The sequence below is a fragment of the Ranitomeya variabilis genome, chromosome 7 (assembly GCF_051348905.1).
Source record: "Ranitomeya variabilis isolate aRanVar5 chromosome 7, aRanVar5.hap1, whole genome shotgun sequence".
Taxonomy (NCBI): Eukaryota; Metazoa; Chordata; class Amphibia; order Anura; family Dendrobatidae; genus Ranitomeya; species Ranitomeya variabilis.
Window position 1 is genome coordinate 206,274,539 of NC_135238.1, and position 125,870 is coordinate 206,400,408.

General features: G+C 45.1%; 2 protein-coding genes across 6 annotated transcripts; one reads left to right on the forward strand and one right to left on the reverse strand.

Annotated features, from left to right (window-relative positions):
• The first annotated feature begins 23,321 nt into the window (after positions 1 to 23,321).
• LOC143784474 (FAST kinase domain-containing protein 1, mitochondrial-like) lies at positions 23,322 to 111,521 on the forward strand. Of its 5 annotated transcripts, XM_077272764.1 has the most exons (16): positions 23,322 to 23,396; positions 44,343 to 44,425; positions 67,071 to 67,447; positions 67,538 to 67,606; positions 69,052 to 69,177; positions 72,790 to 73,188; positions 73,892 to 74,002; positions 74,433 to 74,564; positions 90,913 to 91,399; positions 91,521 to 91,635; positions 92,828 to 92,956; positions 94,207 to 94,338; positions 94,950 to 95,054; positions 102,258 to 102,366; positions 108,501 to 108,612; positions 111,372 to 111,521. In XM_077272764.1, the coding sequence occupies exons 3-16, from the start codon at positions 67,113 to 67,115 to the stop codon at positions 111,459 to 111,461; spliced, it is 2,451 nt and encodes an 816-aa protein (XP_077128879.1). In that variant the 5' UTR covers positions 23,322 to 23,396; positions 44,343 to 44,425; positions 67,071 to 67,112; the 3' UTR covers positions 111,462 to 111,521. The 5 variants fall into 5 exon arrangements, with proteins under 5 accessions (XP_077128879.1, XP_077128877.1, XP_077128876.1 ...); XM_077272762.1 differs by lacking the exons at positions 23,322 to 23,396; positions 44,343 to 44,425 and adding an exon at positions 65,631 to 65,759; XM_077272761.1 differs by lacking the exons at positions 23,322 to 23,396; positions 44,343 to 44,425 and adding an exon at positions 65,634 to 65,768.
• A 2,779-nt stretch (positions 111,522 to 114,300) lies between these two features.
• Positions 114,301 to 123,528, reverse strand: KLHL41 (kelch like family member 41). Its single transcript, XM_077272766.1, has 6 exons — positions 122,353 to 123,528; positions 119,570 to 119,727; positions 119,379 to 119,486; positions 118,677 to 118,862; positions 116,659 to 116,805; positions 114,301 to 114,543 (listed from the first exon to the last, which is right to left on the reverse strand). The coding sequence occupies exons 1-6, from the start codon at positions 123,439 to 123,441 to the stop codon at positions 114,432 to 114,434; spliced, it is 1,800 nt and encodes a 599-aa protein (XP_077128881.1). The 5' UTR covers positions 123,442 to 123,528; the 3' UTR covers positions 114,301 to 114,431.
• Between the last annotated feature and the right edge of the window lie 2,342 nt (positions 123,529 to 125,870).

Consider the following 125,870-nt stretch of genomic DNA (forward strand, 5'->3'; position numbering starts at 1 on the left):
GCCGGCTCCGCCACTCTGCCATAAGGCGCCGTAAGTGCTCCGCATCCGGCATGATCTTCAGACCCGGTGCAGGTAGGGCGCCTTCAGCCGGGTCCGGGTAAGGAGCAATGGGAGACAGCTTAATCTCGGTGGGTTGGCCCACCCGGGTGAGCACGCGGGCATCGGCCCTCAGTCGGCGGGTCAGCTGGCGGGCCTCGGCCGCAGCCACACGTTCCTCCGATAACGGCGTCGGAGGTCGGCCCATCAGGGACTCGGTAAGGGTCAGACCTCCCAGCAGCGGTGCCTCGGAGCCTATCTCTGACGCCGCGGCCTCAGACTGAGCCGACTCAGCTCCGCGTGGTGCTTCAGGTGCCGCCATCTTTTTCTCCTCTCCCGCGTCTTCTTCCCGCGGTCTCTTCCGTGGGCGGCCCCGTCCCCATGGTCTCCACCCTCCGACCAAGATCAGGAGGCGTACCTCAGCTGTTGACGGGCACGTCCTCAGGACACAGAAATACTTAGACTGGGCGGCCATTACTGTTCGCGCTCTCCAGCTCGGCTACGCCCACTCCACGCCCCTCTTCTCTTCCTGCGCTCTCCTCAGCGCTGCAATGGCGGCGGATTTTGGCGGCAAATGGCACAGCACACAGTCTTGCAATAAAGTACAGTCCAAGCACAGTAAATCACAGTCTCTAGGCACACATGACCTGATTCTTCAGGCTTAAGTAGATCCTGTTCGTGACGCCAAGTTGGAGCGCCCCCACACCGCCGCAGGGCCGAGGGGTACCCGGAGCCGGGCCTCTAGGTCTCAGTCCTGGGGTTGTCACGGTGGCTAGACCCGGTCCGTGGCCCTGTCTGTCAGTGGGGGACGTCCGGTGCAATAAGTGGTGTAGTAACGGTGTAGCGGTGCAGTTGTGGGGTGCAGGTCGCGGTAAATAACGAGGACACCAGGTTGCAGTCTCTTTACCTCTTTACTGAAGCTCTCTGGGTCCTCAGTCCAGAATACGGCTCACCAGGCTGCGCAAGTCCGGCCGGTCCAATGGCACTTCCAGAGCTCTCCTTGCAGGTGGAAATCGGTGCCTTCCTTCTAGCGTTATGTGTTGCAGTCCTTCCCTGCTGTGCTTACGGAAAGTACCCCACAACTGTTGTGTCTGTTTCTCGTGTTCCCTCACAACAACTTAATTCGCAAAGATCTTCCTCGTCCCTCCAGATACTATGGTAGGAACGCACCCGTATGACGGGGAGGCTCGGAGATCTTCCGGGACTCTATCTGCGCCCCTCTCCTCTTGGTACCCCCCTTTGCCTTCCTGGGTGATGCGTGAGACAGTCCGCCTAAAGCTAACTGCCCTGCCGTAGGTCTGAGGTATGGCTTGAAACTCTTTACCTCCTCGGCGTTCCGGCCACCGGTAGTGCGCCTCAGTAAGGTGCTGCCTCTTTCAGCACAACCCTCACTGGTATCTCCTTTCGCTTGACTTCGTTTCTCACTCAGCACAATCTATCTCGCTTCTAGTCCTTTCTTGAGTCCCGCCGCTTCCAGGAGCCTGCGCGGACCCGTTACGTTCTTTCAATGCCAAGCCTCTGCCAGGATCCCACCCCTGGCAGAGACCCTACAGTCTCTCCCTTCACAACACCCCCTGCCACAGGGTGTTGCTCCGTTCAATCCCGTCAGCGTTCTCTCTAACTTTCTGCCTGACCCCCAGTTTACCCACTATGGTGGGGAGTGGCCTAATGAATAGCACCCTTAGCTCCCCCCGGAGGCCCAGCTGTGAAATGAATTGGTGACTGTGATACCTGCTCAGAGAACTCCTTCAGTGCCATCGAACGCACCATGGCCCCCCCTAGTGGCTGAGCCATGATACTGCAACGACCAGTACTCTGGGGCGCTGCAACATAACACCGCAGGCTCCGGGACAGATTCAAACAATGTTGAGGAGGCGGCGCACTTCGCCAAGGGGGTGGGAATAACGGCTGTGCTGCGTCCCATTGCGAAGGAAAGTCCCACCTCCGGGACGGTTTCACTGTATCAGGGGACACATTTTATAAGTGTTCAGTTCTCCATTTGCAAGGAGCATAATTAAAAGAGCCACCTTTTCCTTTTGCAGCATTAGTGCTGCACAAGTTGGCTCTTTCAGCTACAAACGCCTGGGGGGTTAAAGGTTACCTTTCAACTTGATCCAATTATGCTTCGGCCTACACTCTGCTCCTGCTGCTGTCCCCGGGCTCTAACACCGCCAGTTGGTGCTCGGAAGTGCTAGCTGCACAGAGAAAAACACTCGCCACTGTGTCAGTGGGGTTCAGTAACGCCAGCTATTCCCCTGCTGTGTAGCCGGCAATGTGTCCTGCGAACGCTACGCAGACACTACAACACAAATTAAAGGGAACCTGTCCCCCCCCCCCCCCGGGCGTTTGTAACTAGAAGAGCCATTTTTGCAAGGTGTCTCATTTAGTTATTCTCCTTGCACACGCAGAAGTAAACACGTATAAAATGTGTCCCCTGATACCGTTAAACCGTCCCTGAGGTGTGACTTTCCTTCGTAATGACACGCAGCAACCCCCTTGGCGCCCTGCGCCACCTCCTCAGCGTTGTTTGAATCTGTCCCAGAGCCTGCGCTGTTATGTTCAACCTTGGCCATGCGCAGTTAGCGCTGCCTGTCATGATTCTCAATGGCGAGAGAACATAGCCCAGCATATATAAGAACTAGCTCTTGGAAGATGGAATCTAAACTGACCATGAACTAAACCTGCCGCACAATTAACAGTGGCCGGGTAGCGTGCCTACGTTTTATCCCTAGACGCCCAGCGCCAGCCGGAGGACTAACTAATCCTAGCAGAGGAAAATACAGTCCTGGCTCACCTCTAGAGAAATTTCCCCAAAAGGCAGACAGAGGCCCCCACATATATTGGCGGTGATTTTAGATGAAATGACAAACGTAGTATGAAAATAGGTTTAGCAAAATCGAGGTCCGCTTACTAGATAGCAGGAAGACAGAAAGGGCACTTTCATGGTCAGCTGAAAACCCTATCAAAACACCATCCAGAAATTACTTTAAGACTCTAGTATTAACTCATAACACCAGAGTGGCAATTTCAGATCACAAGAGCTTTCCAGACACAGTAACGAAACAGCAGCTGTGAACTGGAACAAAATGCAAAAACAAACAAGGACGAAAGTCCAACTTAGCTGGGAGTTGTCTAGTAGCAGGAACATGCAAAGAAAGGCTTCTGATTACAGTGTTGACCGGCATGAAACTGACAGAGGAGCAAGGTTATATAGAGACTCCCACATCCTGATGGGAACAGGTGAACAGAGAGGATGATGCACACAAGTTCAATTCCACCAGTGGCCACCGGGGGAGCCCAGAATCCAATTTCACAACAGTACCCCCCCCTCAAGGAGGGGGCACCAAACCCTCACCAGAACCACCAGGGCGATCAGGATGAGCCCTATGAAAGGCACGGACAAGATCGGAGGCATGAACATCAGAGGCAGTCACCCAAGAATTATCCTCCTGACCGTATCCCTTCCATTTGACCAGATACTGGAGTTTCCGTCTGGAAACACGGGAGTCTAAGATCTTTTCCACAACGTACTCCAACTCACCCTCAACCAACACCGGAGCAGGAGGCTCAACGGAAGGCACAACCGGTACCTCATACCTGCGCAATAATGACCGATGAAAAACATTATGAATAGAAAAAGATGCAGGGAGGTCCAAACGGAAGGACACAGGGTTAAGAATCTCCAATATCTTGTACGGGCCGATGAACCGAGGCTTAAACTTAGGAGAAGAAACCCTCATAGGGACAAAACGAGAAGACAACCACACCAAGTCCCCAACACAAAGCCGAGGACCAACACGATGACGGCGGTTGGCAAAAAGCTGAGTCTTCTCCTGGGACAACTTCAAATTGTCCACTACCTGCCCCCAAATCTGATGCAACCTCTCCACCACAGCATCCACTCCAGGACAATCCGAAGATTCCACCTGACCGGAGGAAAATCGAGGATGAAACCCCGAATTACAGAAAAACGGGGACACCAAGGTGGCAGAGCTGGCCCGATTATTGAGGGCGAACTCCGCCAATGGCAAAAAAGCAACCCAATCATCCTGATCCGCAGACACAAAACACCTCAAATATGTCTCCAAGGTCTGATTAGTCCGCTCGGTCTGGCCATTAGTCTGAGGATGGAAAGCAGACGAAAAAGACAAATCTATGCCCATCCTAGCACAGAATGCCCGCCAAAATCTAGACACGAATTGGGTCCCTCTGTCAGAAACGATATTCTCCGGAATACCATGCAAACGAACAACATTTTGAAAAAACAGAGGAACCAACTCGGAAGAAGAAGGCAACTTAGGCAAGGGAACCAAATGGACCATCTTAGAGAAACGGTCACACACCACCCAGATGACAGACATCTTCTGAGAAACAGGCAGATCCGAAATAAAATCCATCGAGATGTGCGTCCAAGGCCTCTTCGGAATAGGCAAGGGCAACAACAATCCACTAGCCCGAGAACAACAAGGCTTGGCCCGAGCACAAACGTCACAAGACTGCACAAAGCCTCGCACATCTCGTGACAGGGAAGGCCACCAGAAGGACCTTGCCACCAAATCCCTGGTACCAAAGATTCCAGGATGACCTGCCAACGCAGAAGAATGAACCTCAGAGATGACTCTACTGGTCCAATCATCAGGAACAAACAGTCTACCAGGTGGGCAACGATCCGGTCTATCCGCCTGAAACTCCTGCAAGGCCCGCCGCAGGTCTGGAGAAACGGCAGACAATATCACTCCATCCTTAAGGATACCTGTGGGCTCAGAATTACCAGGGGAGTCAGGCTCAAAACTCCTAGAAAGGGCATCCGCCTTAACATTCTTAGAACCCGGTAGGTATGACACCACAAAATTAAACCGAGAGAAAAACAACGACCAGCGCGCCTGTCTAGGATTCAGGCGCCTGGCAGACTCAAGGTAAATTAAATTTTTGTGGTCAGTCAATACCACCACCTGATGTCTGGCCCCCTCAAGCCAGTGACGCCACTCCTCAAAAGCCCACTTCATGGCCAAAAGCTCCCGATTCCCAATATCATAATTCCGCTCGGCGGGCGAAAATTTACGGGAAAAAAAAGCACAAGGTCTCATCACGGGGCAGTCGAAACTTCTCTGCGACAACACCGCCCCAGCTCCGATTTCAGAAGCGTCGACCTCAACCTGAAAAGGAAGAGCAACATCAGGCTGACGCAACACAGGGGCGGAAGAAAAGCGGCGCTTAAGCTCCCGAAAGGCCTCCACAGCATCAGGGGACCAATCAGCAACATCAGCACCCTTCTTAGTCAAATCACTCAATGGTTTAACAACATCAGAAAAACCAGCAATAAATCGACGATAAAAGTTAGCAAAGCCCAAAAATTTCTGAAGACTCTTAAGAGAAGAGGGTTGCGTCCAATCACAAATAGCCTGAACCTTGACAGGATCCAACTCGATGGAAGAGGGGGAAAAAATGTATCCCAAGAAGGAAATCTTTTGAACCCCAAAAACGCACTTAGAACCCTTCACACACAAGGAATTAGACCGCAAAACCTGAAAAACCCTCCTGACCTGCTGGACATGAGAGTCCCAGTCATCCGAAAAAATCAGAATATCATCCAGATACACAATCATAAATTTATCCAAATAATCGCGGAAAATGTCATGCATAAAGGACTGGAAGACTGAAGGGGCATTTGAAAGACCAAAAGGCATCACCAAATACTCAAAGTGGCCCTCGGGCGTATTAAATGCGGTTTTCCACTCATCCCCCTGCTTGATTCGCACCAAATTATACGCCCCACGGAGATCAATCTTAGAGAACCACTTGGCCCCCTTTATACGAGCAAACAAATCAGTCAGCAGTGGTAACGGATATTGATATTTAACCGTGATTTTATTCAAAAGCCGATAATCAATACACGGCCTCAAAGAGCCATCTTTCTTAGACACAAAGAAAAAACCGGCTCCTAAGGGAGATGACGAAGGACGAATATGTCCCTTTTCCAAGGACTCCTTTATATATTCTCGCATAGCAGCGTGTTCAGGCACAGACAGATTAAATAAACGACCCTTAGGGTATTTACTACCCGGAATCAAATCTATGGCACAATCGCACTCCCGGTGCGGAGGTAGTGAACCAAGCTTGGGTTCTTCAAAAACGTCACGATAGTCAGACAAGAATTCAGGAATCTCAGAGGGAATAGATGATGAAATGGAAACCAAAGGTACGTCCCCATGAGTCCCTTTACATCCCCAGCTTAACACAGACATAGCTTTCCAGTCGAGGACTGGGTTATGAGATTGCAGCCATGGCAATCCTAGCACCAAAACATCATGTAGATTATACAGCACCAGAAAGCGAATAATCTCCTGGTGATCCGGATTAATACGCATAGTTACTTGTGTCCAGTATTGTGGTTTATTACTAGCCAATGGGGTGGAGTCAATCCCCTTCAGAGGTATAGGAGCTTCCAAAGGCTCCAAATCATACCCACAGCGTTTGGCAAAGGACCAATCCATAAGACTCAAAGCGGCGCCAGAGTCGACATAGGCGTCCGCGGTAATAGATGATAAAGAACAAATCAGGGTCACAGATAGAATAAACTTAGACTGTAAAGTGCTAATTGAAACAGACTTGTCAAGCTTCTTAGTACGCTTAGAGCATGCTGATATAACATGAGTTGAATCACCACAATAGAAGCACAACCCATTTTTTCGTCTAAAATTCTGCCGCTCGCTTCTGGACAGAATTCTATCACATTGCATATTTTCTGGCGTCTTCTCAGTAGACACCGCCAAATGGTGCACAGGTTTGCGCTCCCGCAGACGCCTATCGATCTGAATAGCCATTGTCATGGACTCATTCAGACCCGCAGGCACAGGGAACCCCACCATAACATCCTTAATGGCATCAGAGAGACCTTCTCTGAAAATCGCCGCCAGGGCGCACTCATTCCACTGAGTAAGCACAGACCATTTACGGAATTTTTGGCAGTATATTTCAGCTTCATCTTGCCCCTGAGATAGGGACATCAAAGCTTTTTCCGCCTGAAGCTCTAAATGAGGTTCCTCATAAAGCAACCCCAAGGCCAGAAAAAACGCATCCACATTGAGCAACGCAGGATCCCCTGGTGTCAATGCAAAAGCCCAATCTTGAGGGTCGCCCCGGAGCAAGGAAATTACAATCCTGACCTGCTGTGCAGGATCTCCGGCAGAGCGAGACTTCAGGGACAAAAACAATTTGCAATTATTTTTAAAATTTTGAAAGCAAGATCTATTCCCTGAAAAAAATTCAGGCAAAGGAATTCTAGGTTCAGACATAGGTGCATGAACAACAAAATCTTGCAAATTTTGTACCTTCGTGGCGAGATTATTCAAACCTGTAGCTACACTCTGAAGATCCATTTCAAACAGGTGAACACAGAGCCATTCAAGGATTAGAAGGAGAGAAAGAGAGGAAGGCTGCAGTATAGGCAGACTAGCAAGTGATTCAATTATGAGCACACTCAGAACTAGAGAAAAAAAAAAAAAAAAAATTCAGCAGACTTCTTTTTTCTCTCCTTTCTCAGCCAATAATTTAACCCTTTTGGGCCGGTCAAACTGTCATGATTCTCAATGGCGAGAGAACATAGCCCAGCATATATAAGAACTAGCTCTTGGAAGATGGAATCTAAACTGACCATGAACTAAACCTGCCGCACAATTAACAGTGGCCGGGTAGCGTGCCTACGTTTTATCCCTAGACGCCCAGCGCCAGCCGGAGGACTAACTAATCCTAGCAGAGGAAAATACAGTCCTGGCTCACCTCTAGAGAAATTTCCCCAAAAGGCAGACAGAGGCCCCCACATATATTGGCGGTGATTTTAGATGAAATGACAAACGTAGTATGAAAATAGGTTTAGCAAAATCGAGGTCCGCTTACTAGATAGCAGGAAGACAGAAAGGGCACTTTCATGGTCAGCTGAAAACCCTATCAAAACACCATCCAGAAATTACTTTAAGACTCTAGCATTAACTCATAACACCAGAGTGGCAATTTCAGATCACAAGAGCTTTCCAGACACAGTAACGAAACAGCAGCTGTGAACTGGAACAAAATGCAAAAACAAACAAGGACGAAAGTCCAACTTAGCTGGGAGTTGTCTAGTAGCAGGAACATGCAAAGAAAGGCTTCTGATTACATTGTTGACCGGCATGAAGCTGACAGAGGAGCAAGGTTATATAGAGACTCCCACATCCTGATGGGAACAGGTGAACAGAGAGGATGATGCACACAAGTTCAATTCCACCAGTGGCCACCGGGGGAGCCCAGAATCCAATTTCACAACAGCTGCCCGTCTTCTGACATCATTTGGTGTCAGCCTGGCTGCGCCTGTGCGGCCGCCCTGCCCGAGATAACGCCCCGCAGTGTCTTATTTATTCTCACTTCGGGCCTGTGATTCATGGGCATGAGCGGTGCATATATTCGCCTCTCACTCATCTCCTTCCGCCTTCTTCAGACTGTGCGGCTTCACGGCCGTGGCATGTGATTAGGGATCAGCTGCCGCCGCACAGTCTAAAGCAGGCGTAAGGACGTGAGTGAGAGGCTAACATATTTACTGCGCAAGGCCATGAATCCCAGCCCCGCAGTGTGAATAAATCACAAGACACTGCAGGGCTGGGATTCATGGGCCACGCGACCGCACAGGCTGACATCAAATGATGTCAGAAGACGGGCAGCGCTAACAGCGCATGGCCAAGGGATAACATAACAGCGCAGACTCCGGTACACAAAAAATCAGCGCTCAGGAGGCTGCGCCCAGCGCCAAGGGGGTATTTTTAACAGCTGTGCTGCGTGTCATTAAGAAGGAAAGTCCCGCCTCCATGACGGTTTCACGGTATGAGTGGTACAATTTTATAAGTGTTTCGTTCAGCGTGTGCAAGGAGCATGATTAAAAGAGCAACCTTTTCCTTGTGCAGCATTACTGTTGCACAAGGTGGCTCTTCTAGTTACTAACGCCTGGGGGGGTTAAAGGTTCACTTTCAATTTGCTCCAATTAGGCCTCAGCCTATACTCTGCTCCTCCTGCTGACCCTGGGCTCCAACACCGCTAGTTGCTGCCTGGAAGTGCTGAGAAAAACAATCGCTCCTGTGTTAGTGGGGTTCAGTAACGTCAGCTGCTCCCCTGCTGTGTAACCGGCAATGTGTCCTGCGACCGCCACGCTGACACTCCATCAGATATTAAAGTGCCTCCAGTGCAGGCTTAGGCCTGCACTCTGCTCCTCCTGTTGACCCTGGGCTCCAACACCGCTAGGGGCTGTAGGATGACAATCTTGAATAGGCCCCCATCCTGGTTCCAGTACCGTCAGCTGGTTCCGGACAGAGCCTTTGGCTTAGGTGCCTCCTTCTGGGTATCCGAGTTCCACCAATGTCAGGTGGTCCTTGGTAGTGCTTTCTGGCACGGGTACCTCCTGCTTACTAACCGGGTTCCAGTAACGTCAGCTGGTCCTCGGTAGTTCCATTGGCTCTTGGACTTTCGGGTAGCCATCCGGGTTCCAGTTCCATCAGCTGGTTCTCGGCATTTTCTCAGCCTTCTTGTACCTTCTGCTACATTTCCAAGTTCAAGACCCTAAAGACGACGACCCTGAAGACCACCCCTAAGATGACGACACCAGAGACGACAACCCCTGAGATGACGACCCTGGAGACGACGACCCTGAAGACCACCCCGATGACAACGACGACCCCGGAGACGACGACCCTGGAGACGACGACACGGAAGACCGAGAAGCAGAAGAACAAGAGGCTGCAGAACAAAGAGCAGAAGAACATTAAGCATAAGACTAAACATCAGAGCAAACGATATTATCTTAATTATAAGCAGAAGAAGACTAAGCAGTGTATGGGGGTGAGTCCGTTCCTCCTCGTGGTGCCCCTGGAAAAAGCCTGCTGCTGCAGGCCTAACTGAACACGGACAAATCCTGTTGTAACTCTTTTGTGACAGGCAGAACGGAAGTTGTAATCTTCAAACTTTTATAGATAACAACTACAGGAATGCCTGTCACAAATAAGAATATGATGAAGAAGTAGAATATGAAGAAGAATAATAGTTTAAGAAAAAGAATATGAAGAATGTAACAAAAAAAAAAAAATAGGTAGAAGATGAAGAAGAAGATGAATAAGGTGAAGAAGAAGTTGATGTCAAAGATGCTGCTGAGGATGATGAAGAAGAAAGTGTGGGAGAAGTAAAAAAGAAGGTGAAGGGCATGGAAGTAGTGAAACATCAATATCTGACAAATTAAAAAAATCTTAACATAGTCAATATCTTTGTAACTCCGAACGTCTTAAAATTTTTTTAAAATTCCTGCTATTCTATTTGATTGGGCTAAACCTCTATGCCTTTAATGTCTCCGCCACCTCCCCCAATACATCCTACATTATTCTTAGTTGTTTTCCTTCATGTAGAATGAACCTAGAAGGAAAGAAAGGGTTTATTTTAATTCCGATATTTTGGTCCCATTGACTTGCATTGGTATCGGGTATCGGTATCGGCGATATCCGATATTTTTTGATTATCGGCCAGTCCAATCCGATACCGATACTTTCCGATATTGGAAGGTATCGCTCAACACTAATTGCGACGTATTGCCAGACGTCGCAACCGTCGTGCGACGGTTGCGTCGTGTTTTGGGGACCGCCGCAACAAAAAAATGTTACATGTAACGTTTTTTTGTGCGTCTAGTCCGCCATTTTCGACCACGCATGTGGAGCGCCCCCACTGCCGCAGGGCGGAGGGGTACCTGGTACCAGGCCTCTCTGTATCAGTTCTGGGGTTGTCACGGTGGCTAGACCCGGTCCGTGACCCTGCTGAGGGGCGTGCAGTGAAGATGGAAAGTGATGATGTTGGTGTGCGGTGCACGTCGCGGTGAATAACGAGGACACCAGGTTGCAGTCTCTTTACCTCTTTACTGAAGGCTTCAGGATCCTCAGTCCAGAATACGGTTAACCGGGCTGCCTGAGTCCGGCTGGTCCAATGGCACCTCCAGAGTTCCTTTTGCAGGTGGAAATCTGTGCCTACCTTCTAGCGCTATGTGTTGCGGTCCTTCCTTGCTGTGCTTACGGGATAGTCCTCACAACTGTTGTGTCTGTTTCTCGTGTTCCCTCACAACTCGATTATGATGTTCTTCTTCGTCCCCCAGATGCTATGGATAGGACGCACCCGTATGACAGGTGGGCTCGGAGGTCTTCAGGGACCCTAGAGTCGCCCCTCTCCAAATGTTGCCCCTTGTGTCTGCTTAGGTGATTTTGGGTGAGACAGCCCGCCTAGAACTGACTGTCCTGCCGTAGGTTTGAAGTAAGGCCTGGAGCTCAATACTTCCTCGGCGTTTCCGGCCACCGGCTGCGCACCTCAGTAGGATGTTGCCTCGTCTTACAGCACGACTCCTACTGGTGATTCTCCTTGTTGCGTTGATCTCGTTTCTCACTCAGCACAATAAACCTCGCTTCTTGTCCTTTCTTGGGGTACCGCTGCAATGAAGTGCAGGCGAGGTCCCGTAACGTTCTCTCTGGTCGCTAGGCCTCTGTCAGGATCCCACCCCTGACAGGGACCCCCCTGAATCTTCCCCTGCAACACCCTCTGCCACAGGATGTTGCCTGGTTCCAACCCAGTCAGCGTTCTCTCTAACTTCCTATCTAACCCCCAGTTTTACCAGAGTGTGAGGAGTGGCCTAATACATAGTGCCCTTAGCTCCCCCTGGAGGCCAGACTGTGAAGTGTATTGGTGTCTGTGATACCTGGTCAGGTGAACTCCTTCAGTGCCATCAGACGTACCATAGCCCCCCTTAGTGGCGGAGCAACAATACTGCAACGACCAGGACTCTGGGGCGCTGCACATGCGCGGCCAAAACGCCGTGCCCTCCTCCCCGGACCTTGCAATGGGGCAGCGGAAGCGTCGTAAGACTGCTTCCGCTGCCACGTCGGGCATTTTTTTCACAGTATGCGTCGGTACGTCGGGCCGACGCAGTGCGACGACCCTGTACCGACGCTAGTGTGAAAGCAGCCTAATGCAACTGGTGCTGTATTGCAGGGTAGTCTGTAACCATGGAAATGAGAAGTGTATACTGCAATAGAAAGATGAGTCAACTCAACAAAGGAGGCAATGTGGACAATTACAAAATACTAGTAAGTGCCATAGATTTACTTTCTGTACACAGTCAATATCATTTATTAATGTGAAACAGCCCGTTTAAGAAGCAAAAAAGGGACAAAGGAAGTTTGAGAAAAAAAGGGGAAAATAAAAGTTTATATTTTTGGTTTATCGCTTTCCACTCCCGCCATTCTCGCAGCCATAGCTTTATATATTCATATAGTTTTATGACCAGCTTATCTTTTTGCAGGACAATTTGTAAGTTCTAATGGCTGCACTTAATATTAGGTTCAAGTGGAAAGCAGAAAAAAAAGCAAAATGGGGTGCAATTTGAAAAGAAAATTCAATTTTGGCACAGTTTTATGGCTTTTATTTTAATGCCGTTCCCCACGTGCTCTGAGGAACCTGTCAGCAGGATTGTGCTCAGTAAACTACACACAGTGTCAGGTCGGCGCCGTTATACTGATTACAATGAGACCTGGTGCTGAAATCCGTCTTGTGGTTGTTGTTTAATCTTTATTTTCAGTATTGAGTTAATGATATGCTTGTGCTTCGGGGCGGCCTGTGGGGGTCTTCATGTGATGCTCCGATTAGCTATTCATAATGCAAAATGCTGACAGGTCACTGATCCCTCACTGACCCGCCCCCTAGTTTCCATAATGAATACAATCACATAGTGAATAAAAAAAAGAAACGCTTTTGCAGGCAGATGCCAGCCTTGACCCCTGCACTGCAGCATAATTGCATGGTTACTGTGCACTTAATCCCTTTTGCAGATTTACTTGAGCAAAAATAAAATATCAATTTTGTCAGTGGCACTTGGGGCACCTGTGCAATAGCAGCTATCGGTTTGTACATACCTCCCAACTTTTAAAGACGGGAAAGAGGGACAAAGTTTGCGGTGCGCAAGGCGCGCCGTGGCAAATTTTAGGCCACACCTCTGACCACACCCATTCATAATTAGTCACACCCATATCCACGTCCCAACAACACCCATTTAGCACTGCTGATCACACTGTTTCATATACAACAATTATAAACAAAAAAATATGGCCACACAGTGCTCCATACTGTATAATGACCACACATGATGCCCCATACTGTATAATGGCCACACATGACGCTCCATACTGTATAATGAACACACATGACGCTCCATACTGTATAATGACCGCATGCATACTGTATAATGGCCGCTCATGATGCTCCATACTGTATAATGACCGCACATGATGCTCCATACTGTATAATGACCGCACATGACGCTCCATACTGTATAATGGCCACACATGATGCTCCATACTGTATAATGACCGCACATGACGCTCCATACTGTATAATGGCCACACATGATGCTCCATACTGTATAATGGCCACACATGATGCTCCATACTGTATAATGACCGCACATGATGCTCCATACTGTATAATGACTGCACATGATGCTCCATACTGTATAATGACTGCACATGACGCTCCATACTGTATAATGGCCACACATGATGCTCCATACTGTATAATGACCGCACATGATGCTCCATACTGTATAATGACCGCACATGATGCTGCATACTGTATAGTGACCGCACATGACGCTCCATACTGTATAATGGCCACACATGATGCTCCATACTGTATAATGACCGCACATGATGCTCCATACTGTATAATGACTGCACATGAGGCTGCATACTGTATAATGACCGCACATGATGCTCCATACTGTATAATGACTGCACATGAGGCTGCATACTGTATAATGACCGCACATGATGCTCCATACTGTATAATGACCACACATGATGCTCCATACTGTCTAATGACCGCACATGATGCTCCATACTGTATAATGACCACACATGATGCTCCATACTGTCTAATGACCGCACATGATGCTCAATGCTGTATAATGACCGCACATGATGCTCCATACTGTATAATGGCCCCACATGATTCTCCATACTGTCTAATGGCCACACATGATGCTCCATACTGTCTAATGGCCACACATGATGCTCCATACTGTCTAATGGCCACACATGATGCTCCATACTGTATAATGACCGCACATGATGCTGCATACTGTATAATGACCGCACATGATGCTCCATACTGTATAATGACCGCACATGATGCTCCATACTGTATAATGACCGCACATGATGCTCCATACTGTATAATGACCACACATGATGCTCCATACTGTATAATGACCACACATGATGCTCCATACTGTATAATGACCGCACATGATGCTGCATACTGTATAATGACCGCACATGATGCTGCATACTGTATAATGACCGCACATGATGCTCCATACTGTATAATGACCGCACATGATGCTGCATACTGTATAATGACTGCACATGATGCTCCATACTGTATAATGACCGCACATGATGCTGCATACTGTATACTGGCTGCACATGATGCTCCATACTGTATAATGACCGCACATGATGCTGCATACTGTATAATGACCACACATGATGCTCCATACTGTATAATGACCGCACATGATGCTCCATACTGTATAATGGCCACACATAGTGCTCCATACTGTATAATGACCGCACATGATGCTCCATACTGTATAATGACTGCACATGATGCTCCATACTGTCTAATGACCGCACATGATGCTACATACTGTATAATGACTGCACATGATGCTCCATACTGTATAATGACTGCACATGATTCTCCATACTGTATAATGGCCACAGTTCTCCATACTGTATAATGACCGCACATGATGCTCCATACTGTATAATGACCGCACATGATGCAATGACCGCACATGATGCTCCATACTGTATAATGACCGCACATGATGCTCCATACTGTATAATGACCGCACATGATGCTCCATACTGTACAATGACCACACATGATGCTCCATACTGTATAATGACCGCACATGATGCTGCATACTGTATAATGACCGCACATGATGCTCCATACTGTATAATGACCGCACATGATGCTGCATACTGTATAATGACCGCACATGATGCTGCATACTGTATAATGACCGCACATGATGCTCCATACTGTATAATGACCGCACATGATGCTGCATACTGTATAATGACTGCACATGATGCTCCATACTGTATAATGACCGCACATGATGCTGCATACTGTATAATGACTGCACATGATGCTCCATACTGTATACTGGCTGCACATGATGCTCCATACTGTATAATGACAGCACATGATGCTGCATACTGTATAATGACCGCACATGATGCTCCATACTGTATAATGGCCACACATAGTGCTCCATACTGTATAATGACCGCACATGATGCTCCATACTGTATAATGACTGCACATGATGCTCCATACTGTCTAATGACCGCACATGATGCTCCATACTGTATAATGACCGCACATGAGGCTGCATACTGTATAATGACCGCACATGATGCTCCATACTGTATAATGGCCACACATGATGCTCCATACTGTATAATGACCGCACATGATGCTCCATACTGTATAATGACTGCACATGATGCTCCATACTGTATAATGACCGCACATGATGCTGCATACTGTATAGTGACCGCACATGACGCTCCATACTGTATAATGGCCACACATGATGCTCCATACTGTATAATGGCCGCACATGATGCTCCATACTGTATAATGACCGCACATGATGCTCCATACTGTATAATGACCACACATGATGCTCCATACTGTATAATGACCGCACATGAAGCTGCATACTGTATAATGACCGCACATGATGCTCCATACTGTATAATGACCGCACATGATGCTGCATACTGTATAATGACCGCACATGATGCTGCATACTGTATAATGACCGCACATGATGCTCCATACTGTATAATGACCGCACATGATGCTGCATACTGTATAATGACTGCACATGATGCTCCATACTGTATAATGACCGCACATGATGCTGCATACTGTATACTGGCTGCACATGATGCCCCATACTGTATAATGACCGCACATGATGCTGCATACTGTATAATGACCGCACATGATGCTCCATACTGTATAATGACCGCACATGATGCTCCATACTGTATAATGGCCACACATAGTGCTCCATACTGTATAATGACCGCACATGATGCTCCATACTGTATAATGACTGCACATGATGCTCCATACTGTCTAATGACCGCACATGATGCTACATACTGTATAATGACTGCACATGATGCTCCATACTGTATAATGACTGCACATGATGCTCCATACTGTATAATGGCCACAGTTCTCCATACTGTATAATGACCGCACATGATGCTCCATACTGTATAATGACCGCACATGATGCAATGACCGCACATGATGCTCCATACTGTATAATGACCGCACATGATGCTCCATACTGTATAATGACCACACATGATGCTCCATACTGTATAATGACCGCACATGATGCTGCATACTGTATAATGACCGCACATGATGCTCCATACTGTATAATGACCGCACATGATGCTGCATACTGTATAATGACCGCACATGATGCTGCATACTGTATAATGACTGCACATGATGCTCCATACTGTATAATGACCGCACATGATGCTGCATACTGTATAATGACTGCACATGATGCTCCATACTGTATACTGGCCGCACATGATGCTCCATACTGTATAATGACCGCACATGATGCTGCATACTGTATAATGACCGCACATGATGCTCCATACTGTATAATGGCCACACATAGTGCTCCATACTGTATAATGACCGCACATGATGCTCCATACTGTATAATGACTGCACATGATGCTCCATACTGTCTAATGACCGCACATGATGCTACATACTGTATAATGACTGCACATGATGCTCCATACTGTATAATGACTGCACATGATGCTCCATACTGTATAATGGCCACAGTTCTCCATACTGTATAATGACCGCACATGATGCTCCATACTGTATAATGACCGCACATGATGCTCCATACTGTATAATGACCGCACATGATGCTGCATACTGTATAATGACCGCACATGATGCTCCATACTGTATAATGACTGCACATGATGCTCCATACTGTATAATGACCGCACATGATGCTCCATACTGTATAATGACTGCACATGATGCTCCATACTGTATAATGACTGCACATGATGCTCCATACTGTATAATGGCCAAAGTTCTCCATACTGTATAATGACATACAGGCATGCAGCTCACACACACGCTCACACACACACGCACACAGCTCACAGTCTCGGCTCACACACGCACGCAGCTCACACACATGCAGCATCACACACACACGCAGCATCACAAACGCAGCTCACAAACACATGCAGCTTTGACACAAATGCATCACACACACAGCCATCACACACACACACGCAGCCATCACACACACACACGCAGCCATCACACACACACACGCAGCCATCACACAAACACATGCAGCATCAGACACACACACACACACATGACTTCCACATGTAGTGGGATCTATGAAATAAATGATCTCCACTATGGTACTATACAAATTTAATTTTATTAAACACAATGTTAAAAGTACAAATACAATAAAATTACTACATTTAAGAAAAGGTGCATAATCCAATTGAGAGACTATACTGCCATAGGAGATTGCACTATAGAATTGGCGAAATGTACTATATATGTATACAATGCAAAATATCTTATGCCATAATATGGAAGTCCATAATAGACTACTACCTTAGTCAGAAAGACCCAATTTCATAATGTAATGTCCGAAATCAGACTCCACAAGAAATAAATGGCATATATTGAAAATAGTAATAGCATATTACCTTACTAATCGCCAACTGCAATATCCCCGGCGTCCCTCTGCCTTGACGCGCGTTTCGCGTTTGCTTCTTCTGAAGGCGTGTGCACAATAGGTAAGTAATATGCTATAGTAAGGTAATATGCTATTACTATTTTCAATATATGCCATTTATTTCTTGTGGAGTCTGATTTCGGACATTACATTATGAAATTGGGTCTTTCTGACTAAGGTAGTAGTCTATTATGGACTTCCATATTATGGCATAAGATATTTTGCATTGTATACATATATAGTACATTTCGCCAATTCTATAGTGCAATCTCCTATGGCAGTATAGTCTCTCAATTGGATTATGCACCTTTTCTTAAATGTAGTAATTTTATTGTATTTGTACTTTTAACATTGTGTTTAATAAAATTAAATTTGTATAGTACCATAGTGGAGATCATTTATTTCATAGATCCCACTACATGTGGAAGTCTTGTTGGATGGTACACATACCCTTCGGTTGGGAGGGATTTGTTTTTGAAGAATATAGAGCAATCGTGTGTGAACACACACACACACATGCAGCAGACACACACACACATGCAGCATCAGACAAACACACACATGCAGCATCAGACACACACACACATGCAGCATCAGACACACACACACATGCAGCATCAGACAAACACACACATGCAGCATCAGACACACACACACATGCAGCATCAGACACACACACACATGCAGCATCAGACAAACACACACATGCAGCATCAGACACACACACACATGCAGCATCAGACAAACACACACATGCAGCATCAGACACACACACACATGCAGCATCAGACACACACACACATGCAGCATCAGACACACACATGCAGCATCAGACACACACACATGCAGCATCTCACACACACACACATGCAGCATCAGACACACACATGCAGCATCAGACACACACACATGCAGCATCTCACACACACACACACATGCAGCATCAGACACACACACATGCAGCATCAGAAAAAAAAACGGATCGGCGGAAAAAAACGGATCCGGCAGAAAAAAATGGATCTGGCGTAAAAAAAAACGGATCTGGCACAAAAAAAAACGGATCAGCAGGAAAAAAACGGATCCGGCGGAAAAAAAACGGATCTAGCTTGTAAAAAAGCAGATCCGGCGCAAAAAAAACCCGATCGGCGGGAACAAAACGGATTCGGCAAAAAAAAAAAAACGGATCGGTGGAAAAAAACGGATCTGGCGGAAAAAAAACGGATCTGGCGTAAAAAAACGGATTCGGCGCAAAAAAACGGATCGGCGAAAAAAAAACGGATTAGGTAAAAAAAAAACGGATCGGCAAAATAAAACTGATCCGGCGGAAAAAAAAACGGATCTGGCTTGTAAAACATTGGATCCGGCGCAAAAAAACCCGATCGGCGGGAACAAAACGGATTCGGCAAAAAAAAAAACGGATCAGCAAAAAAAAAACGGATTAGGCCAAAAAAACGAATCGGCGAAAAAAAACGGATCTGGCTTGTAAAAAAACGGATCCGGCGCAAAAAAAAACAGATCGGCGGGAACAAAACGGATTTGGTGCAAAAAAAACGGATCTGGCTTGTAAAAAAATGGATCCGGCACAAAAAAAACCGGATCAGCAGGAAAAAAACGGATCCGGCGGAAAAAAAACGGATCTAGCTTGTAAAAAAGCAGATCCGGCGCAAAAAAAACCCGATCGGCGGGAACAAAACGGATTCGGCAAAAAAAAAAAAAACGGATCGGTGGAAAAAAACGGATCTGGCGGAAAAAAAACGGATCTGGCGTAAAAAAACGGATTCGGCGCAAAAAAACGGATTGGCGAAAAAAAAACGGATTAGGTAAAAAAAAACGGATCGGCAAAATAAAACTGATCCGGCGGAAAAAAAAACGGATCTGGCTTGTAAAACATTGGATCCGGCGCAAAAAAAACCCGATCGGCGGGAACAAAACGGATTCGGCAAAAAAAAAAACGGATCGGCGAAAAAAAAACGGATTAGGCCAAAAAAACGAATCGGCGAAAAAAAACGGATCTGGCTTGTAAAAAAACGGATCCGGCGCAAAAAAAAACAGATCGGCGGGAACAAAACGGATTTGGTGCAAAAAAAACGGATCTGGCTTGTAAAAAAATGGATCCGGCGAAAAAAAAACCCGATCGGCGGGAACAAAACGGATTCGGCAAAAAAAACCAAACGGATCTGGCGTAAAAAAAAACGGATCCGGCACAAAAAAACCGGATCGGCGGGAAAAAAACAAATTCAGCAAAAAAACCGGATCAGCAAAATAAAACATCCGGCAGAAAAAAAATCGGATCTGGCTTGTAAAAAAATGGATCCGGCGCAAAAAAACACGATCGGCGGGAACAAAACGGATTCGGCAAAAAAAAAACCGGATCGGCGGAAAAAAACGGATCTGGCGTAAAAAAAATGGATTAGGTGCAAAAAAAAAAGGATCGGCAAAAAAAACAAACGGATTAGGCAAAAAAAAACGGATCGGCGGAAAAACACGGATCCGGCGAAAAAAAACGGATCTGGCGTAAAAACAAACCGATTGGCAGAAAAAAACGGATTCGGCAAAAAAACACGGATCGGCGGAAAAAAAACGGATCCGGCGGAAAAACAGATTGGCGGGAAAAAAACGGATTCGGCAAAAAAAAAAACGGATCTGCGGAAAAAAAACGAATACGGCGGAAAAAAAAACGGATCCGGCAGAAAAAAACGGATCTGGCGTAAAAAACGGATCCGGCGCAAAAACAAACCGACTGGCGGAAAAAAGACGGATTCGCCAAAAAAAAACGGATCGGCGGAAAAAAAACGGATCCGGCGGAAAAAACGGATCCGGCAGAAAGATAAAACCAATCCGGCGGAAAAGGAAAAGGATCCGGCCGACAAAAAATGGATCCTGCGTCTAGAGACTACCGCCGTCGTCCTTACCATTGCACCACAAGCTCAAGTGATCCCAGGTACTAATTTTTGCTAATTTTACTAATTTTACTAATTTCCTGTATCAGAGTCAAGTATCAGACTCCGGTATCAGACTGAGTATTTCTGAGGTTATTTCTGATGTTATTGTGATTTCTGACCATGTCCTAAAATGAACACTGTATAACAGGTATAAACTACATGCAGCGGTATACTGACTTATGTTACTGACTTTATGGCAGGGTCATCCTGCAGACACTAGATGGCGCTGTGGCTCCCGATGACGTCACGGCTCCTTGCAGCCTCTAGTCAGTAATAGCAGCACTAGACAATCGCCGGGCGCGGTGGCGTGCGCCTGTAATCCTAGTTACCAGGGAGGCTGAGTGCTGGAGCGCTTGAGTCCAGGTGTTCTGGGCTGCCCTGTGCTATGCCGATTGGGGTGTCAACATCAGGTCGGTATTTGTGACCCTGGGGGACCTCAGAACTAACCAGTGGTCCTGAAGTGGGAGGAGGTCGGACGCGGCCTAAGAGACCCCATGCCGGTCAGCGGTGCGGATCGCCCCGTCCATAGCCCTCGTTGTAGAGTCTACAATGGGGAGCAGGCTGGACAACACAGCGTGACAACCACTTTTTATACACACAGAAAATATTCATTTTAGATCGGGAAATCATTATTAATGTAGAAAAAGATCCAATTTCTTAAAATTGTGATGTTTATTAGAAAATTCAATGCAAACATTCAAGACTGTCTATGTAAATACTATGCATTGAACTTTGTACTTAGTTCTCTAATAAACATCGACATTTTAAGACGCTGAATTGTTTCTACATTTGATCCCTTGGCTTCCGTGCTACAATGCCCTTAGAGTCGGAGCTGTTTTTTCTTTTTTAACCAGATCATTATTAACCCTCAGTCACATCTGCAATAATTATTATTCGGTTGCTGCTTTGAAGGTAAAAATAATGAACTATGCAAAATATGAAAATGTAAATATATATATATATTCCTCCTGTACTTTCTCACAATCTCCCCAGATTCTGATATTACGTCTCCTTATCTCTCTGTGATGCCGTTACACTGAGCGCTACTGACACCTACTGGCGAAACCAATAAAATGCTTCCATCTGTTGTGCAGTACTAGGTGTTACCAGCAGAGGCCACTCCAGCTCTAAACCTTCAGGACGAAACATGAATCACCTGCAAATATCACATTATAATGAGGTTACGCTGAAGGCCTCATGAGAAAATGACCTATTGTTTATATCAGCTTTTTTTTCTTCAATGTATTTTTTTCCATATAACAATCTGTATTAAAAATGTAGTAATATAATATATCAAAAATTATTAACACAAATATATTTAAAAAATTACCAATAATAAGTATAAAATAAACAGACCACAAATCAACCCCCTAAAAACACAAGAAGATCCTAAGGGTGCGTGTCCACGTTCAGGATGGCCGGCGCTTTGGACGGAGCGGAAAACTCGCTCTGCCCTAAGCCCCGCCCCCTTCTGGAGACGCGATGATGCCGGATGTGTTCATTGCACACATCCGGCATCATCGCACCCCACACATAGGGCCCTGTGATTTACCTTGCAGCGGCGCCGCAAGGTAAACGGACATGCTGCGATCTAAAAAGACGCGCCGCATGTCCGGAATCGCAGGGCCGCCGGGTGCGTGTTAGCACGCATAGTGGAGTCGGGATTTCATAAAATCCCCTCCACTATGCTGTAACATCTGGACGCGGCAGATTGAATGCTGCGGCTCTGCGCAGCGTTCAATCCGCTGCTATTCCAGATGTAAAACGGCCCGTGGACACATACCCTAAGGCTACTTTCACACTAGCGTTAACTGCATTACGTCGCAAATGCGTCGTTTTGCCGAAAAAACGCATCCTGCAAAAGTGCTTGCAGGATGCGTTTTTTCTGCATTGACTAACATTAGCGACGCATTTGCGACGTAATGACACACGTCGCAACCATCCTGCGACGGTTGCGCCGTGCTGTGGCGGACCGTCGGGAGCAAAAAACGTTACATGTAACGTTTTTTGCTCCCGACGGTCCGCTTTTTCCGAACTCCGCCCCCACCTCCCCGCACTTCCCCGCACCTCACAATGGGGCAGCGGATGCGCTGGAAAAATGCATCCGCTGCCCCCGTTGTGCGGCGGAGACCACGCTAGCGTCGGGAACGTCGGCCCGACGCACAGCGACGGGTTGTTCCCGACGCTAGTGTGAAAGTAGCCTAAGACAAACACACTGACGAGCAAAATAGTAACAATGTTTTGACCTTTTGACTTTCAGGCTCCATATCTCACCATCCACTACTGCTTCCAACGTGAGACTCCCATCATTTTATAGACAATCATCTTGGCTGTCTTATACACAAATGTATTGTTTATTGTTGATGCGTTTCAGATTCCACCGACTCCTTCCTCAGGACAACCATACAAAAATCAATCAATTGTCCTGCAGACGTTACACAAGTCTGGAAGCTTCAAATAAGGTGAGAGACTTCAACTTCACTATTGTGATGAGAAGCGTTGGCTTGAGTTTGCAAAAACGTATGACAAGTGGACAGTATAAGATTGATGATGGGTGATTTGGAGCGATGAGATGAAAGGCAACAGACTAGTCTCTGATGGGTGCAAATGGGTCTGGAAGAAACCAGGGAAAACGGGGCCAATGGCTGGAATCATTGAAGGAACTGTCAGGTTTTGGTAGAGGAAACCTGATCATATGGGGTTGTTTCAGGGTATGTACACACTTTCCGATTTTTTGCGTTTTTTTGCTATAAAAACGCATACATATGCATCCCATCATTTAGAATGCATTCCGCAATTTTTGTGCATATGTCGCTTTTTTTTCCCACGAAAAAAATGCATCGCGGTAAAAAACGCAGCATGTTCATTAATTTTGTTGATTTTTTGAGGATTTCCCACCATATTATTGCATTTGGAACCCCTGGAAAAATCTGCAAAAAAATCCACACAAAAAACGCACAAAAAACATGAAAAAACGCACAGGATTTCTTGCAGAAAATGTCCGGTTTTGGTCAGGAAATTTCTGCAAGAAATCCTGACATGTGCACATAGCCTCACAGCCAAAGATGTTGGATACTTGACCAGGATCGATGGTGGTCTCACGGCTGAGCTATATGTGTATTTTGATCTGACGTTTAGATCGGACTCGGACATCACTAAGATGACAGTTCTGTTCGATTTTTACACAGACCCATAGACTTGCATTGACAATTTTGTTCTGACGTTTGGATCAGTATGGAACATATCTCCATGATTTTGTATGGACTACAAACAATCCCGGACATGTGAACTGCCCCATTCACTATTTTAGGCACAAGTGTTATCTGTGAAAAGCACGGATAGCACATCCCACCCTATTTCCTTATAGATTGTAGCTTGCGAGCAGGACCCTCACTCCTCCTGTACCTGCTGATCTGTGTCACTTTGTGATATATTTATTGTCTGTTCATGTCCCTGCTTAATTGTAAAGTGGTCAGAATATGTTGGTGCTATAGAAATAAAAATATCATCATCACTAGTATAAGAAAATATAACGTGTGAATGAGCCGTTGATAATTATCAATTGTATTAATTAATTTAGTTCCAAGTTTATTAAGCTAATTTATAGATGAATGGGAAAGTGTCTAATATCTCTAGGGAAGACCACAAGTGTATTACATAGGGCAGAAATGTGACGGGTTTGGCAGAGGTTTTAGGACAGTTAGGCCGGCGTCACACTAGCGAGTTTTACGGACGTATGAGCGCAGAAAATACGTCCGTAAAATACGCATAACACACGGCCCAATGATTCTCTATGGCCCAGCTCCTATCAGCCGTATTTTACGGATCTGTATTATACGGTCTTCTACGGCCGTAGAAAATCGCAGCTGCGTTTGTCACCGTATTGCGCAAAAAAATCGCCAATGAAAGTCTATAGGGGCGAGAAAAATACAGATTACACACGGACCAGCAGTGTGACTTGCGAGAAATACGCAGCAGTGTTATAGAGAAATATTGCTATCTCCTTCCCAAACCCGACAGGATATGAGACATGGTTTACATACAGTAAACCATCTCATATCCCTTTTTTTTTGCATATTCCACACTACTAATGTTAGTAGTGTGTATGTGCAAAATTTGGGCCCTCTAGCTATTAAATTAAAGGGTTAAATCGCAGAAAAAATTGGCGTGGGCTCCCGCACAATTTTCTCCACCAGAGTGGTAAAGCCAGTGACTGAGGGCAAATATTAATAGCCTAGAGAGGGTCCATGGTTATTGGCCCCCCCCCCGGCTAAAAACATCTGCCCCCAGCCACCCCAGAAAAGGCACATCTGGAAGATGCGCCTATTCTGGCACTTGGCCACTCTCTTCCCACTCCCGTGTAGCGGTGGGATATGGGGTAATGAAGGGTTAATGTCACCTTGCTATTGTAAGGTGACATTAAGCCAGATTAATAATGGAGAGGCGTCAATTATGACACCTATCCATTATTAATCCAATAGTACGAAATGGTTAAGAAAACACACACACATTATTACAAAGTATTTTAATGAAATAAAGACACATGTTGTTGTAATATTTTATTAGACTCTTAATCCACCTGAAGACCCTTGTCACCTGAAACAAAGTTAAAAAAAAAAACAACAATATTCCATACCTTCTGTCGTTCTGTCCCACGTTGTAAATCCATCTGACAGGGTTAACTAATTTTACAAGCAGAAGCCTGTTAATGCAGCCGCCCCTGCCTGTAAAAACCAGGGGAATGAATGGAAAGCAGGGTGACCTGTAGTTACCTTGAGTTGTGGTGATGTGCCCTCTGCTGGATGTCCTCATGAACTGGAGCCTGTGAAAAGTTCCCACGCTCGAGTTCATATGAGGACATCCAGCAGAGGGCTAGGTAGTAGGCAGGGATGTGAACGCTGTGTTCTGGGATGGGCGGGCGCAGAGGAGTCTGCGGGATGTGCTGTGGTGTTGCTCCTGGATTTGCCGTTGTGCCGCGTCGGGATGTGCCGTGATGCTGGGATGTGCTGTGGTGCCGGCATGTGCCGGTGCCTGCGCCGGGATGTGTCGGCGCCGAGATGTGCCGTGGTGCCGGCATCTGCCGGTGCCTGCACCGGGATGTGTCGGCGCCGGGATGTGCCATGGGGCTACGCCGGGCGGTGGGTCCGCTGGCCGTGCTGGGGTCTGCTGCGGGCGTCATTGCTGTGTGTGTCTCTGTGTGCAGGCGTCGTCCGATGGGACTACAAGTCCTATCGGACGATGCCTGCTACAGTGACAGTGAGTGACACATTAGCCAATGATGGGACAGTAGTAGTCCCATCATCCGGCTAATGTGTTGAATGTAAAAAAAAAACAACACACATACACACACATATACATACATACAGACATACAGTACATACAACATGCAGACACAGTACATACAGACATACAACATACACCATGTGACATGCAACATGTGGCGACATGCGAGGGCATGCGACATATGACATGCAAAATGTTACATGCAACATGCGACGACATGCAACATGCCACATGCAACATGCGACGACATGCAACAACATGTGACGGCATGTGACATGCAACGACATGTGACATGCGTCAACATGCAACATGTGACAACATGCGACATGCGACATGTGACATGAGATGACATGCGAAATGCAACATATGGCAGCATGCGACATATGACAACATGTGACATGCAACATGCGACGACATGCAGCATTCGACGACATGCGACAACATGCAACATGCGGCGACATGCAGCATTCGACAACATGCAACATGCGATGACATGCGACGAAATGCGACATGTGACATGCGGCGACATGCAACATTCGACAACATACGACGACATGCAATGACATGCAACATGCAACATGTGACATGCGACTACATGCAACGACATGCAACATGCGACAACATGCAACATGCGATGGCATGCGACGACATGCGACATACAACATGCAACGGCATGCGACATGTGACAACATGTGACATGCGACAACATGCAACATGAGACATGTGATATGCGACATGCACCATGCGACAACATGCAACATGCGACAACATGCAACATGTGACGACATGCAACATGTGACATGTAACATGCAACATGCGACGACATGCAACATACGACATGCAACATGCCACATACAGTACATACATACAGTACATACATACAACATACATACAGACATATGTCACTTTTTTGGATAATCTACTATATATTAGACTCCAGACCAGGTGGTATTTTTGAATTAAAATATAATTTATTAAACACAAAAGGTTAAAAACCAGATATACATCTGAATAAATCAACAGGTAAATAAACAAGTGCAGATTCCATTAAAAGAGGGACTGTATAGCCGTAAGGAAGCCACCGTAAACCTACAGTACTATGATACCTGATATATTTTCTGTTTTAAGCCTCTCTATGCGATATCAAACTAAATAACGAAGTAATTTGCTGCCATGTTTAAAATCCTACTGGGCAACTGAATTGGTTAGTTTTGGACTGTTTAAGCGCAACTATAACCCAAGCCTATTCTATGCACCAGAATAGGATACATGGACTAGTAATAACGTTATATTAACAAAAGGCTAATAAACACAGTATAAATGTAGTACTTTACCAAAGTGCTGTAGTGTGGGGAATACCTCGGCGTCCCTCTGCCTCTACGCACGTTTCACAAACAGCTTCATCAGGAGGCGTGTCTTAGCAGGGGGAAAAAAACGGGTTTTTATGTGTGAACGAGCTATTACAATTGGAGGACATTCTATTGGAGGAGGGCCCGGAGAATGATTGTTTCCGCCTACGACGTGTCCTTACGTGTTACTGGATGCTAGGGTTTCCTATGGGGAGCTATTACGCATGCGTGAGTAACGCCGGATAAGCGTTTCCAAGGAAATGACACGCTGTTACCGCCCAGCGGCGCGTCCATAGATACTACGTCCCGGAGTTTCTGTAAGAAGGTTACTGCGCATGCGTGAGTGACGCCGGATAAGCGTTGCTAAGGAAGTGACATGCTGTAAACGCCCAGCGGCGCGTCCATAGATACTGAGTCCCGGAGTGTCTGTAAAAAGGTTATTGCGCATGCGTGAGCTGCGCCATACCGTCGCTGTCAAAGAGATAGCCTACTTCATTGAGAAAATGCCGTGTGCAATGTTAAATCAAGCTAACTGCAACCTTGAACAAAGTGTTAATAAATACTTATGCAGCCAAATATGTGCATTTGCTAAATATTATTAAAAACGTGTCAATAATAATTTAAATGTGCCATAAAAAGAAAAATAAATATAACTAGACTAAATTATGAAATATGTGTGAATATTTGTTTAAAAATGATAGTGATGTGTTATATGTAGAGCTTGTATGAAGTGCAAACAGCCATGAATAAAGTGATAGAGTGCTAAATGAATAAATACATATACAAAGGCTGACTCCAAAAAGGGTCCTACAATACTAATTGTGATTTGTTATTATTTAATGACAAAATATGCGTGTCTAGAACGCGTTTTAGACCGAGAGAATAATGGCGCATGCATCCATGATGGCCCGGTTGTGTGTAAATAGGTGATGGACGGTCGGACCAGCGGTGACACAGGCCCCCCATCAGTATTGATGGGAGTGCCTGGAGCAGCGCCATTGTCCACCCCCCATCACCACCCGGTCCCAGCACCGAAGCATGCGCACCTCTCAGGTGAAAGTGTAGATGTGTGTTAAAAAGGCTAGGAAAAATAAGTGACTTTATCTGTATAATTACCTCCCTCTTGTGGGGACAATAAAGTGCATAAAGTTGTGAAAATGTGTGAAAACTAATATAATTAATGATAAGAAAATAATGCTAAGATTAGTGAATATAATCAACTGGATGCATATAACCAATTAGGAAAAAGGACCATTCCCTGGTGTGATAGGTAAATACACTAATCCTATATAAAGTCCATTTGTAATGTTCAGGACATTAATGATCCTAATCCTGTCCTGGGATGATAATATCAAAACATTATTCAAATAGTTGGTATCTAAAAATCCATAAATTAGGAGAAACATACTAAAACGAATGACAATATTTACGTCAAAGAAAGTCCATTTGTAACAGTCAATAGTTAGCCATTATGTCTTCATCCATATATGTGGAAAAATATTATTAGGTTATGACCTTAATGGGCCTCCCACATCCGTCCAAGAAGTTCCGATACTTAGGGGAAAGTTTAACGAGAATTCTAATGAGTCCTTTTTGATGTAGATCAAACTTGTTGCATCCAGTCGAGTTTATTATTAATGTTAGGCTGCTTTTAGTAGAAGATGTTGTACTGATTTCTTATTCTTCACCTCCAATGGCCTCCAATGTCAGCCAAAAATGTCCACTTAAATAGACTCAATGTCAAGACAACCCGTATAAATGGAATAACTACAACAAACAAATAGACAAAAAAAGTTAGAATAAAAACAACCGACATACAGATTAAAATTAATTATTAAAAACCCCTACCTGACACATCCAGAACCAATATTAAATATGGACTAAGAATTTAAAGAAAAGCACCGAACCCAGAATTTTCATTTAGTCCCTGTGGTGTGAGTGTTCCCAGTCTATATATCCATTGACATTCTTTTTTGGCTAGCCTCTTACTAACATCACCCCCTCTAGGTCCGAGGTCTATGGAATCAATACCTTTAATTATTAGCATCCTCGGATTACTTTGGACTTAATATAGGATTAGTGTATTTACCTATCACACCAGGGAATGGTCCTTTTTCCTAATTGGTTATATGCATCCAGTTGATTATATTCACTAATCTTAGCATTATTTTCTTATCATTAATTATATTAGTTTTCACACATTTTCACAACTTTATGCACTTTATTGTCCCCACAAGAGGGAGGTAATTATACAGATAAAGTCACTTATTTTTCCTAGCCTTTTTAACACACATCTACACTTTCACCTGAGAGGTGCGCATGCTTCGGTGCTGGGACCGGGTGGTGATGGGGGGTGGACAATGGCGCTGCTCCAGGCACTCCCATCAATACTGATGGGGGGCCTGTGTCACCGCTGGTCCGACCGTCCATCACCTATTTACACACAACCGGGCCATCATGGATGCATGCGCCATTATTCTCTCGGTCTAAAACGCGTTCTAGACACGCATATTTTGTCATTAAATAATAACAAATCACAATTAGTATTGTAGGACCCTTTTTGGAGTCAGCCTTTGTATATGTATTTATTCATTTAGCACTCTATCACTTTATTCATGGCTGTTTGCACTTCATACAAGCTCTACATATAACACATCACTATCATTTTTAAACAAATATTCACACATATTTCATAATTTAGTCTAGTTATATTTATTTTTCTTTTTATGGCACATTTAAATTATTATTGACACGTTTTTAATAATATTTAGCAAATGCACATATTTGGCTGCATAAGTATTTATTAACACTTTGTTCAAGGTTGCAGTTAGCTTGATTTAACATTGCACACGGCATTTTCTCAATGAAGTAGGCTATCTCTTTGACAGCGACGGTATGGCGCAGCTCACGCATGCGCAATAACCTTTTTACAGACACTCCGGGACTCAGTATCTATGGACGCGCCGCTGGGCGTTTACAGCATGTCACTTCCTTAGCAACGCTTATCCGGCGTCACTCACGCATGCGCAGTAACCTTCTTACAGAAACTCCGGGACGTAGTATCTATGGACGCGCCGCTGGGCGGTAATAGCGTGTCATTTCCTTGGAAACGCTTATCCGGCGTTACTCACGCATGCGTAATAGCTCCCCATAGGAAACCCTAGCATCCAGTAACACGTAAGGACACGTCGTAGGCGGAAACAATCATTCTCCGGGCCCTCCTCCAATAGAATGTCCTCCAATTGTAATAGCTCGTTCACACATAAAAACCCGTTTTTTTTCCCCCTGCTAAGACACGCCTCCTGATGAAGCTGTTTGTGAAACGTGCGTAGAGGCAGAGGGACGCCGAGGTATTCCCCACACTACAGCACTTTGGTAAAGTACTACATTTATACTGTGTTTATTAGCCTTTTGTTAATATAACGTTATTACTAGTCCATGTATCCTATTCTGGTGCATAGAATAGGCTTGGGTTATAGTTGCGCTTAAACAGTCCAAAACTAACCAATTCAGTTGCCCAGTAGGATTTTAAACATGGCAGCAAATTACTTCGTTATTTAGTTTGATATCGCATAGAGAGGCTTAAAACAGAAAATATATCAGGTATCATAGTACTGTAGGTTTTCGGTGGCTTCCTTACGGCTATACAGTCCCTCTTTTAATGGAATCTGCACTTGTTTATTTACCTGTTGATTTATTCAGATGTATATCTGGTTTTTAACCTTTTGTGTTTAATAAATTATATTTTAATTCAAAAATACCACCTGGTCTGGAGTCTAATATACAGTAGATTATCCAAAAAAGTGACATATGTATTATGTATTTGGTGGTATTTGTTCCCCAGATAACGGGGCATTACACTGAGGGCAAATTTTTGTGAGTTATATCATTTTTCACTGTTGTTTAAACAGAGCCCATCCACATGGATTTCAGAGCCAAAGAGAGTTCTTGGCAAGCGAAAGCAAATAATATTTTCAAAAAAAGTGCGGTTCCTGGTTCTACTAACACTTCCAGTACCAATCAAGAAGTCATTAGAAAATACAAAAATCTAGTACATAAAAAGACGAAAATATGGTGGACTAAAATCACCTTAGAAAATTACATCGCCCAGAAAATCATTCCCAGGGGATTAAGAATAAATTTATTTCCAACATTCGATTTGGATGATGACAATCTGGTTCAGAAGTGGATTAAAGCAGCTAACACATGCTCCTTTGAGTTTATTAATATTATTATTGAAAAAAATGCCACCACCTTAAAAACTATAGAGACTGAAATTGAAACATTGCAAAAATCTCTACAGCAGGAACTGACAGTAGAGGCATTACAGAGTATGATTTCCAATCTGGACAAAGATATTGAGAAATGGGAGGAGAATATCAGCCTTAATAAACAAAGGAAATACAATAGGGATATGACGGATTTTGAAAACAACAAAATTTTTCGTTGGCAAATAAAAAACATTCACACCTCTAGAAAGACATCCCGAAGTTCGTCTGTTACATCTCTTTCCTCCATGAGTGAAGGGGGTGAATCCAACTATCATGGACCTCGCACAAGACAATTGTTTCATAAGAAATCCACACTTAGTGATACTGACCCTAGAGGAGACGGAGTCAAGGTAATTAATTTATCTTCACATATTTTAACTGACCCTCAATTGAAAGTATTGCAGAAAGGTCTCACCTTCTCACCCACATCTCCTTTAAGTCCTTTTACGGCAATTAAAGATCTACATTTACTTTCTAGGAAAATAGTGTTGAAAAAACTGCACCACAAAGAGGACATGGGAAAAAACACTATAGATAAAGATGAACAAGAAGCCCTGGAAGCATTGGAATCACTGTTGGAGGAAAATGAATCAGAAGTGAGTAGATTCCCAACGCATATAATTAGCAAATCACATAAATTTCCCCCTCTAGCCACAGTACCAGTGGTTGAAACCTTCACCAAGATGGTGGCAGCGGACATAGAAAGGATCCAACAGACCAAAAGGAAATCTAGGAATAACCTAACGGTGATGGAAAGAAAAGCATTGGATGAACTCACTAAGTGGAATGATGTCGTTTTCAAAATGGCCGACAAAGGAGGCAACATAGTTATTTGGCCAAACTCACAATATGAAACTCAGGCAAATAAGTTGTTGAGTAATCCCAAAGAGTACAAAAAGCTCACATATAACCCCACTTCGGAATTCAAATCTGAGTTGGTGGACATCCTCACATTGGCATTTGAAAACGGCATCATCCCCAAAAAATTGGTGGATATTCATCAAAAATTGGAGCCCAGGATAGCTACGTTATACCTGGTCCCAAAAATTCATAAAAATCAACTAGACCCGCCGGGGAGGCCCATAATAGCGGCCAACGAAGGGCTATGTGAAATTGCTTGTAATATCATAGAACATTTCCTCCAACCTTTGGTCAAACAATTACCTTCGTTTGTTAAAGATACCACCGCAGTCCTGGGACATCTGGAAAACATCCATCTGACAGAAAATATGGTCCTGGTGACTGCAGATGTTGAGGCTCTTTATTCATCAATTAGGCACACAGATGGATTAAAAGCCACCAATAGATACCTCACACATAGTAACATTGACAAGGATATGGCCAACTTGATTCTTGCATTGCTTGAATTTGTTCTCACACACAATGTATTTACATTTAACGGGAAGGTGTACAGGCAATTACAAGGTACGGCTATGGGGGCAACTTGTGCCCCCTCATATGCCAATCTATTCATGGGCGCCTGGGAGTGGTCAATTTTTCAAGGAGAAGAAATTCCGGGTGTAGAGCGAATACACCATTGGGTCAGATATATTGATGACATTATGTTCATCTGGGAAGGACACACTAGTGATTTGGAAACTATGATGCGGAAACTTAATAGTAATGATCAAAACATTAAGTTGACTTACAAATTTGGACATCAAATAGAATTTCTGGATCTTTGTATTTCAGCACAATCAAATGGACAAATTTCTACTACTGTATTTCGTAAACCAACGGCCACAAATGCGTTACTTCACGCATCATCCTCGCACCTTAAATCTACTATTAATGGGATACCAATTGGACAATTTCTTCGTGTCAAACGAATTTGCTCTGAACAATCTGACTTTGAAATCCAATCACAAGACTTAAAAAGAAGATTCAAAGATCGTGGATGCAACAAAAAGATCATTGAAAAGGGATATAGGAGAGCCAGGGACATCGAAAGAAGCAAATTGTTACATAAAAATCAACCGGCCCTTGATAATGATAAGTATGATAATCAGGTAAGGTTTATCACAAACTATAGTGAGGGGTGGCACGATCTCAAAAATGCTATCTTAAAACATTGGCCGATTTTAAGAACCGATACCATTCTCAGTAAGATTTTACCAGAACGCCCTTCATTTGTGGCAAAAAGGGCCCCAAATCTACGAGACATACTGGTACACAGCACCTACGACCCCAAAAGAAGGAACACCTCGAATAAATCGGGAGAACGTCAGGGTTTTTATCCCTGTGGTTTGTGCAAAGGGTGCGCTAACATGCAAAAAAGTCGCACCTTTACTAATTATAATGACACCAGAGAGTTTGTTATACGGTCCAACATCACATGCCGCACAAAAGGGGTTATCTACTATGCCCAATGCCCGTGCAAAAAAATTTACATAGGCATGACTAGTCGTGAATTAAAAATTAGGGTACGGGAACACTACCTTGATATTGAGAAGGCCAAAACAATCAAAGATGAAAGCACTCTCAAAACCCTCCCAAGACACTTCAAGAGATTCCATCAAAGTAATCCGAGGATGCTAATAATTAAAGGTATTGATTCCATAGACCTCGGACCTAGAGGGGGTGATGTTAGTAAGAGGCTAGCCAAAAAAGAATGTCAATGGATATATAGACTGGGAACACTCACACCACAGGGACTAAATGAAAATTCTGGGTTCGGTGCTTTTCTTTAAATTCTTAGTCCATATTTAATATTGGTTCTGGATGTGTCAGGTAGGGGTTTTTAATAATTAATTTTAATCTGTATGTCGGTTGTTTTTATTCTAACTTTTTTTGTCTATTTGTTTGTTGTAGTTATTCCATTTATACGGGTTGTCTTGACATTGAGTCTATTTAAGTGGACATTTTTGGCTGACATTGGAGGCCATTGGAGGTGAAGAATAAGAAATCAGTACAACATCTTCTACTAAAAGCAGCCTAACATTAATAATAAACTCGACTGGATGCAACAAGTTTGATCTACATCAAAAAGGACTCATTAGAATTCTCGTTAAACTTTCCCCTAAGTATCGGAACTTCTTGGACGGATGTGGGAGGCCCATTAAGGTCATAACCTAATAATATTTTTCCACATATATGGATGAAGACATAATGGCTAACTATTGACTGTTACAAATGGACTTTCTTTGACGTAAATATTGTCATTCGTTTTAGTATGTTTCTCCTAATTTATGGATTTTTAGATACCAACTATTTGAATAATGTTTTGATATTATCATCCCAGGACAGGATTAGGATCATTAATGTCCTGAACATTACAAATGGACTTTATATAGGATTAGTGTATTTACCTATCACACCAGGGAATGGTCCTTTTTCCTAATTGGTTATATGCATCCAGTTGATTATATTCACTAATCTTAGCATTATTTTCTTATCATTAATTATATTAGTTTTCACACATTTTCACAACTTTATGCACTTTATTGTCCCCACAAGAGGGAGGTAATTATACAGATAAAGTCACTTATTTTTCCTAGCCTTTTTAACACACATCTACACTTTCACCTGAGAGGTGCGCATGCTTCGGTGCTGGGACCGGGTGGTGATGGGGGGTGGACAATGGCGCTGCTCCAGGCACTCCCATCAATACTGATGGGGGGCCTGTGTCACCGCTGGTCCGACCGTCCATCACCTATTTACACACAACCGGGCCATCATGGATGCATGCGCCATTATTCTCTCGGTCTAAAACGCGTTCTAGACACGCATATTTTGTCATTAAATAATAACAAATCACAATTAGTATTGTAGGACCCTTTTTGGAGTCAGCCTTTGTATATGTATTTATTCATTTAGCACTCTATCACTTTATTCATGGCTGTTTGCACTTCATACAAGCTCTACATATAACACATCACTATCATTTTTAAACAAATATTCACACATATTTCATAATTTAGTCTAGTTATATTTATTTTTCTTTTTATGGCACATTTAAATTATTATTGACACGTTTTTAATAATATTTAGCAAATGCACATATTTGGCTGCATAAGTATTTATTAACACTTTGTTCAAGGTTGCAGTTAGCTTGATTTAACATTGCACACGGCATTTTCTCAATGAAGTAGGCTATCTCTTTGACAGCGACGGTATGGCGCAGCTCACGCATGCGCAATAACCTTTTTACAGACACTCCGGGACTCAGTATCTATGGACGCGCCGCTGGGCGTTTACAGCATGTCACTTCCTTAGCAACGCTTATCCGGCGTCACTCACGCATGCGCAGTAACCTTCTTACAGAAACTCCGGGACGTAGTATCTATGGACGCGCCGCTGGGCGGTAACAGCGTGTCATTTCCTTGGAAACGCTTATCCGGCGTTACTCACGCATGCGTAATAGCTCCCCATAGGAAACCCTAGCATCCAGTAACACGTAAGGACACGTCGTAGGCGGAAACAATCATTCTCCGGGCCCTCCTCCAATAGAATGTCCTCCAATTGTAATAGCTCGTTCACACATAAAAACCCGTTTTTTTCCCCCTGCTAAGACACGCCTCCTGATGAAGCTGTTTGTGAAACGTGCGTAGAGGCAGAGGGACGCCGAGGTATTCCCCACACTACAGCACTTTGGTAAAGTACTACATTTATACTGTGTTTATTAGCCTTTTGTTAATATAACGTTATTACTAGTCCATGTATCCTATTCTGGTGCATAGAATAGGCTTGGGTTATAGTTGCGCTTAAACAGTCCAAAACTAACCAATTCAGTTGCCCAGTAGGATTTTAAACATGGCAGCAAATTACTTCGTTATTTAGTTTGATATCGCATAGAGAGGCTTAAAACAGAAAATATATCAGGTATCATAGTACTGTAGGTTTACGGTGGCTTCCTTACGGCTATACAGTCCCTCTTTTAATGGAATCTGCACTTGTTTATTTACCTGTTGATTTATTCAGATGTATATCTGGTTTTTAACCTTTTGTGTTTAATAAATTATATTTTAATTCAAAAATACCACCTGGTCTGGAGTCTAATATATAGTAGATTATCCAAAAAAGTGACATATGTATTATGTATTTGGTGGTATTTGTTCCCCAGATAACGGGGCATTACACTGAGGGCAAATTTTTGTGAGTTATACATACAGACATACAGTACATAAAACATAGAGTACATACTCACTATCACTTGTCACTTTGTTCCCCGAAGCCAGTGTTACCTGTAAAAAATATTAAAATAATAAACACACTATACTCCCTGATCCGCAGAAATCCAATTAAAACGAGTGTCCCTCGCCGATCTCCCGTGGAGAGCAGGAGCATCAGCTGATGCGACCGCTCTCCAGGGGCTCCAGGAATACAATGATGGAAGGTATCCTTCCACAATGTATTCCCCACAATGTATTCCTACGCCCCTGTGAGAAAATAGTCCCTAGTCTCACTTTTGGCATTGCTGTGTGAGAAAGTTCCCACGCAGCTTTTTGCCATAAAGTGAGACCAGTGAACTATAGTAACCTCTCAGTGATGCACTGCAGGAGCCATTGTCTCCTGTCAGTGTGTCACAGAGGGTCCTATAGAGCAGTGACATCACCCGATGTCACTGTTCTATAGGGGAGATCGTCGTGGGACACTCGTTATTAATTGGACTACGGCGCACAGGTAGTATACGGTTTATTATTTTACTTTTTTTGCAGGCACCGAAGTATGGTAAGTATGCTTAAATGAAGAAAATTAACCCCTTTCTGCCAGCTGACGGAATAGTACGTTAGCTGGCAGATCCCCTGCTTTAAGGTGGGCTCCGGCGGTGAGCCCACCTTAAAGCCGCGACATGTCAGCTGTTTTGTACAGCTGACATGTGCGCGCAATGAGCGCGAGTGGAATCGCGATCCGCCCGCCCCCATTAACTAGTTAAATGCCACCGTCAAGCGCTGACAGCGGCATTTAACTAGCGCTCCCGGCCGCGCGGCCGGAAGTCCTCACACCGCTGACCCCCGTCACATGATCAAGGGTCAGCGGTGCATTGCCATAACAACCAGAGGTCTCCTTGAGACCTCTATGGTTGTTGATGGCCGATGGCTTTGAGCGCCACCCTGTGGTCGGCGCTCAAAGTACACCTGCATTTCTACTACATAGAGGTGATCTGTACTTCACCTCTATGTAGCAGAGCCGATCGTGTAGTGCATGCTTCTAGCCTCCTATGGAGGCTATTGAAGCATGCCAAAAAAAAAAAAAAAAGTGTTTAAAAATATTTAAAAAATAAAAAATATATAAAAGTTTAAATCACCCCCCTTTCGCCCCAATCAAAATAAAACAATTAAAAAAAAATCAAACCTACACATATTTGGTATCACCGCATTCAGAATCGCCCGATCTATCAATAAAAACAAAGGATTAACCTGATGGCTAAATGTCGTAGCGAGAAAAAAAATCAAAACGCCAAAATTACGTTTTTTTGGTCGCCGCGACATTGCATTAAAGTGCAATATCATTGCAAAGTGCAAATCAAAGAACGTATCTACACCAAAATGGTATCATTAAAAATGACAGCTTGGCATGCAAAAAAGAAGCGCTCACCTGACCCCAGATCACGAAAATTGGAGACGCTACGGGTATCGGAAAATCGCACACTTTTTTTTTTTTTTGCAAACTTTGGAATTTTTATCCACCACTTAGACACCTAACATGTCTAGTTTATGTTTTATCTATGAACTCATAATGACCTGGAGAATCATATTGGCAGGTTAGTTTTAGCATTTAGTGAACCTAGCAAAAAAGCCAAACGAAAAACAAGTCTGAGATTGCACTTTTTTTTGCAATTTCATCACACTTGGAATTTTTTTCCCATTTTCTGTTACATGACATGGTAAAACCAATGGTATCGTTCAAAAGTACATCTCGTCCCGCAAAAAATAAGCCCTCACATGGCCATATTGACTGAAAAATAAAAAAGTTATGGTTCTGGGAAGTAGGGGAGGGAAAAACAAAAACGAAAAAACGGAAAAAGCTCTGGGGGTGAAGGGGTTAAAATACTTTTTTCCTAATGTGTGTGTGTTTTATTAATCCTTTAATACTATTGGATTAATAACGGATAGGCGTCTTATTGACGCCTCTCCGTTATTAACCCGGCTTAATTTCACCTTACAATAGCAAGGTGACATTAACCCCTTATTACCCCATATCCCACCGCTACACCGGAGTGGGAAGATAGGGGCTAAGTGCCGGAATTGGCGCATCTTACAGATGCGCCATTACTGGGGCGGCTGCGGACTGGTATTTGTAGCCGGGGGGGAGGGCCAATATCCATGGCCCCTCTCTAGGCTATGAATATCAGCCCGCAGCTGTCTGCGTAGCCTTTCTGGCTATGAAATATAGGGGGACCCCACGTCATTTTTTTTGGGGGGTCCCCCTATTCTAATAGCCAGTAAAGGCTATGCAGACAGCTGAGGGCTGATATTCATAGCAGGCTACAAATATTGGCCCTCGGCTGTCGGCTTTCTCCCTCTGGCGCAGAAAATTTCGCGGGAGCCCACGCCATATTTTTTTTTCTTCGTTTTTTTTTAACTGAAACATATTGTTCATTAACCCCTTTCTGCCAGCTGACGGAATAGTACATCAGCTGGCATTATCCCCACGCTTTGAGGTGGGCTTCGGCGGTGAGCAACATGTCAGTTGTTTTCATTACAGCAAAAAAAAATTATGTTTTTTTGGTCGCCGCGACATTGCATCAAAATGCAATAATGGGCAATCAAAAGAACGTATCTGCACAAAAGTGGTATCATTAAAAACGTCAGCTCGGCGAGCAAAAAAATTAGCCCTCACCCGACCCAATATCTCAGAAAATATAGACGCTACGGGTATCGGAAAACGGCGCAATTATTTTATTTCTTTTTAGCAAAGTTTTGAATTTTTTTTTACCACTTAGATAAAAAATAATCTAGACGTGTTTGGTGTCTATGAACTCGTAATGACCTGGAAAATCATAATGGCAGGTCAATTTTATGCTGTGTGCACACGTTGCAGATTTGGGTGCAGAATTTTCTGCACAAAATCTGCATCTCCTTGCTGAAAACGCAGCTGCGTTTTTTATGCATTTTTTTCACGTTTTTTTCATATTTTTTGCGTGGTTTTCATGCAGATTTTTTGTGTGGTTTTGATGCAGTTCTTGGTGCGATTTTTGCGTGGTTTTGATTCAGTTTTTGCTGCAGTATTTGGTGCGGTTTTTTGCGTGGTTTTGATTCAGGTTTTTGATGCTTTTTTATGCAGTTTTTGGTGAAGTTTTGATGCAGTTTTTGATGCAGTTTTGATGCAGTTTTTGGTGCGGTTTTGATGCTGTTTTTGGTGCGGTTTTGATTCAGTTTTTGGTGCGGTTTTGATGCAGTATTTGGTGCGGTTTTGATGCAGTATTTGGTGCTGTTTTGATACAGTTTTTGGTGCGGTTATGATGCAGTATTTGGTGCGGTTTTGAAGCAGTTTTTGGTGCGGTTTTGATGCTGTTGTTGGTGCGGTTTTGATGCTGTTTTTGGTGCCGTTTTGCTGCAGTTTTTGATACAGTTCTTGGTGAGGGTTTGATGCATTTTTGGTGCATTTTTGATGCAATATTTGGAGAAGTTTTGATGCAGTTTTTGGTGCGGTTTTTGCGCGGTTTTGATTCAGTTTTTGCTGCAGCATTTGGTGCTTTTTTGCGTGGTTTCGATTCAGGTTTTTGATGCTTTTTTATGCAGTTTTTGGCGAAGTTTTGATGCAGTATTTGGTGCAGTTTTGATGCAGTATTTGGTGTGGTTTTGATGCAGTTTTTGGTGCGGTTTTGAAGCAGTTTTTTGTGCGTTTAGGCCATGTGCCCACGCTGCGGATTCCGCTGCGGAATTTTCTGCAGCGGATTTGATAAATCCGCAGTGCAAAACCGCTGTGGTTATTACTGCGGATTTATCGCGGTTTCTATTGCGGTTTCCGCTGCGGATTTACACCTGCAGTTTTCTATTGGAGCAGGTTTAAACCCGCAGCGCAATCCGCACAAAGAATTGACATGCTGCGGAATATAAACCGATGCGTTTCCGCTCGTTTTTTTCCGCAGCATGTACACTGCGGAATTCATTTCCCATAGGTTTATATTGTACTGTAAACTCATGGGAAACCGCTGCGGACCCGCAGCTGCGGAAACGCTGCGGTTCCGCAGCAAAATCCGCAGCGTGTGCACATACCCTTATGATGCCGTTTTTGGTGCGGTTTTGATGCAGTTTTTGGTGCGGTTTTGATGCGGTTTTGATGCAGCTTTTGGTGCGGTTTTGATGCTGTTGTTGGTGGGGTTTTGATACAGTTTTTGGTGCGGTTTTGATGCAGTTTTTGCTGCAGTTTTGATGCAGTTTTTTGTGGAGTTTTTTCGCGCTTTTGATGCATTTTTTAATTTTTTTGGTGCGGTTTTTGCGTGTTTGTGCGTTTTTGTATGCGTTTTTGAAAGCTAAATAAAGATGTATTATTGAACAAAAAAAAGATTTGTGATGTCATTATTGTCCAACCTCCTCTTTTACATTTGTCCAACCCACACTCAATTACACACAGATAGATAGACATATAGATGATAGATGAAATGGATAGACAGATCTACATATAGATAGATCTATAGATGCATACATCTATCTATTCATATATCTATCTGTAGATGTGTCTGGATAGATATCTATTGATAGATGTATGGATAGTGTAGGGTGCGTGTCCACTGTCCAGATTACATCCAAATTAGCTGCAGATTGGATGCTGCGTACTTGTAGTCCCATCAGATGATGCCTGCACACACCCCAAAAGACCCCCCGCACAGCCCCGCACACACCCGAACAGTCCCGCACACACCCGAACAGTCCCGCAGACCCCGTCCGCACACACATACACGCACACCATCACCACCCACACACTTCCCTCCTCCCGAACTGCAGCGTTTCTCTGACCCACATCCGCATCTAAACTGCAGCTCTTTTTTACATCTGCGGTTTTGCTGCAGATGTGCCCGACTCAATGAAAGTCTATGGGTGCAGAAACGCTGCAGTTTGGCAAAAAAGAAGTGATATGCTGCTGAAAAAAAAAGCTGCGTTTCGGTGTGTCTTTTTCCGCAGCATGTGCACAACAAGTCTGCTGCTCCCATAGACTTACATTGGTTGAGCACTACACTGCGGATTTGATGCAACTCTGTGCAGCAAAAAACCCTGCAGATCTGCAATCAAATCCGCAACGTGTGCACAGCCTTAGCATTTAGTGAACCTAGCAAAAAAGCCAAGCAAAAAACAAGTGTGGGATTGCACTTTTTTTGCAATTTCATCGCACTTTGACTTTTTTTCAAATTTTCTGTTACACGACATGGTAAAACCAATGGTGTCGTTCAAAAGTAGAACTTGTCCCGCAAAAGATAAGCCCTCACATGGCCATATTGATGGAAACATTATGGCTCTGGAAAGAAGGGGAGAGATAAACGAAAAAAGCTCCAGGGGTGAAGGGGGTTTAGAAACATGGATATGGACATATCTATGGAAATAGACATAGATATATAGATATATCTGTATGTATCTATCTATCCATCCTATATCTCTGTATCTATCTATCTATCTATCTATCTATCTATCTATCTATAATAATAATTTTTATTTATATAGCGCCAACATATTCCGCAGCGCTTTACAACTTGTAGAGGGGACTTGTACAGACAGTAGACATTACAGCATAACAAAAATCACAGTTCAAAACAGATACCAGGAGGAGTGAGGGCCCTGCTCACAAGCTTACAAACTATGAGGAAAAGGGGAGACACGAGAGGTGGATGGTAACAATTGCTTTAGTTATTTGGACCAGCCATAGTGTAAGGCTCAGGTGTTCATGTAAAGCTGCATGAACCAGTTAACAGCCTAAGTATGTAGCAGTACAGACACAGAGGGCTATTGACTGCATAAAGCGTATGAGAACATGATGCGAGGAACCTGATTATGTTTTTTTTTATTTATTTATTTATTTATTTATTTTTTTTTTTAGGCCACACAGGGATAGTTAGGTTAATGCGTTGAGGCGGTAGGCCAGTCTGAACAAATGCGTTTTTAGGGCACGCTTAAAACTGTGGGGATTGGGGATTAATCGTATTAACCTGGGTAGTGCATTCCAAAGAATCGGCGTAGCACGTGTAAAGTCTTGGAGACGGGAATGGGAGGTTCTGATTATTGAGGATGCTAACCTGAGGTCATTAGCGGAGCGGAGGGCACGGGTAGGGTGGTAGACTGAGACCAGAGAGGAGATGTAGGGTGGTGCTGAGCCATGGAGTGCTTTGTGGATGAGGGTAGTAGTTTTGTACTGGATTCTGAAGTGGATGGGTAGCCAGTGTAATGACTGGCACAAGGTAGAGGCATCGGTGTAATGGTTGGTGAGGCATATGATCCTGGCAGCAGCATTCAGGACAGATTGGAGCGGGGAGAGTTTGGTAAGAGGGAGGCCGATTAGTAGAGAGTTACAATAGTCCAGACGAGAATGAATAAGTGAGACAGTAAGAGTTTTTGCAGAGTCGAAAGTAAGAAAAGGGCGAATTCTAGAAATGTTTTTGAGATGCAGATAGGAAGAGCGAGCCAGTGATCGGATGTGGGGGGTGAATGAAAGCTCGGAATCAAGGATGACCCCAAGGCAGCGGGCATGTTGCTTTGGAGTAATGGTGGAACCGCACACGGAGATGGCAATGTCAGGCAAAGGTAGGTTAGTAGAGGGAGAGAACACGAGGAGTTCAGTTTTTGACAGGTTCAGTTTCAGATAGAGGGAGGACATGATGTTAGAGAGAGACATCTGTGTGTAATGGAGTGTGCTTTGGACAAATGTAAAAGAGGAGGTTGGACAGAAATGACATCACAAATCTTTTTGAAGCTAGAGGAGGTTCCTGCTTAGTGGCAGTGCAATGCATTATGGAACTTGTAGTATTAGAGCACAATAACTCAGGAGAAAGGAAGTTGTCGATTAACCCCATGAGAGCTAGATCCAGCACTGAAGATGTGCTGCTACAGCATGATAAAAGGTAATATTGCTAAAATAAAGACAGTGGATGTTTTCAGTAGCACATAATTGCAAGATTTATGAAAAAAAAAAATTATTGTAGTGGACAACTTATTTAAGTCTGAAGTTCCAGCCTGGACTCACCGGACTCAAGTTAGTCTGCAGTTAGCTATTAGTTATTAGCTATTCGATTTTCATGTATGGCAGTTAGCTATTAGTTATTAGTTAGCTATTCGATTTTTATGTATGGTTAATTATACATAGAGTGGATATTGTTTGGGTAAAATTTTGATCAGGACTTTGAGATGTTTATTTTGACTACTTGTGGTCCTGGGTTATTCACGTAAATCGCTTATGCCGCACATAATCAAACGCACTCAATCGTACGTAAATTCAATTTGAAAACAGGTACTCTAGACCACTAGTACTCAAAATGACCAGCTCAATGTCCTGAACAATATTTGCCAAAAAAATTATCAACTATGTGTAGTTCAGAAGTTATTCACGTAAATCGCTTATTTTTGTATGTTAACAGAACCTTGGAAGAGTTTCACCAGTAACTTGCTAGAACTATCATCAAAATGTACTTCATGGCCAGAATGTTGTCAACTACATCCAGTAAGACATTAATTATTCACAGAATCAGCTTACCTTGAACCACAAGTAGTCAAATGAAACAAGTTCAAGTTCTGCACATAATCTGAAATAAAATATCAGAACTCTGTATAGTTCAGAAGCGAAAAGGAAAAATCACTTATTTCCATGTGTGAAAATAAACATGGTAAAATGTCGTTAATAATGTATTAGGTGTGTTTTCAAAATGTTTTATACCTTGTCAGTAAACAATGCAATCAGTTTGGGAGTTAGGCCGGAGTCACACACAACATATAAAAATACAGTCCGTTTTTGATGGCCGAGATAAGCAGAAAATTTCCTGAACAGTGATCCGTATTCAATGCGAGGATGCAATTTTTTCTCCTACAATTATCCGTGTGCCATCCGTGTGGCATCCGTATGGCGAAATTTTCTCGACGGCTTGCAAAATGGACATAGAATGGTTCCATGGCCTCAAATATTCCTTATAACATATATACAGTCTATATATACACTGTGTTCCAAATTATTATGCAAATAATATTTCCTCATATTTTCTCTAAATTAGCTATCTGAATTGCAGTCATTGTTATTTTCCAGTCATCTACTATTCTAGTATAATTGCAATGTTTTGGAACAAACTCCCTATGAAAACAGTATCTTTAAAAAAAAAAAAAATAAACACTCAAAATGCATGTTCCAAATTATTATGCACAGCAGAGTTTTCAACCTTTTTTTTTTATTTTGAACAAAAAAAGGTCAATTGTGAAGTTATAAGCATTATCAGCTTATTACAAAATGAAATCAAACAGTTTTCAAGTGAAAACTTTATTCTAGGTGATATTCCATTTGCACATAGGACCCCTTGTTCAAAAAAAGCTTCTGAACTCTCTCGTCCATTGAATTTGTCAGTTTTTGGATGGTTTCTGCTTCAATTGTTTAGCATGTGGACAGAATACCCTCCCAGAGCTGTTGCTTAGATGTGAACTGCCTCCCGCCATCATAGACATTCCTTTTGATGATGCTCCAGAGGTTCTCAATGGGGTTGAGGTCAGGGGAAGATGGTGGCCACACCATAAGTTTGTCCTCTTTTATGCCCATAGCAGCCAGAGATGCAGATGTGTTTTTTGCAGCATGAGACGGTGCATTATCATGCATGAAAATGATCTTGCTGCGGAAAGCACGGTTCTTCCTCTTGAACCATGGCAGGAAGTGTTGTTTTAGAAACTCCACATAGATTATGGAGTTCATCTTTACCCCTTCAGGGATCATAAAGGGGCCGACAATCTCTCTCCCCATGATTCCAGCCCAAAACATTACTCCACCTCCTTGTTGGCGCCTTAGCCGTGTTTTCATGGGGTGTCCATCAACCAGCCATCCTCCACTCCATCCATCTGGACCATCGAGCGTTGCGCGGCACTCATCGGTGAACAAAACAGTTTGGAAGTCAGTCTTCGTTTGTTTTAAGTTTCTTTTTATTAGTTTTACACAAATAACAGATAGGTAAATGGTAACATGTGGATTTGAGATACATCAGTATGACATATAACCCAACCTCGGGAAGGCTAGTTCAATAATAACATGTAACATTAGTGATGAACATGTAGATAAACATGTGGATAAACATAAGATTACAGTAAGATGCAATCATTAAGAAAGTTCAGATTTGAAGTCTTGTGACTTCCCGAAGGCTAGATCAGAAACCAAAAACAACTCCACATTAATGCGACATTTAACCAATACACACATACTGTAAATAGAAAGAAAGAAAGAAGAGGAGAAAGGGGGTAGGGGATAGATTCACTAGAAGGGGAGGGTTCGGCTTATCGTAAAATAGGTGCAAGGGATTTAGAGGGGGGACATCGACACGTTCCTTTCTGGATTAGGAAGAGATCCAAACCTCTAAAGAGATTTCTAATTGTTAATGAGAGCCAAATACTCATCACTAGATCTGAAAGATTTCCAGGGGACCCATGTTGTGTGGAATTTCTCTTGTGAGAAAAAAAGTGAAAGCAGAAATTTCTTCTATATAGTATAACTGGTCCACTTTGTTGACCCAATCCGAAATGCTCGGGCAGTTTTTAGTCAACCAGTGGACTGGGATAAGAAGCTTAGCTGCTGATAGAAGGAAAGCCAACAGGGATTTATTTTTATATTTCGAGTTGTCCCCCTTCCAGTTTAAAAAAATGAGTGTCAGGGAGGGTGGATGTAGTAATCTGCATATTTTAGTTATATGTTTTAATACTTCTTTCCAAAAAGTTTGTAGTATTTCACAAGACCACCACATATGCAGAAAAGTACCAACGTCTTTAGTACATCTCCAACAGGTTGGTGAAGAATTAGGATACCAAAGATGAGATAGAGTTGGGATAGTGTACCATCTAGTGACTATTTTATACGAATTTTCCTGTACTCTTATACAACTAGATGGGCCATGCGAATTTTTGTAAATTTGATCTACCTCCCAGTCTTGAAATTCAGTATCAAGGTCTTTTTCCCAGTTATGTATGTAAGCTCGTTTAAAGGGAACCTGTCACCTGAATTTGGCGGGACCAGTTTTGGGTCATATGGGCGGGGTTTTTGGGTGTTTGATTCACCCTTTCCTGTCCCGCTGGCTGCATGCTGGCTGCAATATTGGATTGAAGTTCATTCTCTGTCCTCCGTAGTACATGCCTGCACAAGGCAATATTGCCTTGCGCTGGCGTGTACTCCGGAGGACAGAGAATGAACTTCAATCCAATATTGCGGCCAGCATGCAGCCAGCAAGTAAGGAAAGGGTGAATCAAACACCCAAAAACCCCGCCCATATGACCCAAAACTGGTCCCGCCAAATTCAGGTGACAGGTTCCCTTTAAGTGGGGTATTGTTAATCACAATGGTCTGATACATTTTGGTCAGGACGCCCTTTGGTGGGTTCTTATGAACTAAAAGTTTCTCAAACATTGTCAATTCTCTGAAGGTGTCCTACCCTAAGGTAACAATTTATTGCATTTTTAAGCCTTTTGTGATGAAGGAAATTTAACTGGAGTTGGGGGAATTTTGTTTGAAGTTCTAGGAGTGGGAGTATAGTGCCATCAACCATTATATATTCCAAATTGTCTCTAATCTTGTGTAGAGGGTCTAAATTTCTATTTGGTAAGTCTTTCATGTGGAGCCCTGGTAGATCAGTTACTCTGATCAGTGGGGACGGCAGAGGCATTAGCGATTGTGAGTGTCTTAACCATGTTCTGATAATATTTTTGGATATTGCATTTTGGATTTTTAGTCCACTAGTAAACTCTTTGGAAGCATGCATTACAACATGCAGAGGGACTGGGATTGTGGTGTCCGCAATTTGTGTCCAGAGTTTCTGGGCATCTCTTCTCCCCCAATCCACCATCAAGGATAATGTTGCCGCGTTGTGATATTTTTGAGGGTCCGGGGCCCCCATACCTCCCCTAGATTTGGGAAGTGAAAGTGTTGCATAATTGAGCCTGGGTCTAGAACCCCTCCAGATATACTTCCCGAAAATCGAACGGATTTTTGAGAAAAACGTCGCAGGGACATTTATTGGTAACATTCTAGAGATATAACTAAATTTGGGAAGAATAAAGCCCTTCAAAAGATTTTTTCTAACTATCCACGAGACCTAAGGGGCACTCCATGACTTCATTAATTCTAAGGTATTGTTAAGTAGTGGGGTATAATTAAGTGAAAACAGTGAGTGCCAGTGAGGACTTAATTTTATTCCTAAATATCTAATGAACTTCGAGTTCCATTTTAATGGTAGTTTGGATTTAATGCCCCGAATGATTTTTTGATCTACATTTATGCTCAAAGCTTCCGATTTGTCTAAATTGATTTTCAAATTTGATAAAGTCCCAAACTTCTCAAACAGACCCAGTACCACTGGAATCTCCTTGTCGGGGTTAGTTAACGTTAACAGTAAGTCATCGGCGAAGGCCGCTACGGTATGTGATGATCCCTCAACACAAACTCCTGCAATATCTTAGGGTTTCAATCGATAGAACGAACAGTGTCGGTGACAGTGGACAACCCTGTCGCGTACCGTTTTTAATTTCGAAGGGGTCGGAAAGGTCTCCATTTACCCTTATTTTTGCAGTGGGGGAGTTATACATTTGAAAGATGGCTTTTAATGAAGTCAGTGTTCATGTATCGTTTGGCCCACTGGAGCCGTTTCTGCTTGTTGCAGTGGATAGAGGTGGTCGACAGGATGGCTTACACACAGCTGCAAACTGTTGTGAACTCTATTTTTGGGCTCCCTCTAGTGGTCACAAGCGGTACTGTGTAGTGTTGTCTTTCTGCAGGTTGCAGCATCAGCTGGTTCGTTATCCTGGTTGGTTTCCTATTTAGCTCACCTGGATACTCAGTTCCTTGCCTGCTACCAATGTATTCAGTGCTCTTCAGATTCCTTGTGTCTACCTTGCTCCCAGTCTCTCCAAGACAAGCTAAGTTTTTGTTTGATCATTTTTTGATTATCAGCGTTCATTATGTTTTTAGTCCAGCTCGCTAAAATGTGATTTCCTCGCTTGCTGGTTGCTCTAGGGGACTGAGTTTCTCCCCCCACACCGTTAGTTGGTGTGGGGGTTCTTGAAATCTCAGAGTGGATATTTTGTAAGGGTTTTTTACTGACCGCATAGATTCCCTTTTCTATTTTCTGCTATCTAGTATTAGTGGGCCTCATTTGCTGAATCTGCTTTCACCCCTGTGTATGTGCCTTCTTCTTACTTCACCGTTATTATTTGTTGGGGGCTTCTATATCTTTGGGGATTATTTCTCTGGAGGCAAGAGAGGTCTTTCTTTCTCTCTAGGGGTAGTTAGTTCCTCAGGCTGGCTCGAGACATCTAGGATTTTTAGGCACGTTCACCGGCTACTTCTAGTGTGTTTGGATAGGTTCAGATTTGCGGTCAGTCCAGTTTGCCACCTCCCTAGAGCTTGTCCTATGTTTGTTACTTAGCTGGAGTAATTTGTGATCCTCAACCACTAAGGATCATAACAGTATAGCAGGCCAAAAAGTGTTTAATGCATTGCAGAAGTGGGATAAAAAGAAGACCTGAGTACATTTTTTTTTTTTCCCTTCCCGCTTTTCCTTTGCTGCAGTCTGTTTAGCTTCTTTCATCCCCTTGAACTCTGGGTGGTTTTGAGCTCAGCTGCAGACATGAATGTTCAGACTCTGACTTCTAGTGTGGATCATCTTACTGCACGGGTGCAAAGTATTCAGGATTTTGTTATTCATAGCCCTATGTCAGAACCAAAGATACCCATTCCTGAATTGTTTTCTGGAGATAGATCTAGGTTTCTAAATTTTAAGAATAATTGTAAGTTATTTCTATCTCTGAGACCTCGTTCCTCTGGTGATTCCGCTCAGCAAGTTAAAATTGTTATCTCCTTGTTGCGTGGCGACCTTCAAGATTGGGCCTTCTCTCTGGCACCAGGAGATCCTGCATTGCTTAATGTAGATGCATTTTTTCTGGCTCTTGGACTGCTTTATGAGGAGCCTAATCTTGAGAATCAGGCAGAAAAAGCGTTGCTGGCTATCTCTCAGGGTCAGGATGAAGCAGAGGTGTATTGTCAGAAATTTCGGAAATGGTCAGTGCTTACTCAATGGAATGAGTGTGCCCTGGCTGCAAATTTCAGAGAAGGTCTTTCTGAGGCCGTTAAGAATGTTATGGTGGGGTTTCCCACCTCTACAAGTCTGAGTGATTCTATGGCTTTAGCCATTCAGGTTGATCGGCGTTTGCGGGAGCGCAAATCTGCTCATCCTTTGGCAGCATTTTCTGGACAGAGACCTGAGTCTATGCAATGTGACCGAACTCTGACCAGAATTGAGCGACAAAGTCATAGACGTCAAAATGGGTTGTGCTTTTACTGTGGTGATTCTACTCATGTTATCTCAGCATGCTCTAAACGCTTAAAAAAAAATCGCTAAACCTGTCACCATTGGTACTATACAGCCTAAATTTATTTTGTCTGTTACTTTGATTTGTTCTTTGTCGTCCTACCCGGTTATGGCTTTTGTGGATTCGGGTGCTGCCCTGAATCTTATGGATTTGTCGTTTGCCAGGCGCTGTGGTTTTGTCCTGGGGCCTTTGGAATTTCCTATTCCTCTGAGGGGAATTGATGCTACGCCATTGGCTGAGAATAAGCCTCAGTATTGGACGCAAATGACCATGTGCATGACTCCCGTACACCAGGAGGTGATTCGCTTTCTTGTTCTGCATAATTTGCATGATGTTGTCGTTTTGGGTCTGCCATGGCTGCAAGCTCATAATCAAGTTTTAGATTGGAAAGCTATGTCTGTGTCAAGTTGGGGTTGTCAGGGAATTCATGGCGATACTCCGTTGGTGTCTATTGCTTCTTCCACTCCTTCTGAGGTCCCTGAGTTTTTGTCTGACTACCAGGATGTATTTGATGAGCCCAGGTCCAGTGCCCTGCCCCCTCATAGGGATTGTGACTGTGCTATAAATTTAATTCCTGGTAGTAAATTCCCTAAGGGACGACTTTTTAATTTGTCTATACCAGAGCATGCCGCGATGCGGAGTTATATAAAGGAGTCTTTGGAGAAGGGACATATTCGCCCGTCCTCCTCCCCTCTTGGTGCAGGATTCTTTTCTGTGGCCAAGAAGGACGGTTCTTTGAGACCTTGTATAGATTATCGTCTTCTGAATAAAATTACAGTCAAATTTCAGTATCCTTTGCCACTATTGTCTGATTTGTTTGCTCGGATTAAGGGTGCCAGTTGGTTCACCAAGATAGATCTCCGTGGTGCGTATAACCTTGTGCGCATTAAGCAGGGAGATGAATGGAAAACAGCATTTAATACGCCCGAAGGCCATTTTGAGTACTTAGTGATGCCTTTTGGACTCTCTAATGCTCCTTCTGTGTTTCAGTCCTTCATGCATGACATCTTCCGAGAATATCTGGATAAATTTATGATTGTTTATCTGGATGACATTTTGGTCTTTTCTGATGATTGGGAGTCCCATGTGAAGCAGGTCAGGATGGTGTTTCAGGTCCTGCGTGCTAATGCTTTATTTGTGAAGGGCTCAAAATGCCTCTTCGGAGTACAGAAGGTCTCCTTTTTGGGTTTTATTTTTTCTCCTTCTACTGTGGAGATGGACCCAGTCAAGGTCCAGGCTATTCATGACTGGACTCAGCCCACGTCTGTTAAGAGTCTTCAGAAGCTCTTGGGTTTTGCTAATTTTTACCGTCGTTTCATCGCTAATTTTTCTAGCGTGGTTAAACCTTTGACGGATTTGACCAAGAAGGGTTCTGATCTGACTAATTGGTCTCCTGCGGCCGTGGAGGCCTTTCGGGAGCTGAAGCTCCGGTTTTCTTCAGCTCTAGTCTTATGTCAGCCAGATGTCTCTCTCCCCTTCCAGGTCGAGGTTGATGCTTCCGAGATTGGAGCGGGGGCGGTTTTGTCGCAGAGAAGTCCCGATTGCTCAGTGATGAAACCATGTGCATTCTTCTCTCGAAAGTTTTCGCCCGCCGAGCGAAATTATGATGTCGGTAATCGGGAGCTCTTGGCTATGAAGTGGGCATTTGAGGAGTGGCGTCATTGGCTTGAGGGTGCTAGACATCAGGTGGTGGTCTTGACTGATCACAAGAATCTGATTTACCTTGAGTCTGCCAGGCGTCTGAATCCTAGACAGGCGCGCTGGTCGTTGTTTTTCTCCCGGTTTAATTTTGTGGTTTCATACTTGCCGGGTTCAAAAAATGTGAAGGCAGATGCCCTTTCTAGGAGTTTTGAGCCTGACTCCTCTGGTGATTCTGAGCCTACGGGTATCCTTAAGGATGGGGTGATTTTGTCTGCTGTCTCCCCAGACTTGCGACGTGCTTTGCAGGAGTTTCAGACTGATAGGCCTGATCGTTGTCCGCCTGGGAGACTGTTTGTTCCAGATGAATGGACCAGTAGAGTCATCTCGGAGGTTCATTCTTCTGTGTTGGCAGGTCACCCTGGAATTTTTGGTACCAGAGATTTGGTGGCCAGGTCCTTCTGGTGGCCTTCCCTGTCTCGGGATGTGCGTGCCTTTGTACAGTCTTGTGATGTTTGTGCTCGGGCCAAGCCTTGCTGTTCTCGGGCTAGTGGATTGTTGTTGTCCTTGCCTATTCCGAAGAGGCCGTGGACGCACATCTCTATGGACTTTATCTCGGACCTCCCGGTTTCTCAGAAAATGTCCGTCATTTGGGTGGTGTGTGACCGTTTTTCTAAGATGGTTCATTTGGTACCCTTGCCCAAATTGCCTTCTTCATCTGAGTTGGTTCCTTTATTTTTTCAGAATGTGGTTCGTTTACATGGTATCCCGGAAAACATCGTTTCTGACAGGGGGTCTCAATTTGTGTCTAGGTTCTGGCGAGCGTTCTGTGCCAGGATGGGCATTGATTTGTCTTTTTCGTCTGCATTCCATCCTCAGACTAATGGCCAGACGGAGCGAACTAATCAGACCTTGAAAACTTATTTGAGGTGTTTTGTGTCTGCTGATCAGGATGATTGGGTCGCCTTTTTGCCGTTGGCAGAGTTTACCCTCAATAATCGGGCCAGTTCTGCCACTCTGGTTTCTCCTTTCTTTTGCAATTCAGGGTTTCACCCTCGTTTTTCATCTGGCCAGGTGGGATCTTCGGATTGCCCTGGAGTGGACACGGTGGTGGATAGACTGCACCGGATTTGGAGTCATGTGGTGGACAATTTGAAGTTGTCTCAGGAGAAGACTCAGCAGTTTGCTAATCGTCATCGTCGTGTGGGTCATCATCTCCGCGTTGGGGACTTGGTGTGGTTATCTTCTCGTTTTGTCCCTATGAAGGTCTCTTCTCCTAAGTTTAAACCTCGGTTCATAGGTCCTTATAAGATTTTGGAGATTCTTAATCCTGTATCTTTTCGTTTGGACCTACCAGCATCTTTCACCATTCATAATGTCTTCCATCGGTCGTTGTTGCGGAGGTACGAGGTACCGGTTGTTCCTTCTGTTGAGCCTCCTGCTCCTGTGCTGGTGGAGGGTGAATTGGAGTATGTTGTGGAGAAGATTTTGGACTCTCGCGTTTCCAGACGGAGACTTCAATATTTGGTTAAATGGAAGGGATACGGTCAGGAGGATAATTCTTGGGTGACTGCCTCCGATGTTCAAGCCTCTGATTTGGTTCGCGCCTTTCATAGGGCGCATCCAGATCGCCCTGGTGGTTCTCATGAGGGTTCGGTGCCCCCTCCTTAAGGGGGGGGTACTGTTGTGAATTCTGTTTTTGGGCTCCCTCTTGTGGTTACTGGTGGTACTGGCTGACTTTTGTCTTGCACCTGTTCCCATCAGGAAACTGGGAGTTTCCTATTTAGTCTGGCTTCTCAGTCATTCTAGTGCCGGCAATCAATGTTACCAGAGCACCTCTGTTGCTTGCTACCTGCTCCAAGTCTGCAATTCAGCTAAGTTGGATCTTTGGCATTTTTTGTGTTTGTTTGTCCAGCATGCATTTATATTTCTCTTGCTGCTGGAAGCTCTAGTGATCTGAAATTACTACTCCGGTGTCATGAGTTGATAACGGAGTTAAAGTAATTTCAGGATGGCTGTTTAGGGTTTTGAGGTGACCGCGAAGTCCTCTTTTGTATTTTCTGCTATCTAGTCAGAGGGCCTCTCTTTGCTGAATCTATATTCATACTGCGTACGTGTTTTCCTCTTACCTAACCGTTATTATATGTGGGGGGCTACTATTACTTTTGGGGTTTCCCTGGAGGCAAGCCAGGTCTGTGTATTCCTCTACTAGGGGGTGACTAGATCTCCGGCTGGTGCGAGGTGTCTAGGGATAATCGTAGGCACACCCCCTGGCTACTATTAGTTGCGTGTTAGGTTCAGCGTCGCGGTCATCTGAGATTCCATCATTCCTAGAGCTAGTCCGTTTTTGCCTGAGTCCCTGCCATTGGGAACCATGACACTGAATCTGCTTTCACCCCTGTGTATGTGCCTTCCTCTTACTTCACTGTTATTATTTGTTGGGGGCTTCTATATCTTTGGGGATTATTTCTCTGGAGGCAAGAGAGGTCTTTCTTTCTCTCTAGGGGTAGTTAGTTCCTCAAGCTGGCTCGAGACATCTAGGATTTTTAGGCACGTTCACCGGCTACTTCTAGTGTGTTTGGATAGGTTCAGATTTGCGGTCAGTCCAGTTTGCCACCTCCCTAGAGCTTGTCCTATGTTTGTTACTTAGCTGGAGTAATTTGTGATCCTCAACCACTAAGGATCATAACAGCAAACCTCTGAAGGACCCTTGTTGTTCTGGGGACGTTGGAGGCACCAGCAGCTTCAAAAACTTGTCTGCTGCTATGACAAGGCATTTTTGCAGCTGCTCTTTTAACCTTACGCAATTGCCTGTTGGAAAGAGTCCTCAATTTTTCCTTATCAGCACGCACACGTGTGTGCTGGGAATCAGCTACATACTTCTTGATTGTGCGATGATCACGATGAAGTGTCTTGGCAATGTTGATTGTAGTCTTGCCTTGACCTAAATACTCCACAATTTGTTGCTTCTCAGCAGCCGACACATCCTTTTTCTTTCCCATTTTGGCAAAAAATGTAGGCTGATTAATAATGTGGAACAATTGAAAAAAACGTGTGCACTACTGGATGACTGGTGCTAAGGTAGGTTCCCACACCTTAAATCAGATAAAGAAAAAACCTAGCACTCAACTTGATGCGTGTGTGAACTTTTATTTGTAGTACCCAATATAAACGTTTCGGTCCCACATATGGACCTTCATCAGTTACGTACTATGGTGAGGCCTGGGCATAAGAGACAAAAATGTCTCAGGGCACACATACATGCAGCGTCTTATCTGAGCGCTGAACTGGTGAGAATGCTGATGGCGGCCAGACGTGATGTGCCGTGGTCAGACGCGGTTTCCGCAGCGGCGGAAACCGCGTCTGACCACGGCACATCACGTCTGGCCGCCATCAGCATTCTCACCAGTTCAGCGCTCAGATAAGACGCTGCATGTATGTGTGCCCTGAGACATTTTTGTCTCTTATGCCCAGGCCTCACCATAGTACGTAACTGATGAAGGTCCATATGTGGGACCGAAACGTTTATATTGGGTACTACAAATAAAAGTTCACACACGCATCAAGTTGAGTGCTAGGTTTTTTCTTTATCTAATAATGTGGAACAGCCTTCTTACCGTATATACTCGAGTATAAGCCGACCCGAGTATAAGCCGACCCCCCTAATTTTGCCATATAAAACTGGGAAAACTTATTGACTCGAGTATAAGCCTAGGGTGGAAAATGCAGCAGCTACCGGTGAATTTCAAAAATAAAAATAGATGCTCCATACCGTTCATTATGGCCCCGTAGCTGTGCCATATAGTGCTCTGCACCATTCATTATTGCCCCATAGCTGTGCCATATAGTGCTCTGCACCGTTCATAATTGCCCCATAGCTGTGCCATATAGTGCTCTGCACCGTTCATAATTGCCCCATAGCTGTGCCATATAGTGCTCTGCACCGTTCATAATTGCCCCATAGCTGTGCCATATAGTGCTCTGCACCGTTCATAATTGCCCCATAGCTGTGCCATATAGTGCTCTGCACCGTTCATAATTGCCCCATAGCTGTGCCATATCGTGCTCCGCACCGTTCATAATTGCCCCATAGCTGTGCCATATAGAGCTCTGCACCGTTCATAATTGCCCCATAGCTGTGCCATATAGTGCTCTGCACCATTCATAATTGCCCCATAGCTGTGCCATATAGTGCTCTGCACCGTTCAGTATTGCCCCATAGCTGTGCCATATAGTGCTCTGCACCGTTCATAATTGCCCCATAGCTGTGCCATATAGTGTTCTGCACCGTTCATAATTGCCCCATAGCTGTACCATATAGTGCTCTGCACCATTCATTATTGCTCCATAGCTGTACCATAGAAAGCTGTGCCATATAGTGCTCTGCACCGTTCATTATTGCCCCATAGCTGTGCCATATAGTGCTCTGCACCGTTCATAATTGCCCCATAGCTGTGCCATATAGTGCTCTGCACCGTTCATAATTGCCCCATAGCTGTGCCATATAGTGCTCCGCACCATTCATAATTGCCCCATAGCTGTGCCATATAGTGCTCTGCACTGTTCATTATTGCCCCATAGCTGTACCATAGAAAGCTGTGCTGCTGCTGCAATAAAAATAATAAAACACATACTCACCTCTCTTGCTTGCAGCTCCTCACGTCCCGTCCCGGCGTCTCTCCGCACTGACTGATCAGGCAGAGGGCGGCGCACACACTATATGCGTCATCGCGCCCTCTGACCTGAACAGTCAGTGCGGAGAGACGCCGGGAAGACTGAGCGGCGCTCGGCGTGTGGAACGCGGACAGGTGAATATGTAATACTTACCTGCTCCCGGCGTCCCGCTCCTTCCCCCGGACAGCTGGTCTCCGGGTGCCGCAGCCTCTTCCTCTGTCAGCGGTCACCGGCACCGCTGATTAGAGAAATGAATAGGCGGCTCCGCCCCTATGGGAGTGGAGTCCATATTCATTTCTCTAATGAGCGGTCCCACGTGACCGCTGAACAGGGGAAGAGCTGCGGCACCCGGAGACCGTGGGACGGGCAGGGGGAGCGCCGGGAGCCCCGGAAGCAGGTAAGTATGCCTCAGCGCCCTCTCCCCCTCACCCGCCGACCGTGACTCGAGTATAAGCCGAGAGGGCACTTTCAGCCCAAAAATTTGGGCTGAAAATCTCGGCTTATACTCGAGTATATACGGTAAGTAGTCTTGCCTTTATTTGGACACACCTGCCAAACTAATTTGCACAGGTATCTGCAATTGCTTTCAGTGGTATAAAGAGCCCTGACACACATCACCATCAATGAGTTTAAATGACAAACAAAAAAATTCTAACCTTATCACTCCTAAACTCTATGTGCATAATAATTTGGAACACAGTGTATATATATATCTATATATAGATATATATACCGTATTTTCCGGCATATAAGACGACTGGGCGTATAAGACGACCCCCCAACTTTTCCAGTTAAAATATAAAATCTTCTTAAAAGTCGGGGGTCTTCTTATACGCCGTATGTCATCTTATAGGGCCGGTGAATATGTGCCTTTTGGCGTGGGGAGTGGTCCCGATGACTAAGACAGGGGGCATCTCACAGTAAAGTGTGAGTGGAGTATATCCCCCTATTACCTCAATGCGGCAGCGTGGGGGTCTCTGTGCTGGGAGCGGCAGCTCCTCTTCGTGCCGTGGGTGCTCTGTGCCGTGGGTGCTCTGTGCCGTGGGTGCTGTGGGGCGGCGGCGCATCTTCTTGCAGCGTCGGGGCTTCTCCGGTATCTCCTCCAGGCCCGGATGCAGTCCGGCAGCCCCGGAAGACGAGATCTGAATCTGAGCAGCAGCCATTTTCCCGGAGGCTGCGATGCGGTGGCCTCCGGGAAAATGGCCGCTGGGGGCGGCGCATGCTCAGATTCAGATCTCATCTCCCGAGACCTCGGGAGACGAGATCTGAATCTGAGCAGCGGCCATTTTCCTGGAGGCCACCGCATCAAAGCAATGGGACTGGCGGTGCCTCCGGGCCTGGAGGAGATGCCGGAGAAGCCCCGACGCTGCAAGAAGATGCGTCGCCGCCGCCGCCCTACAGCACCCACGGCACGAAGATGCGCAGCCGCCCCACAGCACGGAGCACCCACGGCACGAAGAGGAGCTGCCGCTCCCAGCACAGAGACCCCCACACTGCCGCAATGAGGTAATAGGGGGATATACTCCACTCACACTTTACTGTGAGACGCCCCCTGTCTTAGTCATCGGGACCACTCCCCCACCCACCATATGCACATTTTATCTGTACCCGGCGTATAAGACGACCCCCGACTTTTAAGAAGATTTTGAGGGGTTAAAAAGTCGTCTTATACGCCGGAAAATACGGTATGTAATTGAGACATATATATATACATATATTTATATTTCATATAGCGCTAGATAGCAGAAAAGCCGGTAATTCATTTGCCGGCTTTTGCTATCTCCTTCCCAAACCCGACAGGATATGAGACATGATTACATACAGTAAACCATATCATATCCCTTATTTTTTTACATATCCCTCACTACTAATGTTAGAAGTGTCTGTGTGCAAAATTTGGGGGCTCTAGCTGTTAAAATAAAGGGTTGAATCAAGGAAAAAACTGGCATGGGCTCCCGCGCAATTTTCTCCGCCAGAGTGGTAAAGCCAGTGACTGAGGACAGATATTAATAGCCTAGAGAGGGACCATGGTAATTGCCCCCCCGGCTAAAAACATCTGCCCCCAGCCACCCCAGAAAAGGCACATCTGTAAGATGTGCCTATTCTGGCACTTAGCCTCTATCTTCCCACTCCCCTGTAGCAGTGGCATATGGGGTAATAAAGGGTTAAATGTCACCTTGCTATTGTGAGGTGACATTAAGACTGGTTAATAATGGAGAGGTATCAATAAGACACCTATCCATTATTAATCCAATATTAATAAAGGATTAAATACACACACATTAGGAAAAAAGTATTTTTATGAAATAAAGACACATGGTGTTGTAATAGTTTATTAAATGCTCAATCCATTTGAAGACCCTTGTCACCTGAAACAAAGTTGAAATAAAAAAACAACAATATCCCATACCTCTCCGGCGTTACAGTCAAGTCCCACGATGTAAATCCATCAGAAGTGGTGAAATAATTTTACAAGCAGAAGCCTGCAAATGCAGCAGCCCCTGCCTGTAAATTCTGGGGAATGAAAGGGAAGCAGGGGAACGTAGCATCGTAGACTTGCCATGCTGCGTCCCCTGCTGGCATAAACGCATATGAACTCGAGCGTGAGAAAATATTCAGAAAATTTCCTACGCTCGAGTTCATATGAGTTTATGCCAGCAGGGGGCGCAATACCGCAAGTCTAGGTAGCTATGATCCCCTGCTTTCATTTCATTCCCCAGCTTTTACAGGCAGGGATAGCTGCATTTTACAAGCTTCTGCTTGTAAAATTATTTAACCCCTTCTGATGGATTTACATCGTGGGACTTGACTGTAACGCCGGAGAGGTATGGGATATTGTTGTTTTTTTATTTTAACTTTGCTTCAGGTGACCAGGGTCTTCAATTGGATTGAGCGTTTAATAAACTATTACAACACCATGTGTCTTTATTTCATTAAAATACTTTATTCATAATGTGTGTGTGTTTTTTTAACCCTTTAATAATATTGGATTAATAATGGATAGGTGTCTTATTGACATCTCTCCATTATTAATCAGGCTTAATGTCACCTTACATTAGCAAGGTGACATTAACCCCTTATTACCCCATATCCCATCGCTACTTGAGAGTGGGAAGAGAGAGGCTAAGCACCGGAATTGGCGCATCTTACAGATGCGCCATTTATGGGGCGGCTGCAGGCTGGTATTTGCAGCCAGGAGGGGCCAATATCCATGGTCCCTCTCTAGGCTATGAATATCAGCCCGCAGCTGTATGCTTAGCCTTTCTAGCTATAAATTATAGGGTGACCCCACGTCATTTTTTTGGGGTCCCTGTGAGGCTGTGGCCTCTGATACAGCTAGGGGGCGCTGTTTGTTCTCCCCAGAATGTGCATGCAGACGGATGAAGTCCATAGGTGTGCATGAGAGTCATGGATTTCCGGTCTGGGTTTTCCAGGTGGCTGAAGGCCACAGGTTTGTGTGTGTTTAAAAGCCCTGCAGTAAGGGGTTTGGGTGTGTCAGGCCGTGTCAGGCGTCTGGCCAGGTGAGGCCAGGTGTGTGAGGTGCACGTCAGTGTCAGTCTGGTGTGTGCTGGTCTGCAGAGTGCATGGAGGCCAGCAGAGCCAGCACCCAGGGCAGCTGAATAGCCTGGCACCCGCAGCGTACACAGAGATGCAAGTCGTCCATGGTACTGGTCTCGGATGTGGACAGTCCTGTGCCCGGAGGTTGACAGTCCTGTGCCCGGAGGTGGTTGTCCTGTGCCCGTAGGAGTCGGATGTGGACAGACCTGTGCCCGGAGGTGGATGTTCTGTGCCCGGAGGTGGACGTCCTGTGCCCGAAAGAGGACTAGCATGTGCAACGATTGCAAACAGGTGGATATGGTGCCCGGCTGCTATCCGGAGGATATCCTGAACTGTGTACGACTGTGTGAGTAAAGAGTCTGTAAGAAACTTTGTCTTATTTGTACGCGGCTGCACTCCAGAGGATAAAGAGTGCAGTGCGCTGAGCGAGTACAGAGACTGTGATACAGCGATGCAGGACACCCACGGGAACTAGTCAGAGGAGGGCTGGCGTGAGTAGTGTCTGCAACATATGAGGCTGTGTGTATGGAGACGTATAGAGTCTGAGATGGCGTGCGGTCGCCCAGGGAAACTGGACAAGGGAAGTCTGGCCTGTTTAGGGACCGCAAATCTAAAGCCATGTGAAATGTATTGTATTGAACTGGTGTAAACTGATCACTGAAGTTATATGCATTTATGTGAACTGGACTTTAATGCTGTGAAGAAACACATTAAAAGAGACTTTTGTGTTTGAATTTGTGGGTCACTGCTTCTTCACTGCATACGATGCTACTACAGCTTTACAGTCCCCTATATTTATAGCCAGTAAAGGCTACGCAGACAGCTGCGGGCTGATATTCATAGCCTGGAAGCTCCATGGGTATTAATCCCTTCCCAGGCTACAAACATCGGGCCCACAGTCGCTGGCTTTCCCTCTATGGCACCATTTTTTTCTAATTTTTTTTTTAAATTAAACATTGAATTAAGGCCGAGGTCAATACTGCCGTGGGCACTCGGGACCCGAGCATTCAGCTGCATAGAAATACATGCAGCCGCACACTCCGGCACTCCGGTCCCAAGTGTCGGCGGCAGTGCCGGGTATTAAGATGCGAGACTCGTCCGAGTTTCTCGCATGTGTGATCCATTTATCGTATCTATCTATCGTATCTATCTATTATCTATCTATCGATGTATCTATATATCGATAGATATATTCATAGATAGATATATCGGAAGATAATAGATATATCGATTGATAAATAATAGATAAATACTATAGATAGATCGATAGATAGATATGATAGATGTCTATCGTATCTATCTATTGTATCCATCTATCATATCTATCTATCTGTGTGTGTAAACATTATTCTTCAATGGAGTATGTAAATTAAGAGGTTGGACAAGAAATGACATCACAATTCTTTTTTTTGGTGTATCTTTATTTGGTTTGCAAAAACACACAAATCCGCATCAAAAAAATGCATTAAAAGGGCATCAAAAACACAGGTGACCTGCCAGTGACCTCAGGTGCAGATTTGGTGCAGATTTTAGCTGCATCAAATCCTGAGCAAATCATGACCGTGGAAACATACCCTTATGCTGTGTGCTGAAAAGACGCGCTGCATGTCCGTTTACGCAGGTCTGCCGCCTGCGTGTTTTAACGCATAGTGGAGACAGGATTTCATGAAATCCCCTACACTATGCTGTAACATCTGGACGCTGCGGGTTTGATGCTGCTGCTCTACGCAGCGTCAAACCCGCAGCGTTTCCTAACCGTGGAAACACAGCCTAAGCTACATAAAGATATACCCCAAAAAAAATTGTGATGTCATTTCTTGTCCAACCTCTTCATTTACATAATCCATTGAAGAATAATGTTTACACACAGAGATAGATAGATGATAGATAATAGATAGATAGATCTATAGATAGATAGATAATAGATATATCTATAGATAGATAGATAATACCAAGCCCAATGTTTAGTAATAAATATAATAAAATGGTATATAAAGAGTTAGGCCGGGATCACACATGCGAGAAACTCGGACGAGCCTCACATCTTAATACCCGGCACTGCTGACGGCACTCGGGAGCAGAGCGTGCTGTTGCATGCATTTCTATGCATCCGCATGCTCCACTCCTGAGTGCCGGCGACAGTGTCGGGTATGAAGATGCGAGACTCGTCCGAGTTTCTCGCATGTGTGATAACGGCCTTAAATAAAGACACACACACAAAATCTGCGTTAGGCCGGGGTCACACTTGCAAGAAACTCGCATGAGTCTCGCACTTCAATATCCGGCACTGCCGCCGGCACTCGGGACCGGAGTGTGCGGCTGCATGTATTTCTATGTAGCTGAACGCTCCGGTCCCGAGTGCCGGCGATAGTGAAGGGTATTGAGGCGAGAGACTCGTGTGAGTTTCTCGCAAGTGGGACCCTGGCCTTGAAAGAAATATGTTTAATTTAAAAAAAAAAATGAAAAAAATGGCGCCAGTGAGGGAAAGCCAGCGACTGGGGGACCAATGTTTGTAGCATGGGAAGGGGTTAATACCCATAGATCTTTCCAGGCTATTAATATCAGCCCGCAGCTGTATATTTAGCCTTTACTGGCTATAAAAATAGGGGGACCCCCCCAAAAAAATGACGTTGGGGTCCCCCTATAATTTATAGCCAGAAAGGCTACGCAGACAGCTGCGGGCTGATATTCATAGCCTAGAGAGGGACCATGGATATTGGCCCCTCCTGGCTGCAAATACCAGCCCGCAGCCGCCCTATAAATGGCGCATCTGTAAGATGCGCCAATTCCGGTGCTTAGCCTCTCTCTTCCCACTCCCGAGTAGCGTTGGGATATGGGGTAATAAGGGGTTAATGTCACCTTGCTATTGTAAGGTGACATTAAGTCGGGTTAATAATGGAGAGGCGTCAATAGGACGCCTATCCATTATTAATCCTAGAGTAGTGAAAGAGTTAAAAACAAAATAAAGACACAGCGAGAAAAAAGTATTTTATTATTATTAATTTAACCATACATACCATACTTCAGCGCCTGCAAAAAACGTAAAATAATAAACCGTAAACTCCCTGTCCGACGCAGTCCAATTAATAACGAGTGTCCCACGATGATCTCCCCCATAGAACAGTGACATCTGGTGATATCACTGCTCTAGAGGACCTCCAGTGACACACTGACAGGAGACAATGGCTCCTGCAGTGCATCACTGAGAGGTTACTGTAGTTCACTGGTCTCACTTTATGGCAAAAGCTGCGTGGGAACTTTCTCACACAGCAATGCCAAAAGTGAGACTAGGGACTATATTTTACAGTGGCAGAGGAATACAGTGCGGAAGGATACCTTCCTCCCGTCATTGTATTCCTGGAGCCCCTAGTGTTATGATCCGGTGACTTTGGAGCCGCATGAGACTTTCTCAGGAGAAGTGGAATCTGTACTGACCGCAAACCCTGAACTTAACACCGCAACTAGAAGTAGCCGTAGGGTGTTGCTAACATACCCTAGACACCTCGACACAGCCGGAGGACTAAATACCCCTATAGATAGAAATAGGAATACTAACTTGCCTCAGAGCAGACCCCCAAAGGATAGGCAGCCCCCCACAAATATTGACTGTGAATAGGAGAGGAATGACACACACAGGCAGAAAACAGATTCCAGCAAAAGAGGCCACTCTAGCTAAACAGGGAAAGATAGAACAGAATACTAAGCGGTCAGTATTAAAACTCTAAAAATATCCACAGCAGAAAATACAAAAAGTTCCACAATCTAACTAAAGACATGGAATGTATATCTGCAACTCCTGAGAATCCAACAAGATTGAGAAATTACTGATACAATCTAAGCTGGACAAAAAAACACTGAATAGCACTAAATCATAAGCACACGGCATGTGTGCCACGAAAACCAGACACTTATCTTTGCAGATTTGGCAGCAAGGCAGAGGAACCAGGCAAGGACAAAACCTCCAAGAACAATGGACAACTGGCAAGGACTAATGAATCCTGCTCACCTAAATACCCCAGTCAGAACTGCAATCAGCAGAAACACCTGACCAGGGCTGCAACCCAGAGACAACTGCATTACCACCTACAACCACCGGAGGGAGCCCAAAAACAGAATTCACAACACCCTAGAGAGCGGTCTCATCAGCTGATGTTGCTGCTCTCCACGGGAGATTGTCGTGGGACACTCGTGGATTTCTGCGGACAGGGAGTATATTGTTAGTTTGTTATTTTAATATTTTTTTTACAGATGACACTGGCTTCGGGGAACAAAGTGACAAGTGATGGTGAGTATGTACTCTATGTTATATGTACTGTATGTCTATATGTATGTAATGTATGAATGTATTGTATGTATGTAGTATGTATGTTGTATGTATGTAGTATGTTGTATGTATGTTGTATGTAGTATGTATGTATGTATGCACAGTATGTAGTATGTATGTAGTATGTTTGTAGTATATAGTATGTTGGATGTAGTATGTATGTTGTATGAATGTGGTATGTTGTATGTAAGTAGTATGTTGTATGTATGTGATATGTTGTATGTATGTTGTATGTATGCAGTATGTTGTATGTATGTGGTATGTATGTATGTATGTAGTATGTATGTTTGTGGGGGTTTTTTACAATCCACACATTAGCCGGATGATGGGACTACTACTGTCCTATCATTGGCTAATGTGTCAATCACTGTCATTGTAGCAGGCATAGCCGATGGGACTTGTAGTACCATCGGACGATGGCTGCACACAGACACAAAGACCCCTGGCAGGCCCGCAAAGACCCCCGAGAGGCCCGTACAGACCCCGGCAGGCCCGCACAGACCCTCGACGGTCACACACAGACCCCGCCCGCACACACAGACAGGCAGTCTCCGCCCACGCACCGCCCACACTCCATTATAGTGCATCATGACATCATTTGAGCAGCCAATCACACCCATGCCATTAGTTAACATGGCTAAGATGCCTAACAGGATGTGCCCACACTTCTTAGGATCCTCATTGGCTGAATAGAATAAAAATGGCTCATTGCATTATGAGAACTTCCGATTCCGGTATTCGATATTGTAAAAGTATCGGAACTCCGATACAGCGAATATCGGCCAATACCCAATATTGCAGTATCGGAATACTCAACACTAGTGGTTAGCATAGGCTGAAAACAAAGATCACTGTCTGAAGTGCAATGGACAGTGAGCTTGTCTATAAGAAGACATTAGATGTCATGGCGTGGTGTGGCTATTTTTACATTTAACATTGATAGAAAACAAAAACAAGTATGTTTCCAAATGATTAACACTCTCCTTTTTGGGCAAATTTATAACCTGTGATTTAAGGTATATCCTTTAAAATAACATGCCTTGTTGCTATTGGCAACTGTAATTTCTCTCAGCACAGCTTTGTCCTGCAGCACAATACACTGGGTCACCAGCAGGTGGCAGGAAAAATCACTATCAAAGTGACAATCGATGGTTCGGTTATCTGCTTCTCTTGTCTGGCTCTTCCCTTACACGTGATCGTCAGTGAAAGTCAACTCGGCAGTTACCAGGAATCCTGCCGGGATCCCCGACCGGCGTCCATCAGAGTAAGATCGGTGCGTGTGCACCACACAGCGCTCCTACGTGCACACGTGTGCGTCTCCCCCTCACACTGCACCTGTCCTAAGCTCACAGTCACCGTCTCCATTGTGGGAGAAAGTGACGTGTATGTAATGCAGGGCTTGCAAGATGACGTCACAGACGCGACTCTGCGGCGCACATGAAGAAAGTCCAGTCCGGCTATGGCGTCCCTCTGTAGTCAGAGGATCCTGCCTTGTGCAGTGATTTGTGAGCGGATCTGAGCCGCTGCTAGATCGAGAGGTGAATGGAGTAAATGATAAATATGATCAATTATGGGATAGAAAGGAAAACTATCACCATAGAATCCTGCCCGGTAATTGTGTGTGCAAAGTGGAACGTATGACTCCGATACAAGGCTGCCATATATGTGACATTAATCACACCAGATTCAACATCTGCACAACTTTGTACTTTAATAGCTCTGGAAATGAAAATATTGATTCATTTAGTTAATAAAACTGCACTAAGTTTCATTGATTAATTTGCAGATCCCCTGATAGGCTGTTTACAGACTGATCCAAGCTGTGGTTTTCTCTCTTGTGGGAGCGTCTCTCCCTGTAATACAGGCTGGATGTCAGCTCTGCATATACCAGGCTGCTGTTTTCTCACTTGTTATGTATCTATATGTATTATTTATCCGGCGCTTAATTCCTCGCCATATGCTTTCCTCCTTGTTTGTAGCCTGTTTCTTTTCTGCCCTATCTGAGAGATTCTCTCTGCTGCAGATCTGTGTACTTTCCTCTTTCCCTCCCTCCTGCTTAATCTAAAGCCTCCTTCATACTTCCATTTTTGTCTTGCATGAGAAAATCGGATCAATTGTTTTGATCAGAGTGTGACCTGAGTGTCAGCAGTTTTTCTCACGTGTGGAGAAAATAAAAAGCTTCTCTGCCTTCTCCTTTCTGATAGTCTGTAAAAATCGGACTGCGATCTGATGTCATCTGAGTGCGGTCCGATGATTGGCTGCAGAGGTCACGTACATCTACACCATGTCCTCACCTTATTAGCGAGAAGAACCACCAAAGCAACAGTGCTGAAGCTGCCTAATTTTTTTTTTTTAAATCCTGGAAACCCCCTTAAACATAGGCTGGATTGTCAGAATGTATTCGGTGGAGAAACATTTTTATCTTTCTCCTTGTATGACAAAATTGGTCCATGTTTCTCGTATGTGTGAATGAGCCCTTATGACGATGACTTTGCCAAGAATTGCCCTGGAGATGATAAAGTTTATGTTCTAATATACGTTGATGATAAATGCCCCCATAACACTTTCATTGTAGGGGTATAGATATACAATGCCAGCCCCTCTATAGATCGCCGCCATGTTTCCTTGGAGGAGTCCCTTCCGGTTATCGCTGCGACTGCTTCAGACTCATATTGTGAAATCGGACTCCTTATTGGACCAGTTGAAGACATGCACCACGGACTATCAGGTGTTCCAGCTGCTCGGCATGAACAGATCGGCGCTGACCGTCCATCATGTGGGCTGCGCCGTCAATCTGCTTTGGAACTTTCAGGAGGGGAATCCAGAAAAATACAGAACTTATAGGCAAATTCCAGATCATCCGGAATTTCTTGAACTTCGCACTTTAGCACAGAACAAGATTCATCTTCTAGATGACGGAGAGCTGGTGGATATTTTGCACAATTTAATGAAGTAAGAAAACGACTTTATATCCATTATTATATGTGTTCTCAATCTCGGGGTCCGCATTCTGCCGCGTTAACTTTCCATTTTAATTTCCAGGTTTCAGGTGGCGGCACACGATGCGTTAATACAGCAGCTAGTACTCGAAGGCTGGAGAAGATTAGAAAGGTGACTTCATTTATTCCTATTTCTGGTTTTGACATAATAACTGTTTAGAGGAAAATATTACGATCAAATAGAAGAATTGGCATTAAATGGTTTTCTTTCTCGGTCTGAGCTAAGCCTGTAAACCTCAGTTACACCACACAAAGGCAGGTCAGCCATACTAGGGCGTGTAGGGGTCTGTGTGCACATCGGGGGCTGACAACTTGCTTTTTGTATTTTTCTGGACAACTTCTCAAAAAATCCCAGACAGCCAACATTTTTTACAGGTGCCTTTAAAAAAAAACTTAATAAATCATTAAAGGGGTATTCCAAATCACCAAGATCCTATCCCAATATGTAGTAGGTGTAATAATAATAATATTAGCAAATACCTCCAATTAGAAATGTAGCATAGTTCTTCTGATAAGCTATGTCTCTTACCCCATGTGATTTTACATTTGTACACGTTCAGTATTTGGTCATCAGTATTTATAATCCATAACCAGGAGCGGGTGATAAATACAGAAGTGGTGACGTGTTTCTATGAGGGTGAGTGTCTACGGTAAGTAAACGCTGCGTGTTTGATGCTGAGCAGAGCTGCAGCGTCAAACACGCAGCGTCCAGATGTTCCAGCATAGTGGAGGGGATTTTTTGAAATCCCATGTCCACTATGCGTGGAAACCCGCACGCGGCGGGCCTGCGACTCCGGACATGCTGCGCGTCTTTTCAGATCGCAGCATGTCCGTGCTACCTGCGGCGACGCTGCGTCGCCGCAAGTAATATCACAGGGTCCTATGGCGAGGGGTGCGATGATCCCGGATGTGTACAGTACACATCCGGCATGATCGCGTCTCAGAAAGGGGGCGGGGCTTAGCGCCGAGCGGCTTCGCCGCTCCGGCGATACCGCCGGCCATCCTGAGCGTGGACACACACCCTTATACTTTTCCTCTGATACTGACCACATACTGATCGTGTGAACGTGGCTTAAACAGTGAAATCCATGGGGAAAATCTACCAAAAGAATTGACATCACAATTAACCCTGTGAAATTTAGTTTCCACAAGGAAGTTTTCCACCGCAAGTGGATCAGATTTTCGAAACATTGTTCACATTGCTGCTACTGGAGTGAAAATTTGCAGCAAATTCGTACTGTATGAACAAGTCTTTGCAGTCCATCCAACCCTGGATTCTATAGGTTCTTGTTAGATGGAACTGTAGCGCAGATATTTGTGTTTTTTTGTTTTGTTGGTTTTTTTTTTGTGAATTTTTCATCTGATTTGTTTTGAGAGCTCATTCACAAGAGATTTTTAAATGGGACGCCCATGGTTTGGAGCGACTGCCTGCTTTTTCTTTTTCCAGAAAGGGCCTCACGCTTGTCCAAGTGGGGGTTTGGAACACAAAATGGTGTAAAGTTTTGCGGCGAGTGTAAATCCGCATCTTGTGATGAGGATTTCCTTTTTTATACCCAGGTTTGATTTTCCAACATTGGCAAAGTTTGCTGTATGCTTGAAAAAACAGGATCTGACCACAAGTCCACTTATGGGACAGATAGCCGGGATTGTGGACCGGAATCTGGAGGACGCCAATGACCCTGAGTAAGTATGGACCTGCGGGCCAGTGATACAGAGAGAACCTGACGTAGAGCACAGATCCTGACAATGGAGGAAATTCTAAGTCTTCAAGTCTCAAAGTTTATTAGAAAGTTTCATAAGTTTTCATTAAGTAGAAAATTAATTTCCTTTTTTTTTCCTCTTTTTTTTAGCTGTTTTTGCTAGCGATAAATCATTACAAAACTAGCAAGACATTTTCATATAACTATGTATATGCAGGAAAACATGTCTGACGCCATTTGAAATCGCTTTGAAATTACAGCATATAGCAATTAAAAAAAAAAATCAATAATGTGAATTTGAGATTTTTGAGCCACAAAATGTACTCTGTCAAGGCTGCAACCGATTAGTGTTTGCTGATTGGCTGCAGCGGTCAGGAGACATCACCTGCAGGGAATAGGTAGACAGGCGGATTCAGGCAGGAAATGATCAATGTCCTGTAGGTGAAAATCTTTTTTTGTTTTCTTTTTACAACACTTTGAATACATTTTAATACCGGAATTAAAAATAGACACTCCCTTTAACACGTTTTTATAGTCGCAGATATCAGTGACTGTAGTGAAATATGTATAAATATATATATGTGTGCAGTGAACTATGTATAGGTTTATTGTGTGACTAGTAATAATGTAACATCTGTCCTGAAGGCTGCATGTCTCACCCAGGTGTTAATATGTATTATCCTGAGGCAGCAGACTTCTGTCTCCAATCTCACCAGGGGGTCGTGCTGGGAACCAAGAAGAAAGGGAACATTTGACACCTCCTAGTCCTTTAGAAGAGAGATGTCAATTACAGCCTGACACTATCTGTGGGAAGCTTTAAGGTACCTTCACACTAAACGATATCGCTAGCGATCCGTGACGTTGCAGCGTCCTGGCTAGCGATATCGTTCTGTTTGACAGGCAGCAGCGATCAGGATCCTGCTGTGCCATTGTTGGTCGGAGAAGAAAGTCCAGAACTTTATTTCGTCGCTGGATCTCCCGCTGACATCACTGAATCGGTGTGTGTGACACCGATCCAGCGATGTCTTCACTGGTAACCAGGGTAAACATCGGGTTACTAAGCGCAGGGCCGCGCTTAGTAACCCGATGTTTACCCTGGTTACCAGCGTAAACGTAAAAAAAAAAAACACATACTCACATTCAGGTGCCCGGCTTCCGCTTCCCTGCACTCCTCCTGCATCCTGTGTAAGTGCCGGCTGTAAAGCAGAGCGGTGACGTCACCGCTGTGCTCTGTGGGAGATGCCGGAGATGTTCGGCGCTGACACAGGATGCAGGAGGAGTGCAGGGAAGCGGACGCCGGGCACCTGAATGTGAGTATGTGTTTTTTTTTTTTACATTTACGCTGGTAACCAGGGTAAACATCGGGTTACTAAGCGCGGCCCTGCGCTTAGTAACCCGAAGTTTACCCTGGTTACCAGGGGACTTCGGCATCATTGGTCGCTGGAGAGCCGTCTTGTGTGACAGCTCTCCAGCGACCACACGGCGACTAAACAGCGACGCTGCAGCGATCGGCATCTTTGTCTGTATCGCTGCAGCGTCGCTTAGTGTGAAGGTACCTTTACACAAAGAATCTCAGAGAAAATAATATATTCATTGGGGGCACGGCCGTGGTCCAATCAAAAACAAGCAATTAGAATATCAACTTGAGGGGCTGGTCTAGAAATCTGACCTCCAGGGTGACTCTATGGGTATGTGCACACGATGCGGATTCTGCTGCGGATTTTTCCGCAACGGATTTGGAAAATCCGCAGTGCAAAACCGCTGTGGTTTTCACTGCGGATTTTCCTGCGGTTTCTTCTGCGGATTCCTCTGCGGGTTTTCAACAGCACTTTCCTATTGGTGCATGTTGAAAACCGCTGCGGAATCCGCAGAAAGAAGTGACATGCTTTTTCTTTTTTTTCGCTGCGATTCCGCGCGGATTTTTCAGCATCATGGGCACAGCGGTTTTTTCTTCCATAGGGTAACATTGTACTGTACCCCGCATGGAAAACTGCAGCGGGTCCGCAGCGTCAAATCCGCTGCGGATCCGCATCAAAAACCGCAACGTGTGCACGAAGCCTATAAATTTGGCTTGTATGCATTCAAAATTGTTCACATGTGAGGGCAGTCTGGGAAGCTGATGTGATCCAGACTGTATTCATCCTACCCTCAGGGAGCAGAAGCAGACTACAAGTTAGCTATTTCTGTAAGTTTTCTCCTGTTTATTTTATACAGTTTTGCATAGTTGTATGTCTTTTTATTATCATATTTTTATACCTTTTTCTTACTGTAAGCACTGATCCTTTTTGTATTAAAGCATAAAACTTTAACAAGTTGAACCTTGTATGTTCTAAAGAATCCATAGCCTTAAACTTTGTTATAGCGTTATGAGTGGCAGACAGTAGGAATATATTTCCGGGACTCATCGCCCGTGTGTGTTGGTGAGTGGTGGCATCGTGCATGAGCAGGGTGTGTGGCCTGGGTCAGTGTGTGATTTATGCTCCCATTACAGCATAGGACAGAGGTTGAATGCTGGACTGAGAGAGGGGAAATAAACTAACCCTTGCAGGCGCAACCCCAAGTCACGTACTGACCTCTGGTAAGTAACGAATTATCGGCAGCGCGGAGAGAGGTATCCGTGACAGTGACTTTATGGGGTATTTTTATATTAGTGGTAAGATAACAAGTGAATCTGTTAGCCTCGGTTTATTTAACCAGAAAATTAGAAAAACTCCTACTTTTTTCCAAAACCGCACCACCCCGTTCCGTATGATCGGTGTGGAAATGCAGCTCAGCTCAATGAAAGTGAATGGGGGTGAGTGGCAATACCACACACAGACTGCCGTCACCGGGGGGGGGGGCGCTGGTTATGGAAGAAAGCAGCCATTGGTTTCTAATTCTGTGCAAGATTTATGGATTTCTTATTTATTGAACCCTCCAACATGCTTGGGTTTTCACCTAAGGAAGCTAAAAAAAAAAAAAAAAAAAAAAAAAAAAAATCGTAACAAAACCAATTTGTTAAAGGGTTGTCATATGAGGATGAAAATTGCTTCTCCAAAGCGACAGGTGCAGCTTTAGTTGTGTATGGAGCGGAAAACAAAATGCGCTCTTCAAGTTATTTCTCATTAGATGTGGATTTAGATTGTAAAATTTTATGTTAAGGGGATTTTCCAGTTTCGGAAAACTCCACTTTTCTGGTTGCAGTCGATTTAGAAAAACAAAAAACTTTGTTGCGCTTTACTCACCCTCCTTGGGTCCAGTGCTGTATCTCTAACGCAGCTCCTAGTGTCTCTTAATGTTAGCAGCGCAGCAGCCAATCACTGAGTCCTGTGTCTCGGCATGAGCCTCTCAGAGCTCAGTGATTGGTTAGGCACTGCACCCAATAATGGAGTCCGGGTGCAGTGGTGGAGACTCAGTTCTGGACCGGGTGAGGGTGAGTAAAGTTTTTTTTTCTTTTTAAACCAAACTGCAGCTGGACCGACACTGATTTTCCAGAACCATAAAACCCCTTTGAGGCCCCCGTCTTTTTAGCTGTCCTGTTTTGTATCACTGTACTATATGCAGTCATTATCTGGTCTAATGTCACATCAGACGTAACCTTTCCTCTGCTCTGTAGGTCTTTGTCCCGTCTCCTGGTCTGTTTGCAAGCAGTAAGCTCGCCGAGCCTGCAAGAACGACTAATCGAAAAGACAGAGTCCGTCATCCACAGACTCGACCCGTCCGCCATCAGGCACGCGTTCAGGGTGCTAAGGCTTTTTTATAAGTACAAGTTCACATACGTCTCCCTGCTGGAGAAATACGACAACTACTTCAAACAGAATATTGGAACAATGGACGCCAAAAACCTGTGTAACATCACCGGCCTGTATCATCAGCTGCGGCTCAACGGTTTGGACTTCCCAGCTAGGGCGAAGCCGAGGCTGGTGGAAATGATCAAGACGTGCAATGATCCCGAGACTTTTGCAGATCTGTTTGATGCCTTAAGCAGAATGTCATCTGATCCCATAAGAGACAGGTCAGTGTCAGAAACCGCATCCATCTCTCCTTGGCCGAGTACTTGGCATACATCGAAAAAATGTCTTCTAAGGTTTAATGTCCATCCTTAAAGATTGACTCTCGTTTAATCAAACTTTGCACAAAAAAAGTAATATATTTTATTAGAGAAATAGCTTCTTTCTCCACTTATGAGCCACTTCTCCCTCCTTCATTCCTGAACTCACCATCCACTCTGGAGAAAAAAACGCCTCAATTCAGTCTTGTTCAAGACAAAACAGCTGCCTTCTCACGGAGGTGTCAGGTTATCCATGGTTACGACCACTAGAAACTAGCTGTCACTATATCAGTAGTCGTAACCATGAATACTGAAGGTCCTGCAATGCCTGCACATGAGGAAAGAAATAGCAAATCAGAAGAACTATACTACATTTCTAATTGCTAATATTATTATTATTGTACCTACTACATATTGGATAGGAACTTGGAGATGGGAATACCCCTTTTAAGTAAAGTGATTTTTTTTTTTTTTTTACCACGTCTGCCTCATTTTGACGCAGGTGCTGAATGCGCCCATTGCTTGTTGGTCCGCTATACCAAGTAAATGGGCTATACAAGACAAAACCCCATTAAATTGATGATTTAATTTCTGGGAAATGGTGATCTGCTCCTCTAAGTCATTTCTCTATAGAAACGTCTACAAAATGATCTTCATTTCCCTCCAGACTTGAAGAAAAGCTTCCGACCTTCATTGATGAGATGAACCTGAGCCGACTGCTGCTCGTCCTGAAAGCAATGGTGGAAATGGACTGTAAAAACAACGCGCTCATCCACAAGTAGGAATTTTGGTTTTACTGCTATTGTTACTTCCTAAAACCCTAGAAGTGTCAACAATGGGGGCGTTATGGGGCCAGGACTTTATATAGGAGCTTGTCTTCGAGCTACGGTACCTGGGGGAGGACAGTAAAGAGCTGGGCTGTGCCGGGTGGGCACATTGTGTACATCTGGCCGGAGCTGATTGTTGGGGTCTCGGACCTCCACTGGTCTGATATTGATGACCTGATATGCCTGGACTATCCTTTTAATGTTGATCCACACTTAAAGTTCTATTTACTTGGTGCCCACTTTTCTGGTCTCCCATGGGGGGCTTCATGGAGGTGGCTCCTTCACCGTGGGTTGTACATTGAGGTCCGAGCAGTCGTTATCAGGCACTAGTCGTAGCGGGAATGTGCATTTCCTAAACTGTTTTTCTTTTTCTTTCTTTAGAATTTTCCTCCTCTTACAGAAATATCTAGATATCTGCAAACCCATCCAGCTGTATTATATAACTGAGGCCGCGGCCCATCTGTCCTATCAAAACACCAAGTTATTGAAAGAACTACAAGGACATCTGCAGAGGTAAGATCCCCGTAAATTCTGCTGTGCTTTATCGCCTCTCCAGGGTGTCACCAGTGCTGATGGGGAGGATTTACCCATTATCAGTTTCAGACATTTTACTTTCTAATTTTAGAGAATTATTATCTTCCACCAGATGTTTCTTGGATTTTATTTACAAAAAAATAAAACAGATAAAAAAAAAAAGCAAACTGCATTATGTGAACTTAAAAGAAAATCCCAACCCGCTACTGAACAGTCCATGGATCGAGGAGAGAACTTATCATACGCGTTTCGATGGAGTCGTCCGTCCTCAGGGGACTATGGCTCCTATGGGTTTCATGGACTTATACAGGCGGTCGTCTCCCCAGGTGACTGTCACCAATAGTAAGCCATATTATGTAGGCAGTCATCGCCTCAGGTCACTATGTCACCAATATTATGCTGTATTATACAGGCGAGCGTCACCCCAGGTCACTATGTCACCAGTAGTATGCCTTATTATATAGGCGGTCGCGCTCTAGCTGTCACTAATAGTATACCGTATTATATAGGCGGTCGTTGCTCCAGGTGACTGTCATCAATAGTATTCCATATTATACAGTTAGGTCAATATATATTTGGACAGAGACAACATTTTTCTAATTTTGGTTATAGACATTACCACAATGAATTTTAAACAAAACAATTCAGATGCAGTTGAAGTTCAGAGTTTCAGCTTTCATTTGAGGGTATCCACATTAAAATTGGATGAAGGGTTTAGGAGTTTCAGCTCCTTAACATATGCCACCCTGTTTTTAAAGGGACCAAAAGTAATTGGACAGATTCAATAATTTTAAATAAAATGTTCATTTTTAGTACTTGGTTGAAAACCCTTTGTTGGCAATGACTGCCTGAAGTCTTGAACTCATGGACATCACCAGACGCTGTTTCCTCCTTTTTGATGCTCTGCCAGGCCTTCACTGCGGTGGTTTTCAGTTGCTGTTTGTTTGTGGGCCTTTCTGTCTGAAGTTTAGTCTTTAACAAGTGAAATGCTGCTCAATAGGGTTGAGATCAGGTGACTGACTTGGCCATTCAGGAATATTCCACTTCTTTGCTTTAATAAACTCCTGGGTTGCTTTGGCTTCATGTTTTGGGTCATTGTCCATCTGTAGTATGAAACGACGACCAATCAGTTTGGCTGCATTTGGCTGGATCTGAGCACACAGTATGTCTCTGAATACCTCAGAATTCATTCGGCTGCTTCTGTCCTGTGTCACATCATCAATAAACACTAGTGACCCAGTGCCTAACTGTATAGGCGGTCATCGCCCTAGGTGACTGTCACCATTAGTATGCTATATTATATAGTCTGTGGTCGCTCCAGGTGTCATCAGTAGTATGCTGTATTATATGGGTGGTCATCGCCCCAGGTCACTATGTCACCAGTAGTATGCCTTATTATATAAATGGTTGTCACCCCAGGTCACTATGCCCCTAATAGTATTCCATATTATATAGGCAGTCGTCGCTCCAGGTGTCACTAATAGTATGCCGTATTATATAAGTGGTCGTCACCCCAGGTCACAATGTCATGAATAGTATGCTGTATTATGTGGGCGGTTGTCGCTCCAGGTGTCACGAATAGTATACCGTGTTATATAGGCGGTCGTCGCTCCAGGTGTCACTAATAGTATACCGTATTATATAGGCGGTCGTCGCTCCAGGTGTCACTAATAGTATACCGTATTATATAGGCGGTCGTCGCTCCAGGTGTCACTAATAGTATGCCGTATTATATAGGCGGTCGTATCTCCAGGTGTCACTAATAGTATGCCGTATTATATAGGCGGTCGTAGCTCCAGGTGGCACTAATAGTATGCAGTATTATATAGGTGGTCGTAGCTCCAGCTGTCACTAATAGTATACCGTGTTATATAGGCGGTCGTCGCTCCAGGTGTCACTAATAGTATGCCGTATTATATAGGCGGTCGTCGCTCCAGGTGTCACTAATAGTATACCGTATTATATAGGCGGTCGTATCTCCAGGTGTCACTAATAGTATACCGTATTATATAGGCGGTCGTCGCTCCAGGTGTCACTAATAGTATACTGTATTATATAGGCGGTCGTATCTCCAGGTGTCACTAATAGTATACCGTATTATATAGGCGGTCGTATCTCCAGGTGTCACTAATAGTATACCGTATTATATAGGCGGTCGTCGCTCCAGGTGTCACTAATAGTATGCCGTATTATATAGGCGGTCGTCGCTCCAGGTGTCACTAATAGTATACCGTATTATATAGGCGGTCGTCGCTCCAGGTGTCACTAATAGTATACCGTATTATGTAAGCGGTTGTCGCTCCAGGTGTCACTAATAGTATACCGTGTTATATAGGCGGTCGTATCTCCAGGTGTCACTAATAGTATACCGTATTATATAGGCGGTCGTATCTCCAGGTGTCACTAATAGTATACCGTATTATATAGGCGGTCATCGCTCCAGGTGTCACTAATAGTATACTGTATTATATAGGCGGTCGTATCTCCAGGTGTCACTAATAGTATACCGTATTATATAGGCGGTCGTATCTCCAGGTGTCACTAATAGTATGCCGTATTATATAGGCGGTCGTATCTCCAGGTGTCACTAATAGTATACCGTATTATATAGGCGGTCATCGCTCCAGGTGTCACTAATAGTATGCTGTATTATATAGGCGGTCGTCGCTCCAGGTGTCACTAATAGTATACCGTATTATATAGGCGGTCGTCGCTCCAGGTGTCACTAATAGTATACCGTATTATATAGGCGGTCGTCGCTCCAGGTGTCACTAATAGTATACCGTATTATATAGGCGGTCGTCGCTCCAGGTGTCACTAATAGTATACCGTATTATATAGGCGGTCGTCGCTCCAGGTGTCACTAATAGTATACCGTATTATATAGGCGGTCGTATCTCCAGGTGTCACTAATAGTATACCGTATTATATAGGCGGTCATCGCTCCAGGTGTCACTAATAGTATACCGTGTTATATAGGCGGTCGTCGCTCCAGGTGTCACTAATAGTATACCGTATTATATAGGCGGTCGTCGCTCCAGGTGTCACTAATAGTATACCGTGTTATATAGGCGGTCGTCGCTCCAGCTGTCACTAATAGTATACCGTATTATATAGGCGGTCGTCGCTCCAGGTGTCACTAATAGTATACCGTGTTATATAGGCGGTCGTCGCTCCAGCTGTCACTAATAGTATGCCGTATTATATAGGCGGTCGTCGCTCCAGCTGTCACTAATAGTATACCGTATTATATAGGCGGTCGTCGCTCCAGGTGTCACTAATAGTATACCGTATTATATAGGCGGTCGTCGCTCCAGGTGTCACTAATAGTATACTGTATTATATAGGCGGTTGTCGCTCCAGGTGTCACTAATAGTATACCGTGTTATATAGGCGGTCGTAGCTCCAGGTGTCACTAATAGTATACCGTATTATATAGGCGGTCGTCGCTCCAGGTGTCACTAATAGTATACCGTATTATATAGGCGGTCGTAGCTCCAGGTGTCACTAATAGTATACTGTATTATATAGGCAGTCGTAGCTCCAGCTGTCACTAATAGTATACTGTATTATATAGGCGGTCGTCGCTCCAGGTGTCACTAATAGTATACCGTATTATATAGGCGGTCGTAGCTCCAGCTGTTACTAATAGTATACCGTATTATATAGGCGGTCGTAGCTCCAGCTGTCACTAATAGTATACTGTATTATATAGGCGGTCGTCGCTCCAGGTGTCACTAATAGTATACCGTATTATATAGGCGGTCGTAGCTCCAGGTGTCACTAATAGTATACCGTATTATATAGGCGGTCGTAGCTCCAGGTGTCACTATTAGTATACCGTGTTATGTAGGCGGTCGTAGCTCCAGCTGTCACTAATAGTATACCGTATTATATAGGCGGTCATCGCTCCAGGTGTCACTAATAGTATACCGTATTATGTAGGCGGTCGTCGCTCCAGGTGTCACTATTAGTATACCGTATTATATAGGCGGTCGTCGCTCCAGGTGTCACTAATAGTATAATGTATTATATAGGCGGTCGTCGCTCCAGGTGTCACTAATAGTATACCGTATTATATAGGCGGTCGTCGCTCCAGGTGTCACTAATAGTATACCGTGTTATGTAGGCGGTCGTAGCTCCAGCTGTCACTAATAGTATACCGTATTATATAGGCGGTCGTCGCTCCAGGTGTCACTAATAGTATACCGTATTATGTAGGCGGTCGTCGCTCCAGCTGTCACTAATAGTATACCGTATTATATAGGCGGTCGTAGCTCCAGCTGTCACTAATAGTATACCGTATTATATAGGCGGTCGTTGCTCCAGGTGTCACTAATAGTATACCGTATTATATAGGCTGTCGTAGCTCCAGGTGTCACTATTAGTATACCGTATTATATAGGCGGTCGTAGCTCCAGGTGTCACTATTAGTATGCCGTATTATGTGGGCGGTTGTCGCCCCTGGTGACTGTCATCAATAGTATGCCGTATTATAGCTTCACACAGGCGTCTTCTAACTGTCTCAGTCCTCACAGGTAACTTGAGACGGTCTTTGATCATCCTGGAGCTGATCATTTGCTGCACCTTTGCCATTCTGGCTATTCTTCATCCATTTGAATGGCAGTCTTCCGTTTTCCTCCACATCTTCCTGGTTTGGCTTTCCATTATAAAGCATTGGAGATCATTTTAGCTGGACAGCCGATCATTATCTGCACTTCCTTATAAGTTTTACCCTCTCCAATCAACTTTTTAATCAAAGTACACTGTTCTTCTGAACGATGTCTCGAACAACCCATATTTCTCCTTCGCCTCATTGGGGGACACAGACCATGGGTGTGTGCTGCTGCCACCAGGAGGCTGACACTAAGTAATACAAAGAAAGTTAGCTCCTCCCCTGCAGTATACACCCCTCTGCTGGCTCTCAGCTCCTCCCCTGCAGTATACACCCTCTGCTGGCTCCCAGCTCCTCCCCTGCAGTATACACCCTCTGCTGGCTCCCAGCTCCTCCCCTGCAGTATACACACCCTCTGCTGGCTCCCAGCTAACCAGTTCTTGCTTAGTGTCCGTAGGAGGCACACGGACTGGTCTGCTATTCAGACCCAAAGAATCTTTTTACTTTTACCTTTTACCGGACGAAGGGGGCGACGGATTCTTTCATGTTCCGATCTCCCCCGAACCAACAACAGGTGAGCACGGGAGTTTCACCTCTCCGTATCCTCTCCTGCGACGTGGGAAGCCACTGCCTGAGCTGATTCTAGGGGCGACGGCCCTTTCATGGGACCGATCTCCCCGTCCCTTATCAGACGAGCACTGGAGTGTCACCTTCAGTATCCTCTTCTGCAGCCAGGCCTATTGCCGGACATTCAGCCCTGCCCACCAGGTTTTACCCTCGGCTGTACAGAGGCACAATCCAGCGTGGCGTCCGAGCAGCCCCCACTGCACCACCACTATTAAGAGCGGATGGTACAAGGAGGCGGACGGTTCCTCTCCTCCTCCCTAACAAACGGATGATGGATTGAGGTTTATCCCTGCACCGTCCACGCTGCACAGAACAGCGCTGAAACCCACATCCGCGGCGGCTCCATGCCGGGACGCGCAACGATGGTGAGTGGATCCATCTTCAGAGGGATATCCATAAAGGCGCAGGCAGCCTCAGCCACTTTCCTGTGGCCCACCTCTCTGAGGTAACGCTCTGGCCGGCTACAAAAATTTAGCCCCTGGCTTCGGCCGATGTGTAGGCCGCATCCTGGAAGTCTCCTGAAACGCCCCGCTGGTGTCGCCTGCCTGCTACAGAAATTTAGGCCCCGGCTTGGGCCTATTCAGCATCGTGTCCGTCGCTCCGCCCCCCGAGTTGGCGCTTCTCGCTCTCTGCGAGATTTTATCTACTCTGCAGCTCACAGTGGCCATCTTGGTCCACCCGGCCGGCTCACACGGAGGCAACGATTTTTAGCATTAAGGGGGCACAACCACTCTACATCAAGGCATTAAACGCGCAAGTATTCTCCCTTCTTAAAGGCGCATGTAGTATTGTCTGGTTTTTAAAGGCGCATGTAGTATTGTCTGGTTTTAAAGGCGCATGTCCAGTATTGTCTGTTCTTAAAGGCGCAGGTCCAGTATTGTCTGGTCTTAAAGGCGCATGACCAGTATTCTCTGTTCTTAAAGGCGCATGACCAGTATTCTCTGTTCTTAACCCCTTAAGCCCCGAGGGTGGTTTGCACGTTAATGACCGGGCCAATTTTTACAATTCTGACCACTGTCCCTTTATGAGGTTATAACTCTGGAACGCTTCAACGGATCTTGGCGATTCTGACATTGTTTTCTCGTGACATATTGTACTTCATGTTAGTGGTAAAATTTCTTCGATATAACTTGCGTTTATTTGTGAAAAAAACAAATATTTGGCGAAAATTTTGAAAATTTCGCAATTTTCCAACTTTGAATTTTTATGCCCTTAAATCACAGACATATGTCACACAAAATACTTAATAAATAACATTTCCCACATGTCTACTTTACATCAGCACAATTTTGGAACCAAAATTTTTTTTTGTGACGGAGTTATAAGGGTTAAAAGTTGACCAGCAATTTCTCATTTTTACAACACCATTTTTTTTTAGGGACCACATCTCATTTGAAGTCATTTTGACGGGTCTATATGATAGAAAATACCCAAGTGTGACACCATTCTAAAAACTGCACCCCTCAAGGTACTCAAAACCACTTTCAAGAAGTTTATTAACCCTTCAGGTGTTTCACAGGAATTTTTGGAATGTTTAAATAAAAATGAACATTTAACTTTTTTTCACACAAAATTTATTTCAGCTCCAATTTGTTTTATTTTACCAAGGGTAACAGGAGAAAATAGACCCCAAAAGTTGTTGTACAATTTGTCCTGAGTACGCTGATACCCCATATGTGGGGGTAAACCACAGTTTGGGCGCATGGCAGAGCTTGGAAGCAAAGGAGCGCCATTTGACTTTTCAATGCAAAATTGACTGGAATTGAGATGGGACGCCATGTTGCGTTTGGAGAGCCCCTAATGTGCCTAAACATTGAAACCCCCCACGAGTTACACCATTTTGGAAAGTAGACCCCTTAAGGAACTTATCTAGATGTGTGTTGAGCACTTTGACCCAACAAGTGCTTCACAGAAGTTTATAATGCAGAGCCGTAAAAATAAAAAATCATATTTTTTCACAAAAATGATCTTTTCACCCCCATTTTTTTATTTCCCCAAGGGTAAGAGAAGAAATTAGACCACAAAAGTTGTTGTGCAATTTGTCCTGAGTACGACGATACCCCATATGTGGGTGTAAACCATTGTTTGGGCGCATAGCAGAGCTCAGAAGGGAAGAAGCGCTATTTTACTTTTCAATGCAAAATTGACTGGAATTAAGATGGGATGCCATGTTGCGTTTGGAGAGCCCCTGATGTGCCTAAACATTAAACCCCCCCACAAGTGACACCATTTTGGAAAGTAGACCCCCTAAGGAACTTATCTAGATGTGTTTTGAGAGCTTTGAACCCCCAAGTGTTTCACTACAGTTTATAACGCAGAGCCGTGAAAATAAAAATTATTTTTTTTTTTCACAAAAATGATTTTTTAGCCCCCAGTTTTGTATTTTCACAAGGGTATCAGGATAAATTGGACCCCAAAAGTTGTTGTCCAATTTGTCTGGAGTACGCTGATACCCCATTTGTGGGGAGGGACCACTGTTTGGGCGCATGACAGAGCTCGGAAGGGAAGGAGCGCCATTTGGAATGCAGACTTAAATGGATTGGTCTGCAGGCGTCACGTTGCATTTGCAGAGCTCCTGATGTACCCAAACAGTACAAACCCCCCACAAGTGACCCCATATTGGAAACTAGACCCCCCAAGGAACTTATCTAGATGTGTTGTGAGAACTTTGAACCCCCAAGTGTTTCACTACAGTTTATAACGCAGAGCCGTGAAAATAAATTTATTTATTTTTTTTTCACAAAAATGAAATTTAGCCCCCAGTTTTGTATTTTCACAAGGGTATCAGGATAAATTGGACCCTAAAAGTTGTTGTCCAATTTGTCCTGAGTACGCTGATACCCCCTATGTGGGGGGGAACCACTGTTTGGGCGCATGACAGAGCTCGGAAGGGAAGGAGCGCCATTTGGAATTCAGACTTAAATGGATTGGTCTGCAGGCGTCACGTTGCATTTGCAGAGCCCCTGATGTACCCAAATAGTACAAACCCCCCACAAGTGACCCCATATTGGAAACTAGACCTCCCAAGGAACTTATCTAGATGTGTTGTGAGAATTTTGAACCCCCAAGTGTTTCACTACAGTTTACAACGCAGAGCCGTGAAAATAAAACATATTTTTTTTCCCACAAAAATGATTTTTAGCCCCCCAAATTTTTATTTTCCCAAGGATAACAAGAGAACTTGGACCCCAGAAGTTGTTGTTCAATTTGTCCCTAGTACGCTGATACCCCATATGTTGGGGTAAACCCCTTTTTGGACGCACGGGAGAGCTCGGAAGGGAAGGAGCACTGTTTTACTTTTTCAACGCAGAATTGGCTGGAATTGAGATTGGACGCCATGTCGCGTTTGGAGAGCCCCTGATGTGCCTGAACAGTGGAAACTCCCCAATTCTACCTGAAACCCTACCCCTAACCGTTTACTGAACATTTTCTGACAGTCATAAGTGCCACGTATATAAGTGCCACGTATATAAGTGCCACGTATATAAGTGCCACGTATATAAGTGCCACGCATATAAGTGCCACGCATATAAGTGCCACGTATATAAGTGCCACGTATATAAGTGCCACGTATATAAGTGCCACGTATATAAGTGCCACGTATATAAGTGCCACGTATATAAGTGCCACGTATATAAGTGCCACGTATATAAGTGCCACAATATTTCAGTGCCACGATATTTCAGTGCCACGATATTTCAGTGCCACGATATTTCAGTGCCACGATATTTCAGTGCCACGATATTTCAGTGCCACAGTATTTCAGTGCCACGTATTTCAGTGCCACGTATTTCAGTGCCACGTATTTCAGGCACTGAAAAATACGTGGCACGTAAATACTTCAGTGCCACGATATTTCAGTGCCACGTATTTCAGTGCCACGTATTTCAGGCACTGAAAAATACGTGGCACGTAAATACGTGGCACGAAAATACGTGGCACGAAAATACGTGGCACTTAAATACGTGGCACTTAAATACGTGGCACTTAAATACGTGGCACTTAAATACGTGGCACTTAAATACGTGGCACTTAAATACGTGGCACTTAAATACGTGGCACTTAAATACGTGGCCACTGAAATATCGTGGCACTTATATACGTATATACGTATATAAACGTATATTTCAGTGCCACGTATTTCAGTGCCACGTATTTCAGGTTAGGGGTAGGGTTAGGGGTAGGGTTAGGGTTTTTTGTTTTTTTCTTGTTTTCTTGTGTTTTTCTATAAAAACGCATGCGTTTTACCGCGTTTACATGCATTTTTTCACACATGCGGTTTTTTTAAAAAACGCATGCAGATAAAAACGCAAGTGTGAAACCAGACTAAAAGACGCTTTTTATAGCAAAAAAGTTTTTGCGTCTCCACATTTTGAGACCTATAATTTTTCCACATTTTGGTCCACAGAGTCATGTGAGGTCTTGTTTTTTGCGGGACGAGTTGACGTTTTTATTGGTAACATTTTCGGACACGTGACCATTTTTTATCACTTTTTATTCCGATTTTTGTGAGGCAGAATAACCAAAAACCAGCTATTCATGAATTTCTTTTGGGAGAGGCGTTTATACCGTTCTGCGCTTGGTAAAATTGATAAAGCAGTTTTATTCGTCGGGTCAGTACGATTACAGCGATACCTCATTTATATCATTTTTTTATGTTTTGACGCTTTTATACGATAAAAACTATTTTATAGAAAAAATAATTATTTTGGCATCGCTTTATTCTGAGGACTATAACTTTTTTATTTTTTTGCTGATGATGCTGTATGGCGGCTCATTTTTTGCGGGACAAGATGACGTTTTCAGCGGTAACATGGTTATTTATATCCGTCTTTTTGATCGCGTGTTATTCCACTTTTTGTTCGGCGGTATGGTAATAAAGCGTTGTTTTTTGCCTCGTTTTTTTTTTTTTTTTCTTACGGTGTTTACTGAAGGGGTTAACTAGTGGGCCAGTTTTATAGGTTGGGTCGTTACGGACGCGGCGATACTAAATATGTGTACTTTTATTGTTTTTGTTTGTTTTTTTTAGATAAAGAAATGTATTTATGGGAATAATATATTTTTTTTTATTATTATTTATTTAGGAATTATTATTTTTTTTTTTACACATGTGGAAATTTTTTTTTTTACTTTTTTACTTTGTCCCAGGGGGGGACATCACAGATCGCAGATCTGATAGTGTGCACAGCACTCTATCAGATCTGCGATCATACTTTCATCGGAGCAGGCTGCAGCTTTCATCTGCAGCCTGCTCCGACCCGGAAGTGCTCCCTGCAGGACGACCCGGATACAGCCCCTCGGCCATTTTGGATCCGGGGCCTGCAGGGAGAAGACGTTCGGTACGAGGTGAGTACATCACCTTGTACCGATCGTCTCAGGGAAGCCCGCAGGGAGCCCCCTCCCTGCGCGATGCTTCCCTGTACCGCCGGTACACCGCGATCATGTTTGATCGCGGTGTGCCGGGGGTTAATGTGCCGGGGGCGGTCCGTGACCGCTCCTGGCACATAGTGCCGGATGTCAGCTGCGATATGCAGCCGACACTCGGCCGCGCTCCCCCCGTGAGCGCGGCCGATCGCGTATGACGTACTATACCGTCACCGGGAATTAAGGCCCACCCCACCTCGACGGTATAGTACGTCATATGGGATTAAGGGGTTAAAGGCGCATGTCCAGTATTGTCTGGTCTTAAAGGCGCATGTCCCGTATTGTCTGTTCTTAAAGGCGCATGTCCAGTATTGGCTGGTCGTAAAGGCGCAGGTCCAATATTGTCTGTTCTTAAGGGCGCATGTCCAGTATTGTCTGGTCTTAAAGGCGCATGTCTAGTATTGTCTGGTCTTAAAGGCACGTGACCAGTTTTCCCTGGTCTTAAAGGCGCATGGCCAGCATACCCTGGTCTTACGCACATGGCCAGTATGCCCTGGTCTTAAAGGCTCATGACCAGTATTCCTGGTCTTAACAACACGTAACCAGTATTCCCTGGTCTTAAAGACGCATGACCAGTACTTCTTGGTCTTAAAGGCACATGACCAGTATGTCCTGGTCTTAAAGGCACGTGACCAGTATGCCCTGGTCTTAAAGGCACATGACCAGTAGGCCCTGGTCTTAAAGACGCATGACCAGTACTTCTTGGTCTTAAAGGCACATGACCAGTACGACCTGGTTTTTAAAGGCACATGACCAGTATGCCCTGGTCTTACACACTTGGCCAGTATGCCCTGGTCTTAAAGGCACATGACCAGTAGGCCCTGGTCTTACACACTTGGCCAGTATGCCCTGGTCTTAAAGGCACATGACCAGTACGACCTGGTTTTTAAAGGCACATGACCAGTATGCCCTGGTCTTAAGGGCACATGACCAGTATGACCTGGTTTTAAAGACACATGACCAGTATGCCCTGGTCTTAAAGGAACATGACCAGTATGCCCTGGTCTTAAAGGCACATGACCAGTATGCCCTGGTCTTAAAGGCACATGACCAGTATGCCCTGGTCTTAAAGGCACGTGTTCAATATGCCCTGGACTTAGACACATAACCAGTATGCCCTGGTCTTCAAAGCATATGACAAGTATGTCCTGGTTCTTAAAGGCACATGACCAGCATGCCCTCCTCCTAAAGGCACAAGACCAGTATACCCTGGTCTTAAAGACGCACGACCAGTATTCCCTAGTCTTAAAGGCGCATGACCAGTATTTACTGGTCTTAAGGGCACATCATCAATCCGAAGCTGGTCACCCTAACTGAGCTCTGGAGCCTTCGCCACTCATCCCCTAACCGCAACCCATGGTTTTCTCAGACCAAGAGATTGAATCCCTCTGTGAACCCTCTGTGGCTCGGAGTGCTCGCAGGACCGAGATACATGGTCCCTCTCCTACATGGGAGCGTCCGCTAGCAGGGGCCGCAAGTGTTCTAGAAAAACGTACAGGCGTCTGCAAAACGGAAGTTTTTCATTTCCTAATCTCTCCCCCATGATTTGTTGAGAACAACGCTGAATATGGATCGCATATTGCCTTGGATTGCAAGAGCTTCAGAAAAGGAGGGACTCTCCTATTTATACCATCAACAAATCGACGAGCAATTCACTGGACAGAAGCCGCTAAGTAGGTTGCCATACCTGGTCTGATTTTTATGGGCGACGGGTCCTTTTAAGGGCACCGATTCCCCCCACATCTTCAACAGACGAACACATGCAGTGTCGCCTCCATGTATCCTCTTCTGCATCCAGGCCTAATGCCAAACAACCTGCCCTGTCCACCCGGGGACCTCAACTCTGGGGATGTACAGAGGCACACATCTTTGGCGTCCGAGCACCCCCCTTTGTATCAATTTAGGGGATGATGCAAGAAAGCGGACGATTCCTCTCCACGTCCCTGTTAACAGAATGGTGGATCGAAGGTTCCTAATTTTCTACTCTGCACGAGGATGGCAAGAGGCCGGCTGGTTGCAGCCCCGCATTCTGCCACTTGGCAGTCTAACCGGGTGGAATTTCTTGTGGTATACCTACCAGTATCCCTGCCCGATGTATCATCAATTAAAAAACCACAGACGGTCGGATAGCAAATCTGGTTCGTTCTGTCTTGTGGCTTCGGGTTCAGCGCTCTACCCTTCTTTAGCGCCACATGATGTTGCTTGACCAATAGTCTCCTGGTCAGAGACCTTATCTACTTCAATTCAAATCAAATCTTCTGAGCGGGAGACTAACAAGGGATCGTATTTTTTCTACAGACCCATCCAGCAGTAGAAGCATTGTCCTGGACAGTCTAGATCTAAGAGATCTTGGTTTCACGAAGGAGAAAATGAAAAGTATGATCATTCCTGGACCTCAAACTTCTAACAACCTTTGACAAGGCCCTCCTTTTTCAGATGCAGTTCCTCCGCTCAGCCATTACTTCAACAACAAAAAAAAAAAAAAGTGGAGTTTTCTGGCATCCTTCGACATTCGGTTTTCTTACCCTCACATGCCTACTTTTTTCCCCTCTACAATTATCTCTTCTCCTTTCCATTCGCGAACAGCATTTTCAAGTCACGACCTCGCCCTTCAGCCTGGCTACCGCACCACAGTGGTCGCAACGCTCATAGCAGTTGTCATGTGCTTCTTGCACCCTAGAAACATGGTCGTCCTGCCCTACTCGGTCGACTTTCTAGCCGCTCTACAAGGACTACGCTAAGTCGTCTATCACTTGCAATACCCTCTCACTTGGGCTAGCAGCTAAACTTAGACAAGTTTTTTCCTCATTCCCAGCCCAGCAGATCCTCTTTGACGATGATCCTGCACAAGAAGGATGGTAATTCTCTCTCTCGAGTCAAGGTCATGGCCCTTCAACACGGAGCTTGTGCACTTGATCACTCATTCCCTCGGTTCATTCAATTAGCTAGGAGGGTTCTGAGCAATAAGACGAAAACGGAAGTAGTTTTCTTTTGCTCCGCTCGTTTTCAGCAAGTCAATCAGGCTTTCAAAAGGTAGTCTCTAAGCTCCTTCCTCATCCAGAGCCTTCTTCTGGTCCAATGGTTATTAGGGATACCAATGCCCGTCTTCTTCTCCCGATCATTTCTCTGGGGATCCGAACAGTACGGCTAATCCTACAGCAGGTCCACTGCCCTTAGGCGGGTCAACCATCCGTCTTCAATTTGGATAATGCCACGGCTGTGCCATACGTCAATCATCTCGCAGGTACCCACAGTCAAGCGCCATGGCCGAGGTACCTCGCACTCTCTGATGGGCCGAGATCTATCATTCGGTGATCTCAACAGTACATGTCCCTGGAGTAGAACACTGGGCGGCTGACATATTCAGCCGTCAGGGTTTTCTCCTCATGTGAGTGGGAACTTCACTCGGAAGTCTTCCTTCACATCTGCCTTCACTGGAGTACTCCAGATGTAGGTCGGATGGCGTCCAAGCTGAACGCCTATGTACTCCAGTTCATGGTTTGGCTTCAAGATCCAAGTCCATCGCAGTGCATGCTCCGTTTCTTCCACGGTACCAATTTCCATAACTCCTCTTCCACTACGTCTTGAGATCTTTTTGGAAGCAGAAAAGGCCCCCAGTGATCCCGGGAGACCCGCACTGACCATGTCAGGTTTTATCGCTTGCGGTACTAGTATTTCTCCGTCTTATTTCGTCAAAACTGGAAATATGGACCTTCTCGCAGGGAGCCTTCACCTGTAGTTCTTCCCTACCGCGTACCGTTAGATCTGGGGGACCTTAATGGTCCTGGGGATCTTACAGTAGACTCCTTTTTCGATCCAGAAAGACTTTACTATCAGGGAACGTCACTTCCCTTTTTTCTCTGCGTTCTTGTCATCCTGATGAGTCTTCAGAGCTTGCCACTCTGTTCCTTTCAGTCTTTTTTCCTTATTACCATCAATGCATCGTTGCCCTCAAGCCATCCCCTTCCCTCGTTGCCAAGGTGGTTTTGTATTCCCACTGTTGCAGGGGCATCGTCCTCCCATCTCTTTCGGCTCCAGTCCACACAACGGAATGGGTTCTCCATAATCTGGAAGAAGTGAGTGCTCCAAGTGGGTACGTATCGAGGACGGCGTCCTTCCGAAGGTTGGACACTTTGCTTGGGCTTCTCGATGGTAAGTAGGCTTCCCGACGGTCACAGGAAGGGTTTAGCCGTGTTCATCGGCCACGTTATCCTGGTGGATTCTTTTCACCATCCAGGAGTCCTTCCGTGCTAGATGTCAGCCTATCTCCCTGTCTCAGGGCTCTAGGCACCAGGCGTCGGCAAGCACGACCGCAAGCTTGCGAATTCCTCCTGTCCGCATGCATTCTTGAAGCACTATAATTCACACACTTCCACAGATGTGAGTCTGGGCAGGCGGACTTTGCAGGCCGCTTTGGCGCACTTGTAAGTAGTGGTTACACGGCCTGATCTGATGTTGTCCCCACCCAGGGACTGCTTTGGGACGTCCCATGGTCTGTGTCCCCCAATGAGGCGAAGGAGAAATAGGGATTTTTGTGTACTCACCGTAAAATCCTTTTCTCCGAGCCATTCATTGGGGGACACAGCTCCCTCCCTATTATTATTTGTATTTATTTTTATCATTTGATATGTTATACTCTCATATATGTGACATGCTATACGCTTATATGTTGTTATTGATCTCCTACTGCTTTTGCACCGAACTGGTTAGCTGGGAGCCAGCAGAGGGGTGTATACTGCAGGGGAGGAGCTAACTTTCTTTGTAATACTTAGTGTCAGCCTCCTGGTGGCAGCAGCATACACCCATGGTCTGTGTCCCCCAATGAATGGCTCGGAGAAAAGGATTTTACGGTGAGTACACAAAAATCCCTATTTCTCAGGCTTTCAAGGAGAAATGCATGTACAACATGTCCTGGCTTCACCCTTAAATAAGGGCCACCTGATTCCCACCTGCTTCTTCACAGAATGATTGACCTCATTAATTGATCTCCACACTGATATTATTGTGAACATCCCCTTCCTATTAATTATTCTAACACACAGACTCAGAAACCTGCAGATCACGAATGTGGAGTCTGTTGGATTTCTCAGAATCTACTACACCAGCTGGTAAATTGTGTATAATTATTTATACCGAAAGCAGCGATTAATCTGGTTAGTCATATTGGACTGCTCTTACTGTAGATGTCATGTGTCCTTTACTGGAAAACACACTGGTAATATGGTGGTGGTCACCAGTGGTAGACCATTGATTCCCCATCTGGGGAAAGGCAGAACATTACACTTGGCAGATGTAAGACTTGAGCGACCAGAGAGTTTAATCTTTCATGTAGTCTTACTTTGAAGCAGCTGGTTCGGCTCTCAGGACAATGTTCACTTTTTGCTGGGCCTGTAAGGCCAAATATATCTGCAATGGAACCCTCAACATTTCCAAGCTTCTCTCCCCCTTTTTTGCACTTTCCATGGCCATCTACTGCACCTTATGGTGCAAATGCTGATACTTGGGTGCATTGTCAAAGAAGACACTTCTGGCTCTTACATCTACTGGTTCTGACCTGTTCAACCCATAGAGTTGGGAATTTGGGCAGGATTATTAGTGTCATCCTGTTTTTTTGTGATTTTTCTAAACTAAAACTTCCTAAATATTTTCTCATTATTGCAGGAATTTAATGGCAAGTTTTGTGCCTTCTGAAGTGGCCACAATGGCCAAAGCACTTGCTCTACTGAACCTCCACCAGGTGGATGAGGCCGTCCTCTCTAGAATTGGTGATATAATCCAGCAGTGCAATTTACCAAGCCTGGAAAAGATTGCTGTCCTACTCCTGCAGTTGTGTAGAACGCCTCGTGGGTTTGGAAACCACCATAAAACGTACAGGGAGCTCCTCAACAACCTGAACAGCTGTGCTGTGGAAAGACTCCAGCACACGGACAGCATTGATCTTCTGCTGGAGGAAATTTTGCAGCTTAAGACCCGGCAGTGGATGACCGAAGAACTGACTGAGGGATTGTTGGATATCTGCCAGCGGCTGCTGCATACGGTCACCTGGAGGAACGTCACTAAACTTTCCATCTTTTTATGTCAAATGAACAATGCACGAGCCCCAGTTTTTCACACCATTGCTGCAGTGACCATGGAGGATATTGCCAAGGTATTTCATAATGTGACCCCCTGTATAATGTTTATGTGGAAAGGGGAAGAGTGCGTGAGACAATGCCCTTTAATACAGTTTTGTTCCTCCTAACCCTTTTCTTTATCTATCCCCTTTTTAGATTCATCCATCCAGCATCCTTATAGTTTTACGTCCCTTTAGTTTCCTGAACTATGAGCCACCTCAAGGCGGAGAATTTTTTAATGTATGTCTCCAACATGTACTGGAGCACAAGGGTAGGTGTCGTGATATACAAGTCACTAATACTAGTACTGCTGCTCGCAGTAGGTTGGGCTTTAAAGTGGTATTCCCACATAGTAGGATGTGACATCACTGTATCATTGCTACTAATCCTGAGATTGAATGGGAGGCAGCACTTTAACATTTTCTCTGCAGAGCTGCCCTTCCAGCTGCTGCCGAAAACCCCGTTCAGTGTAAAAGGACCTGGCACAACCAGATAGATAAGGGTTGCGGATCCCTGCACAGCCGGATACCCGAGGGCTGCAGTTCCCTGCACGGCTGCGTACCTGAGGGTTGCAGTTCCCTGCACAGCCTGGTACCCGTGAGTTGCAGTTCCCTGCACAGTTGTGTAGCTGAAGGTTGCAGTTCCCTGCACAGCCGTGTACCTGAGGGTTGCAGTTCCCTGCACAGTCTGGTACCCGTGAATTGCAGTTCCCTGCACAGTCGTGTAGCTGAGGGTTGCAGTTCCCTGCACAGCCAGGTACCCGAGGGTTGCAGTTCCTTGCACAGCCGGGTACCCGAGGGTTGCAGTTCCTTGCACAGCCGGGTACTCGAGGGTTGCAGTTCCTTGCACAGCCAGGTCACCGAGGGTTGCAGTTCCTTGCACAGCCAGGTACCTGAGGGTTGCAGTTCCCTGCACAGCCAGGTACCCGAGGGTTGCAGTTCCTTGCACAGCCGGGTACTCGAGGGTTGCAGTTCCTTGCACAGCCTGGTACCCGTGAGTTGCAGTTCCCTGCACAGCCGGGTACTCGAGGGTTGCAATTCCCTGCACGGCCGGGTACCCGAGGGTTGCAGTTCCTTGCACAGCCAGGTACCCGAGGGTTGCAGTTCCTTGCACAGCCAGGTACCTGAGGGTTGCAGTTCCCTGCACAGCCAGGTACCCGAGGGTTGCAGTTCCTTGCACAGCCGGGTACTCGAGGGTTGCAGTTCCTTGCACAGCCTGGTACCCGTGAGTTGCAGTTCCCTGCACAGCCGGGTACTCGAGGGTTGCAGTTCCCTGCCCAGCCGGGTACCCGAGGGTTGCAGTTCCTTGCGCAGCCAGGTCGCTGAGGGTTGCAATTCCCTGTATATCCAGGTAGCTGAGTGATGCAGCATAGGGATAAATCAGTGGAGACTGAGCACTTCACTATTCCATTACGGTAAGTTATATATTTATTAAAAGTGTTTTTCTTATCTTTTTTTGCATAGATTTGTTGAGTCCTTCATGCTTGATGCAGATCTGTTACAATTTTGCTTTGGCAAAACAATTTCCAAAAGAATTAATAAATGCGATATTCAACATCACGTTCTTACGCCAGCTAGATGCCCAATTGAAATGTAAGTCTGCTCTCTATCTCTTTATCTATCCTTCTATCTCTTCGTGTATCGCTCGCTATCTCTTTATCTAATTTCTTTATCTATCGCTCTCTGTATCTCTGTCGCTCTCTATCTCTTTATCTCTCGCTCTTTCTTTATATACAGATATTTATATATGTTTTTTTTATTTTTTTTTCATACTGTCCGTGATCTGTAAAATGTTTTCATCATGTAGTAATATGCAGGTGTCACAGAGGGTGTCAGAATTGAATGACTTTAGGTGGGGTCTAGTGATGAATCTGAAAACCCCCACACATTGGACTAAAGTCAGCCGAACCTGCTGGGATTGGCCGACAGTCTCACGTTTGGGGGAGTCTCTACTCTCACCCGATGTGTGATGTTGGAGGTCATATGGGTCGGGCAGGTTGCCCTAGTCATTGAAAATCTACGAGAATTTGCATGTTCATGTATATGATGGGAGCTTGATCGTCCGACAGCTTTCGCATGTGTATGAGCAGCTTAAAGGGTTTGTCCACTATTTGACATCTCCTCTTAAATGCTAAATTGCCGCAGATTAAGGAAAAAAAAAAGAAAAAAGACTCACACTCACCTACCAGACCGGCTGTGTTCCAGTGATATTGGCCTTGTGTCTCCAGGTGGTCACATGATGTTGATATTTGACGTGACCTCTGCAGCCAATCAGCACTAGGGTCACTGTCCCCAAGTTCAGACAAATCGAGCATGAAGAGGAAGTCAGAGCGCAGCCACAGCCCGGACTTCCTGTTGATGGTCAGTATGTCCAAAGGCGAGGACAATGATGGCGGCGCTGATTGGGCACAGGGCTCCTGTGACATAACAACCTTACACAAGCCCTAGAACGCGAGTGGCAACCCCGCTGGAACAGCGCCGGCACCGGCGAGTGTGTTTTTATTTTAACAGGACCAAATATGAGGAACATGAAGGAGTTGTCCTAGTAGTGCCTACAGGTTCCCGGGCTGTAGATCCTGTACTGTCGTACAAGGTAGGTCTTGTGATCACATCACTCATTGCTTAGTCTTTCTTTACAACCTAATGGTACAGATACTGGTTGTTGTCAGGTGTACGCACTGGTAAGTTGCCCCAGTAGAGTGTTGGGTCTGGGCAGAACCTCAGTAATTAGGGACTGACCTGACAATCTGATCTTAGTCCTTGATTCGTTGGTCTTGTACCTTTCAGTAGGTCCGTACTGACGATGCCTTCACCGATACCTTCCATAAAATGTTCTGTTTCAGCGTTTCCCCCTGCTCAGGGCATGAATCTTCGCCACTATCTTATGGAATTGAATCGTGCGGTTTGCATCGAGCACCCCGAATATCAGGTTCCTTGGTTTCATGAGCCATATTGTCAGCACATGAAGAAAAAAGGTAAGTTTCTGACCTTGTGTATGTGCCTGGATATCATTTATTGAGTTATTGAAAAGGTGTTTTTTTAACGTTTTATTAAAAATCCTCTGCTTTCTGAAGAACAAAGGTATTTATTTATGTACTTCTTGTTGCCTTGGGAAACTTTTCAAGCTATCTAGGTACCTTTGTGCCATGGTATTTATTTATTATTGTCTGCCAGCTATATGTGATGGCCTGTCTCCTAGACAAGGAGCGCCGCTCTTACAAGCTCTTTCCAATAGGACTTGGAAGTGCTGCTTTAATACTTGGCAGGATCTCTGCATCATTGCTCTTCCGATGCGGCAGAGGTAAAGCTGTCTCTGTCTGTAGAACCTGGAGAGCGCAGTTTGGGCCACGATGCTGCTGGTCCAAATTGTCAAACGGGAGCCCATCTCCTGCCCGGGCAAAGCAGAGAAGCGGGGAGCTCCACTGGAAGTTGAGGAAACCCCCTTTAAGCATGCAGTAAATGTACCAGAGGTTGAGACCCTCGGATCTAGAGCGTGGCAGTAATACAATGGCCCAAAATAAATAGAGCATCCTATAAACCTCCCCAAATGGAGCCCCAATAATTATAATGTGCTTGTGTCCTGCAGAGATGACTTCCATGGGCCAGCTGCTGCAGGACTTGTTGGAGGAAATCTTAGGAGGAGCGTGGTATACGAAGGTCTCGGTGACAACACCGTACTCTTATTCCATAGGTAAGATCTCGGTGTACAGATGATGCACACGGGTGGCAGCGGACTGTGAAGGGGCTTCTCCAATGTCCAACTAAATAGCAGGTTATCGCCATCCTATGTTGTAGGAAGTGTAAGGAGAGTGCGCACAGATGTCCCAGGCTAACATATGTAGCACTAACTCCGTATACAGTCACGGCCGAAAGTATTGGCACCTTTCAAATTGTTCCAGAAAATGAAGTATTTCTCCCAGAAAATTATTGCAATTACACGTTTTGTTATACACATGGTTATTTCCTTTGTGTGTGTTGGAAAATCACAAAAAAAATGTGAAAACAAGGCAAATTGGACATAATTTCACACAAAACTCCAAAAATGGTTCGGACAAAATTGTTGGCACCGTCAGCTTAGTATTTGGTTGCACACCCTTTGGAATAAATAACTGCAATCAATCGCTTCCTATAACCATGAACAAGCTCCTTACACCTCTCAGCTGGAGCTTTGGATCACTCTGGTTTTGCAGACGGCTCCAGGTCTCTAATAAGTGAAGGCGCCTTCTCCCAACAGCAGTTTTAAGATCTCTCCACAGGTGTTCAATGTGATTTTGTGGGAGAATTACTTCATTTTATGGAACAATTTTAAGGGTGCCAACACTTTCAGCCATGACTGTATATGCAGTCTATATAACTATTAGGTCTTTGGGGGGTTACAGCCGGTGAGATCCCCATCAGTCCGGTGAGATCCCCATCAGTGACCAGAAAGAGGACCGGTCACTTGTCATAAATTTGGTAAAGAATCCGAAGTTGTTTCCTTCTGTTCCTGCTCCTCTCCATCCCTGAGGTATTGTCCCCTCTTGTTAGCCAAGTGGGCGTAGCCCTCAGTTGTTCTATGACCTCTTCGTGAGGTTCCTGGCTAACAATACTATGTTTCTCCTACGTATCATTGGGGGACACAGGACGAATGGGTGTTATGCTGCTGCCACCAGGAGGACACTAAGTTAAACACACACAAAAGATTAACTCCTCCCCTGCAGTATACACCCACAGACTGGACAATCCAGAGCCAGTTCTTACTTAGTGTCTCAGGAGGCACTTGGGTCCTCAGGACCCCACCAATTTTTGTTTTTAACGGAAGGGAGCGACAGGCAAATTTTCAGCTCTGATCTCTCCCGCACCAACAACGGGCAAGTACATGGAGCGTTCCTCCTGTATCCTTTCCCGCGACGATGGATGCCAGCCCTGGCTCACTTTCCAGTGTGGCGACGGTTCCCTAGCGTTCCGATCTCCCTCCCTCCCTGTCAGGCGACCACGGGGACTAATCATCCACCTAAGTTTCCTGGAGCCAGGGCACAGCCGGACAGAATGCCATGGCGTCCGTGCAGCCGCCCACTGCATCACCACTGAACATAGCGGATGTTGCACGGCGGCAGAAGCTCTCCACCCTCTCCCTACTAAGGTGAAGGTGGATGGAGCATCGGCCCCATCGCACAAGGTAAGTGCGGGGGCCGACCAGCTGACAGGGGACCGCCCGTTCAGGGATCCACTTTCTAATGCGGCGCTGCAGCCGCGGAGCACGGGCAATTCGGCGCTCTGTTAGGGCGGTGGCACTGTTTACCGTCCCTGGTCCGGATTCCACCACGGACATTCTGTGGCAATGGCAGCGTTCCGACGCGCATAGCAGGGAATCCACCGCCCGCCCATGACACGCCCCCCTCCCTCTCTCTCTCCCTCTCTGGGCGCTTCTCGTTCCCGAGAAGCGCCCTTCTCACATCTCGGCGGCCATCTTGGACCAGGAAGTGCGCTGGCGGCTCTGCAGCACCACAGCGCACAGGACTTCAGGATCTCTCTGCCAAGCACCGCGGAACTTGGTGAGACGCACTCATTAGGATTGTCTCTTCCCCTGCCAGTACGCTCACTTTATGGCAAAGATGTCACAGTCTAGGCAAAAACGGACTGGAAAGACCCACTCTGTTATTTTTGCTGTGTGCACCTCCTGCAAGGTATCTCTGCCCCGAGGTCACACTACCCCGCTGTGCTCCGTCTGCGAAATGTCTGCGGCACAGGATACTCCGGCCTCTGACCCGGAATGTAGTGAGCCTAGTACCCCCGCATGGGCGTCCTCCCTCGCTCGATCTGTGGCATCCTTGGAAAGGACGATACAGTCCCTCCGTGACCCGTCCCTTACCCAGGGCGCTTCCACGGATGATGTAACGCGGCCTAAAAACCCCTCTCGGCCTAGAGGTCGTACCGTTTCCAGAAGCCCTCTCTCATCTAGAAAGAAGTCCAGGGTAATATCTCCGGTCCGTGATCAGCCCTCCGGCTCAGAGAGCGAAGTCTCTCGTCACTCATCCCCAGCTCATAGCAGGGAATCCTTTCTGGACGACGCATCCAGCGTGTCCTGTTCCCCAGAGTATCGTCACGACCAAGAGACCCTAGATTCTCTCATAGACTCGGTAAGTCAGACGCTACAGTTAGAGGAGGAAACCCCGTCCAAGGCGGTTCATCCCGTGTCATTCGGGCGAACCACAAAGGCTCATAGATTTTTTCCTACGCATCCTCAATTTAAGGACATTGTTGATCTCCACAGGGTCCGTCCGGATAAACGCTTCTCAGGTCAGAAGGCTATGCAATTGAAGTATCCGTTTGCTCAGGACCTTGCTAGGGAGTGGTCTCAGTCACCCTCCGTGGACCCGCCAGTGTCGCGGCTAGCCACCAAGGCGGTTCTATCCTCCTCCGAGGGCGCGTCCATCAAGCATCCCACTGATAGACAAATTGACCAGATGGCTCGCTCGGCTTTTGAAGCTTCTTCGGCTTCTCTCTTCCCTTCTTTTGCCGTCACATGGGTTGCAAAAACCATGACCCATTGGGCCGAGTCTTTAGCCTCTACAGCTCTACACGCCGACTTACCCCCCGAGGTTTCACACCTGGCCACTCAGATTGCCAGAGCGGGGGACTTTGTAGTTTCCGCATCCTTAGACGCGGCCAATTGTGCCTCACAGGCAGCGGCCAATGCTGTCACGATCCGCAGATCCCTTTGGCTCAGGGACTGGAAAGCGGACTCAGGATCCAAAAAATCTCTCACGTCCCTTCCATACCAGGGCGAACGCCTTTTTGGGGACAAACTAGATAAAATTATCGCAGACTCCACAGGGGGAAAGAGCAAATTCCTTCCCCAGCAATGGACCTTTCGTCCCTTTCGCAACCAACAGGGCCGAGGCCGATATTTCCGTTTCGGCTCCAATTGGTCCAATTCTCCCTCCGCGCCACCCGGCGCCGGGAGAGGTCAGCGCAAGGACAGAACCTCCCAGCCATCTTACAAACCTTCTCCCTCTTGGAGAGGCAGACCCAGACAACAGGGGTCCAGGGGGCCCAGACCCAACAGGTCTCCACCTCAATGACTCTTGGCAGACGCCAAAGGACACCGACAGAGTTGGCGGCCGCCTACTCTTCTTTCGGGACGCGTGGCTCTCGGTAGTTCCCGACCGATGGGTCCGCGACCTAGTGTCCTTCGGTTACAAGATAGAGTTTGTCTCTCTTCCCCCATCTCGTTTCTTCCAGTCCCCTCCTCCCAGAGCAAGGGTCCGTCAGTATTTTCAGGCCATAAGATCGCTATGGGAAGACGGGGTCATCATCCCGGTGCCTCAGAACGAGAGGTACCAAGGTTTCTATTCCAATCTTTTCATTGTACCAAAGAAGGACGGCTCAGTACGTCCAATATTGGACCTCAAGCTCCTCAACAAGTACGTCCGTGTACGTCAATTCCGTATGGAGTCCCTCCGCTCGGTAATTGCCTCTCTGGAAGAAGGCGAGTTCCTTGCATCTCTAGATGTTCAAGACGCTTACTTGCACATTCCCATCCTACCGTCTCATCAGCGCTTCCTCCGCTTCGCGGTCCAGGGGCACCATTTTCAGTTTGTCGCCCTACCTTTCGGGCTGGCCACTGCTCCTCGGGTGTTCACCAAGGTCATGGCAGCTGCCGTGGCCATTCTACATGCTCGGGGCATAGTGGTGTTGCCCTACTTGGACGACATCCTCATAAAAGGCCCCTCTTTCCGGTCCTGTTCAGAAGCGGTAGACGTCACTATAAATACCTTTTTGCGCCTGGGCTGGAAAATCAATTTCAAAAAATCTTCCCCAGTCCCGGCCCAAACCATATCCTACCTGGGAATGATCTTAGACTCCTCTCAGGGTCTAGTACTTTTGCCTCCGGAAAAGGTATCCACTCTTCAGAGAGAAGTCCGGAAGCTTACTCAACCTCGCTCTCACTCCCTACGCTTCTCCATGAGGGTACTCGGCAGGATGGTGGCGGCAATGGAGGCAGTGCCCTTTGCAGTTTTTCACCTCCGTCCCTTACAACATGCCATTCTGGCACTATGGGACAGGAATCCCGCCTCGCTCGACCGCCGTCTCCTTCTCTCTCGCCCAATCAGACAGTCCCTCAGGTGGTGGACCAGGAGGTCCTCCCTGACTCGGGGGAAGTCTTTCCTTCCGGTGCACTGGCTGGTTGTCACAACGGACGCCAGTCTCTTCGGCTGGGGTGCAGTGTTCCAGCGTCACTCGACTCAGGGTCGCTGGTCTCCGCAGGAGTCCCAGCTGCCCATCAATATCCTAGAGATTCGGGCAATCAGACTGGCTCTCCATCATTTTCAGCCGTTCCTCTCCGGCCGTGCGGTCAGAGTCCAGTCCGACAACGCCACTGCGGTAGCCTACATCAACCGCCAAGGGGGCACTCGCAGCAAGGCGGCCATGGTCGAGGTGACGCTAATTCTCCGCTGGGCCGAGACACATCATTCCATACTCTCAGCAGTCTTTATCCCAGGCGTGGAAAACTGGGAAGCGGACTTTCTCAGTCGCCACAGCCTCGATCCCGGAGAGTGGTCTCTCCATCCCGCAATCTTTCACCAGATATGCTCTCGATGGGGGACCCCGGACGTGGACCTAATGGCATCTCGCCTCAATTGCCAGGTTCCCGTCTTCATGGCCAGGTCTCACGACCCCTCAGCCTTCGGAGCCGACGCTCTCGTCCTCTCATGGCAGGGTTTCAGACTCCCATACATCTTTCCCCCAATTCCTCTTCTGACAAAGGTGATCAGGAAGATCAAGGCAGAACGGATCCCAGTACTTCTCATCGCTCCGGACTGGCCGCGCAGGACATGGTATGCCGAGATGGTTCAACTGGTCTCAGACGTACCTTGGAGGCTGCCGAGTCGCGCAGACCTCCTGTCTCAAGGGCCCATTTACCACCCGAACTCAGAGGCCCTGTGTTTAACGGTGTGGCCGTTGAGTCCTGGGTACTGAGGCAGAAGGGGTTGCCCCAGACGGTGATATCTACCATGCTCCGCGCACGCAAGCCTTCTTCTATGCGCATCTACCACCGCGCCTGGAAGGTATACTTCACCTGGTGCAGGAAGCGGGGACGTTTCCCCCTCCGTTTTTCTATCCCTCACATTTTGGAATTCCTCCAATCAGGCGTAGACTTGGGTCTTGCTCTCAGCTCTCTTAAGGGCCAAATTTCTGCTCTCTCGGTTCTTTTTCAGAGAAAGATTGCAAACAGATTGCAGGTCAGGACCTTCATCCAGGGTGTTTCTCATATGGCTCCGCCTTACAAGATGCCCTTGGAACCATGGGACCTGAACCTAGTTCTCCGTGCTCTTCAAGAGCCCCCCTTTGAGCCCTTGCATGAAGTGTCTTTGCTGTTCTTGTCTTGGAAGATTGCCTTCCTCGTGGCTGTCACGTCTATTAGACGTGTCTCTGAGCTGGCAGCTCTGTCGTGCCGACCTCCTTTCCTTGTGTTCCACCAGGACAAGGTGGTTCTGCGGACATGTCCGACTTTTCTTCCGAAGGTCGTTTCCTCCTTCCATCTTAATGAGGAGATTGTCCTTCCCTCACTGTGCCCTGCTCCTTCCCACCGCACGGAAAGGGCGCTCCACACTCTGGACTTAGTGAGGGGTCTTAGACGTTACGTCTCCAGAACTGCGTCTCTCCGTAGGTCAGACGCCTTGTTCGTTCTTCCGCAGGGGCCACGGAAGGGACTACCTGCTTCCAAGGCCTCCATTGCCAAGTGGATTCGTTCCGCCATCCAAGAGTCCTACCGTGTCAAGGGTCACGCCGCACCTCCGGGGATCAAGGCTCATTCTACCCGGTCAGTCGGCGCGTCCTGGGCCATCCGGCACCAGGCATCGGCAGCGCAGGTCTGCAAGGCTGCTACATGGTCCAGCCTGCATACATTCACGAAGCACTATCATGTGCACTCTCAGGCCTCGGCAGACGCGTCCGTCGGTAGGCGAATCCTACAAGCGGCAGTGTCTCATCTGTAGCTCGTAGGCACGCACAGCATTTATAACTTCTTGTTGGCCCACCCAGGGACTGCTTTGGGACGTCCCATTCGTCCTGTGTCCCCCAATGATACGTAGGAGAAAAGGAGATTTTTGTGTACTCACCGTAAAATCTTTTTCTCCGAGTCATCATTGGGGGACACAGCACCCTCCCTGTTAGCCTAGTTGGCTCAATTGTTCTTTTCAGTCTGTGTTTTGACTATGACATGTTGTCTGTTTGTTAACTGGTTTACTCCTACTGCTTTGTTACCGAACTGGCTCTGGATTGTCCAGCCTGTGGGTGTATACTGCAGGGGAGGAGTTAATCTTTTGTGTGTGTTTAACTTAGTGTCCTCCTGGTGGCAGCAGCATAACACCCATTCGTCCTGTGTCCCCCAATGATGACTCGGAGAAAAAGATTTTACGGTGAGTACACAAAAATCTCCTTTTTCATACATGGAAGAGGAGGACATATCTCAGGAACAAAAGAAAAGCAACAAGCGCTGGAGAACAGCAGCATTTACACCAGATATGACATTCGAGTGCAGTTCCATTTCCGTGGACTCATCGAGTGGAGAAGATGGAGACATTTTGGTCTCCATATTTTCCGGACAGTGTGCTCTAATTCTCTTATCCAAGAGAATCGGCTCACACCGTGCTGACGCTTTGATCAGAGAGTCATTATCACAATCGACCCAATTCTCCTGGATGAGAAGATCTATGGTTTTGTGACTGTGGCCTTGGATTGTATGTGATATCGAAGCTAAACCTCGTTCACTTCTGTAAAGCTGAGGTGCAATACCCGGCACAACCTATAGACCGGTGTGGCACTGTTTCTGGAAGTAATGCTTTTCACACTTTATGACGGTGTCCACATACTTACTCTATTAGTGTGATATATTTTATTTCCTTAGATTTTGAATTCATGTTGGACAAGGATAAAAAGCCAATTCCATACCAGGAGCCGGACAATGCGATAACGATGAGTGAACTTGGCAGTCAGTCACCAGAAGGAGCGCGGAGGTCAGCATCTATGTCTCCATGATATTTTGGGAAGGACTCAGTATCGCACCCATACAATATTTGTTCCCATTCTAACCTTTGCACTCGATCACTCCCCCAACTTTCTTTTTTTTTTTCTTCAATTTACTTCTACCACCCAAATGTCTAATTCCTGGGTATGGGGAAAGGACCCACATTTATCAAAAATGGCGCAATTAGCACCAAATGGTTACTGCACTAATTCAACTGCCATTGTTGCACCTGATGGATAAATTTGACAAAAAATACATCAGCCGCTTTTTAATCATGTTACTATATTTCTCCATATTCGATAAGAGCCAATGAGTCAAAAGTCTCAAGTCCGAGCGGAATTTTTTCTGCAAATTGCGACTTAAAATCTGTGAATTGGCCAGAAAATAGTTGGAGACAAAGGTGTCAAATGTCACCCATTAATGCAGAATATTGCCCAAACTGCAGCTTCAAGACAATTAGGACCCGTCTAAAACATGCGACTTTCATATGGAAATGCAATCATAGATATGTTGTACTTTACACTATAAAGGTTAGCCATGCCCCCTTTTCTCTTCATTTTTAAGTTTTGGTATAAGAACAAAAAATAATATAATAAATAATATAAAATAGTGATGTACTGTATGTGTCATCGGCATTTACAGTACAAATATTTAGCAAAATTTGGGCTCAAATGCAGCGGTAAGCGTCCCCTCTGTTATGTTATTTAGAATTAATATAATTATCTGATTCTCAAGTTTTAGCAGTAACTTCACACTTGTATATTAAAGAGTAAAGATTGGTTTAATTTTTTTTACATATATAGTACACATTAAAATAAGAAACTTTGTATATCGCTTATCTGAGAAATCTGATTCTTTTTCCTCCTGGAATGATCGATCATTCCCAATTTACAGTTACAGTTTGTCCAGTGAATACAGATTTTCCCATAACTGAGATGACAGTTGGTGCTCATAAAGTTCTATGGAGAACTGTAAGTGTCGTTTCAGGAGAACTTGCAGCAGAATGTCTGACTGTCTCCAGCTCCTCCCTCTTCTCCATAGAATTTTAAAAGCACCAACTACCATCTCCTATCTCAGCAATGGGAAAATCTGTCTTTGCTGAATGTAGATTTTACCCATGAATTGTGAGTGAAAGATCAGTCCTGGAGGAGAAAGAAACAGATTTATGTGATAAGTATAATCATTATTATTATCATCCAGGAAAACACCTTTAAAGGGAACCTGTCATGTCAAAAGTGGTATCTGGTGTATATAATCTCTAGACAGAATGATAAACAGCAGGAGGAGCTTACATTTATTGCGGGAAAACTTTCAGTAAAATTTGTGTTTTATTCATTCAAATCCATGATGTTTGTGTGTATACGAGGTCCTACTCAGTGATTGACATTTTCCCCATTTATGATTGTGTATGCAGAGATAGCTGTCAATCACTCACAGGACCGCCCACTGGACTCATATGTACAAACAAAAGATATTTCAATTAATAAAATACAAGCTATGTTGAATAAATTCCAATAAACCTATATATCATCCTTTTTTTTAGTTCAAATAAGTTTTTATTAAGAATAACAAGATGATTGAGATGTTACATTCGTATTTTCAATACAAAATTTCCCCCCCCCCCTTCAAACAACTCCCTTTGATCCCAACACCCCCCACCCCAACCCAACAAGACAGCCCATCTTGCTTAACACCTCCATCAGTAAAACAAAAGGATAACTAATCCCCCAGCCCCTAATGTAAGCCACACTTTACAATGCCATTAATTAGGGATCGTAGTTCATTCAATTTGTATAATACCCCTATCCCTATCCCATGGCGATCCACGGAGACCACAGTTTATTGAACACTTCGATTTTCCCTTTCTTTTTGTAAAACCCCTTTTCGAGTGTCAGGCCTTGTTTCACATATTGTAGGAATTCTCCTCTTGACGGCGGTTCTTCCCTGATCCAATTTCGAGCTATTACCTTCCTAGCCATGTATAACAGTCTGGCAATAGCTATCTTTAGGTTACTATCTACTCCAATCTCATCCACGCATCCCAACAGGCACACAATTGGATCTCTTGGCACCACACATCCATACGCACCTTCCATACGACTCAAAACTACTAACCAAAATGCAGCCAGTCTCGGACACGTCCACATCATATGAAATATATCCGCATCCGTAGATTTACACCTTGGGCATTCGGAATTATCACGCAAACCTGCCTTATATAGTATTATCGGAGACTTATAGACCCTGTGTATTACATAGAGCTGTGACAGTCTATATGGTTCGCTCACTGACAGTCTAGGGACCCATTCTAGCACCGACTCCCAAGTCTCTTTATCCATTGGACCCAGATCCCTTTCCCATTTAGCTCTCGCCATTATCGGAAATCCCAACAGGAAAGTATGTAGCAGATCTTTATACAAAGTAGATATAACCCCCCCCCAGTAGACCCTTCATTACACACATACTCCAGTACTATATCTCTTTGAATTCTAATATCTCCGCTCCTATTCTGAGCTCTAAAAGCATGCAACATCCGCAAATACTGATACTCCCCCGCAGTCCCCAGACCAAACTCCGCCTGCAATTGGGAAAATGATTTTAACTCACCTCGCTCAAGTATCTGATACACGTACTGAATCCCTTTGACCTGCCATTCTGTCAGTATCCCCAGTGCCTCAAACTCCTGTAAGTTATTGTTATGCCATAGCGGAGAGAATCTCGTCAAGTCCGTGATCCCGCGTATATGTCTCAATCTACCCCACAACCTACGTATCAACAACACAGTCGGGTATAATTTCCCCAGAGCTCCCAAGGATCCATCCTCCAAACATTGTACTACTGGCTTTCTTTTTGTCATCACTTCCATCAACCGCTGTACTGCTCCAAGAGACCCCTCAAGCGCCCATCCCTTTAGATGCTGACTCTGTGCTGCAAGAAAGTATATTTCAGGGTTAGGCAATGCTAGTCCCCCATCGTCCTTGGGTCGCTGAAGTGTCTCCAGTCTAATCCGCGGATATTGTCTCCCCCATATTAAATTCCTAAACAGAGAGTTGATCTGTCTAAATTTCCCGCGCGGTATCCACACTGGTGCATTATGCAAAATATACAGTATTTTCGGCATCAGAATCATTTTAATAAGATTCACCCTACCTACCACAGATAAATGCAGCTTAAGCCAAGCATCCACTTTTGCCTTCAGAACACCCAAGATTGGAGTCATATTCCTATGTATATAATCAGTAACAGGCATACATACCCATATGCCAAGGTACTTGAATTGGCTCGTCACCTTCAGTCGCCCATCTTCCAGTGGCTCCCCCCCAACATCATCCACCTTAAACAAGATAGACTTAAGGTACCGTCACATTAAGCGACGCTGCAGCGATAGCGACAACGATGCCGATCGCTGCAGCGTCGCTGTTTGATCGCTGGAGAGCTGTCACACAGACCGCTCTCCAGCGACCAACGATGCCGAGGTCCCCGGGTAACCAGGGTAAAAATCGGGTTACTAAGCGCAGGGCCGCGCTTAGTAACCCGATGTTTACCCTGGTTACCAGCGTAAAAGTAAAAAAAACAAACAGTACATACTCACCTGCGCGTCCCCCAGCGTCTGCTTCCTGACACTGACTGAGCTCCGGCCCTAACAGCACAGCGGTGACGTCACCGCTGTGCTTTCACTTTCACTTTAGGGCCAGCGCTCAGTCAGTGTCAGGAAGCAGACGCTGGGGGACGCGCAGGTGAGCATGTACTGTTTGTTTTTTTTACATTTACGCTGGTAACCAGGGTAAACATCGGGTTACTAAGCGCGGCCCTGCGCTTAGTAACCCGATGTTTACCCTGGTTACCAGTGTAAAACATCGCTGGTATCGTTGCTTTTGGTGTCAAACACAACGATACACGGCGATCGGACGACCAAATAAAGTTCTGGACTTTATTCAGCGACCAGCGACATCACAGCAGGATCCTGATCGCTGCTGCGTGTCAAACTAAACGATATCGCTAGCGAGGACGCTGCAACGTCACGGATCGCTAGCGATATCGTTACAAAGTCGTTTCGTGTGAAGGTACCTTTACTCCAGTTTATCCTAAGTCCAGACAATGATCCGAAGCGTTCAATAATCCCAATGGCTCCCTCCAAGGACGCACCCGGGTCAGCCAAAAACAAAAGAATGTCATCTGCATACAATGCCACCCTTTCTTCAATCCTCCCATATTTAAACCCAGTCTTCTCATCAGACCGTCGAAGTTTAGCAGCCAGTGGCTCCACAGCCAGAGCAAACAAAAGAGGAGAGAGTGGACACCCCTGCCTAGTCCCTCTAGTTAGTTGTATGGTCCGTGATAACTCCCCGTTCACCCTGACCCTGGCCATCGGCATAGAGTACATCAGCCGAATCCAAGATATGAACTGCGGTCCAAACCCCATATTCCGCAACACCTGCCAAAGATACCCCCACTCCACACTATCAAACGCTTTGTGGGCGTCTAAAGATGCAATAACTCTCTGGCCACAGTTATCGGATCTGAGCTGCAAATTCATAAATAGCCTTCGTAGATTAATCGCAGTGGACCTATCGGGCATAAAGCCAGACTGGTCTGAATGCACCAAGCCAGAAATGACACTTGTCAGCCTCATCGCCAATATCTTAGCCAGGAGTTTAACATCTATGGTGAGCAAGGAAATTGGCCGGTATGAATCCGGCAGTGTCAAGTCCTTCCCCTCCTTAGGAATCACCACTATTATGGCCTCTCGCATAGATGCTGGTAAACTTCCCCTATCCCTAGCCTCCTCCAGGACCGCCTTCAATCTAGGGATCAACACTTCCCCCAAGTTTTTATAAATTTCAGCAGGAAATCCATGTACACCAGGCGCCTTTCCATTAGTCATAGATTGCAATGCGCGACCCAACTCCTCCTCCGTAATGGGAGCCTCCAAGTCCTCTCTATCTATATCACTCAACCTTGGGAGCTCCAATTCCTCAAGGAACGCCACCGTCTCCTCCATTGACCCATCAACCCGAGAGGAATATAGGTCCGCATAAAAATCCGCGAAACTCTCCAAAATCTCTGAAGTCCCAGAGACAGTAATACCGCTCCCCGACACCAGAGAATGGACGAAGAAGTACTTCTCTGGGCAGAAGCCACCAGCGACAGCAAATGACCCACAGATTCGCCCTCTTGGTAATAAGCCAGATTCATGAATTCCCTTTTCCTTTCAGCCTTACCCAGCAAAACTTCCTCCAGCTGACTCTGCGCTGCCTTTAACCTCCTCCCAGCTTCCAAAGATCCTGTTATTATCATCTCGTCTTCGGCTATCCTCAACCCATCAAGTGCCAATTTCTCTGCCTCTCTCGATTTCCGCTTACACCTGCTAATATCCCTAAACAGCAGCCCTCTCAAGTATGCTTTCATGGCTTCCCACACAGTAAGAGCGTCCGCACTACCCTCATTTATCTCAAAAAATTCCACCAACTCCTGCTTTACCTTTTCCAAATCTATATTATGTAGCCAATAAGGGTGAATTTTCCACTCCCTCCTGCTCCCGGCTCGTTTCCCCACCGGTCGAAACTCCACTTCAACTGGACTATGGTCTGAGAGAGCCCTAGGCAAATATCTCACATCCCCCACCATCGTGTCCATCAGACAGTTGCCCAGCGCCAAATCAATCCTAGACAAAGTACCATGAGCTGGCGAGTAACATGAATACCCCCTTTCCCCAGTATGTCTAACTCTCCATAAATCGATCATACCTACTTCCCGGACATAGGTCCCAAACATAGTGACATGTCCCACCGTCCTATTCTGGGGGGTTTTATTTTTATCCCAAAAGTCATCACATATATTATTGAGATCGCCAATAATTAGAAGTGGTAATGGACCCCAACGCTCTACCCTCTCCAGCACCTCTTATCTTCTTACTTGAGTATGGAGGCGGAATATACATTGCCGCAATGCACATCAATACACCATTAATTTTACAGTTTACCACCACATACTGGCCCTATATATCATCCTTGTCTGCATCTCCTTCTCTATAAAGTGCTGTCCACCAATCGGACTGCATGTACAACGTGGCAGGTTCCCTTTAAACAATATATATATTTTTAATTATTATTTATGTTACAGATTTGCAGTGGAATTGCTTGGTCTCAAGGCCTTTTGCAGTAATACACATTTAAAAGGACAATTTGCAATGAAAAAAAGGCATTTGGAGATATTAGGATATCACGTCATTCAGGTACATAGCAAATTATTGTATAATTATACTTGGTCTATGGTTACACTATTGCACAGTGTTTGTTTGCAAGGAGACTGCACAGTGCTGGGGTGGAAGGAGGCTGCACAGTGCTGGGGTGGAAGGAGGCTGCACAGTGCCGGGGTGGAAGGAGGCTGCACAGTGCCGGGGTGGAAGGAGGCTGCACAGTGTCGGGGTGGAAGGAGGCTGCACAGTGCCGGGGTGGAAGGAGGCTGCGCAGTGCCGGGGTGGAAGGAGGCTGCACAGTGCCAGGATGGAAGGAGGCTGCACAGTGCCGGGGTGGAAGGAGGCTGCACAGTGCCGGGGTGGAAGGAGGCTGCACAGGGTCGGGGAGGAAGGAGGCTGCACAGTGCCTGGGTGGAAGGAGGCTGCACAGTGCTGGGGTGGAAGGAGGCTGTACAGTGCCGGGGAGGATGGAGGCTGCACTGTGCTGGGGTGGAAGGAGGCTGCACAGTGCCGGGGTGGAAGGAGGCTGCACAGTGCAAGGAGACTGCCCAGGGTCGGGGAGGAAGGAGGCTGCACAGTGCCTGGGTGGAAGGAAGCTGCACAATGCCGGGGTGGAAGGAGGCTGCACAGTGCCGGGGTGGAAGGAGGCTGCACAGTGCCGGGGTGGAAGGAGGCTGCACAGTGCCGGGGTGGAAGGAGGCTGCACAGAGACGGAATGGTAGGAGGCTGCACAGTGCTGGGATGGAAGGAGGCTGCACAGTGCTGGGGTGGAAGGAGGCTGCACAGTGCTGGAGTGGAAGGAGGCTGCACAGTGCTGGGGTGGAAGGAGGCTGCACAGTGCTGGGGTGGAAGGAGGCTGCACAGTGCTGGGGTGGAAGGAGGCTGCACAGGGTCGGGGTGGAAGGAGGCTGCACAGTGCCTGGGTGGAAGGAGGCTGCACAGTGCTGGGGTGGAAGGAGGCTGCACAGTGCCAGGATGGAAGGAGGCTGCACATTGCCGGGGTGGATGGAGGCTGCACAGTGCCTGGGTGGAAGGAGGCTGCACAGTGCCTGGGTGGAAGGAGGCTGCACAGTGCCTGGGTGGAAGGAGGCTGCACAGTGCTGGGGTGCAAGGAGGCTGCACAGGGTCTGGGTGGAAGGAGGCTGCACAGTGCCTGGGTGGAAGGAAGCTGCACAGTTCTGGGGTGGAAGGAAGCTGCACAGTGCCAGGATGGAAGGAGGCTGCACAGTGCCGGGGTGGAAGGAGGCTGCACAGTGCCAGGATGGAAGGAGGCTGCACAGTGCCGGGGTGGAAGGAGGCTGCACAGGGTCGGGGAGGAAGGAGGCTGCACAGTGCCTGGGTGGAAGGAGGCTGCACAGTGCTGGGGTGGAAGGAGGCTGCACAGTGCCGGGGTGGAAGGAGGCTGCACAGTGCAAGGAGACTGCCCAGGGTCGGGGAGGAAGGAGGCTGCACAGTGCCTGGGTGGAAGGAGGCTGCACAGTGCTGGGGTGCATGGAGGCTGCACAGTGCCGGGGTGCATGGAGGCTGCACTGTGCCTGGGTGCATGGAGGCTGCACTGTGCCGGGGTGGAAGGAGGCTGCACAGTGCAAGGAGACTGCACAGTGCCGGGGTGGAAGGAGGCTGCACAGGGTCGGGGAGGAAGGAGGCTGCACAGTGCCTGGGTGGAAGGAGGCTGCACAGTAAATGATTAAGAATTTGATCAGTACCGGATCTGATTTTCATCCATTGTTGGTCCTTTTGTCCTGTTAGAGCAGCCGTAACTCCACCTTAGACGTTTCTGGGATTCAGTTGTCAGAGAGTAAGAAATAAAGAAATGCACAGACATGTAACCTCCAACAATCTCCAGGGAGTTCTGTAGTTTGACTCTTCCTTAACAGTCTGTTTTTACCGTCAGCGTGGCATCCGTTTTTCTTGTATGAAAAAAAAAAAAATTCCAAGCTTCTTCTATCTGTTAAGCCTCATTCACACATCAGTATTTAGTCAGTATTTTGCATCAGTGTTTGTATGCCAAGGCCAGAAGTGGAACATACACAAAAAAGCAGCACCAAGAACAAAAGAAGATGGCGGCTGGTTAGTATAAGACTAGGGGCAGGGAACATATATTAGTGGCACCACTTTAGCGCTGCGATAAAAAAAAATGCATAATGAAAAAAGGAAACAATGGTGAAATTGCAGTTTTTTTTCCACCATTTCACCTCACTTGGAATTTTTTCCCATTTTTCAGTATATTATATAGAAAAATGAATGGAGGGGCTCAAAACTACAACTCTGCTTTAAAAAAAAAAAATCAAGCCCCCATATGGCTATATCTAAAAAATCAGTAATTATAAAAAAAATAACGTTCTGATGTCCAGAAGAAGGGGAGGAAAAATAAAATTGCAAATATTAAAATTAGGGGGTTGAAGGCAATAATAATTAGAATAATGAAGTGATCCTGATATCTTGCAGTTTTCACTGTGGCAAAGTACGCCTTACATCCGGCTGACACTTCCTATGCTGCAGAGATCACAGGTCACGGAGACTGGCGCACTGATGGTATATCTTGCAGCTCAGGCCCGTTGGCTGCCCCCATATTCATGTACAGAAAAACAAATCTAAAACAGAAAAAAATGGTTTGAAAGTAACAATATGTTTCACTATCTGTTTTACTAAGTAAAAAAAAAAAGTAAATTACTCATTCCGCCAATACAAAAAGTCAGCGACTGCTGAAACCAGTATTGAGCGTCCACATCTTCATCCAGTCCTCAGATGCTCCACACTATTAGTCCTAATATCAGATTTTATTTGTCTCACAGATTCCCAGTTATGAATGGAAACCACTGACGGGGAATGGAAGAGACCTACAGACGCAATATCTCCGGAAGAAGATTTATGCCGATATTTGACACTAGTTGTACATTTTTATTGTCATATAACGGAAAACTATAAAATATTTTATTACATGACCGTTACTAGTGTTTGTTATTTCCAATAAGTGGAACTACAGTTCTAGTTCTCTTCCTCTCTGAAGAGACAATTTGCATAATTTGCATATTTCCCAGAGGAGCATTGCGGCTTTAAGTCTCCTCATCTCGGCATGCTTAGCATGTCAATCTCCGCAAGGAGAAACAATACTTCTTGGATCCCGGTCAGACGCCTCTCAATCAGCCAAACCAGATCTCCACTTTGCACTGACGAGGGGCAGTACCCCGAAACACAGTGTCTGCAAATTGAGATTCTGGCTTGGCCTTTATCCTAAGTCATGTGACAAGGCTCGTTAAAGGGTCAACATTGACTTGTAGGATTGCTACCTTCCAATAGGTGGCGCTAGAGTTCTTGTTCTCTTCCTCTTTGAAGAGACAATTTGCATAATTAGCTTATTTCTAATGTACCATATTATGTACCGTATGCGCCGTGTTTATAGGGAAAAAAAATGAGAATAAGACTTTTCCCTATAGAGATAAGAGGGTCGCCTTGTGCAGCCCCTGGTCACGGTCCACGTCTTTGTTCTCTGGGCGTGGATAGGACCTGCGCAAGTTTCCTTAAACTCCAGGATCCCAGGCTCAGTTTATGATTGGACAGGCCAGAGACGCATCACCTCTGCGCCATGCATATGACCTCACGCTGCACAATGACATCACGCCAGGCCAGGTAATCAGACGCTGCGCTAGGGAACCCAGAAGTGCAGGAAATTCGTGCAGCTCCTGTCCACGCCCAGAGAGCCATGACGTGGACTGGGGCTTTGTGAAGATATCAGCTATAGTGCATTGACTGTGCGGATTGCTTATCAGGGGTAAGAATAAAGGCCCTCATGTCAGCCAAAACCACTGATATCAGCGGCATCGGACAACAGTCTAATGTGTATGGCGGCCCCTCTACTCTGCCCTGACCGGTGAGGTCAGGGCAGAATAAGATCCAACATGTCTGATTTTTGCCGATCCTTTTGTTCTTGGTGAGTACCTGCGGTACTGTGTATGGAGAGAGAGCTCCGGTATCATGTCCAAGTCTAGGACCAAAAGATTACACTGTTCTAACAAGTCTCGCCAGCAGAAATGTTTGTTATAGTTTGAGTGTAGAAAATTGCAGACAAATTGCAGGTGATTTGCCTTTCACCGTGTATGTGCAACCTGCATGTTGGATTTTTTTCTTACAGCGGTCATGGGCTGCAACACAAATGGAAAAATCATTAGATGCAATATCCCAGTGTAACACCGTCATCATGTCTCACCAGTCTTGCCAGGTAGCCTGTTCCTATGGATGCTTTCACATTCTGTCCGGGCATCCGTTTGGTTGCCTCATCCTGGCTTACGTCCGAACCCTCCGCAAAACGGGATCCTGACCTATGAGCTGACGGTGCCATAGACTATAATGGTGTCGGAAGAGCGGATTTGCCCTCTGCCATGCATAATTTTCGGTCATGTACGCCAACTGGAGGTGGACACTCAGATGCAGTCTACTACGTCTGTGCCCGACTCCAGCAGGAGCACAAATGATGCACGGCAGAGCTCACATCCCCACTGCCGGCACCATTATAGTCTATGGTCCCATTGGTGTATACGTCCGTATCCCTTTTTGTGGGGGGTTTGGACATTAACCTTGACGGGGCCAACGAATGGGTGCCGAACACAGTGTGAAAGCACCCTAGGTCTGGACAGCTGCTTTGTACTAGAAGTTTCAGCTTATGAGCAACATTTTGGATCTCCGTGCTGTTGTACACATCCGATGCCTCCATCTCTTCTGATCACAGAGGCTCGGCGAGGAAGCTAATGGCTACAACCATGTAGATTTTGGTCATTATAATTAAAAAAAAAATGCCTTACAAGATTTATTCAATACCTGGAGCCCGCCCCAATAGGTGGCTTCCACATTATTAGAGTAGGTACCTAATGACTCCCTAGCCACATATCTGCCACATATACAGTGCAAAACTCAGTTTCCAGCACCCTATGTAGATAATACCTTGTCCGGGCTCCAGTGCCCTGCCATGAGCCTTTCCAATAGGGGAGGCAACATTACTAAACGTTGCTGCCCCCAGTGGCTGGAGTGTAAATTATAACTGAGGCAAAGTGCAGCATGTTGGTTTTATTTTTCTTTTGCTATAATGAAGGCCTTCCAAACAATAACCATACGAACCCCCACTTATCCAAGAGTTTGTATCCATCATGGGGCAAAGCGTTTTTTTTTTCAGTAGCAGTCTGACCACCAGTGTGAACTTGGTCTCCACTGGTCTTTCTCTACCTTGGACATTTTCTGGCTTATGTGTTAATCCGGCCAAGTGTATTAGACAGACTTGTTTCCTTTTTAGAGAAAGGGTCTTTGTAAGGCGTCATTCAGTCTCGATTTTTCTCATACACAAAACTCACCAATTTTCATCAGTGTTTGGTCCGTGGGTCATATTTTGTGTCATTTTTTACCATCAGTATTTCATGAATGTCAAAAAAAAAATGTAATGAAACAATTGCAAAGCTTCTCCTGCCCATAGCAATGCTATTCATAGCACACGGCTAGTAATGGCTAACTGTGATCCGAGACTCAGATCGATAACATTAATGTACCCGTGATTTTTTCACAAACTCATGGTCCGCAAAACAACACAGACGTGAGCAGCCCCATAGCTTATAATGGGCACTTGATATATCCGTGAAGGTAAGGATAGAACATGTACGTGAAAAACGGATGTCCGGATGAAGGCTTAGCTTTTTAATACGTAGGAAGCGTGTGAATACGCAAAATATGAGAATAGGATTATCTGATTTCCAAAACTTTATTAATTTAACTATAAATGTATGTACAACCTTTAATTTTAAACAATTAGTAATGAACAAAAATCTTGCAGTACGTTAATCGATGGTTTCTTCATAGACCAGATTCTATTCTTACAGCTTTGTCAGCTTAAAAAGATTAAGGCGAGAGTCAAGACAGGTGGCTCCAGAGGCATATCGTATTTCCTTCAGCATCCCACTCCATTCCTTCTTGTCGTCTTCAAACCTGGAGAAACACAGGACACAGACATTTAATTTGGATGGACAATGTGGTTAGGGGCTTCCACATAGTGGATGGTTGTCGGACAAATGGTGGCTACTAGTGATGAGCGAACGTGCCTGGATAAGGTGTTATCCGAGTGTCTTCGGCGTGCTCGAAAAATAGTTTACAGTCCCTGCGACTGCATGTCTCGCATCTGTTAGGCAGCCGCAACACATGCAGGGATTGTCTGTTTGTTAGGGAATCCCTCCATATGTTGTGCCTTTCGAACAGCCGTGAGACATGCAGGCGTGGGGACTTGCACGTTATTGGAGCACGCTGAAGACACTCGATTAGCACCCGAGCATGGCGGATAACACCTTATCCAAGCACATTCGCTCATCACTCCCGACTCCTCCATACCTAGGAGCACTCACTCTGAGTTCTGTATGAAAGAGCCGCTGTCATTTTCCTTTGGCAGTGGCTTATGTCATCGAGAACAAAAGGGTCAGCAGTCCTAAATTGGACAAGCCGAATCCTTATCTTCACCAACAGCATCTGTCGGGAGGCCCCACATAGTACCTGTTGATACCAGCAGGTTCAGCTGATGTTGGCCTAATGTGAATGGGGGCTTTACAACGTACAGCCCACCTGACCGTCCTATGGCCATAGGCAGTATTTGTGCACATTGTGACACAGATTACCCTACATGACAACTCATTTTAATGGCAAACAAGCAGGAAAGATGTATAACCAGACGACAATCACCAGGGGTTAGAAAAGCCAGACCTGCAGTGATCGACTGATCGCAGAGTCAGCTTCTATTTAAATAGGGGTTGTTTGGGGGAAGCTAACCTCTTTAGAGTAGGTTCACACTTTGTATGTTTGGTGCAGATTTTACGTGTCGGTTCTGCATCTGCATATTTTCCACACGTATTCATAGGTATTTGTGCAGGTTTTGGTTGTGGAAACACCCCAAAAATGTGACAAAACGATGACCAGTCAGCAGTTTAACCTGCAGATTTAAGGTTTCCGTTGAGATGAATGGGTAAAATACACATAAAAAAATGTGCATATCCGTAAAAGAAAACAAAAAAAATCAACAAAAGCCAATTTCTGTGCAGGCTTTGAAAAAAAAGTGAAAAATGGACATCTCATTGTATAATTAGGCAAGTAATATGTTAGATTGCTTGTATGAATGATCCCCCAAACCAGTCATATGGACCCCTACAGTCACAGAAGGACAACACAACTTTTTGACAATTATTAAAAAAAAATAAAAATTAGTAACCAAGTATTAATCATAACCATACTTGCATGGCCGAGTGCAATCCAATAATTGGATCCAACTTCGGTATGCTGCATTTTTTTCCTTGGACCATTTTGGTCCGAGGAAAAAAATCGGATATGTGCACGGCCCCATAGAATAATCTTGGTACAAAAACGATGCAATGTTTTGCTGGAAAATAAAGTCATGTGCAGCTGTCCACAGTCTTATTCATCTGCATGGGGTATGCAGAAATCCATGCACATACTCAGAACAATCTTATTATTATCACATGTATAAAATGGATTGTTTGGCCTAATTTCTGCAACAAATCACAGGATTGAGAAGTATCGCACTATAAAGAATCAGCGCTGAATATCACACAGTATTAAAAGAAATCTCACAATTTCACCAAAATTGCTCCCATGCATGTGCAGTGTGTTCATGTGCCGGACCAGAAATGTAGCAAAAATACAGAACATGGCACGTCTCTAGAGTTTTGCTCTTTGGTAAGATTGTTTTTTTTCGGATGGAGTTACACCATGTAGTCCTAGCCGTACTATACCTTATATACATTCTTATGTTTCTCATATTCTAAAACCCAATATTGCAAAAAGTATATTTTACTATGAGTGTCAATTTCCATAGACTTTCATGGAGAGAGCCATACACACGTGTTACAACCGCTCTGCCAGTCTTTGCCCAGATGCAGCCCCTGGCACTATCCCCCCTCATCTACATTTTCTTAATAAATGGGGCTTGACAGTTGGAACCCCCCAACTTTCCGACATTTGCAGCATTTACAGTGGTCCATAAATATGATAACACCTGCTTTTTATAGATGTGTTTTTCACTTTGAAGTCGGCTCTACTTACTTCCATATATCCGTGACCTCTGAAGGTGCAAATTCTTTTGATTCCAGCTGAACCATTGCAAATCCCCCGATTGCATACAGAGATCCCGCTGAAGTGACCAAGTTTATGGAGCTTCTTTCCTGTGGGAATTCTGATATTGCTTCCCATCTGAGGAAGAAAAAAAAGGCAAAGTGAAAAATAAAGCGATCGGTCACTTGATGGATCGGCAGAAAAGCCTGTATTCATAGTCAGTATGGAAACTGCGGACTTGTGGGCAATAAGAAAATAATTAGTCAAGGACTGGTAGAAGTTTCTATGTGCCATGTTTGATGTGGAATATTCCGTTATATTGAATTCATCTTTCCACCAGTCCCCGGTGAGCGCGTTGTGTTCTGTCTACAAATCTCACGCGCGTAAAGCCAAGGGTTTAATGGATGCCTAGATGTGGGAACGGTCAGGATTAGATTCATTCTTGGGAGTTCTGTAGGATGTGTCACTCATATAAATGTGCCCGGAAGGCTACTACATGACACTGTGACCCTTTTTCTTTTGTAGCTGCTCATCACTTATCTCTCGGCTTGGCTTCATCTTCAGTGGTAATTGATAACTACCCAGGATGTTCTGTGAAGTTTCATATCCATTATATGTCTTACCAGTCATCGTTCCAGATAAACGCTGCTGTAGGTCTGACTTTTCACACATTGCTAGAGAAAGTTGCTCTTTGTTAGGCTATGTTCACACATTGGTTTTTTTTAAAAAAAATAGGTTTTGGAGAAGGAACTGAGTGGAAATCCTCCATATCTCCGTCAAATCTCAAAACTTGTCAAAAACTTGTCATTTCTGATCCAAAAATTCAGTAAAAACACTCCATGTGCACATAGCTTTAGGGTACAGTGTGTGTACACGGCTTCTCATAGACCTAATTAGTTTTTTGCCATATGAAGACACTTCCGGGAAAATGTTGACCGAGTTTTTTCTGAATTGTCTTCGTTGTAATTTCTTCTGCCTTTGCCGCCAACGTCTTTTTTTAAATTAGTGAGTGGCTTTCAAAAACAGAAGCCACCAGAAGAAAGGACCGGTCAGTTCTTTGAGCTTTCAAAGCCTGAAGTAGTTAAAAGAAGCTGAAAAAGGCTAAATTAGCACGGCAAGTTGTTTATTGAGTATTTTTTAGGCAGGTTCCACACAGAATTCTCCTGAAAAGGACGTTGGGTGTACAATACCCTTATGAGCCTTTAAAGGGAACATGTCGTGCTACTGAACCACGAGCAGCAGGATTCAGAGGCCATCTCTGTTATTATATCCATATTCCAATGTACTTTAAAACGGCGGCTGGGGATGCCTCTTCCAAAAGGCAAGCTCCTGACAGCTTCTCACTGTCTAACAATGTGCATATCGAGTGGAGTGGGGAGAAGTCACCGGTAACATGTCTCTTGGACTCGTCATCCTAATCACATCCCTGGCCGTGAAATACTGAAACACTGCAGCATTTAAGAGTGAAACATACATTGCTGCAACAACGGAGAAGGCCTCACCATGCTCGGATTCGCGCTACCTGTGGTTTGGGCAGTATTAATCAGTTGCCAACATGTCCCCATTAAATTGGCCGTACATCTTTAATAACTGTTGGTTGAACACAAGTTTAGGTGAAAACTATTTCTCCTGACCCCTCATACACATGCCCGCTCAGTTCAGCCAAATGTACGTGTTCTGAATGGGGGAGTAAGCTGCAGCCAGGCATTTCCGATGATGGCTTATCTTCCCCGAAAACAAATGGAATGGGTGCAAATAAAACATGCCAGATCCATCTTTCACCTGATATTACCTGTCCAAGAGTGGCATCAATAGTGGATGGACTTTGCTCTGATGTTTATGGGCACCTTCAGCTGTGGCTCTATAATGCTCTCAAAGGGCGTTTTCTAATGTAGATTTATATTTGTGGTTTCATGCTCTGATATAATAAACCTGGGTGTCCTGATAGTCGTATCTGAGAATTATTGAGATAGGTAGGAAAAGAAGGAGCATCTGTCTCCATTACTCACTTGTTGGTGGGAATATCATAGGCTTCCACTGCTGCGGTCAGTCCTTCTTCTGTGACACCACCAGCGACGTAGATCTTGTCTTTATGGACGGCGACGCCAAACATGGAGCGAGCGGTTTTCATTGGAGGAAGGTCTTTCCATTCCCCTTTCTTGGGGTTGAACGCAAACAATCTTCCAGTACATTTCCTGAAACATGAAAAACAAATCTCAGGTTCTATGATCTCTAGCTGTATCACAAGAAAATATCCATTTATTCTGAACATTTTATATATAGTGTTGTACACATGACCATCCAATATCAAATGGGCCAAGATGGTGCTTGGTGACTGGAGTCTATAGGCTTTGATGCCAACACTATAGTATTATGCATCTTAAAAACCTTCAAAAGGAAACTTTTGCCAAAATTCTTGGAGTAGAAAGCACCTTATTTTACACTATGTGTATAATTGCCAACTCTCCCAAAACATGTTGAGGCTCCTGGAAGAAGGGGAACTCTCCAAGATTCCCCGATGAGTTGATAAATCTCTCATGTGCCACCTAGACTGCTTGGGAAAAAAATGGTCTTGAAGGGCTTGGCTTTAAAAAGAAGGCATGAATATCCAATAACAATTCGACAGACAACCCAAAAAGTTGGCAAGTTCTATCGTCATCCTCACATACACTGGGGAGTCCATGTTCCGTTACATCGTACCGTACACTTACTTGTCATCTGTTTTTCCTCCCAAACAGTAGATCAGTCCATTATGTGATAGTACAGAATGCCCATAAACCTTGATGGGAAGTTTCTTTGCCTCCTTCCAAGCCACTAATCTGAAAAGGTATAAAGAAACTTACTAATATTTCAGAGGTAAAGTGCCAAATAGTAAGGGGCTTGGTAACTATATACAACATACTTCACATCATACGAAAACACTGTATCAAGTGACTCTTCAGACTGTAGGTCTTTGCCAGCAATGGCATAGATACAGTTGTCGGCTTCACCAAGGCCAAATAGACACCTGGCCGATGGTAGTGGCGGCAGTCCGATCCATTCCCCACCAATGCTGTCCAGCTGCAATACAGAAGGAAATATAGAAACCTGTATATTACATCAATGGGACATATGTACTTCTGTAGTCGTTTGCATATTTGCTCTCTTTAGAAGAAGAAACTATCTCACAACACTCTATAATAGATGGCACTTGTCAGATTTACTTTCTTCTAATTAGCTTATTTTTTCTTCCATGAGCCATTGCTAATAAGACTCCAACAGAATCTGTCAGCAGACTTTTGCTATACAATTTGAGAGCAGCATGGGCAGAGACCCTGATTCCAGTGATGTGTCACTTACTAGGCTGTGTTTTACTGTTTCAATACAATCAGTGTTTTATCAGCAGGATACTATCACTACAGAACTAGTTGTCTCGTGTCGTCTGAATCACACCCTTGCCCCCACCACTGATTGGCAGCTTTCTGCCTATGCACACAGAAAGCTACCAATCAGTGACATGGGCAGGGTTATACAGGGCTCTGCATTCCTAGCTCTGCTATATCCGCAGCAGAGAAAACAGGGATTCTATCACAACTGTAGCATCCAGTAAAGTAAGTGATACATCGCTGGAATCAGGGTCTCTGCCACTACATCATGCTGCTGTCAGATTACATACCAAAAACCTGCTGACATATTCCCTAAGAGGAGGGTCAGTTCTCACAAAATCTATCCATGGGAAGATTTATTAGCAGTAAATGTGGTACATAGTTATTTGCCCATAGTTACCAATGTAAAACAGTTAGGCCAGAAAGTAACTTTGCAATTTACTTATTAAAAATGCTCTCATGAACAGAGGGAATTTTAATTTTGTTCATAGCTCATTGCCATAGTTACCAACCACTACTGCAGTCTATTAGTGGTGGCCAGTCTCCTAAGCAAGGAGCACAGCGTTTACAAGCGCTGCTCTGAAGCTGTGTAGATTGCTGGATCCGGCCAGCTTGCGTTCCACTGAGCTCTTCCGGTGCTGCAGAGGCAACGTTACCTCTGCTCACAGCATCAGCATCAGAGAGCACACAGTCTGGACCAGAAGTGTAACGATGATGCCATTCCGAACTGTCAATCAATCAGGAGAGCACCATCCCCGGCCAGCAGAAAGCCACGAGGCAAGAGGGCGCTCCTGATGAATGGAAACGAGAACAACCATTTAAGTTGCTCTTAGTTATAAGCTTTCCATGTACATGGGTAAAAGAAAACAACTGAATTGTTTTTATGACGTGCTCCATTGCCCTTCCCTTTGTTTGGCTGCATTCTGACCTCTCCTCTTTATCCCTGAGATGGGTAAGAACCTCTGACCATCATCTAATGTCACACACGCAATGATGGACCATGTCATCTATAAACACCTTATAACGTCTTGTTCTCAGACTTCTGCAGCGGGAATGAATAAATGCAAAGAAAACTTCAAACTGGTCATTAGAAGCCAAAACTCTACTTCAAGGATGATCGAATATGTAGACTGACCACATGGGATAATGCATGAAGCGAACCTCCATGTACTATATATTTAGCTTAATTCCTGCTTACCATGACCTTAATAGTCTGTCTATAAAGACCCTCATCCATCTGCCTATGGAAAGTAAATAACCACGTGCCAAAAATCTTTAAAAAAAAAAAATTTGCCTATAAAGTTTATTTTTTGGGTCAGTGGATTCGTCATTTTTCAATGGAATTATTTTACCAGCTGGGGCCGAATTTGCACTTCCATGATTGGCACAGACAGCACATGGAGGATGTATTATGGGTGACACTTTGTTTGCTTTCTGAAACGGAATGCCTACGCTGGGTATTTGGAGCTTTGTATCAGAAAAAAACAGAAAGCTCTAAATATATATTGGGACATTAATCAACATAGCATGTTTAATCCAAAAATATAGAGTTAAAAGGTAAATATTTACTTTAAAGGCATTGTCCCACTACATCATCTGTCCACAAGAAAGATGCTAGGGAGCTGATTCTTTAAGGTGTTTATCGCAAAATTCTGGCACAAAAATACTGCAATATTTGGCATTTACACACCAGTTTCGGTCAGCTATGCCAATCATAAGTTATGATGGCGTAACTTACTATAGAAGTGTACCCCAGTCCCTGTGAGTGACGATTAACAGTTGCGCATAAATCAATAAGCAGCATGTTTAAGACTGGGATACATAACTTAATTGCTAGTCTTAATGACTCAGCCCCTAGGTGCCTTAGTGTTTGGGGTGTGAACAAGGGGAACCCCACTGATCTTGAGAATGGATTTTTGGGGTCTACGCATTTGAATGAAGAAATGGACTTGCATGCTCACCATCATTGCATTCACTATCTATGGGACTGATGGGTGATTACTGAGTACATTGCTCTGCCATGTCTGTGAGTCTCATAGACAATAAATGGAAAAGTTGTCTTAATGCATGGCCATTGCTCCATTCGCACAGGAGGGATACTAATCTCAGGACCGGTGGTGGTCCCTGAAGTTGAACCACCAATGATTGATCCTCCTTGACCAACTACTTTAAATTATTTCTACAATTTAGTATGATTAAAACTCATGTATCTTGTGTTTATTCCATAAACTATGATGGACAAGAATTAAAATGGGTAAACCCACAAAATGAAAAGTTTAAATGCTAGTAAACACAAGACAGTCACATCAATTCCACGTACCTGGAAGAAGTAGGACTGTAAAGGATTATCCTTGCTTTCTTCATCCACATACAGGCCACCAATGACGTACACTTGCTTGGATTTGGTGACGATACTGGAATGATTTCTTGGAATTTGCTCAGATAGAGCTACCAAGTAGCATTCATTTTCTAGAGGATCATAGGCCACTGTCGCCGTGTCACTGACCATTATGATAAGATCTTTGATAAACATGCCGTGTCTAGGAATGTCATTGAGATATCCAGGAAGTAAGTCTTCATCCCCAACATCACCATCTACTGCCTCTTTGGTTGGTTCAGGCAGTTTGCCTCCAAAGGCATCTTTAATAACCTTAATCTTTTTCTGGATTTCAGGATCTCCTTTAAGCAGCTCCTCCTTTTCTACACGATCTTTGAAATATTTTTCGGCCATAAGACGAAATCGAATGCAGTCGAAGACCTCGGCCAGGCTTTTCACTTTGTTCTCCTTATCGGTCCTCACCCATTTCATCACGGCCTCAAAAACAATTTCTTCTTTTTCGACATTCAAACTATCGCTAGAAATAACGCCTATCAATTCATGTGGAGCAAGCTGCAGAAAGTCCTCTTCATTACATATCTGACCAAATCGATCAGACACATAGTCCCGCGCAGTGACTGCAAGACGTGGACAGTCCAGAAGGAGACCTAACCTGAAGATAGCCAAACAATTAGTAGGTGAGAGGCGTCTCTGGAGATAGGTGACACACACGGTGAAGACGGATGGGATCTGGAAACGACTGGCCAACGCAAAAATATCCTGGACATTGCCATCGTTAAGGTCAATATCAGCAGAGTATAGGTACTTAAGAATGGCTTCCATCACAGATGGGTCAACATTGTCCAGCTCCACATTCTTTTTCTTCTCTTCGCTTTCATCAGACAAGAAGAACTCCCGGAAGTAAGGACTACAGGATGCAAGGATCAGCCTGTGACAAGGTATACTTCTGTCTCCAGCTTTTAGGAAGCAATCAACAAACTTATTTTCATCTAGAAGTTCCTTCAGTCCATCCTGGAGAAGAGTAGATTGATAAAGCCGAAGTTCTTCTTTTAGTTCCCGGCTGGGATCCATCTTTTTTTTTTTTGAAGAGCAGGGGGCTCGAAGGAGAAAGAAGAAGGCCTTAGCTGTTGTCAGCTCCCAAGTCAAGCAGTAAAAGGACTGATCTATGAACTGTGCCAAGCTTTAACTCTCTGCAATTTAAGCCTACCAGCTAAATATAGGTACAGGCTCTTACAATATGGAATTCACGTTGGCCAATTTGGAAAGAGGTATGGCTCCTGCAGCTGTCACAGACTGAAAGAAACAACTGTAGATTTTGGTTGTTACTAGGGGGAAGAGAACTTTGTAAAACTCTTGCGATGATAAGATAACATTTTTGAATGCTATTCTCTTTAGAGTCATAGTGCGTATCCAGGGAAGTCTACAGAAAATTAAGCTATAGCTGTTCAGATATGGAAGATTTGTTGCAGGAAATCCGTTTGATGCATGTGAATGGGACAGTTTCTGTGCCACGTGCATAGATTTTCTTTGTAAACCACATTCGGATGTATGAAACAGTTGCAACAAATCTGCGAGGTGTGAACATAACCTTATTTCTATGGAGATCAATAAGGAAACATTGCATTGATTAAGAAGGCACAATCATTTATCTAATATGCATGTGCTATATAGTGCAAATGCAGATCTTTAACTGTAGAAAAGTTAACTTATGTCTATGGGGAATGTATATCCTTTATAAAGATAAGGATATTCGGTTTAGAACTAGAGAGCTCAATGGTCTATACCCTGGTATAATAACAAGGTCAGAAATGTCGCACTCATCAAGTTTAGGTGGTGCTCAAAGGAATAAGTAAAGACTAGAGAAGGATAACCTTTGGCACTCAATAAGTCCACATTATTTTTTCTTTGGAAAAGTAGATTTAGTGATGAACAGCCGACTATAGACCAACAGACATCATAATTTACAACGTTTCGGCAAAATCTGCCTTTCTCAAGAAAGTCTGTAAAGGGTCAATACTGTTCGTGGAATATCACAAGCCAATAAGCTTATAAGGGAGACAGCGTTACTTGCTGCAATGAAGATAGTGTCGGCGTGCGTCCTGTGGCCCAGGGGGATGGACTTTGCCGAAACGTTGGAAATTATGATGTCTGTTGGTCTATAGTCGGCTGTTCATCAATAAATCTACTTTTCCAAAGAAAAAATAATGTGGACTTATTGAGTGCCAAAGGTTATCCTTCTCTATACCCTGGTACAGTGGGGCAAAAAAGTATTTAGTCAGTCAGCAATAGTGCAAGTTCCACCACTTAAAAAGATGAGAGGAGTCTGTAATTTACAACATAGGTAGACCTCAACTATGGCAGACAAACTGAGAAAAAAAAATCCAGAAAATCACATTGTCTGTTTTTTTAACATTTAATTTGCATATTATGGTGGAAAATAAGTATTTGGTCAGAAACAAACAATCAAGATTTCTGGCTCTCACAGACCTGTAACTTCTTCTTTAAGAGTCTCCTCTTTCCTCCACTCATTACCTGTAGTAATGGCACCTGTTTAAACTTGTTATCAGTATAAAAAGACACCTGTGCACACCCTCAAACAGTCTGACTCCAAACTCCACTATGGTGAAGACCAAAGAGCTGTCAAAGGACACCAGAAACAAAATTGTAGCCCTGCACCAGGCTGGGAAGACTGAATCTGCAATAGCCAACCAGCTTGGAGTGAAGAAATCAACAGTGGGAGCAATAATTAGAAAATGGAAGACATACAAGACCACTGATAATCTCCCTCGATCTGGGGCTCCACGCAAAATCCCACCCCGTAGGGTCAGAATGATCACAAGAACGGTGAGCAAAAATCCCAGAACCACGCGGGGGGACCTTGTGAATGAACTGCAGAGAGCTGGGACCAATGTAACAAGGCCTACCATAAGTAACACACTACGCCACCATGGACTCAGATCCTGCAGTGCCAGACGTGTCCCACTGCTTAAGCCAGTACATGTCCGGGCCCGTCTGAAGTTTGCTAGAGAGCATTTGGATGATCCAGAGGAGTTTTGGGAGAATGTCCTATGGTCTGATGAAACCAAACTGGAACTGTTTGGTAGAAACACAACTTGTCGTGTTTGGAGGAAAAAGAATACTGAGTTGCATCCATCAAACACCATAACTACTGTAAAGCATGGTGGTGGAAACATAATGCTTTGGGGCTGTTTCTCTGCAAAGGGGCTAGGACGACTGATCCGGGTACATGAAAGAATGAATGGGACCATGTATCGTGAAATTTTGAGTGCAAACCTCCTTCCATCAGCAAGGGCATTGAAGATGAAACGTGGCTGGGTCTTTCAACATGACAATGATCCAAAGCACACCGCCAGGGCAACGAAGGAGTGGCTTCGTAAGAAGCATTTCAAGGTCCTGGAGTGGCCTACCCTGTCTCCAGATCTCAACCCTATAGAAAACCTTTGGAGGCAGTTGAAAGTCCGTGTTGCCAAGCGAAAAGC

Excerpts from the sequence above, each read along its gene's own strand:
- KLHL41 (XM_077272766.1), bottom strand. The coding sequence starts at position 123,441 with ATGGATCCCAGCCGGGAACTAAAAGAAGAACTTCGGCTTTATCAATCT. Across the intron at positions 118,863-119,378 it reads GGAGGAAAAACAGATGACAA|GAAATGTACTGGAAGATTGT; the intron begins GTAAGTGTACGG and ends TTCATGTTTCAG. Across the intron at positions 114,544-116,658 it reads GAGGTCACGGATATATGGAA|GTTTGAAGACGACAAGAAGG; the intron begins GTAAGTAGAGCC and ends GTGTTTCTCCAG.
- LOC143784474 (XM_077272764.1), top strand. The coding sequence starts at position 67,113 with ATGTTTCCTTGGAGGAGTCCCTTCCGGTTATCGCTGCGACTGCTTCAG. Across the intron at positions 91,636-92,827 it reads ACATGTACTGGAGCACAAGG|ATTTGTTGAGTCCTTCATGC; the intron begins GTAGGTGTCGTG and ends TTTTTTGCATAG. Across the intron at positions 95,055-102,257 it reads ACCGTACTCTTATTCCATAG|ATTTTGAATTCATGTTGGAC; the intron begins GTAAGATCTCGG and ends TTATTTCCTTAG.